General features: G+C 43.8%; 1 protein-coding gene across 3 annotated transcripts; it reads left to right on the top strand.

The window, feature by feature from the left end:
• Positions 1–63782: 63782 nt before the first annotated feature.
• On the top strand, positions 63783–139865 carry ZHX2 (zinc fingers and homeoboxes 2). 3 transcript variants are annotated; one of them, XM_032711711.1, is made up of 5 exons: positions 63783–63872; positions 95753–95825; positions 96521–96708; positions 130737–133424; positions 138602–139865. In XM_032711711.1, exon 4 carries the CDS (start codon positions 130922–130924, stop codon positions 133418–133420), a length of 2499 nt encoding a protein of 832 aa, XP_032567602.1. In that variant the 5' UTR covers positions 63783–63872; positions 95753–95825; positions 96521–96708; positions 130737–130921; the 3' UTR covers positions 133421–133424; positions 138602–139865. The 3 variants fall into 3 exon arrangements, with proteins under 3 accessions (XP_032567602.1, XP_032567585.1, XP_032567592.1); XM_032711694.1 differs by lacking the exon at positions 96521–96708; XM_032711701.1 differs by lacking the exons at positions 63783–63872; positions 96521–96708 and adding an exon at positions 95260–95311.
• The last annotated feature ends 4314 nt before the right edge of the window (positions 139866–144179 follow it).

The following is a 144179-nucleotide window of genomic DNA, read 5'->3' as shown; positions in this document are numbered from 1 at the left end:
TGTCTGGACCAATAATAAACCAAAGGTCTTGGGTAGACTTCGAATTTAAGCTTCATTAGGAAACTTAAAATGGCAGGAGAGAGACTTCGAATTCACAGAGGATTCAGTCTGTGAGGAATCTAGCTATATATAATATGCTCAAAACACTTTGTATACACAGGAAAAGCTGAAGTCCAGCCCCAAAACTACTTTTGTTTGGGTTGTAAAAATACAATGCAGCTTAAATCCTAAGATACAATTTACAGTGCAGTTTCCATGACCTGAGTCTTGGATATCCGAAACATCTTTTTTTCCCAAAATTGTGTCATGTTCTGTATTGCCTGTTAATTACTTTAAAGTATCTCAGCCTTTTTTAACTACTAAATTGTCTGAATTCATATCAACTTCTCTTAGAGATTTGGCTAATATGATCTGCACCACATACTAGTTATTATCAGTTTGTATACTGAAAATGCAGGGCAAGCTAATGATGATAATGAATCTCAGGCAAGTTTTGTGTTTGCTGTTTCTTCTCCCCAAATGGTTCACCCAGTTCAAAACCTTACAAATACATAATACCATTCCTTAGAGTAAACATATTGTAACTCAATTTTCTTCCCCCAAGCAAGCAACCAGATGAATGGCCTTGGTGGATTATTCTGTAACAGAAACACTCATAAGAGGTCTGTGATAAGCAAGTGAATGGAAATGGAGTAGTGCACTGTTTAAAATCATCTAAACATTTTCTCTTAACATGAAACATTTGAAAATGTGTAGCTCAGTGTTTGATGGAACACAGTACCCTGTTGTCTGTAGCCCAGTTCTAGTCCCTTCTTTAAATGTAATCTTTTATCCAAGTCACATGTGTTTTCAATAACTTCACATGTGGATGCAGTTACACCAGAAAACTGATTCACAAGTACTTTAGAGGCTCCTCTATCTTTCAGACCCACCTAAAGTTTCTTTCCATTTTTTTAAATATTTTTTTAGTAAGCATACGAAGGGAAATAATCGGTTTTACTTGCGTACAACACAACCAACCTGGTCTGAATCATAAGTACAGCATTGTTCAAAGGAACAGCTGGTACCAACTCCAAAAGTTTAAGCATTCCCCTCCAAACAAAAAACTCTGTTTCTGTTAGTCATCATCTCCCACAGGTATTGATTCAAGGCTACAGTTCTGCCTATTCCTGCCATGGCTAAAAAGATTAGTCGCAAGGTTTTCGGAAAGGAGCATTTTCATGCACAAGCAAATATACAACTATTTCTTTCTTGTCTCCTAATCTCCATGATTATGGTACCTTTTTGAAACCTTTTTAACCACATACAGGGCAATCAGGCTTTAATAACAACAATAGAGCACTAGGAAGTTGTTTCTGCAGAAGTGCATTTACAAAGACAGTTTTGCCCTCAGGAACTGAAACTATATCAACAGACAACTTTGCTGTAAATCTGGCTCAATTATGCCAGCTTTTTCTGCCAGGAAACACAATTTTAGGGGTAGGATCTGTTTGAAATATATTCTCAGGAACTGAATTCCTATTGCACCAGACTTTCAAGGCAAGCTTAATACAGGTCACCTCCTCATTTCCAGTAATTTAGTTTTATTGCTCATTCTAAGCTATGCCAGAAGTGGGAGCTCTAAAAAGCACTTTAACTACTTTGGGGACTGTACTTATGTTGTGCTTTCAAAGAATTTCTGCTAACAACCAAATGGTAAACTTTGAACTTCTTTGACAGTTTTCTAGGACATCTCCTTGACAGTCAGTTGCCAAATAGTTTGTGTTCAGGTATAGTCTATCTTGGCTTCATTCATGTCAGAGCCTATTTTGTCCTGGAATATGCAGGTATTCAAGCACAGCAGTTTGCATGCAAATCCCTCCATAGCTTGTGGACTGGTGGTTTGAGCCTAGATACCAAAGTAACGTAACTCCTTCAATTCAGCACAGGAACCTGCAACACTGGAGAGAAATTGAGCAGGAGATCAGGAATTAGATGCCATGCTTACATGGCCTGATTTTGGCCATGTAAAAATTTTCCGAAAGGAAAACACTTCATCTGCAACTAAGAATCAGAAGCTCTAAGGGACATGGAGCTTTAGGAAAAGATTTTTAGTTCCAGCCACCTTGCTGCAAACAGGGATATTTCCTAGAGAAAGTGGATGGAGTTATTGTTGGTAGGTACAGGAAAGTTGGGGTTGCCCAGATCTTTTTAGTCAGAGAGCTGTATTTGTAGACTGTGTCTGGACTTGAAAAAATGTATTCTTAGATCACTGTCTGGCCATTCTACTATAATATAGCAGGCAAATAAATGCAAAGATGTTTCAAATGTGCCTTTGTCACATGTCAGTCTCAGGATCATCCAGACCTTTTCTCCTCAGTCAGAACACTCCTTCATTACCATGAGATCCAATGCCAAGTGAAGTGTTCTCTCTCACACACCGGGGAGTGAGATTTGCTGCCTGGTTGTGCCTCTGGGCATCTCTGGGGATGGCAGCAGGACACCATATTGTTCAATACCACAACACCAGGGCACAGATGGGGAAAGCTCAGCCATGATCACTGCATTTTTCTGACTCTTCAGCAGCCTTTGAAAAACCCATGTGTGATCTCAAACACCGTGACGAACAGCGTGGTACAGGCGGAGGAATAAAGTGTGACTGTGTGACTGTCCTTTCAGGGGACTGAGTTTCAGAAGTCGACATCATCCTCACTGACCTCTCTTTTGAGTGTGTCATGCCAGAGGCTAAAGTTGTATCAACTACAAGCATGGTGGTTCACAAGTGATAGAATATGGGTTCAGACTTCCAAAGTCTGAGCATGGTGGGCCGGCTCCAGGAAAATGCGTAAATACATGTGTACATTGTACTCACGTGGAATCAATAGGACAAAAAATGTTATGTAAATTAAAGCATGTACCCCATCAAGTGAAGAGGGTCTGTGTCTTGGAGGATCAGGCTTTATGTAGCAAAGCCTTGCACCCTAAGTTACAGATATACCTTACAGTAAGAAACAGAACAAACACAGCACGATGACAGGGTCAGGGCCAAAAGCTGGGGACAATCCCTCTAGAATATGATCAAAGGACACAGAAACCATGTTGCTCACAGAGGGCTGGGGCCAAAGAGGGCTGTCAGCCCATTATCTTCACCAGAAATAGTTTGTGCTGTCTTAGAGCGTTAATTAGACTTAGAGTGTTTATTCTGTTGTCCAAGGCTTTATTCACATCCTTGAGAAAATTACTAAATATAAAAACAGAGGTGTTACTTTAAAACATGCTTAACTGAATTAGTCTAACTGAATCTGACTTTAGTTAAGTGCATTTATATGAAAAATTAATGGGGAACAACTTTATAAAATTATTAAGTTAATCAGAAGATAACTGTGGTTCTCTGGAGTACAATTTTGTTGGACATTTCAGGGAGGTTTAAACATTTGATCAGATAATTTTATCTTTTGAGGAATGACAGTGGTAGAAACTATCTGAATGTCCTTGTCTGTCATTGCATGTAACCTATGCTTCCTCTTACTAATAGAAGACCCCACTCTGTTCAAATGTTCTATAAAGTTGTATTTATGACAGGAAATTCAGAAGACACAATTTTAATCTGCCAATTACAGTCAAAGAATAATGAGCAAAATCTATGTAACAGTAGCCCTGATTTCTATTTCAAATCAGCTTGCAAAACTTATACCTTCAAACATCATCATCAGAAAAGAAATTCATTTTACCTGAAATTTAGAAGATTTATAAACACTGTGGTTATTTGGTGGAGTAAATCTTCACAATAAATTTGTTTACAGTCATATTCAACTTATTAATTATTCCAGTGCAAATCCATAATACCTCCAGGGAATCACAAATTTCATAGATGTGGATGGAGATAAAAAATGGTAGGGTTTCAGTGCAAGTGCTGTAGTTTTAAACTGAAATAACAAAACAAAATCTGGTCTGGAGAATACAATTCCCATGGAAGTCTTTATGACAAATTCAGAAGGAGTATAGGTTACATGTTAAGTATAGATTGATCAGAAATGGTCTAAGTGTTGAAGTAGTGGTAAGCAGGATCTTGGACTAATTTATCCCCCAGTGACTACAGAAAAAGAGAGTACTGTACTTGCTGAGGAACACAAAGTAGAAACTAAAATGAGAAATTAAGAGAAAGCAAGCCAGTCTGCTCTCTTTGTTGAAATTCCTCTTATTCTTCAGATGAAGAGTTACTGACTTCGCTATAGAGACTGAATCTTTTCTCGTGCCATACTATTCAGCAGCAATGGTGCTATATAAAGAGAAACTGCTGCCTTAAACAATAAAAACAGCTTCACTGTCTCAGTGTCTTATTACGCTTCACACACTAGAAGCAATCAGAGGTTAGGACCTCAGCTGCAAGAACGACTAATCCTCTGGGGAGAAAAGTAAAAGAATCTTATGTAAACCCTTATCAAGGGAAATACTTCCAAAAATGGAGGAGAGACTGCCAAAATGTGTGCATGTCTACTTGTAAAGGGAGATCAAGAGGACAGAAAACTGGAAGAATGTTGTGTGGTCTCAACAGTAATTTATTTCTTAAGGGGAAAGTCGGGTGAACTCTCCCTCTTCCCTTCTCAGTCTCAACCACGTCTGGTTCTCTGGTTTAAAATTCAGTTCAGTGCCTCCCAGACAGGGAATATGATTTCCTCCCTTCTTTATAGATTTCTCTGGTTTGCATTACCATTCAATAAATATATTACAAAATGTTATTTGCCTCTGTCCACAGCTTTTGAGTAGTTGTAGTGATCTTAAAGATATCACAAATTAAATTACTGAATCCCACTCCTAACTCATCAGGGCACATTGGGGGAGAGAAAAATCAAGCAACCTCATTGCATCTGGAGCTCAGTGTTCATGCATTTCAGAAACACATGTTCCATTGTGCTAATACCCTTCTCAAAAAGAATCAATGAGGAAGAAACTCTCCAGTCAACTGCAAGGACCAGCACTGTTCTCCCAGTCAGCCTGGCAGCCAACACTGTGCTTGAGGGATTTTAATGCACACAGACATGTTTTTGATTTGGTGACCTTCAGTTTTAGTAGGAACTTCTTCTGAAGTCAGTCAACATAAATAACCAGAATCTGGAATGAAATCTAAGAACTATATGCATTACTTGTGTCCAAGATCAGTAGTGAATTCAAAGTAGGGTAGCTGGAGAAAAGGGATAGCCTCATATAGGAATGTATTTTTAAGGCTAAACATATCCTGCAGGAGCAAATAAAAAAAATCAATTTGGTATATATTGTCAGCAGGCACTCAAGAGCAGCATTGACTACACACAAACTGTGCGACTGCTGAACCAATTCTACTGAGAGACTTTGGGCATCAAATCACCCCCTAAATGACACACACTAAAAAAAAAAAAATGTGTCCACTGTAGCAACATTCCCTTACTGTATTTGTGTTTCTACCACAGCGCAGATACTCTGGGGCCAGGACCATGTGAGCCGTGGAAATGTTCCTGACTGAGACAATGGTGGGTCTGAAAGCAACACAAGCACATCAGAGGGGAACCCTCCCAAGCCAGTGACAGCAGGGCTGTGGGCAGGCAGCTGCACTCCTCAGCGCTCCCCCCCACACCCTGTGCTCACACAGGCCGAGGCAGCAAGCACTATGCTAAAGTGTAGGCACGCTGCTTTGACCCTGACCTTGTCTCGAGCTCTCTCAGTGGGCAGTGGGTCTGGCAGCATCTCCACACAAAGAGCTGCCCCCTGGAATTACCCCGTAAAGATGCTGACTGCCTCATCCCCCTGGCTGTAGCCCATGAAAACACAAATCAGACCACAGCACCCTTCCGCTGGCTTCTGAAGCTTTCTGCTCCATGGCAAACACAAGCACCAGCAAAATGCTGATGAAACTAAATAGATATTAAAGTAGGGTCAGAAGCAAATCCACTGTTGTAAACATCTGTGTCTCTTCAGGGGAGCTCAGGCATCCATTTGGACTCTACCATTTCACCCAGCTTTCCCATGAGCCTTCCCAGGGTTGGGATGGGAATATGAAATATGAAAAATGTTATTGAAGAGTAATCTGAAATATTTGAAAATTAAGAATTTTTATTTGAATGGGATTTCTTATTTTATATTGTCATATCAATGCAGGAGGATTCACCGACTTCACCAGAGAATTGACCAGGAGGATCCTTTTCCCAGGATTAGCATTAAAACTAAAAGCTGCATACATTAAAAGGAGGCCAGCTGTGTTCTCTTTATTTCTGGGAGTCCATTCAAAACAATGAGCATCTCCCTTCTTCATCCTATTGTTCTATTACAAATCTCCATTAGTATTCCTCCCTTGCTTCCTCATCAAGTATAAGCTTTTCTTCCTTCCTTTGAAAGTCCTCCAAAGCATTGTAGTGTCCTATCAACCCAGTCCACTACTGCAAGGTCAATGAAAACCCAGGCTTTGTCAATGGCAACAGCCCCATCACCAGTTTTTCCAGGAAGCCCTTCAGTGCACCAGTATATTTAGATGTTCAGAACCACTAGTCCTAACAGTCCTATTTCTTTGCAATGGCAATAAAATTAACTCTGTGGCCACTTTGAGTATAAATTTCTTATCTTACATACTCTTCCACTCTGCCATTAACAAGCAGGGAAAGTGTGCAAGCAAAATGTGCAATGTAACCCCCAACTACCCCTCCAGCAGACACCCAGTGGTCTTTGACCTGGTAAGCAGGTGTGCAGAGCTCTGGAACAGAACTGCTGCTAAAGCAGTAAGAGTTTTGTGCATCCTGTGTGTCCTAAACCCCAGGCCAGATAATCTGCTTGATCCAGATACTGCAGTTAATTTTTTTATCCTGGAAAGCCTCTGTGGATTGCATCTGATAGCACCAGCACAAGTAGACCTGCTTAACTGAAATCTTGATGCACCGTCAAAGTACATAGGATCTTGGACTTCTAGGAGAATTCATGTTGGAAGGGATCTTAACAGGTCTCTAGCTCAAACTCCTGCTCAAAGCAGGGGCACTCATAAGACCAGACCAAGTTGCTCAGTGCTTTATCCATCCTGGTCTTTAAAAAGGATATCCTCATGCTGAAAATATTTTTCCTTATTCAAGTCAGAACTTCAGTGTTTCAACATCAGTGTTCATTTAATCAAAATAAATATGGTATTTATATAAAATTACTATTTTTAAAGTATTAATATTGGTAATAATACAGGGCTTTACACTCAGTTTTGCCCTCAAAACTTAAGGGGTAGATAAATTTGTAAGCTCATTTTAAAAGTACACCAGCTGTTGCTTGTTTAATGTCTTGGAGAACAACTAATACACATTCAAAGCTATTCTATAACCAGATGTGATATCTTGCATTTCAATGTCCTTTACAGTAAAATAGATCCCCTAAGCACTTAAAAATATATCACATAACCCTACACTAACTCGCAGTTGCTTCTTTGGTAAAGCCTGGCAGCTGTTTAGCCACAAACAGAAAATAAGGAAAAAAGTAGCTCAGGATAAGACTGAGTACTGAAAAGTACTGCAGGAATGTGGCTTGTCCTTATGTGTTGATGTTTCACCAGGAAGAGTCATCGTCAGCATTTCTGTCAGAAAAGCTTGTCTGTAAAGAAACTCCTAATTCACTTCAATGCACCTAAACAGCACAGCTCAGCAACTCCAAGCGATGTTACTAAAAACTCTTGGTTTCTCAATGTTATTGAGAAGCAGAAAAATGCTTTTAGCTAATGAAATACATATTTAGAGACCTCAAAGGAAGCTCCTGTAATTCAAATTTTTTTTTCCATTTTAAGCCCTGAACACTATGGCACATCACTTAACTAAACTAAACGGGCTATATGGCAGAACAAAATACAGTGAAGCGCGGCCTGCTTCTTGAATTGGGATCTGACCCCATGTCCCCTGCAATATGCCTCAGGACATCTTCATTGTCCAAGAGGGATGAAGAACACAGCCCTGTACCACTTCCAAAGCAGTTGCATTCCCTAGACACAGTCAGAGCTAATCTGCTAATGACCCACCAGAAGCAAGGATTGTTCTTTGCTCATCTGCAGAGGGTGTTCAGATGTTTGTCTTGTAAATGCTACTTTCCAGTGCTTGTTAAATTATTCCAACCTCTACTAAAGGAAAAGAATAGGGACACCAAATGGTAAACAAACCTCAAGTTCTGTTTCACCTCAACGGTATTTGGATGACTAACAACAACAAAGATGATCTTTTTTTTTCCTAGGATTGTTAAATTCCACAGATTATAGCTCACATTTTTGGCAAGCTATTCAGCTGCTATTGGGCACTTCACAAACAAGAACTAATGTTCTACAGTGTGTCAGTACCTTTGTCTACTATCCCTAGACAGTGCGCTGGAAGAAAACAGTGTAACAGATTTGGATGGGTTTTTTTACTTTTATGGACAATTTATCACAATGAGGTGGAGTGAGAAATAGACACAATCAACATGGGCTTTCATAAATAACAAAGGGAATCAGCCTGGTAGCAGGAGTAGCAGAGAGGTTTCATTGATTTTGCTTTGACATATCAGGTTAATTTCTCCACAAGGGTGGAAGAGACAACTGGGTTTTCTGCCTTCAGAGCAATGTGCAGCACTCACTAAATAGTACAATAACCTCAGCATGTTGCCAATATCTTTCAGGAGCAAAAACATGTTCCCCACAAAACCCACCCAAACCACCACATTGACTGTGAGAAAGAATCTCCCTCCACTGTTCATGGTAGAAGGACTTCTTTGGCCAACACTCAGAAGGTTGGGCCATCAACTAAGGCAACAGAATGGAGGAAAAGTCAGCTTCTCCTGCGGCTCTTATGCCTGGGAGGTGAGACCTACCCATGCTTCTTCAATGTGCTTTGACCCTTCTGTCACCACTGAAACAGTGTGAAATGTTCACAAAAGTCTTTGCCAAAATTATCCACATTCTTAGAGAACAAAGATCCATCCACATGACATCTGTCAGAGACACCCACCTTAGTCTCATAAATAGCAGCCATTTGGCTTTTTTCCCCTCATTGAACAAAGAAAACTGCAAACACCGGTTTTTGTGTCCACATGAAGGCAGTAATTCATCATCATGGCTAGGCTTCACGAACGAAGATTTGAGAAGGACTCGACCCACACTTGCTACAAACACACTGGTGGCTAAAAAGGCCAATGCAAGATAGACAAGTCCAGTAACAAAAGGCACAGTAGAAAGTCTCCTTAGGCGGTATTGGCTAGACACGGTTCTTTCTGCGTTGTCTTTTCTCCTCAAGAGTGATCCTACATGTGTTCTCAAAAGAAGCATCAGCGTTATGTATAGTGTGTCTCCAGGTGTCCTGATTGGAGGCCAGAGCAGACCAGTGATGATGATCAATATGGCCAAGGCTGAGACGTTGTTTCAGGGAGTCCTTGTATCTCCTCTTCGAGGCTCCTCTCTTGTGGCAGCCAGTGGCAAGTTCGCCATAGAGCACAATCTTAGGGAGGCGGTGGTCCTTCATCCTTGAGACGTGCCCTGCCCAGTGCAGCTGTGTTCTCAGCAACATGGCCCCAATACTTGTAGCTGCTGCCTGTTCAAGAACAGACATATTAGTCACATAATCTGACCAGTGGATGTTTAGGATTGTACAAAGGTAGTGCTGATGGAAAGCAGTAATTACAATAACAATAAATGGATATACTATATTGAGCACACAAGGAAAAGTGTTTCTCGCTGATAAGACTCATGCACCAATCCACTAGTGACCTCCAGACACTGATTTCAGGGAAGCTCCCTATTGCACAGCATCCCAGACTTGTGATCCTGAAAGCAACCTGTAAAGATGTGAACCCCTGGTGAGGAGAGCATACAATGCCAGTAGCCTTTATAGGGACATTTACAGGTGATCCCAAACATTCACTGCACAGTATTTAAATGGCAGATTCACACCTTCAGTTTAAAAGCTTTGCAGCTCTTCCCTGTCTCCAGTAAGTGATATTTTCTTCTCTGCTTAATACAGATTAGTGTTTCACAAATAAAAGAGTTCCTTAGTTCCAAAGTTAAATCATATTATCAGGAACACAGAAAAGAGTTCAGTAGGCAAAAAGCTGATTCTGCTAATATCCCATGAATGACATTTTATCTGTCAATTAAAGAAATACTTCCTCTTCTTTTTAATGCCAGAGAGCAGAATTAATGCCACAGCCCAATTCCTGTCATACAATATAATAATACAATTATGAAGCTGAGAAAATCCTAAAATTTATTTTGCTTGGCCTCCAGCCTGACAATTTTCAGAACTCCATGCAATGCATGGATATGTTTCCCATTATAAAATTATTTGTTAAGCTCCATTCATTCAAGTTGCAGGAAGAGACAACTCAATGGTTTATCAATTTAATCTGAACATCACTTGACTTTTCTGCTTGGCCTGCATTCACATTACAGTTTCCCTAAGTAATTGCAACAGCTCATATTGAAATAGAATCTTGTACCAGACGACAATAAATTATAGGTCTGTCAAGTCTTCAAGTCTCTTGTGCCAAGCATGGGACTCCCACATGCTCCCCTCCACAGCTGGACTGTTCCCTTGGGTGTTTTATGTGCAGCATCATACCAAGTTGACTCAGCCTGTGCCCTGCTAATCCACTTCATCTAGCACAAACTAGGAGATTCAGCTCAAAACTGAAACACCTAAAGACAAATGTCCCCATGTGGTCACATGTACTCTAGCTATCTGAGTTTCAGTCAGTAATGATCTAGGGCTCAGTTTGGTGCCATCAGAAATGCCCTAGGAGAATGCCACATGACCTTCAGGCACTACTCCAGAACAGCCTGAGCTCTCCTTGGACCATATTTTGCAGATCCATCCTAATATCTTGAGTATTCAAAAGTATCTCACCTGTTATGAAACCAAGCTTTGCCCTTCACCTTAATCCCACCCAGAGACATGGAGGATCAGAGTTTTGCAGTTGGAGAAGGAATCCAAACTGCATCTGGCAATGCCCATTTTCCTTGCAGAAAAGTGTTAGATTCATTACACCCCATTGGACTGTGTTCATACACATAAACGAACAAACAAATCAACAAACAAAAGAGAGAGAGAGGAAAAAAAGAAGGCGCTTACGCTGTAAGCTAGTCACATTCAGAGCTGGCTCAACATTTGGAACTCTTCACGATTGAAGTCTGTATGGACCTGGAATACTATCTCCTTCCCACGGAAAGATGGGGTCTTTTGGAAAACTAGAAATTAGATGTAGATTCATAATACTGATGAAATCGTGGAAATATTGGAATATAAGGATTGAGTCAGGCCTCTTTCCCAGTATTATAAAAATATTTGAGACACAATTCATGAACAGAAAAATCTGTTCAATTAAGTGCACAGAAAATGAGTAATCAGCTGCTGTACTCGAAATAGCTCAATTTTTTTCTGAAGTTGCTCATTTTGTCTCTATTTTGGCTGATGTGCTCCCCTATTGAGTGTGATATCTCATTAAACTGCTTGTGATACTTGTCTTCAGGCCCACACTTTTGGTGTGGCCATTTACAGTACAGCTTATTTTCTTTGTCACATGGACCCCAACACTGGCTTAAACCAACCAGATAGTGAGTGTGGGAGAACTTGTTAGCAAAGACTTTAACTGGGGGAGTAGGGTAGGTTGTGGAGAAATGTCAGGGTCAGGCCACAGCTCCCCAGGCAACAGGCACCTCACATGGGACAACCACACATGGGGCCAAGGCCATGTTGGGATATCAGGGCACAGTCTGGGATGAGGACCAGGACAAGGACCGGTGAGGAAAACCAGGGTCAACACAGCTCTGGAATGGCTGGAGAAGGCCACAGGTATGGAAATGGACTCCATGGGGCCCATGGCTGGGCAGGGAAGACCAGGACTCTGACAGAGCTGGAGATTAGCATCCTCCAGCATTGATGTAAGATCAACCACTATCTAGACCTCAATTCAGCCACCTACACATAGGGATCTTGTCATAAAGGAGTTGCCATGGAACACAAGAGAATTCTGCAAACTGCTGGCAGATGTGATATAAGACCAATAGGGAAGAGGCAGATGAAGACCACAACCTGAAGTATCAGAGGCCTCTTGGGAGCTGTGTATGAGCTACTGAAGAGAGCTCCTGACAACGTACTCAGTTGAGTGATTCTGTTCACCATAAAGTGGGTGCCTAATTTAAAGTATACTGAATCATTTGCTTCTGGAGAAGGAATGTCCCCTGGAAGCCAGAATGCAGTGACACTTGAGCACAGCTGGACAAGCAGGGTTACAGGAAAAGGTGTTAAGCAAAAGAAAACAATACATGGCCATTCTCTTTAAGGAGGCCTGGTCCATCACAGAGGTGGACGGAGGTCAGAAGAGTGACAGCATGAAGATAAGGCAGAAGTAGGACATGGTAAAACCAATAGGTGCAACACCCATGATGCTGAGCTAAAGGGAAGAAACATAAGGAGATATCCAAAGAATTTTACCAGTGGCAGCCAGAAAACTCCCGGAGCTGATACAAAGGCATAAAAGCTCTGGCATCAGAAGTTTAGGCTGCTCTTTCTTTTTCCCCTCCCCACCACTCCCATGGATTTTCCTGAATAAATCAGAGTGGGGGCTTACTGACTGCTCTAGTAATGAACAGTGTCTTGGTGTCTTTCATTAAGTCTTTTAAGAGAGTAATGTTCTCCAAACATAATATTCAGCCACACATTGGTGAATGATCCTTACTACAGTTCTTTTTTTATTTCCCTTTTGGTTTACATTTGTTTGACCTAATTAATATTCAACCTGAGGAATTCCCTTTTCACTTACTCAGAAAAATGAAGCAGAAATCAGAGCAAAAAGGACTTTTTTGATGTATCCAACAATGGATCTTCAATGTGCATGTCCTGCTTTCTCAGGTAAGAAATGGCTCATCTATCAGTAATTAATAGAGGGGGTGAAGTACCAGCATTTGTGGGTCCATTGCAACGTGCTGCATGGGCACAGACCACAAACCATTTTTTCGAAATTAAGCATTTCACTTTCCAAGGACAGGCAAAGGCGAATCTGGGAATCTGGCTTCAATTTCTAATTCTGCCACACATTGGTGGGGATTGAGCTGCTGTTCCTGGGTTTTCCAGCAAGTCAACTCAACTCCTCTTTACTGCATATATCCATAGGCTCCAGCAAGTCAACTCAACTCCTCTTTACTGCATATATCCATAGGCTCCAGCAAGTCAACTCAACTCCTCTTTACTGCATATATCCATAGGCTAAGGTGCCAAGCAAAAATTTACTCAGGTTTTGGCATCAGGTAACATTAGCCTGATCTAAACACTGCTCCAGATATTTTAGTCCTTTCCTGATGCAGGGCCAGCAGCATGGATGCTCTCTGGATCCACGGCACTGATCAGAGCAGGCTTGCTGCCCTGACACCCTGGATAACAGCAGAAAGTGGCACCAGTGCTCTCTTCTTCTTTCCTGCATCCCATCCTCCTGGGATCAGGGAAGCACAGTTTTCAGTTTTCTCAAGTAGCAGGAAGGCCCAATCCCCAGGATCCCACCTCCTGGCAAACAACCAGACATCTCTGACACCAGCAGCAGGACCACTTCCCTCTGCTGTGGAAAGCTCAGTTCAGTGTCACATGTGTGACAATGTCAGGCAAGAATCCAATTCTTCAGGGTGGCCTTCAACTGCATTAAACATTGGGACACACTTTCTCTCTCTGAAATCCCTTTATTTGCTCCCTCCTCACTTTCCGAATTTTGCAGCTAATGAGGCTTGGGCCCTACAGACAATAGCATTCAGTCCCACACCATCTCAATTATTATTTTTCAACCTACACGCTGCATGGAGCAAGGATTTTGTGAAAGAAATAATATGCAATAGGGTATAATCTTTTTCTGCTAACTATCCCTATCCCAAGATGGATTAGTTCTCCTCAATTATGGGTCCTTTCTCAACCAGCCCTGAGAACTATAGCTTTATTACTGTGAGCTTAAATAATTATGTATGTCTATCCTAATAAGAGAAAACGTAGTTTGGATTTTGTAACAGGTGATCTTGAGAACTTCAAGCCTGCTATGTCACTGCAGTTGGCCATCATTCTCAAACTGACTAGTTTTATTATAAATTTAAATTATTAAAATCTCATTAAGTTCTAAGCTTTCACTGTGGTACATGTATCTTACAGACCTTATTTCCTTGTTAGTCACATTTCTATGGGGCTAATCATAGGAATATCCTCCTGATGAAAGTACATGCTGTCATCCCAGTAGCAAAGCGTTGCAATGCCAGGAAAAACTTTATCAACCCAAACATACTTCCTAGCTTGGAGGAAGGCAACTGCCTCCTGCATCATCCGAAGACTGGCAACATTAGCACTGAGTTGGTACTTCCTCCAGATTTAAGAGGTCAGCTCTCTCAAAGAGGAGATTAGACTGTTCTTACTCTACTGAAATATGGAAAATGCCTCTGGCAATGTCTGGGTTGGAAGATTAGTGCTGTTAAAGTGATTTAATGACTATGGTTTAATCTATGGAAATTTCCGGACAAATAGACAGTACATGTACAAACTCAACTGGTCTAAGCACACAGAGTTAAACCTAACACATTTGGGTTGAGCCTACTTCTTTTAGGCTGACCATTGTCAGGGGAAAAGTAATAGATGTGTGGATGTGAAAACCGGGATACTTTCAGAGCTTTAGAGGTACTTATAAGCTAAGTCCTGAACTATTGCTGTTGAATCTCATTTCTCTTTGGTACCTTGTAATTGAGTGATTGCAAAGGTTTACAATAACCAACATATTGTAGCACAATACAAGACTATAAAATTGCTTTATTTTCCTGCCAATTATGTGGTGAGATATACATGGCTGACATGCCTTGCCACATAGGGGGAAAAAACCATTTCCCAATTATCTTTGTATATTTTTGGCTAAGAAGTTTTCTCATGAGTCACAAATCATTTTCTCATGGCATCAGTAACCTTATTACATATGCAACTAATTTTATTCTGTAATCTAAAGCAGCAACAAAATGAAATTTTCTGATATCTCTCCTGGCATTCAGTTATGAGAAGCTGCAATAATTTTTTCTTGTCTATGAATAGCAGTAGGTAAAAAGGATCTCAAAAACAGGATACCATCGTGTTTTCAGTTGGCAATAAGAAATATAATGAACAGCATATACAATGATCTTGACCTCAGCCCATCAGTTGTCACTGACTATTTTCCATCAGAGCTGCAAAACAATGCCAGCTCAAAAAACATTTCCATAGCACTCTTCTTTTATTTATTTATCACATGGAATTAATATTGGCCCCACCCTATTCACAGTAAGATCAAGAGAGAGTTCTAAATTGGTTTCAACAAAGGAGAAATTAAAGATTCCTTTTTCATTTGCTGACCCTTGAAAAAGAGAGAATGCTAGTAACCACATTAAATAAAAGCCAACATAAGTACTTAGCAATCAGCAACATCATAAATATGAAACATTTCATTTTGATGAACATTAGAAAATCTAAACATAGTGATTCCTGCTTGCTTGCTTCTTTTGAGTTTATCTGCCTCCCCCAAGAAGTGGTCTTGATGTCCTCCATGAGAGATCATCCACTGTGAAATACATTCTTAAAAAGAAAACCACTTGACAGTGAAGCTTGTGTTAGTAACTGGCTATTTTGAAGTCTTTGTGATGAATTGCTGCTCTTTCCATGGTCTGATTGTTTTGAATCTTCCCTGCTGTAAAAAGATGTCTGATGCAGTTTAAATACTTTTTTTAAAAAACAACCAAACTCCTGATCACCACAAAAATGATCACAATGTCAGACCAATCACAGATATGTAGAAGTTGCTGTACTAAACCTGTAAAGATCTGGAGATTTTGAGACAAATCTTTGAAAACTTCTCACTGCAGCCCACAAATGAAAAAGCAGCATGACTATTTCACCATGCAAATTATTCTGAAGATTTAACTCACAGCATTGACCTAAGTAGGAATAATTCACCTCAAGCCTTCCAAGTTTGAAACATCTCTATACACTCTGCTTTCAGCAGAAACCTTTGAATGGATTAGTGATAAATATTTTCAGCTCTGCTTCTGAGATGTTACAGAAGATTAGAGGTACAGTATCTCAGATATTATGTTCAGAGTGGAGGGCAGGCACCAGCAGAGTCAGAGAGAGCCCTGCCTTGTCGAATTACACTACACTGCACAGGAGGCCACAGCCTCAGCTTTCACCCTGTACACCAAGTACTTCAGTCAGCCTCTAACTACACTTTCATGTATAAGAACTGACCCATAGGACACACCAAGTGAGTTCTTCATATTGTCTTTCTTGCATGCGTGTCAGCTGTTTTAGAAGGATCTGTGGTGGCTGATCCATTAATTAGTGCATTCTCTTTCCACAATCCAACTTGGGTTTATGCTGACCCAGTGAGGACACAGATGCATAGAAATGTACATGGACACATGTTCATCTATGTGAAATCAAGGCTTCAGCACGGCCATGGCTCTTGAGAAGAACTTGCTTTTTAACATTTTTCCTTCTTTTAAAATGGAGATTTTTTTTTTTTCCCTCTTCCATTTTGGAGACTGCTCTCGTTGCACAGCATCTAAAGAGACTTTACAGATAGAGTCACCAGCGCCATCAGTTCCTCTGCTCTCTTCCTGCCTAGCCTGGCAAAGCTGGTAGCAGGGACCTACCAGCTGAGGACAGGAGCTGAGACAGTCCAACTGGAAGGGAAGTGTTTTGCTGTAAGATCAGGAAAGACCCATCCTAGCACACTAGCTGGAACTGTGCCAGTACCAAACGGTATCAGATCGACTCCAATACCAAGTGGCTCAGCAGATCTGGAAGGGTCAATAGGATTATGACCCTGATCCCAAAACCACTAATTCCTACCAGTTTTTACTGGTGAGGAATCTGTCTGTACATCTGTGACTGCTGAGTTCAAATTCTTCTGCAAACCAGCATACTTTGAGAAATTAAAAAAAAAAAAAAGAAAAAAACAGACAGAGACAGGAACCAGTTTTAAGGCAGGCATGCCTCAAAAGGAGAGTTCATTCCTGTTGCTCAGAGATATTTCAGCTCTGCCAGTTTTTTGCAAAGCCCTGGATGCTCAGGATTCTCCAAGTCCACCTGGCTTCCAGATACTGGTGAATTTCAAGTAGGAGTATGATGCAAAGCAGGGGGTTTTCTTATCAAACATGCACCCAAGTCCACATATAGCACTTACATTCATTGATGGCTCAGTTCCAAGAAGTTACAAAGCTAAGGGCCTGTTTCATCTTAACCAACTCACACTGACTAGCTTTAACTACTTCTTGGGGTTTGACCTTACAGCTCTCCAACTATACTTTTTCTACCAAAATTTTTCTACCAAAATTTTTTGTTTCGGCATTTTTCTTTCAAGTGTCTCAAGAGCACAGTCCATATGACTCCATATAAATCTCGAAATTTACAGCATGTCTAAGTTATACACAAGATGGTCAGAAAATTATGCCTAACAGAAAACTGTCAGCAGCAGATTATGAGAGAAATGTGTGTGACAGGTAGTGATAAGGCAGGAGAGAAATGCAAAGACCTGCAGGAAAACAAAAGAAGAAGTAGTGGGTTTGGGTACAGATCACCAGCTGGCATTTTTGCCAGCTTAATCACGTCAACTCTTGACCACATTTTCACGGCGTTTTTCTCTTTGCAAAAGCAATCTTACCAGCATCAAAATATGATATATTTCTTTGCTCCAGGAATTTAGAAAAACTGCACAAGCCCCAAATACCTACTTTGTTGGTTGAATCTGCCTCTAAATCTAAAGTTTACTAAATCAGTCACCCCACCAGTCCTTCTCTGATGCAGGGAGGAGTCTGAGTGGGTTTCTGTGGCTAGGTTTTGGTAGCGAGGGGGGGCTACAGGGGTGGCTTCTGTTAGAAACTGCTAGAAGCTTCCCCTGTCTGGTGGATCCAATGCCAGCCAGCTCCAGGATGGACTTCCTGCCACTGACCAAGGCCAAGCCAATCAGGAGTAATAGTAACACCTCTGTGATAACATATTTAAGAACAGAAAGGTATTGCACAGAAAGAATTCCAGCCAGGAAAGAGCGGAGTGAGAACATGTGAACAAAAGGTAGACACCAAGGTCAGTGCAGAAGGAGGGGCAGGAGGTGCTCCAGGTGCTGGAGCTGAGGCCCTGCAGTCCATGGTGCAGCCCATGGTGGGGCAGCTGTGCCCCTGCAGCCCATGGAGGACCATCGGGGTGCAGAGACCCACCTGCAGCCCATGGAGGAACCCATGCTGGAGCAGGTGGATGTATGAAGGAGGCTGTGACCCTGTGGGAGGCCCAAGATGGAGCAGGGTCCTGCTGGGGAACTGCAGCCTGAGGAGAGGGAAGCCAATGGTGGAGCAGGGTTTTCCTGGGTAGGACTTGTGGCCCCTGTGGGGGACCAACGTTGGTACAGCTCATTCAGGAAGGACTGCACCCCATGGAGGAGTGACCCACAGGACAGCAGTTCCATGAAGAATTGTTGCCCATGGAATGGACTCACACTGGAGAGGTCCATCAAGGACTGTCTCCCGTGGGAGGGACCCCACGGGAGCAGGGGAAGGACTCCTCTCCCTGAGCAGCGGAAGAAAGTACAACTGACCGCAATCCCCACTCCCTGTCCCTGTGCACCACTGGGGGGGAGGAGGGAGAACAGGGAAGGAAGGAGGGGTGAAGGGAAGGTGTTTTTTTAAGATTATTTTGCTTCTCACTCTTTTGCTCTGATCCTGTTAGTAATAAATTTAAGTACTATCCCCACTTTGAGTCTGTTTTGCCCGTGAAGGTAATCAGTAAGTGACCTCTTCTCTCCCAGCTGTTATTTCAACTCATGAATCCTTGGCTGGTTTTTTCTTTCTCTCCTCTGTCCAGTTGCAGAGGAGCGTGAGAGACTGGCTTTAGTGGGTACTTGGCATCCGGCCAGGGCCAACCCACTACAGAATGTCAGCAGGGAAGAGAATTGTGCGAAGGCACTGCCCATTGTCCTTCCCTCAGAGAGCTCCAGCATTTTCAGTCTGAGTTTGTCCATGGGTGAGGACATGGCAGGTGAAAATGGACACGGTGGACCCATGCCTGACCTTAGGGTAGATGTGCTTAAGCCTCCCTTCCTCTCTCCCTTTACAGACTCTGTACCACTGGTCAGAACATCCTCCTCCTCTTCAGTTGTGTTTCCCAAGTTCATTTCTCTGACCTGCCAAGATGGACAGAAAGGAGGGTTGGGTTTAATAACATGGCAAACAAGAAGAACATTGCCCAGAGGGTCTATTTCTGGAAATCTTTGATGCCTTCCCCTTTTAGCCTTGATAAGAGGCGAGCAGAAGATGAGTGAGTGGCTGCATAGAGAGGCTTTAGCTGCAGGAGGGCAGGAGGAAACCTCCCAGTGACAGAAGAGTGAGAAAGGGACAGATATGAGCCTGGCAATTCAGAAAAGTACATCAAGAGGGACACAACAAAACACTAGTGCAAACAGTCAGTGCTTAAAAGTCCAGCTGCCTGCTCCCTTCCCATCCTGCTTACTGAGGTGCCTGGTCAGTAACACAGAGTGTTTTGTTCCTAGCCTCCTCCAGTGAAACTAAGTCTGTTTTTGAGTAGGATCATGTCCTAAGGAAAAACCCTGAGCAGTCCTGCTGGACTAGGACAAATGGTCACAACTTTCTGCAGCCAAACTGGTTTTTGCAGACCAGGCAGTGATAAAACCTTGTTCCTCTATTAAACACTTATGTAGTTAGAAGACATTCAAGGCTGGGTTTTGGTAGAGCCAGTGGGTGCATAAGGTTAAGCCACACTAACGTGTGTAGCTATTTTTTTTCCAAGTGAGAAAAAAAAAGAAAAAAGAAAAAGGAAACTCGGCTTTTTAATATAGGCTTTGTCTCATCATTCCCCAGTATGTAGTTCAGATTTGACTCCTCAAGCAGGACATTTATTCAGCTGACTTGAAGCTAATCAGCAGTGTTTTGAAGTTAAAGCAGCCTTTGTTAGTCAATCTTGTTCTGAATAAGTTTGGGCGGAGGGAGGAAGAGTTAATCCTATGTTTTTTTCCATTATGAGACCAAAAAACAGCAGCTACTGTCTTTTCCTCTTCAGCATTTTTTTTTCCCTTTGCCTTTATTTCCAAAAGTCTGGGATAGAAGATCCATATCCCCATCCCTCTGAAGTTTTGTTTTTAATAGGTTGCAAACTAAGTAAAGAGCAGTTATTTTTTTCCCTGCTTCCCCTCAGTGAGCTGAAACAGAAAACATGTTCTGCCGTCCTCTGGCAGAAAAGAGAAGCGTCAGGGAGCCACAGCAGAGAGGTCACCAATAAAATGGACCCAGAAAATGGAAAGACAGTGCCTCGAAAAGGACACACTCTGGGTAACGTCAAGGATTTTCTTTGTCTTGCAGCTATTTTAGCCATTAATATTTGAGATATTCAAGTCTTGAAAAAAAAAAAAAAAAACAGTTCTGAAATAGGGATCCCAGGTCCTATCTTGAATTCTCTGAACATTTCCAGCTCGAACACAAGGAATGGTAAATCAAGTCCTTAATACAAATACCAACAAGGAGAAAATACTGCCTTTCGTTCAATGCTTATGTACTTGACCCCACACACACTTTTCCCCAGCTGGTAAATTAGAGCTTTTATTTGCATTTGGGTCCCTCTAGTGGAAAAAGGAAGAAGCCCGAGGACGGCAGCAAAACTTGGGTGGGACCTGCTGATTACAGAACAGCACCATCTGCCACCGACAGTGTTTCTGCACCATTGTTTCACCATTTAACACCGGGTCATATCGTGGCTTCGTACAGATTAAGCTGTACGATCAGTCCCCTGCACTCTGAGTGGCATTACTCTTTCCTCCTCCTGGTCACCAAATGCCAGGATATTTATTCCACTTCTCGTCCATCATTCAGGTGTGCTGGGATGGAGCAGCCTCACACAGCTGTACAGACTGGGAAACAGATGGCTTGGCAGTAGCTTTGCAGAAAAAGACATGGGACTGTGGTGAAATCGAGTCAGCAATGCACCCTTCCCGAATTCATTATGAGCTGCTGCAAGACTGAAGCCTGCAGGCTAAGGGAGAGATCCTTCCCTGCTCTGCAGCACTGGTGTAGTCACAGCTAGAAAACTCCGGCCAGCTTTGGGCTTCCAAACACAATACAGATGTTGATAGGCCAGATGAAGTCCCAGAGAGGGCCACCAAGGTAGCTGGGGACTATAGCACACTACCTCCTCCTCACAGGAAGGGAAACTGAGTGAGATAGTCTTGTTCAGCCAGAAGCAGCAGCTCAAGAAAGACCTTCCTGCAGTGTACACTATCTAATGGGACAGAAGGTGAAGTCCATCTCTTCTCAGAGGTGGAATGTGAAGAGACACAAAGCAACAGACACAAGCCAGAACAAGGGAAACTTGAAAGAGACACAAGGAAAAAATATTTCACTGTGAGCACAGTTCAGTGGTGGAGAGAGTATCCAGAGAGGGTGAGGAATCTCCAGCACTGGAGAAATTCAAGACTGGATTGGACAAGGCCCTGAGCAACATGCTCTGATTTCGAAGTCAACTCTGCTTGGAACAGGAGGTTGGGCCACATGAAGTCTAGAGGTTTCTCCCAATCCAAATTATTCTGGTTTGGATCTTTCACCCGCTGAATAACTCATTTGGGCCCTGGCTTTAGTGAAGATGATTTTGAAAAGGAGTGGTGTCTATATGAGAAAATTACCAAATAGAATAATCCAACATATGAAATTGTGGAACAGAACTGGTATCTGAAGGACAACTGTCAGCCTGCATTCGTCCCACCTAACCCCAAGCACCTGCACTAGGAGTATGGCCATCCAGTCTCGACCCACTCTGAATCCCTTTCTATTTCTCCATCACTGAAGAAAGAAGCTAAAACACAGAAGAATTCAGTGGCACATTTTCACCAAGAGTTCAGCAGCTCTGGAGAACAATTCTTATGCACTTCAAATCAAGGCACACCACTGTTTAGACATCATAGAATAGTTTGGGTTGAAAGAGACCTTAAAGATCATGTATAAGTTTATGTTTTAAGTTAACTCTGCTTACCAAAAACTTGCCATGGGGCCCTGTTCCCTTCAGCCCCATGACAAGAGGTGGAAGGCAGCATATGGACCTTGCTGGTAACCATACATGTTACTGGTTTCAAACACTATTATGAGCCTCAGTTAAAGAGAGAGGCACAATTGCATGATGTCTGTCTCTGATTTCTCAGCAGCTGTATGCCCTTGTTGTAGTTCCCCACAGCTGGGTCCCAGCACATCTATTCACAGTGGCTGTTGTCTTGCTTACCTCCTGCCCACAACTAACATAGATCGGGTTCACACTGGTCAGGACAACTTTGCATTCTCACTGCAGAGTATCTTCCCTGGCAGGACCTTCCCAGCCTGAGTCTTTGTTGTCTGGTAGAAACTGGTCCATCCCTCTGCCTCTGCCACTGCCTGTCTCTGTGGGATTTCCATGGTGGCACTGCTTTTTCCCAGGATGGTGAGCGATCCAGAAAGGCTCAGCAGCCTCTACTCCTTTCAGAGGATGACTTATCCACCCTTCCCTTTGTACATGAGAGCAGCCAGTCTGGCTGAGAGTACCCCTGGCATAAACCTCCTGGGCAAAAGAGACAACTGGCATGCTGGACCTGGCCCTTATGGCCCAGGGGTGGTGTCTGATATGACAAAGTATAAAAGAAATTCACGTTTAACAGTGCCCTCAGCTAACCCTACTGACCAAAACACCACCCTCCAGTCAGAAAAAACCAAAATGCCAGAGTAGGGAGATGTAGAGACGCCTTAGCTAGGCTGTGACATGGATTTCAACCACATTAGCAGGAAGCTCTTCTCTTTGATGCAGAGCTGTCTATTACTCTAACAGAGAGTTTTGGAAATAATTACCTACAATAGGGGTTTTAGGACTATTTTAGACCAGGTTCTACAAGGGGTGTCCACAAGGTTATAAAATATCATGTCCCTCATTTCTCCAGGTCTGCTATTAGTAAAAACTGAAAGGTTGGACTCCACAGTCATAACAAGCTCAGAGGGCTGGTAAAGCAGCAGATAATTAAATGAAGAAAAAAATTATACATTTAGCAAGTTTGGCTATAATTCCTGAGAACAAACGAAGACAAATCATGATCTTAAGATGACTTTACTGTGTAATTTTGGTTGCTTGCTCCCAAGACTAGAAGTAGTCAAGTTCCTCATCAAAACAATTTTACAAAAGCTTTGACTTGAACAATACTCGTGCAATAGTTCACCCCCAAATTTAGACTGCAACTGGCTGAAATTTCCTTCCAAAAATCACAGTCTAAGGAAACAGGAGAACTGACGAATTTCAGCCAAAGTAGTTTAAGTTTCAAGGAATTTCAAGTAAGAAAAGCAGGCCTTGGAGTGGAAAACTGTTTGGCAATACAGGGATACAACTGCTACCAGTTCCACCCCTAACATGTTCAAATTGGTGTATACTGCAGAGTCCATAGTAAAATTTAGATTAGTGAGTCCAAGTGTTTCCACTATTATTTGCATTGATACTTGCCATGAGAATAGCAAATTTTTACGTATGAATAAAAACACCAAGTCTAAGCCTTTCTGGCACTACATATAACACTTCCCTTTTCTCCCACGTGTTAACATGGAGATTCACAGGCAACGTGCCAAGAAGACCAGAGAAGCTAAATTCACTGTATAAATAATTCAGGATCAAAACCACTGGTGGTAAATCTGGAAAGTAACCATCTGACCTACCATATGTGGTTACTATGGAAATTGCTTTCTCCTTTAACTTAATGTACTCAGTACTGGGAACCATTTCCTCATGATTCACATGCATCTCTGGCATGTGCTCCACTGCTAAGTGCCAGTGAGAAGCTGTTTGTTGCAGTGATATTATAATACCTTGACAGGACTACAGGACTGGAAACTGCCCCAAACTAGGTCTGAGCTAGCCAGAGTGAAGCTGGAATACCTGTCTTCAAAAGCAAATCAAAATAGGACCTGGCACCCAGTATTGCTATGTGGTCGTGTCAAATGCCAGTAATATCACTCCCAAGTCAGTAATAAAACTGTAGCTCACAACGAATAGGCACAGCTTGTTTCCAATACAGAAATAAGGTTCATGGCCACCTGCTTATGAAATGTGCTCTTGTTTGGATTTAAAAAGGCTGGGTTTGTCACATGAAGGATTAAGTGCAGTGTAAAAATTCAAGAACTCAGGACTTCTTACCTGCCACTGTTAGTGCTACATTGTCTTCAGAAGTAATTTCACTTGTCTATGCCTGAAAAATTGAAACAATTTATTCCTGTGCATACAGATTGGATATCCTGGTGATTATAGCATCAGTCAGGAAGAAAAGCAGTTCCCAGACTCCTGCAGAAAGACTTTCCCTGGCCCAGATGTGGCTGCACATTTCTGGTCCTTCCAGTAGCTGGTTGTAGAAATCTGTGTTTAGCACATTGCAATAGGCTAGGAGGATTCACCCTAATATGAGCTGTGAACCTCCAGATGAGAAGGTGTTGGGGGGCTGTAACTCTCAAGAATCACACAGCTCTTGAATGACAGCAGCTATGATTCCTATTACTTTTAATAACTGCTGATCATTATTATTTTATTTGTTCAAATACCTCAGTTGTGGCCAAAATGTGGAGCAATAGTGCCTTTTACAGTTAGTGGGAGTTTTCAGCACTGTTCAAGATTCTTCATGTCTAGATATATTGAAGTGTAACATGTTTTTTTTCTGGAATTCAAAATCTTTTCCCCCAATAGCCAGCTAGTTATGATAGAGATTAAAAAGCTAGCAAAGGAGTCACTAGTTCTTTGCAGAGCCTGCCTCAGCTCTGTAATACAGAGGCCATCACAGTGTAAGATTTATACCCCATTACCTCCAGCACTAATATGCATTTTTCAAACTTGGGCAAATGGAGTTTGATTACACCTATTATTGTCGGCAAAACATGCATCAAGAATTAACAAAAAGCTCTTCACTATGGATAACAGTGATGAGAAAGCTTTTGATTTGGTCTCACCTTAGCATTGCTCTTTTCCAAAGTGCAACACAGAGCACACCGTATTTTGGAGTCAGTGTGCGGATTCCCTGTACCTATCCTCAAAACAACATTTATTAAGTGATAGCAAGGACACTGTGTGCTACCAACTTTTATCAGGCCATTAGCCTAATTGTAAGGGGTGATGCAGAGCCCAAAACAGCAGACCCTGGAAAGGCATTTTGCACTCCACTCCTGGAGCAGATCGGCTGTTCTGCTCACCCAGAGAAACACAGGAAAAGGATTGTCCCAAAGTGCTGAAAGCCTCTTAAGAGGAAAGGTGACCCTTATACCTTCACACGTGGCACAGCTGCACTGGGGACAAGGCTAAGAGCTGCACTTCAGCAACTGTCTCTGGCCAGATGCATTAAATGGCTCTTCTGCTTAATCAGTCATTACAAAGACATATAATTAGCCAAGTGAGGTGCAAAACTCTGAAACAGAAACTGCAACCCTGCAGCTATATGTGTGCTGCAGTATAATGGTTGTAGAAGTAAAATTTTTATTCTGCTAGGGCAACTAAGTCACAGGTACTGCCTTAGGTGTGTGGGGGTGATCTTTACCTTGGACCTAGTCCTGAGTCTGAGTAGAGATTTACCTGGTACCTGGTAAGTTAGGTGCACCTCTGCAAGTTGAGGTAGCCTGGCTGTCCCTGCACCTCAGCCCCTCAAACTCTGCCTTCCTACTTCATGTGGTGCTGGTGTGCCTGTGTCTGGTCCTGCCTCATCCTCTCGATGCACTGGAGTGCACACAGAGAGACTCACAGCAGCACTTTCAAGGTCCATAAGCTCCGTCTCTTCATGGAGCACCCCCAGTTCACCCACTTCCCAGACCAACTCAAACTTGCAAACCCAAACCCATGCCCACACAACCCTGCTCTTACCATTAGTAAGCTCACAAGTCCCATGTCCCTGGTCCAGTTAACTGCAAGGCATCTGAGTTCCTCATGAATGATGGAGGGGGAATGGCACTGCACTCCCAGCAGACTGCAGAGGCAGCTGTCTCAGCACTTTGGATGCTGAAGATCCCTCTTTACCAGACAGGCAGATAAACCTCTTGTAATTAAGTAATGAGCCCCAGCACCTTTCATTATCTTGCAATCACACACTATTATGCTGACTTTCCTTGCCTTCCTTAACTTTCATGTGAGAACTACTCAGATGCTTAATTCTGAAAATGATGGATGATCTCTAAATGGGCAAATCTCAATTTCCTTCCATACAATTAATATTGTCAGGCCTAGGCAGACCTGAGATATCTGAGAGCTCTGCACATAAAGCTCTCCTTCCCTACAGCCCACAGAAATTCAAAAGCTGTCTCAACATGTCCAAAGTAAAGAAGACATAGCTGAGAGGTTTTGCACCATATTTTATGGTCTTTATGGCATCTAAAGTAAATCTTTCAGTAAGGGAATTTGTCTGATTAGGAATTAATTATTTATGTCAGGCAAACTCTGAACTCACAGTTGCTGCTAAGTTATCTGTTCTCATGATCATTTCCACCCGTTTCTGCAGGGAATGCATAAGAATTTGCATTACTAGGAAATCCAAATGTTTGTACTCTCAAAAATAGTCCAGAGAAAGATTATTTTGTTTTTGGACAAAAAGATTTGGGTTTCATCCACTGAAACAAGGGAAATCTTTGGCCCTCAACCGAATTCGCAGACAAAAACATTTGAGCCTACAGTTATCATGAACCAAACAGAAATATTTATTTGGCCTTCACATTGTTCTATTTGTTTGTTTGTTTCAATAAAACCAGGAATTTTCCTCATCAGTTTTTACTTTGACAATGAAGTGATTTCTTTTCAAGCAGTGTTTCCAAAGGAATATTCCAACTGGCTTGAGCTGCTCACATTTTTGTCCAGTAAAGAAAGGGAAAAATGTCAGTGTAAGACACAAAAGCTCCAGTCATACAAAGATGACCAATTATAAGGAGCGCAATTTACTTGGCTTTTTCCAAAAATTCATTCCTCAGTAAATAATTCTGAGTTCTTGTTCATCTACAGATCTCAAATAACATTTCTAAAAGAAGCATTTATCCTTAAAATAAAAATTCACTCTTTTCACATACTTTTCAAAAAAAAGGATGTACATACACTTCACATGCAAAATTATTTCTAGCCACCCACACTAGCTTCAGTAACCACATATTCCAATTTCCATAACCCATTTTCTTCCCCACATTCTCTCCTCGCTGAACTGTCAAATCCTTCATTGCACTGTAATCTCCTTTTCCATACAATTTCCTTTCAAGAACCTCATTTATTTTCAGGTGCTGTAAAATAAATAATCATTTTCTAAATTGATCACCAAAGCTAAAATCTGGGCTTGCTGCTGCTGTCATTCTACTCATAGTTCACATACACACATGTGCACAAACCTTAAGAAAATTAGGAAAAGTCTTGCCTTAAAATTTGAAACTCGTGATTTCAGGACCTATACTCTTGAATTTTACATACTCCTAATGCTATGTTCATACTTGAACAGAGAAATTCACTCTATTTCACAAAAAGCAGTCACATTGCACACTTACATCTCTCAACTTCAACCTACTCAAAACACCATATCTGACAGAGTCCTGACTGTATTCATCCAGCTGACTTAAATCCCCATTTTCCTATCTTCCAGGCTCATACTGTCTTCTGACATGCAGTTTGAGGTACCTGCTACTAAAATCCCTGTAAGACCTTATACAGGGGGAACATCATATATCACATGCAAAACCACAATAATAGACACAGCATACTCTATTAGCAACTGAATTATTCATTCTCTTACTTACATTTTCTATCTCCATTCTTCAGCATAAATGAAGTTGCTATAGAATCACTACACCACAGCAGCCATATAAGTTGGTTCAGGAAGTTAGAAGAGGGAACAGAGGATGACAATCCAAAAAACCAAAAATTGAAAAGGAAGATTCAGCCTTCAAAGAAACTGAACCCCCCTTAAAACAGTGGAGTTTTTCCAAAGTATCTGTCTAATGTAACTCTGTGTGGTAGGGGAAAAAAGTTTTCCCCCCGAAGTTATAAAATGGTAAACCTCCAGGGGGTGGTTACCCTTGGGGTTGAGCCAATGAGCACTTCTGCAAAATATAAACATATCACCCAGACCGGAAAAGAAGGTTAGTTGTAGTTGTTGTTGGAGAGAGTGGCCATGTTCTAAGCCACGAGGAAGGGGCCCGGAGCCCCATTGGTGGCTATGCCCCCCCAGCCCCCAGCTGGGGGGCTACAGGGACTTGGAACAGCGTTAGACTGGGCTAAGTATCTGTAGCTAAGAGTTGGGAGGTTTTTTTCCCTCCACCATGAGCAGCAGAAGCAGCGGCAGAGCAGTACTGACCAGAGAAACGATGGTAGAGAGCCAGAAGATGATAAGAACTGAAGAAGCAGCAAACCAAGCACGCAGCTAATCAGAGAGACACAGAGTTGTCTGAAGAGAGAGAGAGTTTGGGTAAGAACTGAAACAAACTCCCCAAACCCCTCTGAGACCTCCTAGAGAGGAGGAGGAGGATGGACTCTTACTTGAGAAGAGTCTTCGACTGCTACAGCACCGAAAAGAGAGGAGCTGAGAAGCTCAGGCTTCACAAAGCTGGACCAGGATGGCCAAAAGAATGGGGAGGAGGGCTTCAGCCCCCCCGTTGCTCTGAGATAGAGCACAGGAGCTCTGATAGAACTCTTGAGGCAAAGGCCTTCAACCAAAAGCTGCCCGAGACGTTCTGACTCAGGGGTGAATCCCCTGAGGAAGGGACCTTCATGGGATGTCTTACATCCCATGATATGACGTGGTGAGGCGAGCCTTGTCCCTGCTACGCAGTCCATGGGAGAGAAAGACCCTCGCTTGGAGTCGAAGGGCCGTGAAGGGGCTTGGAGACACCCCCCCCCTCGTGTGTACTGGCAGAGATCCAACTAGTAGCTGCTGCATAGAAGAAGAGAACCTGCTGCCCTAGAGACACTGCTGCTCTGAGAGTGGAAAGGATCTCTTCCTTCTTCCCTCCTGGACTTTTATCTGGACAAAGAAGAGATTTGATCCATTGTAAATACTGTTTTGTCATGGTAGAGATAGCTGAGATTGTGTGTGTAATGTATCATAATATTCATTTGTACAGTCATTGTAATATAATCGCTTCCTCCCAGTTTGAGTCTCATGTTTTTGTCTGGAAAACCCATCTCACACTGGGCTGAGATGTGGGAGGGGGGCTTGGACTTGAGAATTGGATTTTGGGGCTCTCAAACCACTACACTCTGCTACTGTGTTCTTCCTTTGACTTCAAGATTAGGCTTTCCAGGTGCATTTTGCAGCTCTTTCCAGAAAATCTGCCTGGATATTCAGCCCAAGGCTATACTTACAGAAGTAGCTGGTTACTAAGATCTCATTAAAGTGTTTTAGGGGTCAAAAAAAAATCTGGGTTTGTCATAATTTATGCATTTTCAAAAATCTGTTTATTCTAATAGCATTTACCCAAGAAAGAAATTGTACAACACATTGTGAAGTTCATGTATCTTATTTGGTCTTTTTGGAATGCCAGTTTTTATTTTCCTTCTCCTGAAATGGACTTTTGAAACAAAATTCAGTTACAAAAGATTTAAATTCAGACCAAACATTTTGTCTCATTCATCTGCTTTCTGGGAATTTCACTTGGAAAAGGTAGTTTTTCCTTTCCAGTTGAGAAAAGAAAATCAGAGTTTCCTTGAAACAGAAGACCTAGTCTCCACCCATACTATTTGCCATCAAATGTGCTTATAAATGTTAGGAAAGAATTTTCAAATAATCAAAACCATATCAAAATTGCTCAGAGCTTCACTTGTGTTACACAGAGGAAATAGTGCTGTGGTCACTGAGACCAGGCTAAGTCCCACACTGGAGCACATGGACCCAAGTGGCAGGTCTTTCCTGGTGCCTTGCTCCATTAAAAGACTTCCAGATAAACCAAAATGTCAGAAAGTAACACCGAGCTTTCACAGTTAGGCATGAAACACTGCTGCTCATCCAACAGCAGCAGGAGGAGCTTTTGCAAATAGTGTAAGTGAGCTTTTATGTGAAGAAACTTTGATCTGTCTCAGAAGGACACACTTCTGAAAGTCACTTTTAATGTAATCCTGGGAGTATCATTATTAGTGATATCACTTTAAAAACCAAATAGGATAAAAAGTTGAATTTGTTGCACAAATAAGTCAATGAACTCACTGACACTGAGACTTCAGAACTCACAGTGCCAAAACTCTGCGGTCTCAAGCTTCCCTTGTGGTTGTCCTACCAAATTACATAACTGGAATTTTTTTCCATCCCTGAGTAATTACAAAGAAGATGGACATTCTTCACTGGGAGAAGATTAATGAGTGTGTAGTACACTGAGGGGGATGTTACCACACCCAAAAAAATGAGTCATGGGAGAACACTTCAAAGAACGTCACATTTTATGCCATGAGATTCCTGCATCATTCTGGAGTGTTTTAGGACCAGAAAAAGGTACCTGTGATGTCACCAGGCCTGTTGGGTGCTTCCAATCTGGGCTTTTGCTGCAAAGTATTCCTGGAGCGGTGATTTAATTTTGGCTGTGTCACTGCTGCTACGTCAGCTGTACTGCTGTGAATGCAGCTCTCGTGTCTTTCCAGCTGGGCTGTTGCTGTCCTTCAAAATCCTTGTCATGTGTGACTCTAAGAATGGACAAGTCAGCAAGGTAATAGTCGCAATAATAAATTCTAATTGCATATATGGGGAAGATCAGTAACGTTTTACCGCAGATAGCAGTTGTTATGGGACCAGGTCTGGGTCTAACAAAACCAAACAGCAGCCTGAATAAAATGAGCTTTTTGCAGATTCATGCTAACAAGGTGTGTAAATGTTTCCCTGCTCTCAACCCTGGTAGAGTGGCTCGATGAGGAAAGGCCATGGTGGGTTCTTTGCCTGAGAGAGAAGGGCTTCTGTCCTAATGTGGATCCTCCTAATCCAAAGGAAAGCTTATTTCTGTGCTCTCCACTCCACAAATTAAAAGAACAGACCAAACAGGATCTTTTGTGACATGATGCACAGAGAAATACTAAAGTGTGCCAGCTTTTCATTGAAACAAGAGCGCAGTAATTCTCCCTTGGTAGTTTCAGTGAGATGGAGCAGCTTCTATCCCTGCATGGGATTCCAGGGCCCTCTGTGGCAACCATCTCCTTGGCTATAGACTGTTCCTCCTTCAGAGCTTCACAAGCACACTGTGACTGCCCCTCAGGCATTTTGAAAGAAAAATGAGGAACATACAGATAATGTTCATTCTGGAACACCAATATATATTGAGTCAAGCATAAAATTATAAATGGAGAAGCAGAACCAGCACTGGAGAAAGCAGTTTGCAACAAAACCAAAAAGGAGCAATGTAGATGGATGCAATGACATCCCATGAAAAAGTCCCTTTTCATCTACTTAATAGCTGTTTTCCTGCAGGGACATGTAAAAACTTAATCACTGGCCATGCAGTAAACTGACACCCATTCTTTAACTCGCACGAATCATCTGACATCATTCAGCTCCCTGGTGGGTGAAATAGAGCCAGGGTGTGAATCCCACAGAGACAGGACCTCAAGACCCCAGCAGCCTCACATTGCACCCTGTCATTGACACAGGGGTCTAGACCATCCAGACTAGCACTAAGCCAGGACCCACTGCCCCATCTCCACGTCACAATGCAGACACAACCTCCTGGGGTCGCCTGGGGATAGATCTTCATCTTCCTGAGACTCCAGAGCATGGACCATCCAATGACAGATCACATGTTGCCGTGCCCAGCTGAGCTGGTCTAAGTTTCCACATGCACAGCCCACAGATAGTGCTGTACACAGGTCAAGGATGCTTTGCCTTCATTAATCTTTTCCAGCAGCAGATGAACTACCAAGCAGCAGAAAACTGCCATATCAAACACAGGTCTCTTCCAGTTTCTCACTGTACTGAGGAAAATGGTGTCCAGAAAGAAGGAACCAGAAGCAGCAGCCTCGAGCTCACTCCCTTTCTGCACTTCAAGGAAACAGGAGGCAGCACAAGGCAGACACCACCACATGATAAGTCAAGAGCAAGAAAATCAGTCATGCTATCCTGATAAGGCAAAGGTGGAAGATCTCATTAAGAACAAAAATATCAAATATATATCCACTAAAGCAACCCTCTGCTTATACACTGACCTTACAAAAGTAAAGTTAACGAGAATTTCTCCATTGACTAAAATGTCAGTATAAACTCTTTCCAGCCTGAAGTGACCCACTTGCATTGTAACAGCAGAGACAAATCTAAAACTGTGAATTTATGTATTGACAAAATGCAAAGACCATGCTGTAGCTGTCTGCTGACGACTGCAGGGCACACATGTCAGTAGGATGTATACTCATCCATTTTGGGTGGCATAACATTACTGGACAAGATCTGAACAGAACACAATTAAGAAGATAAACCAGTTAAAGAAGTCAATTTAGATCCATATTAAAATACAGGTAACCCACAAAGCGATAGTGAAAACATAACCACACAATGTACAGGAGGCAAACCAGAATGAGTGCCTGCTGTATAGCATGTTTTGTTGACAGGATGCCTTGTTACTCACTGTGTTTCCTAAACAGAGGAACTAGAAGGTCAGACCCATTCTTGAACTGAGGCTGGGGTCAGAGATGACAAAGTAAGACAGGATGTCCTGGTGGAAGGTGACGGTGGCTGTCAAACAGTCAATATTAACAGAGGAAGAATCAGTCCTGACATAGTCAAAAGCTTATTGCTGTCAGTGACTGTTGGATCCTTCCTCTGCAGTCAGTGATTTCTCTGATATAGACTGGAGGGACAGTGATTTTCTCTCTGGATAATTGCAAGAATAATTTCCCTGTCCCAGAATTTTAATAGATTAAAATTCTTGTACTTGGGGAGACTTCCATAACGTCTCTGGAGCCACATGATGACAAATTCCCTCGCTACTGCAGTCTGCTTTTGAACTGATCTTGGATGGTGGGACTTTCCTCTTGCTCGTTGCAAGGGCTCAAGGAAACTTTTTCACAGGCGTAAATCAGGACAACTCATAGATTTTAATTCCTGAGGAGAATTAGCTACATCACCATTTTTAAACTAAGATTTTAGGGCAAAGAAAATTGTTTTAAATGAGTCAGAGCAAAATCCATCATCTCTTCAGCATTATGCATACTTCTCTCTACTCTGTAATTTGAACTTTGGAAATTCCAGCAATATCAATCAGGGTAAACTGAGAGTCCCAAGGAATAATGAAATAAAACAAAATATTCAGTCTTACATCCACCACGACTTAGGAATTATCTAAAAAATGAACTGGAACCTCTATAAAACTCTGAAAAAAATTTATATTTTGTATATATCAGCAAAGTATCAGCAAAGCTGGAATAACCATCCTTCCCTGCCCAGAAATTCACATAGAGCCATAAACACCTACAATAAATATTAGAATTGTGATCACCTCTTAAACTGTGTTGGAAGGGTTTTGTTGCAAATCCCAAGGTACTCTCAGTATTATTATATTTTATTATACTACTTAAATAAGCTTTAGAATTTATACATTGGACTAGGTACATTAACTTCCACAGTAGCTGTCATCCAGTAAAAAGTTTACAAAAGAAAAAAACTTAGTAATTTTTTTCATATTGTTTTATATATCAATAGAACAGCCAATATCAATTTTTTTAACCTTGATATTATGTGTTAGATTAAAATTCTGTGGTAACAATTTCCTGATTTTCTAGGAGTTGTAAGAAAAAAAGCTAGACTCTTCTACATGAAGGGATAGCTGAAATAATAACCACTTTCAGCCTAGACATGGCACATGCCATCACCCAAAAGAGAACCACATACAAAAGGCAATAGGTTTTACTTAATATTCTTCTGTGAACATGCATATTCAAGCAATAAACAGGGAGATCAAAGGAAACAGAAACACAAAGGATACAACTTGAAAAACATCCCCAGCATGGCAAGGTAAAAGAGAAAGCAGAAGTGCCAGGGAAAGGGCACATGGCTTGCAGAAAAAGCCACTGCCTCTTGTCATGGAATCGTAGTCATAGAATGAATCAGAATGAATCACAGAATGGGTCAGAAGGGGCCTTAATGATCATCTCGTTGCACTCCCGTGCCATAAACATCCAAGACTTTAAAGTTCAGAAAAAAAATGATTTTGTATGTTACTTGAAAATAAGCACCCCTGTTGGAGAAGAGAACTACACCCCTTCCTCAGTTTCTCTTCTTCACAAAGGCCCATTGTTGACACTCAGCAATTGCCTGCTGGTCTCCATGTCCAGGCGGGTCCCCTGAAGCCAGTGTGTCCCCTGAGGCAGAAGAATCCATAGGCAAAGCTCAGACCATGAACACAAAGCTCAGGCTCAGCATGATATTCTTGCCAGCTTCCAAGGTGCTTAATGTTAAACAGCTCTGGTGAAATCAATAGCTCTGCTCAGATTTGTACGCTAGCTCACAGCTCCCCTGGATGTTGCATGCTCATGTCCTAATTTGAATAATCAAAAACAAAATCATCAATGTGGAATTATGATTACAGAAGTATAACATGAAGGAGAAAGTGGTGTAAGAATGAAAAACTGAAGGAGTATACTGACGTATTTAAATAAACAACTCTTCAGAAAAAAAATGAAGAAAAAACCATGCTACTGTAAATCTTCAAGTCTAATGGCAGTAAAATGAAAGAAAATTTAATGTTTAATTCAATTATTATTCATTAATGTTGATACTGTAATAGGATTTAGAAACCAGTTGTGTTGGCCTTCACCAGGTTATCAGTCTGGGGGCTCCACCACCACCGAATATCCCAATTCAAAGAAATACTGCAATTCAAAAGCTGTTTTGCAGACTGCAGAGAGTCGCTCTCCCAGTGAGGCTTTGGGAACCCAGGAGGCACAACACTGAAGTAGAAGCAATCCTGCATCAGAAGCCTCACAGCTCATCTTTTTCTGACCTATTTGTAAAAATTCCCCAATGAAGGAAGCTCCCCAGGCAGCCTGTTTCACTGTTCTCACGGGGGTGTTTCATCCAAGCCAACTGCTACTGCAGGTTTGCAGCATCCTACATCAATTGCGGCGTGTCTTGACCTGGTTAAATATGGATTTTGGCCAGAGGTTTTGTTGTTAATGTTACAAAAGTCCACATGAAAAAATTATCATGTGAAACTGTGTAAATATTCCAATTGCATTAGTTTTGTTTTCCACTCCCTTTTATTTAAGAAGTCATTGTTTTTTGGCATATTAATACTGGTATCTACTAATTTAGATGTTTTTCTGGAGAGTCAATTTACTAACTTGTTTTGTTACTTTTGTCTCTGTAGTGTCAATTTGATTGGAGTCCCCATGGTGTCTCTCCACTAATCCTCACCTTACTTCGAAGGCTCCAGACCAGTGTTAGACCCCATGCAAACAGCTGTGAATTAAATGCAGATGATATTGGTCTTTTCTGTCTGCTATGTGCCAGCCAAAGTGACAAACAGACTACAGAGCCACATAGAAATCCACATTTTCACATTAAGCTATATTTTTCATAGAAAGCCACATTTTCATATTAAGCTATAATTGTGATATACAAGGGACTTCAGTGGGCTGGTCAAAAATTGTCCTAGGGCTGCTATCCTGGCTCAGAGCAGTGATGTCCCAGTCTTAAGGGAAAGGGAGCACCCAAGATTTGTAGATGTTCGTGGTCGAAAGGAATGACTAAAGTCAGAAGGTCCACAAAACCTCACAAAGTTTTATTAGTAAATCACACACTTGGCATGGAAATTGATACATTAGCCCCTGACCTCTTATATAAAAGCACATCACAGTGGGGTTTAGATAATGGGGTACAGTGATAGGGAAGAGAAAGAGAGAGAGAGAGAGAGACGGACTAATGAGGGGGAGAGAGAAAGAAAAGAAGAAAGAAAAAGAGACCACCAGTCCTGGCTCCAGAACCAATCCAGCTGGGCTGTCCAGGGTCTTGGGGCACACATGCGGAGCAAGTGCACTGGGCTTTCTGGAGGTACCTTTGTACAGATAAGTTTCCCCCACCCTGGAGATAAGTTTTTCACTTTCTATGCAAAATAGTTACCACGTGCGGTCTGTTCTTCCACACCTTTCTGGAAACAGGTCAGAGGGCTTTGGGGTCTTTGGTGGTCTTGATCCTCCCCCACAGTCAGTGCGTTTTTCTCAACCTCATTCCTGCACTTGTGCTGTACTGTTGTGCTTATGTCCAGGAGATAGAACAAGGACATTTGTCAGAGAAAAGCGCTGCCCCACTTCTATATGGCCCCCTTCTCCAGTCACATCCTGTTCTCCCTCACAGTGTGTTTTTACCAACAATCCTTGGTTGTTATTACCTACACTCCTTGATTGGCTCCACAGCCATCCAGCTGTCGGTGTTTGAGACATACACATTAGCCTCCTTATCTTCTAGGCTTCTACCCTCGCTATCCTGGCTTTTTTAGCACAGCAAGTCTCATGTACTTCAGAAGAAACCTTTTAAAATATCACACAATAGTCTGATATGGATTGCACTAAGCTCTGTGCTAAATCTCAGTCTTAAACCTAATTTTAATGACTGGATTATCCCAAAAGAGCAAGATTTAGTAATAAACCACTAAAATCTGAGAGAGAAAAAAATGTAAAAACAGCTTTAATGTAGAAACTAATTTAGTAGTGATGGATAAAAATGGTATTAGCAAGAGATAGGTAGGCTCCAGCTGTCATCCTTTCTCATCTCAGATCCAGATCCAAAGACACATTTGCATTACTAACTACTCTGTAGATATGGAAATCTCAGTGAGATCAGCAGGATCTGAGAACCCAAGTGGAAGCCAGGCACAGCCTTGCTCCTTCCATACCAGTTCATGGAAGCTTTGTGTTCCACCTGGGCTTTTATAAATCCTGATTCAGAAAAGATCCATGCATGTACCCAATTTTAAAACTCAGCTGTACTGACCCCACTGCAATCTGGCAGAGTTCAGTTCTGAAAAATGATTGGATCCCAGAACCACAGGACAGTTGAGGTTGGAAGGGATCTCTGGGCATCATCTGTCCAAAGCTCCTGCTCAGCCAGGGCTACAAATGGTCCCTCTGTCTTCACTGAGACCACTTCCCAGGTGCAAAGCCAACTAATCATGCATACCTTTTTGTGTAGGAGCCTCCAGCAGATCCCAAAGGAGGATTTCTGCTCCTACTGTCAAACGTTTAATTTAGAACAGACGAATAGTGTCTACCATGGTAATTCAGAGTTTTTCAATGAGCCACCACCCAAGAATGACTGCAGGCATCTCTCCAGTGGAATGCATATATCAGCAATGTTACATTGCACTGAGCTCTACCAGCAAACAGACACTTTCTGAAGCAAGCTCAGTGAGAGGATCTTGACCCTAAATAATAACCAGCTGTGACAAAGATTGGGAGCTAGAGGTACCTAACTTTTGGAGTGGAATTCAGTTCCAGACTCATAGGCAGAAATTTAGCTGTCCACAGGTGCAATAGTAGTGCACCCATGTTGCAGTCAGCTCCAGGACTTGATTTTGTTGAACAGTTTTGCTGAACTGTGTAATATTTGATATGCTCCAGAGCATCCAGTAGATCTACACAGGGGTGGATGACATGAAACTGCACCCATGACATATCCAGTCCCTCCCTGAGCAGTGTCAGAGGCCCAGTATGATCTCCTAAGCTGATAATCCCAGAGCACCTTGGACCATGTTAATGTAGGCTGTCCTGATTCAGTCACCTAAGACAGGCACCTAGTGCCACTTAAGATGCCTGTCCCAGCTAAAATTCCAGATGGTTACAGGTGTCCTTTAGGTCCTATACCATATCTGACAGCCACATGCAGGTGTTGGCATCTCAAATGGCACTTGGTGCATACATGTGGACAAATGATATCACTTTCCTGTCACTGGAGAGAAAATATCAGCTCACACCAACTACTCCAGACAGATTCTTTGTGATGACATGAACTGCATCATGGACATGTCTATTGCTACTTATTGGGTATAAAGAGGCTCTGAATGATGTACTCATTTACAGACACATCTTCATCTGATCGGATGAGAAACACCCCAAGGAACACAGTTCCTCATATTACAGGGGTTTCCTCAGAGATTTTATTCTCGCTGTATAAAAAAAATAGTAATTTTTCCATGGCTGGTTTAATCTTTAAAATTCCTAATTATGAAAAATTGTGAATACCTTTCAATCTGCAGAATACTTTCTTAACAGTAAAGAATAGAGCAGATCATTTCAGGGGGGACAGTCATTAATTTTTTCACAAAATATAACATGAGAATTTACTAAATTAAGATACAATCATGGGTGAAAGAGAGTTGGAATTATTAGATCTCTTAAACTGCAGAAATAGTTTAAAGGATGAACATAAATAGAATTACGTGCCTCCTCACAGTCTCTACCAATGAATATTCTATCCAATCAAAGTGAATAAAGCAAAAATGTTATGAGTGGGGTGGCTAATTATTGAATGGAAGGCTGGCAGTGGAACAACTAATGACATCTCATCACTAGCTCATTAAAATGGGCTTCTCAATCTTGAACTGAAATCTGTAAAAAAAAAAATTAATACACTTTAATAAATTCTACATTCCAGGAAGTGAATTCAACATAAGTACCTAAGGCTTATTGCAGACCCACTTTTGATGGGTTTGCAAGTGGAAGGTGTTTTAAGAGGAAAAGTCTGCTGGTCATTAAGGGTATCACAAAAGCAGCTCAAATTATGCTTCTCTTATTTACCTATGTAAGCTCGGCATGGGCCTCTGTATGCTGAAAATGTGTGTGTTTATGTCTTTCTAAGGGATAAGACCTAACTGCCAAGGAGAACAACAAGTTCTCCTTGTTTAAATGTAATGAATAACATCAATTTTACTGAACAGAACAGCAGCAAAAGTTATCTAGATGGATTCTTTTTAAATTTCTAAACCAGGAAGATGCAGACATCATGCCAAACTAACCTAAGCACAATTCCCTAAAAACTAGGAATCAGACAATATTTTTGCTTCTAGTTTTCATATCAGATTATAGTCCACAAATTTGACTAGTTAATGGGAGTAGCAAAAGATTTCTCAGCACATAGAAACTTATTGCCTATAGCCATGTTCCTATAGAAAAAGGGGAATTTATTTGGTGCTTTCCAGAGGACTAAATTATCTAGTCCAACCCCTCTGCCATGAGGGTTTCCCTTGGAGTCCCACAGTACAAGCACAGTGGGTTACCACAGTGTAGTTAAGTGTCAATTTCCACGTAGTGACCAATTCCATCACCAGCTCGGCAGTGATGGGATGCTGCTGAAAAGGATCCAAGAGTTGTGGTGGACACCATCTGACTATGAGCCAGCAATGTGTTCTCACAGGGGAAATGGGCAAGGTGCATTATCAGTTGTATTTGGAACACGAAGGCTCCCAATCAGGGGAAGTAATTGCTCTCTTCTGTTGGGTATTGGATTGCTGGGTCTGGCTCTTGGCCCCACCCAATTGAAGATGCTTGGAGCTCAGGGAACAAGATCTAGGAGGAGATGCCAAGGGAGATGAGCCTGTTCAGTTTGATCGAAAGGAGTCTAAGGGATGGTCTAACAGAGGTCAGCAGCTACCTGGTGGGAATTACAAGGGTGACAGGTTGGATCAGGTGGACTGTGTAGGCAGCATGACAGAATACTGCACAGAAAGGTTGTGTACTTGGAGCTTTTCAATACTCAGACAGGTAAAACCACCTCAGACCTGGACTAAAGTTCTCCTGCTTTGAGAAGGGTCTTGGACTACAGACTTCCAGAACTTCATGTTGTCAACTTGCCTGGAATCCCTTGCTTCAGTGGCTGTACAGCCTGACCATTCTTAAAGTCTGATCCTCTGCTCAGCTTACTGGTTGACCAGGGCCCTGGGGGACAGGAGCAGAGGCAGTAGGACATTTGAAACAAAATCTCCATGGATAGATGCAGGTTTCCCTCTTTACTGGGAGAAATGGTAACAACTGTCTTTGTATCAACAGCCTCTCTAAAGTAGCATATACAGAGATGAAAGCAATACCAGTCTTTTTAAGCTATTTGTTTCAACAGTTGCAAGTAATATGAGCTTGTAATATTTATGTTTGTGTTACTCAGGAAGAAAAGGCAGGGGAATGACTGGCAATCAGAGAAACAGCTGCTGTGGCATGAGTGGGAAGGCATCACATAGGTTCAGTCTTTTCAGCAAACTGGCCTTCCTAGGAAAGTGTACCTAGTGACAGTTTGAAATTATGTCTTTGAAAGGAAAAAGTGATTTTAACTATGTGGCAAGAGGACAAGAACAGTTAAACACTGTTCTTGCCTCATTCACACCTGTAAAGTGCTCACAGAACTACACTTCACTCTTTTCCCTTTCTCACGTGAGATGTCTCCAGATGCATATTAAAGCACAACATTGCCATGTGTCTGCTGCAAGATGCGGAGCAGAGAGCAAAGAGAGTTTCCAGTGTCCAGAAAACCTTACACTTCAGTATCTGCCCCTTCTGAGTCAGTGCTCTCTTCATTGGTGCTCAAAAGTCAATAGAGAGGGGGGCACACAGCATGTGCAGAGCACCATTCAAAACTGTTCAGTCTGCCCTGGTTATTTTGTAGGTGCACAGATTTGAGACTTCAGAAGATGATAAAAATCATCATTTGCAGCACTGCAGAAACCCAGGAATCTCCTTGCTCTTCATGTAGCCTACTGGTTAGCACAGCGGAGCTCTGTGATAGCCCCTCCTTTCTTTCTAGTGTAGAAAGAGAAAGCATCAGCCATGCACAAACGCTGGAGAGCAGTAAGTGCTTTGTTCTTAATCTCCCCCACGTGTACGAGAAAGTAAACGAAAGCCAAGTCAAGAAAATAGGACACAGAGGACCATATTTTCATAGTGCAGCTCTTAAGCTGTCAGCTATTACAAGCCCCGTGCACATTAGACCCATTTGTGTCACATTTGCACTTGCAGATTGAAGGCCTCTGGTGCAATAACTGTTCATTTTACACCAGCAGAGCCTTGACACCTGAGGCCAACATAGCCCTGCAAGGAGCAGAGACAGCTCCGTGAAAGCCAGGTTCTCTTTCACAAGAACTAAATCAGAGCCCTCTGTTTATCAGACAGGATCCTCTTGTTGTGTTTGAGATTTTGTCCATGCATCAGAAAAACGATTCCTGTAGTTCTGGTGGGTCAGGGCTTTGCTGTGTCCACAGTCTTTTTCTATCCCACAGCTATGATACATGCAGGCAGCCGCACTGGAGAGGTAGGGAAGAAGCAGGACCATCTCTCTGATAGCAAACCACAGTCCAAACACGAAGCTCCAGAGCTTCTTCACAAGCTGTTGAGAATGAATTAGCACCATTTGCGACACAGGGTACCAGAGTAAAATGGTTTCAGTCTCAGGAATCTGTAGCATATCCAGCTGTAATTCATGGCAGTTCAGCTGCTGCTGCATGGATGACTGCATCCCTGCGAAAACTGGTGGGATTCATTCCAACTGTTTGAAAATAAGCTGGACACCAGAAGGGTCAGAGCTGCCCTATTCCAAAAGGCCAAGATGAAACATCTTCCTGTACAAACTCGAATTTCAGACACAGAAAGTGCCTGGGGAAAAAAAATCAGAAATTTATAATGGAAACAAAGGAAAATACGTCACAACCATGATCAGACTTACCAGGTCTGTACGTGTCCCAGATGGCAGAAGACGAAGCCTATCTGCGTTAAAGGAAAAAGTGCTTGGAGTACAGACATTTTTAGTTGAAAACTTAGACTATGGAAAGAGTAATCTTGGCTGTATTTTGCCCATTAAGCTTAGTGAAGTGCTCTGGGATAAGGAAATGAGTGAGAGAATCCCTGGCCAGATTCCACCTTGGCTTCTATTTACTGCAACCAACTTCACAGCTAATTCTTGTGCATCCCTTGCTCCATCAGAGCATTTACTAAATAACTTTAAGTACATAACTATCCCACTCCCATTAGGCATTAAACAAACACTCAAGTTTTGCTGGCTCAGGGTCCATAGTGAGTAAGAATACTCACAGATATAGCAGTAGTCAACAAAATTAACACCTAATTCTTTGCAGCAGGGCCTCTAGCATGAAGAACTCTTCTTCAGAGTGAGAGTGGGGTGGAGATTGCTCAGAACTCACCAAGCTCTCAGGCACAACGTTGGCATCCAATTCACCTAATGGCAGATAGTTCCTACAGAGGTGTTGACAACTTTTCAATACCTTCAACTTGTTTTATAGCAAGTGGAAAGAAGAAATGCAGTTTTGCACTGTTCTTCATCTGATCACTCTGGAGGTCTGTCCAGGGGATTCATCAGTAACATTCTGTCTACTGTACAAGGGCCAGCTCCAGATAGACACGCTCTTTTTAGGGAATTGATCCTTGCACCTGTCTGCAAAAGGCAGGGACTGTCCATCCTCCCAGGTCCTTAGAGAGAAACTGAGACCCAGCCCAGGTGAGGAATGAGGAACCCTGGCCTAGCCCAGTAAGTCTGGAGCTGCTGTACCATTTTCCAGGGAGCAACCTAAGCAAAAATCCCTGCCTCTCAAAAAAAAAGCCTCTCTGAAACGCAAAATAAACCAATGAGCCTTGTCCCCAACAGGAGCTAATCCCTGGATAAGCAAGGTGACTGCTCCAAGAGGGGCTTCCAGGCAACAGCAGAGCCTGGGAGGCACCTCTGTCCTTTGTACTGCCCAACCAGAGAAGCTGGGGAACCCCCCTCCTGTCCTCTTTCCCCAGCCCTGGGCCCTGTGGCAGCCTCAGAAACTGTCTCCCCTAGTCCCATCTGACAGAGAAACAATAAATGATGTCACCATGTGTCCCACTACTGCATTTTGGGGCCCACATCCTGAGGAGTTGCTGAGCTGGCCCTGTATAACTAACTTCACACAGAGGAGACAGAGAAAAGACAACCCAAGAGCACTGGGTCAGGAGTAGTGAAATTAGTGAGTTACTCCCAAGAACACCCACATCTCAAACCAGCCCTGAGAGAGGGTAATTAACCCCACAGCAGCTCCATTCATTAATGGAGATGCAGTGCCCAGTGTAATGACAATGCCCTGAGAGAGGATGCAAAAACAAGCAGGAAATTATGTGTTTAGCCATGGTCTTCCTACAGCACAAGGATTGCTTCTGTGATTGCCAGGGCTCCAAGCTGGAGACAAGTGAGGCAGATGTGCATGTTCACAGCTTGGGTGGCAGACTGACCAAAGGAATGCCCCAACAGGAACTGCCTGACAGATATATCTTTAATGTGCTGTGGGTTTAGTCCATCAGCTCTTGCTGAGCTCCTGCTTTCAGGTGAGTTTATTCTATTCTAACTCTTGTGTTTGCCTTTCTGTACTGAAATTTTCTTTCTAAGATGGTTTAACGTGCTTGCAGCTTCTATCCTCAGAGTAGGTCTTGGATCTCCTTGGGTACAGTAATATGCCCATTGCAAAAGTCAAAGTGCAAACAGCTAAGGCATAGAGCACTATTCCTCTCTCCTCTTATGGCTGGAGAGCTGAGGTCCAAAGAGACCAGCTAGCCAGTGTTACATGTGAAGTCTGTAGCAGCAGGTATAACACATTCCCCCGACCTGTATCCTCACAGCATCCTAACCAGAGCAAGGACTGCCACCCACTTGGTTTCCACTCTGCTTGCAAGGTTTTGTGCTTCTTGGGGAAAGAGATGAATCTCCTGGTTGGAGCTGTGTTGCCAGCTTGGGCTACATTATGGTGTTTTAACCAGGTGTGTATGTGCCTACGCTGTGTCCACGAGAAACTGGTTTATAGTGTGTCCCAGTCTGCTTATAAGGTTCTTCATCAAGTCACGTTGAACACACTCAGTGCAAGTTATTTAATAGCTGCTGGATTTAGATGCAATTTAGCTCAGAGGCTGTGGAGATGTTGCCCAAGAAGTTCATGAAGCTTGTGAAGGGAAGCAGATACTGTGTTTTACTCAAGTCAGTTCAGAATCCACTCCTCATCCAAAGCAGCTGCAAGCAGAGGTGGTGAAAAGGTTCTGGAGAGTGAGTGCTCCACTGACAACTTCCAGGTATCTCCCCAGTGAGCAGAGAGGCCCATATCAAGTGTCAATGGCACATGTGAACAGCTGTAATGGGAGGAAAACGCTCAAGTTATGAGGTTTGTTTTCAATTCTTTCCTCAAACTTAGCTCCATATGCTGTTACATTTTTCCAGCCTCTGCAAAGTGATTCATGTGGCATGTTGCCTAACATTGCATGAAGTGTGCCCATATGAGGTCTCACAAGTACACAGGAAGAGCTCTGCGCTAAGGCAGAACCCACCAAGGGCAGGCAGAACCCACATCACTGCCTGTAGTGCTCCTGCCTTTCTTCAGCTAAATATGGGATATGAGTTCCTTCATCTCCCATCCTGCAGTGCCTCAGGGCAAACTATATTTGAAGTTCCCGTGTCTCCTGCAGCTTTGGTCATGCTGTTGCATCCAGTTGAGAGAAGACACGGTAACTCTGGCAGCAAACTCTGTCCTGTTGGCTGTAGAAGTCCTGCAAACAACTGGTCTCTGACCCATGCCTGATGCTCCCACATCGAACTCTGTGTCCAAGATTTACATAGCAACATGATGTAAACAGCATTTTCTATCCAGAAATGTAATTGCAAACTCTCAGCTGATTTTGTGCCAAGAAGATATACCATAAAACTCTAGTGGTCTACTAATGAGAAGGACATCAGCAATAAAACCTCATATAAGTCTGCACGTAAACATGAGTAAGCATTATGGAGAGGGAGATAGACATGCAAACCCTGCATGCAAACCCTTGAGGTGATTTTTTTAACATTTGGAACTCTGGTGTAATAACCTTTCACATAAATACTGCAAGACTCCACTACATAATTATTCCATCTTGAATGTCATACTCTGTATTTTTCTCAGAATACAAGTGGTTTGGATAATTGGAGGGAATATGTGGGAATTGGTCGCTCAGTACCAGGTTCAATTGCTTTTACAGCAGCATGAGCATATGTTGGAGGAATGTCAACTCCAGGGGAGGCAGGGAGACAAAGAATTTGATCTCCGCTAACACCATATCCTGAAAGTGGAGGGAGTCCAGTGCGAAGTTGACTGAACTTAAACCTAAGCCAAACCGTTCCTGAGCTAGTAAAAGTATGTTTCCTGTGATGAGGCAACTGGCACTCTGGACAAGGAGAGGGCAGGAGATGTTGCACCCCTTAACTTTTGATGCAGTCTCCCATCATGTCTTTATCATCAGATTGGTGGAATGTGGGCTGGATAAGAGTACAATGAGGAGGGTGGAAAATTGGCTGTGCCACCAGGCTGAGAGAGGTGTGACCAACAGTACAAAGTCCAGCAGTCAGGCAAGAACTGGCAACATCCCTCAGACCAGTGCTGGAACCAGTATTCCTTCTTGTCTCCCCTAACAGGTTGCATGATGGGACAGGGAGCATTCTCTGCAAGGATGCAGTCACCAAACCAGGGATAGGGATACACTGGAGAGCAGGTTGCTGCTCAGAAGGACAAGGAGAGACTGGATTAGGGGCCCTTCCCCCGTATTGCAGGTTCCCATGTGATCCCCAAAGATTCTGCCCAAGTGTTTAAATGCCCCTCATCCAAAGTTTTAACTGTTTTGTGCGCCAAAGTCCTTCCCTCCCATGCACAGCATCACTGATAAGCCATCCTTCATCTCAGGCAGTGAGAGTCTAAATAACTTTGAGGGTCTCAAGCTGAGATGCTTAGCCTGAGGCCCCTTGGTTTTAACTGGCATGAGTGTTGGACCTGGGACAGCCCTCCATGGGGCAGCTGGAAGTATTCGGCCCTGAATGAATAGTGACAGGAAAAAAAAGGTGTGAAAAAACAGCTGGGAAGATGGAAATCAAGAAGCTATTCTTCACCTGCAAGAATACCTAAGCCTGACTGGGTTTTTCCTCATCTCAGAAAGTAATTTTGGGTATAGATTTTTAAGAAATGAGAGCTTCTAACCTACTTCTTCTAACAGCCGTGTCTAACATTCAGGTATTCCTGACACTCAGGAATTTGCCTTAGCTGCAACACTCAACCCCTAAACAGCCCTAAAATGGGGATGTAGCTCCATAGGGTACTTTCAGACCAGACATTTTCCCCACTTTATGCATTTTCAAGGCATGTTTTGGCAAGAGGCAAAATGCTGTGTGCAAGCAGATGGAGAGCATGAGGACATTCATTTTCAGAGGGGAAACCAAGGAGACCACTGAGGCTGCCCTGAAGACCCACTGATTGGTACCTACCTTGGGGATGGGGTTGGGGCAGAAAAATAAACTAGCTGTGAAGAACAGGGACCAGAGTCTTCATTCATTCAAGGAGCACCCTGCACAGGTCAGGAGAAAGGACTGAGCCCTTCCCTACTCACAGCTAGGAACTAGCTTTGCACAAGAGCATGACTTGACACCTGAGCATTTCCCTCCACCTGAACAGATGTCTGCAAATCCCAGCCTTGGGCTCCCACTCCCACTGTGAATTCCCAAATGGGAGGCCTGAGTTCTAGGACAGCAGGTCACCTAAACACAAGTTTCAAAGATACACAGTAATGCGGCATTTGAGCGATGGCATTGAACCGCAAGATTTCTTACTTGATGCATCCATTGATGCTGCAAAGGGAGACTAAGATATTCATACCCCTCCATAAGGCTCCTGAGAGAACATGGAGCTTTGAGGCCAGGGAAAGCTGCCCAAATCATCCCCACATATAAGGCAGCAGGTCCTGGGAATGGGGTAGTTTTAGGTGCGGAATCAAGATTAGGAGGAAGGAAATAAAGTCTTCCCCTTTGCCCTCTCCAAAATAGAGCATTCTTTATTTTCTTTTTTTTTTCAGTGATGAATTCTCAAAGAAACTACTGTTAAAGGCAACAAGCTGAGGCATTTAATTTCAGTGCTGCCATTCATAACATGACAGTTAAGCATCTGTTGGCTTTTATAGTATATACTCTTATTCTATACCAAGAAAAAAATCTCTGGGCTAATCTGAGTGAAAGGCCCTGACCCCATGCCCCAGTAACAGCAAATCCCTCTCTCAGTAACTCAGGTTTGTCCTCTCTGCGCCACATACAATTTGCATGATCATCCACAGCTTTGAGATGGGTAAGTCAACACCAGAGAAATCCTCATTGCACATTGCTTGGTTTTGCTCACATCTGGTGATTTAGGTCATATTCTAGTGACAGCCTAGTCCAAAGTTTTTCAAACTATCTGTACTATTGGACATTCAAGTGGGCTTTGCTCAACCCCACCCATTGCTTCCACTGCCATGGGCTTCCCCATCTCATCTTTTCTCAGCCTTACAGTGGGAAATGGCTAAAAGTGATGTGGTTCTGCAGATTAGCTGGATCCCTTACCATGATCTTAGAGAGAAATCCGGGCGCAGCTTAGGAACATTAAATGGGTACCAAGACCAAATCATACTGACAACCACAGCTCTCAAATGTCACCACATTTTCACCATGCAATTCTGCCCTTGTTGAATACTTTCAGAAAGAAGTTCTGAGAGAATAATCATTGCAAAAGTCACCCCACATACTGCACTGTGAGACTGCATTGATAACGTTTCGTTAATGAAGGATCAAAATCTGCCGAAATCACTCGCTTCACCATGCAGGTAGGACAAGTTGCAAACCAAGCAGAAAACCAGCAGAAACCTTGCCAGATAACCCCCATAGCCCTGTCCACCAGCTAACAAGCTCTGCCTTAGTAACTGCCTAACAGATGTTCACAATCCCTCCCTCCTCCAGATAGGTAGCACGTATGTAACTCCTGGCCCAGGGCAGGACAGCACAGCACTTTCAGAAGCAGCAGTGGCAGTCCAAGATGGCACATACCCCTTCCCCTCTTGTCTCACTTTACAGCAAGTCCTCACTTTACAGCCAAGATATTCAGGTAGCAAGAGAGGATGGGTGACTTACCAAAAAATTGTGGGGTAGGGTTATTATTTTTGGAGACCAGTTCTCCAAGGTCCTGTACCAACACTATTTTAACTGTTAAGCTGCAAAAGAAGCTAAAGAGCCACTAATCTTCATCAGCTCCATCCCTACAACCCCATCACTCTGACATACCTGTAAAAAGAGCACTGTCCTTTAAAAGGCAGTTTTTGCTTGACCAACTAAAAATACCTATGAGGTGCATTTCATTTATTTTAAATGCTTTCTGGAGAGATGTGCTCAAGCTATAGTGTGATTTGAAAGCTTTTAGAGGTGCAAACAAAAAAATCTGCTCCTCAAAATCAAGCAGCAAAAGCCAACTGGGTTGGCCACTGCTCCCTTAGACTATGCACAGCTCACAGGGGCCAGAATTTCACTCTCAGCAGCAGAATGGCTTAGTGAGCACACACTCTGGGAAACATACACTGAAAAGACCAAGTCAAAATTTAGCTATTTTGGAACTGTTAATGTGAAAAATAGTACTTTATTATAGGCAATATCCTAGGAGACTTCCTCACACACATTCATCACTTGGAGCTACAAGGAGGTTATGCAAACTTTCCATCCTCACATTAATCGTAGGAGCACCTTGGAGTCCCTGCAAGAAAAAGCCAGACTGTAGTAGGCACTTTGCACACATGCAGTAAAGGAGACAGTCTGTTCTCTTGGAGTTTACAATGAAGGAGATAACAGAAAAAAATAGATGAGCTTTGAAAGAGCAAGCAGCATAGAAAGCATCTAGCGAAATTATAACACTTTGAGTAAACTGTGAATGCATGGAAATTGCTTTCTAATTGACATTTTTCTGAAACCCAGACTACACTGCTTGCCTTCAAGTGGACAGAGCAGTATCACAAAAACCTTCAGTACATTCAGCAGAAGCTTGACAGCTACCAATTAACCCATCCGTTAACTGAACAGTTGAGGCAAGAAAAAGGAGCCAGAGCATCATGACCCTCAGTGTTATTGTGCTGATTAAAGGCTCTGTAAATTATGGCTGCATCACCTGTAAGTCTTCTTGCCTACTGTTTCAAGTTTCTTTGCTGTTTTTCAGTTCTAAGAGAAAAATCTTCTGATTATATTAGAATTCTAAAAAATAAATCTTCCTTCTTCAGTAGGCATAGGAGACTTTTCAGCTGACACATAACATCAAAACAAAGCAGGTTTTTGGGGAACAGACATTTGCTTTTATGCCGTTTGCTCTACTGAAATGAGGTTGAGGCTTGTATTTGCCATCTGAGATCAATGAGAGCTCTCTGATGGGTCTCACTCCACACAGCTTTATAAAGCAATGATATCTTCAGTCTTAGTTTTGAAAAATCTGTATTGCTGAGTCTTGCATTCACTTTATCATGCTGATTTCCAGATTACGTGCAAGTTCCCCAGCTCATGAAGAGAAGTTATAAAGACTGTGCTTGCACTTTGAGCAGGAGACAGTATCTTAATAAAGAAAGGAAAAAAGATGAGGGAGGAATTTACATTCCTCCGTTTTATTTTGAACTACATAAAACAAAGGAAGAGAAGAAACCTGAAAGGACAAGGATCAATTTCAGAAGGAAAGGATATGTCTCAGAGAAGTAGTGGAAGTACTCAGAACAGCACAAGGGAGTGAGAAGGAAGCATGCAGCACAGAGGATTGGGGTACATCTCCTTGGACAAATGACCATCCCACAATAGGCCTGCAAGGTGCCCCACAGTGACCCTAGAGCATATGCTGGGTGTTTCCCATGGCTATCAGCTGGGTTTCCCAAGATTCAGATCCAAGAGCATGCCAGTGGCAGGGAGTCCAGAATCAGCACACTTTTTATCAACACTCACTCTTCTTCTGTAAGTATATCCAGACATTCCAGAGAAGAGATGAGAGCCTCTCACCACTGCAAGTTCCACAAGACGAATGTAACATGCTCAAGGTGGTGGATGCAACCAGCTTGGTTCCCTGGGAAAAGTCCATAAAACACAGGAGAGTAAAGTTACGTTAAGAGCTTATGGATTAGCATCCATGATGTCATTTCTAGAAGTGCTACACACTTACCACTTACCACCACTCCCAGATTTCAAAGTGAAGTGACAGCTCTAAGTGCTTTCAAAAAAAACACAGTATAGGATTTTAATATACTTTTCCTGATTCAGAGCATGTGAGGATGTCTCATCATTACATGGATGGGGAAGAAATTGCAACTTTTTAATGTTTTGGCAGAAAAATAAAACCTAGATTAAAAGATATAAATCAAGATTTTATTAGACAATCTTCAGCATGAAACCCCCCCAAACTGTATCATTTTAGAGAAGTTGGTCATCAGGAAAGGACATTGTTTTCTTTTTTTAAGCACGTTAAAAATGGATGAGCACACAGACCTCCAGCAGCTCCCAGTCTGCCCACCCTCAGAGGTTCAGTTGGAAAATTGTGCTTGGAAAACATCTACAAAAATGTTGGCAACTGTATATCAGCTTTTCCCTAAAAGACCTAATGGGCTTTTATTATCCAAATAGATCAGATGGCTTGGAAAATCCACATCTGTACTGAGCTGCTGAATGGGAAATGAAATCAAAATGTGAAACTAAGAACTGATACTTTGTTTGTGACATTAAAACGAGAGAGAAGGAGGTTTAGCTTCTCCATTCCCCTCTCATTCCCTCACCTCCTGAAGCTCCAGCAGAAGGAGGCTGTCAGTGACAGAACAAGCTCCCCATAGGGCCAGTGAGCCCTTTCCCAGCTGAATACATGGGAAAGAAATGAAGAGCTTTGGTTTCCAGAGCCCAGCCCTTGTGATGGTCTCAGTACCAGCATTATACTCAAAGAGACAAATCAATCCTTACAACCCAGAGAGAGAAAGAAAAATATGAACAAAGAACATTCCACTGGTATTTTTTTAAACCAGAGACAATACTTTTAATATAAGGCCTGTTTTCATCAATTTAAATTCATTTTTTAAATACAACTTCAGGGCTTATTAGAAAAAATGTTAAGATTAAACTCAGCACACAAGTTTCTCTGCCCATAGTCTTTTCCCTTCTGGGTGATACAAAAAAAAATTGCACACTTCCTTTTTTGCTCTGGCAGTGACTGCTGTTGTTATTATTTTCCTCCCTCTCAGCTAATGCTGCCAGTTGAGCATGGAAAGACCCACGAATGGAGAAAATCAACAGGAGAAAAGGCTTTTGGAGTGAAAGTCACCTTATATCACTTAAAGTTGCTAGGATTAGCTCATTTGAACTCCTATGGATTTGGGAGGTGTGGTGTTTGCAGATAAATCCAGCTTTTCTTCAGTGATATGGTTCATTCACTATAATAAAGTTTTCACCAGGATGAATTTGAGTTTAGCTTTAAGCTTCCTAGTTCCTTTTGTTGTATGCTAGCACAGAGTGCTCTGTGCAAACCTGAATGTTTCCTTAGCAGTCAAGAAGGCAGGTGCTAACTCAAGCTGAATCCCTCAAAATGTAACCAGAGAGACCATTTCTGGGATACATAAAAAATTAGACACATGCAGCCCAGAGCAATAAAAAATAATGTGAAGTGGGAGGTATTTTTCTGTGCAAACAACTGACTATTGAGATGGAAAAGCCTCATTACAGAAACATAAAACTTACAACTAATTGGATCCGCATAATTATCCAGATCTGCAAAAGTCAAGACAGTCCTGAGATAAGCTTTCTGTATAGTTCTCTTCTGATGTGGAACTGTGATAAAGCACTTGGAGTGAATAATCACCTTATTCCCAGAGCCAGATAACAGGCCATACACAAATATTTATCTTCATCCAGTTATCAGCAGCAAAGCCAATATTGAATTCCTCGTTCCCTTCTCCTGTAGTCTGGGTCTTTTAGGGAATGGGCAGGCTTGTAGCCCAGATACAGAAATAGCACAAATGTCATACTTGTGCCTCACCCCAATGCTGGGGGTCTTTGGCAAAGAGGGAACATCTTGTAGGTGCAAAACTTGCAAAACCAAGGCAGACACAACTGAACCACGTTATGGAGACAGTGGACAACATTTAATTGGCTGGACTTGAACCTCTATCTGGGCCGAGCTACATAAGACTCCCATGCCTTATTCATCCCCTTAGTGATCTAAAGTTGTGTCAGCCTACAGTCTGAGCCTACAGTCTCCCATGCTTTACACCGAAAATGACCTCGGTGTTCTCTTTCCGTGACTCTTTTTATGTCGGTTCAGAGTATAACCAGTGCATAGGGCTAGTGCCCTAGAGTGCATAGACCTAGTCTGAGAATTAGCTCCTGTCCCACTGGAGTCAATAAGACATTAGCCATTTTGATTCACAGGGACCAGAATTTCAGGCAAAGTGCTTAGGAAAGCAGGAAGTAAGTTGGAAGAAAGGAAAAAGTGCCGTCTAGACAGCCCAGGCACTACCTGTCTACTGACAATAAAGGAAAGCAGTATCTCCTGTGTTATATCTACAGCTGAAACTGCTAAAGTCTGTGGGTAGAAACTGTGCTGTCCCCATCTCATGAAACCTCAAGGTTTCCCCCTTTCTCCCACAGCCTACACAGATCTGCAGATTTCATATGGCGAGATGTGGTCACCAGATGGACTGCATTTGCAGTGGTCCTCAGATGAAAAGATCACTAGACTTTCTAGTAGGACTCAGGGCAGCTGTAGTTGGAGTGGTGACACTGTTTACACCCATCTGCATGCGTTTCCAGTACCCAGTACGCTCAGATCCACTTTCCCCAAAACTCCAAAGTGAGAACCTACTACCAGTGTGTAAGTCAGAACCAGGCAAGAGCACTGCCAGGGGCCCTCCTCAAACCTCTCAGACACATCTACACTCCTTTCTTCTAACCATGGTACATGTCACTAGTTAAGTCAACAGAGAATTCCCTCCTAACCATCCTGTTGTTTCTTACCTTCAGCATCTGCTCCATCATCTTCTCCAGTTAACTTCTCTCCAGCAATTAATTCACAAAAACCCACTTTGGCACAAGCTTCAATGTTTTAATTGTCCAAAATTCAGATGAGATTTCAGGAGTACCTTCTCAGCCAGCAAGATCCACTGCTGTGCTCTCGGCATTTTCCCTGTCCATATGGTGTCAGATGAAGGAATCCAAGAGTCTTACCACTGCCTGTATTTCTTATCAGCTCATTCGCTTTTTTTTTTCTGTAGGCTGAATTTTTAATCATGGTTTTCTACCTCAAGCACAGTCTGACATTCATGTGGTCACACAGTTTTCGAATGACGGTGAACCCATGCATGGCCAGCTTGGTGCCCAGGCAGTGAGACCCTGTAGCCATCCACAACCTGCTGAGTCAGCATTGCTGCATCCCAAATAAGCCCCTCTCTGAAATCAACTCTGATTTCAGCTGGGACCTCTGGGCCTTCTCATAAGACAAATATTTCTCCACGTAAGATCTGCTCGGATCACAGATGAAGGTGGACTCACTGCATTAGGTATTTGTTTTCCACTGCAACCAAGTTGTTTTTAAATCTCTTACAGTTTTTGCAAGAGCATTAGTTTTACCATCAGCTTCAATGGGAATTTCTATGCCAGAGTAGCAGATGAGGCAGTCCACCACACTTTCCTCCACCTTTTTTTTTTTAATCTTACAGTACACACAAATATTAACATATCATCCTGATAAAGCTTTGTTTACTGGCGCAGCGCCAGCCCCTATGCAGTGCCTCCTGCTTGGCAGCCTAATCTCCCGAAGTTCGAGGGATGCAGTCCAAATCTCTTAGCAACATAAAATCTCATTCAATTCACTTTGTTGGGGGACAAAATTATTTTGTTACTGCTGCTTGCCAGTCTGCCATATACAATATGCCATCCAGCAGTCAGGCCATTCAGCCTTTAGATAAAGCAAGGAGGTAGAGTACGATCCAGAACAGAAGCGCTGACTAGACTGGGCATCCTGAGCTGCAATGCAACCCTTTATCCAAAAACTCCATCAAGTCCTCAGAAAGGTCCACAGTGGCAACAGGTCCAAGTCACTGCTTGTGTTTTAATGGCTTCTGTTGATGGCCCCTGTGGTCTGCACCTAGCAGAGACAGCTGTTCCAAGGCATCATTGCTCTCCCTTTGGATTCATATGCCATCCCTGGCTCAAGAGATGCTGGTGCAGCAACCACCAAAGAGATGACCAACACAGCCTGGCCCTAGACTGGAGCTGGTCAAGTCCCCTGCCCACACTAAGTGTATGAATATACATCTCCACGTGGCACCGCTCTATGAATAAAAGGCCATTATTGCCTCCAAGGGGTGCTCTTTTGTACCTGTAAGAAAGCAGGGAAGTCTTCATGAGGATGTCTTCCAGGTCTACAGAGAAGAAAAGGAAACTACTACTGAACTCAACTAGAAAATGCTGGGTGCTGTACCCTCTGGGAAGTAGTGGGTTAATATCAGAAGCCTCTCCTATGTGTCATTTTACACAGTATTTGTGCTTAATTGCAACACGTGAATCTTTAATTACAAGTCTAAGACATTAAAGGGAAATTAGTTTAGTCCAAATTCATTTTCTTTCCAGAACTAGTCAAAAACAACCAAAGAAGCAGTAATTTGTTTCCACCACACAGCAGGTGGCATTATATCCTTCATTAAATCATAGAGATATGACTAATATTAATCTTCATTTGTATCACTATGCATCAAATTTGGTATCCATCACACCAGCCTTAGCATACTAATTATTTTTAAATGTATTTCATTAATGTGTTAAGACATAAGTAAAAGCAGTGAACAGGATCCAGGCAGGAATCAACCCCTCTCCCATCTCCCCTCCAGACAGTAGATCCCAGCACTCCTCTGAAAGGTCTGCACCACTATTAGAGCCTAATGAAAACATATAGAAAATCTACACTTATTTTTTATTCTATTGTTGACTTCCAAAAACCGTTGTAAATAAATTCAATGTGTTGGGGAAGAGGGTACTCTTATCTTCATATTTTTTAATATTGAGAGGAGTCATTCTGAAACCAGATGGTAATTTTACTGTTCATAGGCAGCAAAATGCATACTTTTATCAGTTACCCTCTTAGTGTGTCCCCTACTTGTCTTTTCCAATCTTCACCCTGTATTGCCACTCATCTATTGTAAAATAAACTCCCATCCTGTCTGCTCAGTCCTGGATGAAACACAGTTGCTGGAAGCATGACACTAAATTTAATTTGTGTCTTGTAATGTAAATGTACCCAGAGGTTGAAGCAACAGGCACATGTTTTTTATAAATCAAGTTTTACATACAGTATCTTTTTTTCCCCAGACACTCTCAAAGTGCAGGAAAATCAGTATTTTAAAGGGAGCATATAAGTTGAGTTTAACTATCTCTGTTGAAAAATGTCACTATAAATTTGTCAGTGAACTAGGGTGACATTTGAGGTGGCTACTGTGATAAAATATTTTGCAATGAGAAAGCTGCCTTTCTGGGATTTTCAAGATCATGGAAAAAAAGCATTTCCCTTTAGCTGTAGCAAATACACATTGCCTAACCTGTAATTTACCATGTTATCCAGCAGCTAGCTTTGCAAATCCAGCTTTCCAAAACTTAGAGAATCTATTACTAGCATGGCCTTGCAGCAAAACAAAATCCCAGAGCTACCCTGGCATGCAGGGAAAATCTACTGTGCTGAGGATCTAAGGGCATGTCTCTTACTAAGAGGATGATACAAACTCTTGGCTGAGCCCTGGTAGGATAAAGACTCCAATTTGTTTCTGTGAGCACTGTGATACTGCTTTTATATTTCTGACGGTGGTATAGATGCACTTTTCTGTGAAAGCAGGAAAATTCCTACTGCCACTGCTGAGATCCAGGCAGGTCTTATAACTATTTACCACAATACACAGTAAGCCCAACTGAGCCTTCCTCCTGGTGTCAGCAATGGGGTGAACGATGTGCAGCACAGCTAAGCCAGTGGGTTTAGACTCCGGGGATCTGGCTGTGCCATGGGTCCCTCGTGCGGGGTTGGCAAAAGTCGCAAGAGCCCCCATGCTGGCATTGATTTTTATGATTGCTTGGCCACAGCCAAAGCCACTGGAAACCTTGTCTCCAGTTTCCCCAAGTCCTGTGTTCCAGCAGTAAATTGGGGTAACTACAGGGGCTGATAATATGAGTGTGCTGTAAAGCTTATGAAATTAATATTTTAAGTACCTTGAGACCCTGGTATAGACAGAGCTACAGAAGGATTGTCATTTTTGAGCCTGCACAGCCAAAGACCAGCAAACTGATAATATTCACCTTCAGAAAAGAGATTTTTATCTTCTCACATTAAACCTGCCCAGGGTAAACATGCTTCTGTCCTCCCACTGGTAAAATATGTTGCCATAACTGTTTAGTGTAACATTTGACCTGTTTCTCTTGAATCTTCCTAGATTATGGTCAAGCCATTTGCACTTCAGTAGTGCAGGGGCTGCACTGCATTTTCTGGGGCTGGAAAAACTTGCTGGAGGTTGTAAAATGGCATAAAGAGGCTAAGCCAGGGAGTATTTTTAAAGACAGTTTTGGAGGGAGAAAATCATTATACTTGATTCCTTCCCCCTCTGCCCCTCTTTTGGTTGTGAGCCTAAAAATTATGAAGGTCTTCAAGGTTATCTCTCCAAAATGGCTTAGAGACAAAGCTACAGCAACCATTTGCCAGCTCTCTGACTCAACAGGTAAAGTAGAGAGTCATCAGTGCACAATTAAATGGTCTGATCAGTATAACACACTGGTGCTATATTGACTCTCTATGTTCAAAAAGGTACAGGGAGGAGTAGATATGTGAGGCCTGTAAGCCTTATGCACCAGCTCTGCCATAAGGGACAGGGAAACTAAGGGCTGTGTGCTCCTCTATCACCATACAGACCTTGGCACAGCAGACCCACCGTGGTCCCCTAGATCATACCATCCTACAGAACTGGCCACAAAGTCTTAATACTATGAAAGTCTAATATTTCTCTGCACAGCGTGCCACTTGGAAGTGCATCGTTTTTCCCAGATTCTCTCCTCCCCTTCCCAAAACACCTCTCAGCTTTGTTAATATAATAAATAAACATACTATTTAATAGCCATGCATTGTTTAAATCCTCATAAACAGCACCATGTCTATTCAGCAACAAATAAAATAGACAAAGTAGGCTGCCTGTTAACTTTCCAGGTCTCCAGAGAGGTGGCAAATTGTACCACCAATCCCTCCAGAATTGCCAAATATCCCCATCCGTTCTGTTTACACCATCAGTCTAAAGATGCTATATTCTACTCTAAGGGACAGATAAAGACACATTCTGAAACACATACTACAGTACAGATAAATATACAAGCTGTCTCAGTGAATTAGTTACACGTGCAAATAGCTTCCTGAAAGAGAAGGCTCAGTTTGACAGCGAAATTTTGATTCAAAATCAGCAGAAATCACAAAAAAAAAAAAATCCCCCCTACTTTGAACCAGAGGCTCTGAACCAGGTCTTTGGTTAATTGGAAATGGATAACACTGGATATGGTACCTGCTGGGCGGTCTTTGGTCGCTAATCCACTCCAGTTGTCCACAGAGGCTTGCAATCTTCTCACCCTTCATGCCAGACTCAGCAGGGAGGTGAGAGATGAATGCCTCAGAAAGTCAAACCACTAACCCCAGCTCTGTTATCTTCTGGATGGGGTCAGGCCAAAGCCATAGGGGAGCATAGGTGAAGTATGCATTGCCACTGGCCATGCAGCACCTACCTCCAAACATGTAGAAGAGATTCTGGTCTCCAGCACTTTCAATCTATGGATACACGGGAAGAAAAAAAAAAAACCCACAGGAAAAAAGCCTTAAAAATTCCAAGGATGTCTATTGAAATAGTGACATAAACTGGTGGAAAAGACTTCTCAAAGAAAGTAACTTTCTCTAGGGAAAAAAATACACGATTTTTCAAGTGCATGTCCCCCCCCCAGTCCTAGCACTAAAGTCCTCTAAAAACCTCCAGAGAGGGTTTTAGCCTGGCTTTTAGGCCAGGCCAAATCCCATTGGCTTGTAGTATAAATCCCACTTTTGTTAATACAGAAGTTGGTTTTTATTCCTTCTGCCAAAGCAACCTGGCCTGCCCAGTCCCGCAGTGAGGTCATAACTCAGGGCTGATCACATCACAGCACGTTGCCATGGCGATGCTTGAACTGTCACAAAGGATGTGTGCTGTGATTTCACAGCAGATGGGCTGTGAGGGAGGAAGCCCTCATTTAAATTTTAAAAATTGCTTTAGTAATTAGCAAGAGCAATAGAAAAAAAAACATCGAAAAGAAAAGAAAAATCCCCAAACTACCACTCTCAGCAAAGGTTATAGGATTCACGTGGGATCTGCAGGCCATCCACAGAGAAGGCCAGGCTGCTGCTCCAAGTTCACTGAATTCATCAGCTCTTTGGGTCGCTGATAGGTGCAAAAATGTCTGGAGCCTGTTGGCTACAGGAGGCCCAGGGCAGCGGTGAGCGAGCAAAGCCCCCCCTGCGCGTCGGTGCATTTCAAAGCACGCCGGCACCGGGCCAGCGGCCCTTCGCAGGGACCTGATGGGAGTGGCAGAGGGCAGGCGGAGGCTGCCGCAGGCTTTATTAAAACACAAACTGCCTGACAGGAGAGGAGGTGTAGTGGCCTGACTTCACAAGTTTTTATCAAGGCGTTGGCTCAGTTACTTCTATGGCCCTTCTTAATACAGCACGAGGAGCACAGAGTCACACAGATCTGCTTGCATCCTTTCAGGGACAAGGTGGGGTGTTATCCCTCAAAGATAAGAGTGAAACACCTTGGCCCCCTAATTCCCACAGCCCAGAAGCACTGATCCCACAATAGCCTACACTGGCCTCGTCCTGCGTCCTCATCGGCTCTCTGTCAGAGTGATAACCCATTCCCACCTATTGTCCTGGTACTTGGGAACTGAGACGAACAGTAAACAATGGAGGCAGAGCAGATGCTGTCAAGCTTTCCAGACGGCCATGGTGCAGCCCTGCTCCCTCCTCAAACTTCTCCATCCCTGGCAGAGATGACCTTGAGGAAGCAAAGCCTCGGGTCCCCATCCCCATGACCTCCATCATCTCATTGCAGAGACGCCAGCATCCCCTAGCTCACCACAGCAGTTCTCTTCCTTCCACATCACAGCAGCTCAGCAACCTCAAGGCAGAATTAAATGTCTCTCCCTTCTGCCTGCAGCAGACAATGCACGTGGTGTTTCAGGGACCTTGGGCTGAGTCCTCATATTTAATGGGGAGAGCAGACTTCAATGCAGCTTGTTCCTTGTTCATTCAGTGACTAACTGTTGATCTCTCTAAGAATAAGCCAGATGGTTCCCGTGATAAGTGATCAGCTCTCCTGGAGTTTTTGAAACAGAAAAAGACAGATGCCTGCGTGCCTCTTGCCAGGACCCATCTTAAGCTCAGGCGATGAGTGCAAATGCTTAGGGAGGTTGTGTTCAGGGGATTCTCTCCATCCAGGCTTAGCAACTAATCTTCCCCATCAGCCCTGCATCCTGAAGGGGAGGCATCTTGCCTTCTTTCATCTTCCCCTGGCTTAAGGGCACTACAAATCATAAGATCAGCCCTTATAATTGGATCAGACTTTGATACTGTTTTCCTTTTCTGTGCATTTATATTAACATCTCATTTTACAGACAGCACATCTGATCGGTGCTTACTACTTCAGCTTGTATTTGCACACTCTGGCAATTGAGAACACTGATAGGAGAGATAAAGCATTTTAGCAAAGGAGAAAGTTTGTTTTGGGAAGCGGTTTTGATGGGGTGAAAAAAACCCAGCAGGTTGAGGAATGAGTGGCAAATACACAAGGCTAAAGAGCTTTGTTTCTCAGCCACTGATTCGAACAGGCACCAGTCAAGCACCACTTCCTGCTCTCAGCACAGTGATCAAGGTCTCCACAAGAAAGGGAAAAAAGGTAGCAGTGTTTGCCTGCTGACTTCTTTTTAATTTGTTTTTACCTCAATTTCTACCTCTGACTGTAGAGAAAGTCTGATTCTACTACTGAGCTGGCATTAAAAACACCAAGTGAGAGCCAATGAATCACTATACCCATGTAGGTTTAGAAGAACAGGGAGGAGAAGAGGAGTTAGGAGCAAGGTGTAAAATTAGCAATGGAAGCTGAGCTTGGTTCTTCCCAAAACCAGCTCTAAGGCAGTACCTTGGCCCACCAGCCTAGGGCTGGTTCACCTGCCCTGGAAGAAGCAAACACATCTGTCCCAAAGCTCACAGCTTCTCCATTTGCTGCTATGTCTTGTAGGCAAAAATCCACTTGATCTCACATGGTTAGGCCAGCATAAAAATGAGCAACATGTGGGCACGCACTCAACAGAAAACAGTACTTTTATTTGCATGCCTCTGTTGTGGCTCTTAAAGGATGCACATTCCCTTTGAGGATATTTATGAAGTCTCTTCAGAGAGAAATTCGGAGCTGCACCTCCAAGACAGGGAATTAGATCTGTAATGCTGACTCAGCCTGCAACTTCATAGGATTAAACAGTCAGAAACAAACCATTAAGCTGAAAAAGACTGAAATGTATGTGACAATACATATGTCAGACACTCTTCTCCTCATCGTAAAAAAAATATCAGTACACATTTCATTATCTCTGACCAATGTATTATTTCACAGACAAGTTTGAAACTTCATCTGAGGGCTTTATGAGCAGATGTCACTTTAAATCCAGAGATAGTGCACAAAGAGAACAGAGAGGGCACTAGATTTAAAGCAAGCAAGTGCTCTGCTCTCACTTTCCTGGAAATTGTTCATGTATATTCACTGTGTTTTGTAATCAGTTGGCTTCCATTGTGTTATTAATTAAAAAGAGAGGCCTTATGCAAAAGAAATTTAAAATTGCAAATTTCCTTTTGCATATTCTGTAAAAGCAATTTCCATTTTGTTATGTTACCCTGCATCGTGTTAATGTTAGGTTTTTATAAACTAATTACATATTGAGACTTCAGAGTTTTCAGATTGCATTCATCACTGATACTTTTTTTTGCATGATTTCCCCAAGAATCAAGGCTTTTGTAATTATAAACTCTAATCTTAATCACAGTTCTCCCCTCCCTTACTAAACTTTTTATCATTTCTCTTAACTTCAATTAAATTTGATAGAATCAAAGCTAATGGACTAACTACTAACTACAAGTTTCCTAAAAGAGAGCATCTGGGCTGAGACACCACATAGCCTGATTGTCTCACTGCTCAAGATTCAGAGGAGATATTCAATGACCAAGTTGAAAAACACTCACAAAAACAATTTCTGTGCACTATATTTTGCACTTTGATGTGAGAAAACACCAAGTCACACACAAGCGAGTATCTTTAGACTTAGATTTAGATCATACAGCCTCTCTAGCAATAATATTGAATACACAGGTGTTCAAAAAGTTGTCCTTAGTTTATTCATTTAGGATGGTAATAACAACTGCTCCAATTTTAAACCAACTGCTCCAATTTTAAACCCACATCCTCCTCATTTTAAATACAATGAATTATGCCTCATCTTTTATGACCTTCCAGCTCCTAATCTGTGTGACATCATCCACAGTTTTGCAGAAGGCGGCTGAGTCTCACTGCTGGCCTTACTTGGTGCAGGGATCTCTTTGGTCTCAGGTTAGAACTGTTTTTGTTACAACCCGGGCTTAAGGTCTGAAATCCCACACCCGGCTTCCATTGACGGCCCTTTTTTGCACTTGAAAGGCAGAATTAGCTACCATATCACCTAATCAGTCAAAGACCCTTCTGCATTTGGAAATGCAAAAAAAGTTTAACAGGCCTTAAAGTAAGTGTCAGTTAGGACAAGAGCAAGCAGATGATTTTTCACCTGCTTTTCCATTGATTTGCCCTTTCAAGAATATTTTACACTCAAAAGCATAGTAGTCTTATTAACAGTCAGGCTTTTCTTTTTTCCAAATCATAGAAAAGGAATTTAAGACAGTAGGAAAAAAGAGTATCCTGTGGAAAAATATCTTTGAGCCCTAAAATAACTCTTCCCCTCCCACTTCCCACCCCGAGCATTCAAAATTCAGAAACATTTCCAGGGATGGGCAGCTACTGAAGAGTTAAACAACATATAATCACTTGCATTTATAGGAAAAAGGAATAAAAAAAATAAAAAACCTCCACACACAACAAAAAACCCCAACAACAACAACAGGAAAAAAAACAATTCTAGGCAGGAAAACCGGAATTTGATGAGCATCAGCAAGCTCTAATGGGCATCTTCCAGATGTGGACAAGTGCAGAGGGGATGCTCGTGCCCCTGCTTCTCCCTGCCTATCAGCTTCGATCTGAAAAGAACAGGAAAAGTTAGCAGAAATCTCGGGGCTGGTGGCAGCGAGGAAGGAATCCATCCTGTTATCAAATACTTACAGAGAGAGACTGTACTCCGTCAGGCAGTCGAAAACACGCCTACACAGATAAGGGTATCCCTGCAAAAAAGTCTTTTGACACTGCTTTGACATATTTAAGTTCTTCCACGATCATTCAGTTACAATAACTTAGAGCTCCTCTTCTGACATTCAAACACGAGCCAGTCCCCCAGTCCTACACGGGGAAGGGAAACAAAATGCCGTCCAGCGAAGTTTCTCAGCTGGGTTAAGGGCTGGCAGCCTGGCCACCCCGCTGGCGACACGGGGGAGGGAGAGAGCCGAAGCAAGAAGAGATTTAAAGCCTGTGGAGCTTTAAGTACACAATTAAAAGATTAATCTAATGCGATCTAGTCAAAGATACCGCATAGTAGATAGTACACCCTTGAAGTTACAATGAGATTATGCTACTCTTAAGTCCTACTAGCCTGGACTTATTGGAAGATCTGCTATCTAGTAGCAAGATACAATCGGTAAATGATTTCTTTTAATTAATTCACTGAAGTAAACAAAAAATAGCCTCGGTTGTATCTGTCTACATCTCTTTGGGACAAAGGCAAAGAGTTCAACGACAGTTTTAAATTGGGGAAAGGACTCCTGCGATCCAGCAGAGGAGCAGAGATTGCAGGAGCATCCCTCGGAAATACACACCACCTTCTGCAAAGCACAAACAACCACCGCCTGAAGCCCACCCCAAAGAGGATGGCTTGGAAAACCTCTATCACAAGCCGAGGATAAAGAAGTGCCTCCCACCTCCCCAGGTAATCTGCCCCGTTTCGGAGGGGCAGCCTCACGGCAACAGCCTCATCCAGCCCCTCGGGATCCCATCCCCTATAGCAGGGGTCCAGCCCCCGCCGTCTGTATAGCAGGGATGCGATGCTGAGATAGTGGTCCCGTTCCTACGTCCTAGAACGAGGGTCCAGCCGCTGCCGTCCCCACACAGGGAGGTCCAGCCCACGCGATACTGGACCGAGGGTCCTCACTCCCAGTCCCTCTACCAAGGGTCCACATCCCCCAGGCACCGGGGCCGAGGCGGGGAGGGGGGAGCGCCCCCGCTGCGAGCCCCGACTCCACCCGGAGGATCGGGAGGGTCCGCGTGGTTCCGCCCGTGGAGCGGGATGGGAAGCGCGGCGAGGACCGGCGGAGCGGCCGGCGATGCCACCGGGAACGGGCCGGCGGTGTCACCACGGGGGCAGCGGAGCCCCCTCGGGCAGCGCTCGGGGCACGAGGCCGGGGGGTCGCGAGGGGAACTGATGGGGCTGAGACGGGGGAGGCGCGGCCGGGGCCGGGCGGGCGACCGGGAGAACGCAGCCCCGGCGCGCAACTTTCGGCCGCGCCGAGGGACCCCGGCGGCCGCGCCGGCGGTGGTATCGTATGCAAATACGCAGGCTGACGTCAGAGATCATGTGGGGTTTGGCGTAGATCCCCGCCGATCGAGGGCTCTTTTTTTTTCCCTTTTTTTTTTCTTTTTTTTTTTCTCCCCCTCTTTTTTTTTTTTTTTTTTTTTTTCCGCGGGGGGGCCGGGCCGGGGCGTGCGCTCGTGTTGCCCGCGGGCCGGCGCGGCGGGGGCGGGGGGCGCGGGGTCCCGCGGCCGCGGGCGGCGCACGGAGCGGAGCGGCGGGAGCGGAGCCCCGGTGTCCGCTCCGCCCGGGACAGTCGGTGCCGCCGCCCCTGGGCGCAGGTAGGAAACTTCCCAGGCGGGGTCCCCCCTCCCCCGGTGCGCGTCGCTCCCCGCCGCCCCCTCCCTGCGCTCGCCCCGGCCGCTCGCACCCAACTTTTCCTCCCGCAGGAAACCGTCCGGTTCCCGGCACTTCGGCGGGGGCCGGGAGGCTGGGGAAGGGGGAGAACAGAGGGGAGACCGCCGGGGGTGGGAGCCGGGAGGGTTGTTCGGGGTAGGCTCTTTAATTTTTTATCTATATTTTTAATTTTTAGCCGTGCAGCCTCCTTCCCCTCGCCCTTCTCGCGCTCCCCGCCGCCTCCCGATCGCAAGTTTGGGTGAAGGGGGGGAAAAGCGAGAGGAGGAGGCGTGGGGGGGGAAACATGTCTACGTTTGTCTATGTCGACATCAGCAACACAAAATATGGCGTCCGCTTTCGACAGGGCGTTACGTAGAGGCGAGCAGGGCGATTTTGTCAGCGCGGTCCCCGCCGAGGAGCCGCGGGCTCCCGGGCCGGGGGGGCAGAGCCGCCCCGGGGCGCAGGAGGGGCCCGGCGACGCCGCCGCGCGTGGCTCCGCGCCCGCGGCCGGACTTGGCAGCGCTTTCCTCTGGTTTAATTTTTGATTTATTTTTTTTCCCCTGCCCCCACCCCCGTCGCTGCCAGCCCCTCTCCCGCCCGTGACGCCGTGGCCGTGGCGCGGGGCTCGCTGCCGGTGACTGCGGAGCGGCGGCACCGAGCCGGGACCGCGGCGGGGCACAGCCGGGCGCCCCGCTCCATCCCTCCTCCACCCTCGGCGAAGGGCTCTGCCTTCCCGTGGCATTTTATTTTCCCCGGAATAAAGAGGAGTTTGGGGAAACTCGGGCTTTGGCACGCTGCATCCACTTTTTTTTTTTTTAATGAGGGGTGACTTTCCCGTTTGTTTTAGCCGGTTTCCAAAGCCATCACAGAGCCGTCTGCTTTTATTTTCCCCTTCCCTCTCTCCCTCTGGGATGAAGGCGACAGAGAAAGACACAGATTTTCCCCCCCCCCTCTTTTCCAGGCATAGAACTTGGAAATGATGTAGGGATGTACCTGTCTGACTTTGGGGTATCCCCGTGCCCAGCTCTTTCCTGAGCACTTTTGTTCGCTTAGAGCCTGGGAATCCCTCCAGATGGAGATGGCCGGGGGGGCGGGGCATGGCTCTGATTTCCTTGGGCTGTCCAAGCACCTCTCCGATGGCACGGCAGGTGCTCCTCTGAAACCCCGAGAGCTTGCGAGGGTCTTGCCGTGCAAGGGAATTCAGCAAAAGTTTTGGTTTGTGAGGTGGAGAGCAGAAGGGGAGAAAGCATCCAAAGAAGTAGGAATGGGAGGGAAGAGGAGGACTCTTGCAGGGTGGGAGGATAATACGGTTATCAGGATTGCTGGGCATCAGCAGCTCCTGCCTGCTAGGTCCCGCAGCAGTGCAGGGAGCAGCGGGTGAGGGTGGCAGTGTGCAGTGCCTTGAGAAGCTGCACCTTTGGCAGCACAGGGGATTTCCCACAGCAATACCAGCATAAGGCTGTCAGCTATGCAAAACTTTTGATTTGATTCCTTTGTCCCACAGGTATCAAATCCCAGTTCAGGAAGGGATTTTAGCACATTTTTAGTGAAGCAATGATAATCATCCCGTCAACAACAAAAAAGTCTTTCTAAATTGGGGCTGAGAAATAAAATATCAAATGCCTCAACATAATTATTTTACAGCAAATGATGATAAATCATTGCCGTGCTCTGCTTTGTCATCCAGCTCACCTACAAATAATCTACAGATAGCTGGTCAATGAGTTGCCTCTTTTAAAAAAAACTACAGATTAAACTTTATGCAGGGTTTGTTATTCCTGGCTGGGGCTGGGGTGGTCGTTCAGGCACGGGTGTGACATGGGAGCTCTGATGTCTCTAGCAGAAGCCTCGTGCATGCAGCCTTACTGGGAAATGGCATGTGAAGTAAGACTGCTATGTGCTGCCGTAGTTTTATTAGACTATTAGATGAGTAATACTGTTGTTAAAGAGGTATCTGTGACTGAAGTGCTTTGCGAGTGTAATATATTTCTGTCCCAGTGAAGCCTTTCTAATGTAGATGTGGCTTCAGTATGTTGTATGGACTCAGCAGCTCTTTGAAACACTGAATTGCAAATCGATCTCAGGGTCAGGGAAAGCAAGGTGCTGGCCAGCAATTGGGAAGAATATGAATGCTAAGAAGCCCATGCATTTTTAAAGTTGTTGCTGGTCCTTGTAGTTGAACCCATATGCATTTATCCCCTCAGGCTTCTGTAGAAAGAAATGGCCAACAGCTCTCCCATGTTGTCATCTCTTCTTGTATCTGTGATGAACTCAGTGGCGGAAAGTGTGTATAGATGTGTATAGCTCAGTGATCAGGCCAAAGCCCTTGTGATTACTCACCTTCATAAAATGACATTTTTCCTGCCTGTCCACCCCAAAAGTTCTTCTGTCAGAGTTTCATCACACAGGACATTTCTTGCTGTCAGTGTTTGAAAGTAGATCACTCTTTCCAATCGCTTTCTCTCAAAGTACCACTTCTTTTTTTCCTTTTTACTCTAATTGCAATCAACAATTTCTAGACAGTGTCTCTGTAAAATCAATAATCCATTATATGAAACAGCCCAAGTTGGCAGCATCACGTTTTGGTTCTCTCTTGTTGCAGGGGGGAAGTTTTATTATATTTTTATTAAAGGTCAAAAAAAGAAGGCCAGCATTAAATATAGCAAACTTACTGGCTTCTTTTTGCATTTTCAAACCAAACTGCTCCAGTCTGAAATGAGAACACAGCAGGTTTTGCTCATCCTTGTAAAAGACAAAGATTTTAATGCCAGGCATGACATCACTGTATTTGTGTGTGTGACATCTTCAGGTTTTATTCCTTTTTGCTTTGCTCTAACTTGGATGATCCTCAGAAACTGTCTTTGGAGTCTCTTCTAGTTGGGATATTTTGACCCATGTCTAAATTATTTTTTTTGTGTGTTTGCTTAAGGAATGAAAACATGTACTGAAAATAAATCAAAATAGTATTTTGATTTGATTTTTTTTAGAAACAGACATGCCACAACTGAATTCCCTGAGATTTCAGCATAGCTGTCAGGTTTCAGTAAAGCTGCATTTACATTCTGTGTGGAGTGTAGTTGTAGTTTGACTTTCTTTCAAGCATGAGGACAATTCAGCAAGTGTGTTCTTTCCCTAAAAGTTACTGCACATCTGCATGATGGTATCTGTTTGTATTGAAAGTAAGTAATAAAATAGGCATTAAAATAATCTATAAATGCTTTAACTTAAAGCCATTAAAGTAATTGCTGCTCTTCTATCAAGGTGTGTTTATATGTGTCAGGTCAGCTGGAAATAAAATTTGTGGTTAGTTTATTTTATCAGTCCTTCAAAAATGGATCTGAAGTTTACTGGATGTCATGATACAGTTCAGTCACAGGGTAGAAGTATTTGTTGGGGTTTTTTTGAAAAGCCAAAAGAGTTGTTGATTTCCAGAATGTTCCAAATACTTTTCATACAGGGTAGTATTTGAGAGTTTCATTTGCAAAGGTGTAGCAAAATGGAAATAAAATGAATTGGCCCCTCGGAAGATGAAGAGAAGACAGTTAAATTCCAGCCTTACCTTCCAGAGGCAGCTCAGAAATCACCAAGCCAGCCCTCCCTCCCCTAAACTGCCATGCCTTTGCAAGTCAGAAGGGCTGTGTGGTTGACTGTTTTGTTTTAAAAAATATGCATTTGGGGTTGTGGCAAGAAATGTGAGTCTGGATCTAAAATGATGCACTTGGCAGGGTTTTCTCAGAACCATGAGACCCTAAACTGGTTTCTAAAGTGAAAACTGAATTTTCCATAAGCTGTGTTTATGTAGAATGACCAGTACTGTGAGTCTGTTGGTGAAACCAGGAGATGAGTGAAACTGAGGGAGAGGTGTGAAATGGTGTTGTGTATTTAGCACTGAAGAGGCCTCAGATGGTTTTTGATAATGAGCAGAGAGAGAAGAACACAGGCAAGCAGAGGAGGTTTATATGCTGGTAACCAGGAGGGGACTTTAAAAGAGTCCTCTTAAGGGGGTTTGTTCTGATAGCTGCAGAGTTGGGTTATTGTGCAACATCCCCTTGAATTCATGGATGAAACTGCATGAGCTGACCTGCAGTGGGCAGTGCCCCGAGTGGGGCTGGCGGTGGGAAGGCTCATGTCAGTGCTTGGCAGGGGAGAGTTTGCCATCTGGAGGGTCAACAGAGAGGGGAGGAGGGGTCGGGAAGCAAATGGGGAAGAAGGTGATCTGTAACACCTGTGTGGTTAGAAATCACACATCAGGAGTGGAGGGGGGTGAGATATCAGCAAGTTTTGACAACGTTTTGTGAATTGTCCAGGTATGCAGCTACGTGCTGGGTGGTGAAAGCAGGGCACGGGTGAGGAATTCAGTGTCATTCTGACAATGAACCTCCCCAGCTACATCTGCAGTTCATGTCTTCTCCGGATTGTTGTCCAGTGTGGATCTGATCTAGCTAAGCAAAGCCTGGTCACCACTTGCTTGCCTCTCAAATTAACTTTTACCAGCATTTTGAGAGGAATTTGCAGATCCCAACACCCATCACTCCAGCCTACATAGACTACAGGTTAAATAGAGCCACGGCCCAGGCTCACCCTTGGGCTCAGTTTCCATCTGCATGGAAAGCTCTAAAATCATGTAGTCTTCTCTGTCTTCTGCTGCCTTTTGTCTTGCAACTGGGCGAAACCTGCTGGCTGCCCAGCCCCTGGGGCTGAGGGTTCAAAGGTACTTTTAAAGATCATCTCATCCATGATGAGCAGAGACATCTTGCACTACACCAGGCTGCTCAAAGCACTGTCCAGCCTGACCTTGAACTTTTGCAGTGATGAAGCATCCACAGCTTTGCTGAGCAACCTGTTCCACTATCTCACCACCTTCATCATAAAAAATTTCTTCCTTATGTCCAGTCTAAACCTACATTCTTTCAGTTTAATACCATTGCTCCTTGTCCCATCGCTACAGGCTTTGGTAAAAAGTGAGCATGCATGTATTTAATATCTCCTTTGACAGGGTACCCAGAGCCTTGGAGCACACAAGCCCTTTGGTCGAGTCAGCATTCTACAACCACATCAAGAACTTTCTCCTTGAGTTAATGTGGTGATTGTGGGTTTATCCTCCCAAACCCTGTCACAATAAGTGACATTGGCAGAAATGCCACTTTGCTGATGTAAAAGCCTTTCTGCTTGTGGGTTTTGCCACCACAGCTGCATCAGTGAGTGACATGTCATGCCCTAGGCTGATACAACCACGTGGTAAGCCTTAGTGGTACAGAACTGACATGTGTCCATGCAGAGATGCCTGTTGTCATGTGCTTGTTCAGCTCTTGATGTCTGCACATCAACCCTCCTCTCTGGGAAACCCATGTTACTGCTGGAGTTAAGCCCAAGTTACACCCAGACTTCCCTGCAGGTGGAGGCAGTGGAGCCTCTGGGTCACAGGAGTGGGCACGTCCTGGTCCAAATGCAAGTGGTTCTGTACATGTCATGGAGTTTCCTCCAGACTGGTGTTGTCTGACCATGGTGTAGTTCAGTTCACTTGGGAAATTCTTCCACAACCTGAAATTCATCTTATCTTCTGGAAAAATGTTGCAAGATGAAAAGCAAAGTTATTTGCCTTGTGTTAGTCCACTTAGCAAACCCTTAGCTTTGGGTTTGCACAGAAACAGCCCTCTGCTTCTCTCCCTCCTTTCTTGAGATACAGATATATATCTTTAGTATTATTTTTTAACCTGCAGCATTTCCATGCTGTGATTTACAGTGTTGTTCCAGTTGGCATGGATGGAGGGGACGATTAATTTCATGTGAGCAGTGGGAGGTGTGGGATGGGAACTTCTTGCACTGGTTTTCATATCCTCTCACAGGTCTGAAATCTTGGGATTTTCTTCCCTTTTTTTCCCCCATTCTTTCTGTCCTGACCTTATTTCCCCTCTTAAATAATTTTTTAAAACTTGCAACCTCAAATTACCTGTTGATTTTGGCTTCTCTTTTGTAGTAAATTGTCTTGTTCCCAAAATTTTCTAAGTGTTAAAACTGCATATTTCACTCACTGGAACTCAAAACAAACAACAAACAAACAAATGGAAAGAGATTTTCTCACTTTTTTGAGTCAATGATCATAACTGAGGAAGCCTTAAGTTCAGTGTTACTTAGCCTCTTGTCCAGTGTCATGAGCAGAGGAAGAAGTCCTGTAAGCAGAACGGTATGGGGAACAATGTGAGTCCTTTTTTTTTTAAACAGAATCTTGTTATTTGTGGTTTGGGGTTTTTTTTAATAGCACCCAAAAAAAGCAGGTTCTGAGGTGCTGCTGAAGGCACTCTTAGAAGGGTTTAGTAAAATACCAATATTTCTCAAGAACTCTGTGCCCCTTCCCTCACCTCCAATATATGTGTTATTTTTCTCACTCCAAGTTTATTATATTTATTTTTTATATTTCTCAACCTAATTTCATGCTTATTAGTTTCAGTTACTTTATGTTACACTTTACTTAGATAGTAGAAGTGGAAAAATGCTTGTTCTTTTTTCTAAATCTTATTTTCAGGAAGAAAATCCAAGAGTATACCAGTTGGAGGTAGTTAAGTTTTGTAGGATTTCAAAGAGTGCCGGGATGGAGGCCTGGGAAGTGATGCTGAGAGGTTTGCCTCCCCTCATGCCAGTGAAATCCAGTACTAAGTAGACAGCGCCAGCATCTCTGAGCTTTGCTGCTGGGCAGGCAGAGCGCTGCTGATTCACTTTTGCACAAAATGAAGGAAAGTCCTGGTGGTTCTGGCCTGAAGTGTTTTTGAGGATGTGCCTTCCCCGCCCCTCTTCCTGCCGCCCACCTCAAGAGCAAATATGTTTTGTTGTGGGGGGGGCGGTTTCAGCATCCTCTTGAGCCCAAACTGTCAGGCACCACAGGGAGTTTTTCCTTGTCTTTTGTCTCTCCAGAAACTGATTTATTTAAATGATATACTGGGAGCACACTGCTTACAGGCTTTGGTGCTTGTTGTCTTCTGAGCTTTGGTACAGTTTCCTTGAAAATTGTGGAAGGAAGGGTTATCCCTGAGAGTCATGGCTTCCCCTGAAGCTGTTTTTTTCTGCATTTTTCCAAAAAGATTCCCCTTCCTGGTCATCTGAGAATAATGGCATTGGGTCAGACCTGTTTATTTCCATGTGATTGAAAGTGTGGAAATTGTTTCAGTGCTCACCTCCCTTCTGGGGAAAGCACTTGGCTGCCTGGCTAGAAGTCCACATGGCTGTCACTGCTACCACCCATGGGACCACTACACCAACACCCTCCTTTTGCTCAGGCATAGGTAGTTGCAGAGTCCTTTGTCACTCATTTATTTACCATCTGGCATCCCCATGTCATCTTTTGCAGCCTGTCACAGTTACGATGCAGCTTTTCATTATTGTCATGTCGTACTTGGTACTGGGAGGATTGATGACTTTGCAGTTGCAGATTTTTGAGGTGTGTTCTTTATCTCTCAGGACTTGGCAGCCAGTTCTTTTTGAGAGACAGAAGCCCTTTTAACCTGGGCTTTGACCTAAGGTGCAGGTCCTCCCAACCTGTGCTCGGGTATTAAGGCGCCAGCTCCACCGTGTTACCATTTTGAAGGCTAGGTTTAGTTTTCTTTGAAAAGCCAGCAGTGATACGACGCTAAAGAAGCTTCATGGCATTTTCACAGTAGAGAAAGTACCTGGGGTTGCTGCGTGGGAGAGTTGGCAAATGCAACAGGGTCCCCAACAGACCCAGTGGAGGCTGGGGAGTGCAGGGGCTGGTGGCCACTGAGGACCTGCAGGATTTTTCCCAACTGGTGGAGGTAGGGAGTTCCCAGGTACAAAAGGTGATGAATAAATTCATCAGGAAAGTGCTGCCTTAGGAAGCTTTTACTTCCTCTGCCTGTCTGGGATTCTCCAGCACAAGAAAGGAATCGGCTCCTCAGGTGTTTTAAAACAATTGGAATGACGAGGAATAATGATGTGTTTGGAGGGAACTGTTTTCTTAGCTGCTTTTAAATTGGCATCTTCTCTTTCTTTAGAGTTGGAGCATCCTCACAATTTTACTGTTGCTAAAGCAGTTTTCACAGGATGCTCCTCCTCTATGTATCTGCCGGCATCTTGTCTGTGTGCCTGGCAGTGATGTAAAGAGGATGAGGTGGTTTGGGAAATACTGCTCGAGGCGAACACAAGTTTGAAAATCCACAACTAATCAGATACAGGGAAAAAAAAGTGTTGGCTCTCTGTGAAGGATTTTGCTTTCAACCCTGAGTATGCTTGAAGTGCCTTAAATTCTGTTTGCTTGTCCTGTTATCCTGGATTTTAGCCATATCTGTAAGTACCTTACTTTCATGCTTTACCTTATTTTTACATGTTTGCTCTCTGTATGATGGTCCAGAGGAGCGTGCGAACACTCAGTGCATGTCCAAGCCAGGAGAGGAGTGTCACAATGTATTATTTATGCTGAAAAGAACTTGTACATGGGGATGATCTTAGCTCCGGCCCCATCTCTTCTCTGGCAGCAAATCAGAGCACTGAGTTGGTGGATTTAATCTCCTGAAATCTGAACTCCTTTTTGTTTGCTCAGTTCTTACTTCTTGGGGAGCAGTGGATGGTCTTGTTCTCACCTCAAAGTGCTCAAGGGTGAATACTTTAAGCCTCGGGGTGTACAGCCCTAACATGCATGTGGTCACTAGGCACCAGACAACCTTTGCCAGCTGGCCACAATTTCCTGCTGAGCCCTCTGCACCTCTCCCACAAAATTTCTAGGGGGCATAAATATAGAGTTCTTTTAAAAGAAAAACAAAATCTACAAACCCCTGTCTGTACCCTCTTCCCAGTTTAGGAGGAAATACATTGTTGAGTGCATGTTTTGCATTTTTAATTTCTTTGTGGTATCCTCTTCCTTCCCCTCTTCCCCTACCTACCTGTTCCCACCCTGACATCCCTTTGGAGGGCTCTGTCTGCATCCCAGCAGGGAGCCTGCTGTGGTGGGGTGCTTGCAGGACAAGGAAGGCACCTTTCCATCTACAGGGAAAATGCTGTTGTGATGCTTGATGGAGTGAGGGATCTGCTTTGAAATGCGCTGCTGAATATGAAGCACTCAGTGAAGAGTGTGTGAGGTACTTTGCAAGGAGATATTTGGGTATTTAACACAAGGGCTGCTGCATCCCAAAATTGGTGGTGATGTAAACAGTATGCAGTACTGTGTGGCAAAGGATTTGTGGCTGTTTGCAGGCTGCTTTACTTTCAGAATGTAGCAGACAGCAAGAGGGGATGGGAATTACCACATGGCCTCTGCCACACTTTGAACTTCTAGATGTTTTGTGTGCAGCAGTATGAGATGTAGTTTGCTGCATTTTGGACATGGTGCATTTGCACAGGAAAGCTGAATTTGTACCTGAGTTTGTATTGATTTCTGCAGCCAAGGTTTGAATTTGATCCTGTTTTTCAGTTAGCTACCTTGGTCTTGAGGCATCCTTTCCTATTTGCCTCTCACTGGCACAAGCAGTAGGACCACTGTTTGTATTTTCATCTGACATGCTTCAGTTATTTTATTTTATTTTGTTTTTTAATCTGCCTGCATTTTATTCATCCCTGTGTAGATAGGGGTTTTATTTGTTCCTTCTTGCTCTTGTCTTGACGCTTTTACTGAATCTCAGGGTGGAGGCTACCATATGTTGCAAGGTCATTGTTTGGTTTGTGCATCAAGGCACTGCTGTAACATCTTCTCAAGAGTTCCCGTGAGGAGCTTCTGGTACAGGTTGGCTCAGAGACCCTTCTTCTGCTCAAATTCATGAATGCTGGTCTGCACAGCAGTGGGGAAAGACTGTGATTTGCCACCCTTTATTATTGGTCTTTAACCACCTACAGATACTCACCTTAAAACACTCTTCACCTTTTGCTGTGGCCACTTGGCTTGTTTGGGGTTGCAGCTTGATTCATTTTTGGCTAGTGTATGAATGGCCCTTCTCCCTTTGCTGTGTTATAAAATCAGTAAAAGGTAAGTACTCTTAGAGTTGGAAACAGAAAGTTTAACACACACTCAGCACTGAAAGTTTTACATTGTAGCTAGAGGACAAGGTAAAATAATTTTTTTCTTCTTTCTTGAATGAAACAGGCAGCTAGTAGGAAGTTGATTAAGAAGCATTTGAGGTTGGATAGGTTTTTTTGGTCATTAAACTTTTTTTTTTACTTGTCTGTGGTTTTAAAATGTCGGTTCTTAAATTATGTAAAATAGATGGTGTGAGAGTGAGGAACATCCCAACACATTTGGATTTGGAAGGGTTCTTCATATGTTAAGTTTCATCCTTAATGCGATTTAAATAGTTTAAGGTATTTAGGTCTTTAAATCAAGGTTTATAATGACTTTAAGATGCTTCCAACTTAAAGCATGAAGGAATGTTATGTGCTGTGCGTTTTAAAAAGAAGCACTGTACATTCATTGGTAATTATGTACTTTACTATTAAGTCTGAGTAGTAATTTTTTTCGAAAGCATGTTTGACAAATTATAGTTTTTAATCAAATTACAGAATAAAATAATTACTTGAAATTTAACATAATAAATTTATTTTGTAGGTCTTAGTACAGTAAGGATCTACTTAGGTCACCTTTGATCTGCATTGAAAGTAGCAGGCAGAGTCTTGCTGGAAGGTGCAAAACCAAGGACCAGTTTTGTCAAAAATTAGAGGACGATTATCCCAGGAGGTGCTTGTAGGAAACCTACTGCTTAGGTGAGAGTAGCATGTTGATAGGGAAGTTTTTTGTCTCTTCAGTGAGAACCTGCAGATAGATCAAGCAAATCATAGTTAATTATTTAACAGAGGGCCCAGTGCTGCAGTTGCCTTTGACTCTTGCACTACTAAACATATCTGGTTTGGAGGGTGGAATTAAGACTGTAACTTTGAAATTAAGCTTTTCTTTTCCTTTTCCTCTTCCCATTGAATGCAAGGCTCTTGACTGCCAGCTCTGAACGGCCAGAACAGATGAACTTTTGCACTCTATGCTAAGGACACTTACATAAAAGGGATATACTCAGATTGCATCCAAACCCCACTCAGTTTTCTGTGGGAGGAGATGTGTCTATGCTGATCCTGTCCACATGGGATCTTCAGGGAGCCTCTCTGCTACCCATCCTTTTTTTTTTGTGCAGACATTTATCAGAAAACCATGGAAAAAGCTTAATCTGCGACAAGCCAGATGCGATGTGAGCTGAAATCCAGGAGACTGATTATTCCTGGGGCCAGCAGGACCAACGCAAACAGCTTTTAGTGTGTTTGACATGTGAGATTGAATTCCTGCATGCACTGGAAAGAGGGGTCAGACTAACCACTCTCCATAGCACCAGTGATGGGTGTCTCTCCTCCACACCCTGTCTGTTTTCATTAGACCAGTAGAAAGTTACTGTATTGGGATTGTTAGGCCCACATATGCATGAATGTGGAGGCAGATGGAAACAAACCTCACAAATCCCTTAAAATCAGGGATGAAAAGACAGAAATTGAGTTTGGCAGTGTCCAAACTTATACCCAATTCTTCTTGCCATCCCCTTTCATTTTGCTTCTGCACAGGCTGTAGGGCTGGAGTTGCTCCCATCAGCCTGGCCTGTGGCACCCTTCCTCAGTAAAGCTCCTGGCAAGTGGAGTTGCCAAAAGGTGACGTGCTTTCCCAGTTGCAAACATACAGACAAGGTGATGTCAGTTCAGAGGTATGAAAAAGTACAGCAAAAATACCTTTTCACCATAGTCCTCTCTGTATATGAGGCTGAAATCACAAAAACTGTTCTTTGAAGTTGTCTGCCTGATTGTGTTGTGAATTTGGCTTTCAGGGTGCAGCTTTGAAAAAGCAGTTGAGACTGTTAAGAGACCCAAACCCCCAGTCGTTTTAGTGGCATTGTTACATATGTGTGACTAGAGGGTGCACACAGGCACCTGCCCATAGGCATTGCGTGGTCCTACCTGGGTAAGTGTTTGGAACATCGCACTTGTGTTTAAGTAAGATGCAGCACTGAGGCCTTTTCACTCCCACAGATGTGCCCAGAGCATCAGGATGGTCCGTTCAGACCATCTGCAGCAGTCTTCATCCCTGCTGGGTGACAGCAACAGGGCAGGGGGGTTGCATGTGGTTCTGCTGGAGGTCCTGTGATCAGCTCCTGGGTCTTGCCATGGTGGGGACAATTTGTTAGAAGGATCAAGCCATTCCTTTGCATTATCACATTGTAGTGAATGGGCAAACACTACTGTTTTCATCTTGCCTTTACCTCTGAGATCACCAGCAGCTGCTTCATTAACTATTAATGACCTGCTCATTAATGCTGTAAAAGGCAAGGACCAATCTTGCAAATTTTCTGGACTCTTTCCTTGAAATATTTATGACTTGCTCACTGTGCAAAAGGGCAAGAGCAACAGCAGAGAACATGCCTCCAAGTTTTGTTGAGCATTATTAAAGAGCTCATGAATATGAAGAAGCTGCCAGCTTCTGTCTGTTTTTTGGCTTTCCAAGCTAGCACTGCACATCTGGCTCTAGGGGTTGAGTGAGCTGATGTTTTGCTGAAGTATTGGTGGCAGAGCCTTGGATGCTTTATTGATGGTCTGTAGTTCCTGTAGTGCCTTCCTTTGCATGCTCCTCTACAAGCACCAAAGTGTAATTGATACCTCCAGGGAAGGTTACCAGGGGAGATTTTGTTTAAAAGATGGGGAAACTGAGGCACAAAAGTTGAACAATTTGCCTGGAGCCAAGCAATAGAAAGCCAGCAGAGAATGAAAGTGTTTTACCCAAAACTGTAATGTTACTTTTGAAGTCTGGTTAGTGTGAATGAGGGGGATGCTCATCAAGCCTCCTCTGAAGCCATTGCTACGAGTCATTCCCATTGCATTCCAAACAGAGCTCCTACATGATTGCAGAGAGCAGCACTGAGTAGTGCTTTCCCTGGGAATGTGCTAGTGGTTTTAGCTCCCTCCAGTACCAAGAAGCAGCAGGGAAGCGATTTTTCTCTTCCATTCAGATTTTGGAGATAAAATTGTGTTCTTCACATTGCTTGTTTATACCAGCAATAAAGAGTCTGTCCACTAAATCCCAACTGCAGCTCATCTGGTGTTGCACCAGGCAGATTAAAATCTATATTTCTTTTCCACTGCCATCTGCAGAGCGAACACTGGTGTAAATACATGTGGGAGGCGTTTTTTGGTAAAGTAGGGAGATATGCTTCAAAGAGAACAGGTATGACTCCAGGAGTGAGGACTTGTCTGTACAGTGCTTCACATCTCTTCCTTATGCAGATGGCCTTCAGAGTAAAAAAGCTCTTCTGTGTTTGGAAGATGTAGGGTGTGTTAGGAATAACCAGCCTTCAATACTGTTTGAGCTTCTGTTTGCACATAGTTCTCAGCTGGAACCAGGTGGCAAAACAAATCTACATTGGAAACATTCCCTGGTACAACTTTCTCATTATTTCTTACAGAGTGTGAATATTTTATCCCACATTATATCACATTGCAAGGGATGCCTGGTTTCCCTCCTGGAGTCATTCCTTTTAGTTACGGTGGATCCAGGATAGAATTTCAAAGCCCTTCACTGAAGAAGTGTTTAAGGGTTTGTCTTAACAGCTTGATTTCATACTGCTGTAATAAGTGAATGTGGTAGCCACAACTTAGTGGTAGAACATGGTCGTGTTGTGCCCTATATGACTGCAGCAGGCCCTGGTGGGACTCCATTGTCACGCCGATCTCCAGGAATATTCCAGGAGTGTACTGAATACCATCTGGTTTTGCCCTCAAAACTACAGTGTTTCTGGGGAAGACTTTTGGGCTCTGCTGCTTCAAGAATAGCATCCAGATCTTGAGTGACTCTCGTAATTCTTTACTGAAGCAATTCCTCCAAAAGCTGGAAAATGTGTAAATGCAGGAATTGAGACTCTGTCTGTTGACTGGTGCAGCTCTTCTAGAGACAGATGCACTGGAGGCTGCAGAGCAGATCTTTGGTGTTTTTTGGTTGCCAGTGGTGCTGTTACCTCACCATCTGTAGAGCTGCTTTCTACCTCATGGAAGATCTGCCCCTCATCTCAGCAATGACACAAAGTTCCACCTAAGTTTTAGGACCCCTTTCCTAACTTCTTCCTTCGAAGTTAGGAGGAGTCTGCCACCCTAAACAGACCCTATTCCTCCTCTCTAAATTTGAGGTTGAATCACAGGTGAGAGATGTTGTAAAATCTCTGTTCCTGACCAGAGGGAAGATCAGTGTAATTCAAAATGTTGGGGGTTGTGTCTTATCACTGCCAAAGGCATCAATGATCAAGTATCAATTATGTGAGAAAACACAGTGATAATTAACAGTGTCAGGAAGTAGGAACTTACTGTATCCTGTGAAGTAACTGGAAAAAGGAGAGGTTCTCTGTCAAAACATCAACTTTCGGTTCTTGGTATCAAAACATGAACTAAATCAGTGGCTGGCAGCAGCAGAATTCCAGGTATGTCTTCTGCATGCTGCTCAGCTGCGAGTTACATCTCCAAGGAAAAAGCATGTCTGTGTGTAGTCTTGTGCAGATTCCTGATTTCAACACTTTGGGACTGAGAACTGGACCTTGCTTTAGGGGATGCTCCAACTCATTATTCATTTTCCTTTTCTGGCAGGGTAGTCATGTCTTGTCAAGATAAAAATGACTGTTCACATTCATGAATAGTGGTTTCTAAAGTCTAGTCCTTAAAGTGATGTCTTGGCATCTAAGTGATCCATGGGGTACTAGTAGTTCACTGGTACTTGTGGATCTCCAGCATTTTTGTTAGAAACAAGCTGTTTATTGGCTATATCTGTGTTTGCCTGTGTCCTCAGGGGTGATGCACAGGGTTAGAAGAAGAGTTAGCTTAAATTTTCAAGTGCATTTAGACTGGTGGGTACTTCAGCCGGCAGACGCTTTGGTTCATGGTAAATTCTGATTTAGGAAGGTGTTACACAAACCTAAAATTAAGAGGAAAAAATGGCAAAACTGGCTAATGGGCAGAAATGGGAGAGCAGATCAGCCAGACAAATAAAATGGCTCCTAGTTGAGTTTGGGATGAAGCTGTCCTGAGGGACGTGCTAAACCTTACCTTTTCAGAAGAGTTTAATCATCCTTTGAGATGTGTTAGTTTCTCATTTTTGCCACTGATGCTGTTTATTACACTGTGCTTGCCTTGGCTTAAGAAGTGAAAATTGGCCTTTTGACTGCCCTGCTCGTGTAGGTGGGTCCTTCTGCACTAATGTGATGTGAAAGAGCCCAAAACAGTGCTCATCTAGAGTTTGTGTATCAATGAGAACTGTCCTGTTGGAGTTTTAATAAAACTATTTATTTCATGGCATCAGCTTCTTGGCTCTTACTTGGCAGCACCCAATGGTCTGTACCTCCAGCAGAGCAGCTCTGGAAAGGCACAAAGACTGGATTTTTTATTACTGCACAGGCTGTACTGTATGCTGGGAAGTTAGCTCTCATCTTGTCTTCTGAAAATAGCTTGGGGTTAAGCCATGCCTGCGCTACAGACCTCAGCCAGCAAATCTGTACTGGCCAAATGAGTGGAGAGGTCCCGGAGTGACGTGGCTGTGCTGGCACAGCCCTGAGGCACAGTGTGCACTGTGGGAAGCCACCCCTTCTCTGGCCTGCGAGGGACTCGTGCTGGGCTCTCATAGACGAGGGTTCTGCCGCGACAGCCCTGTCTGCCGTGTAGCATTTTGACGAGGTTATGTGGTTGTTCGTCTGCTGCTGGAGTGTTTCTGGGGTCTTGGTTCCTGTAAATTTCTAATGGTGTGTTTTCAGATCCTCCTGAATAAAACAAAGGTGAAAGACACGTTTTAGTGTTGCAGGTCCGCTCTCATCATCCTCCTTTGTGAGGTGGTTCTGGTGTTTCCACTGCGGTCCAGAGCAGGGCACGGTGGCTGTTATTCTAGCTATGTGCCATCCAGTTCTGTATAATGTTGCAAGATCCAAAAATAAAAAGTGGAAAAATACGCAGACAGAGGAAACAAGGCACAACTTTACCTCTTGGGCAGAACAACCCCCTTCCCTCTTCCTACCACAGCTTCAGCCTTGGAGTCTTGAAAGATGGGTAACTGTTGGATTTTTACTACCTACTCAGTCTTTCCACACTGACTTTTAATCCTTGCCTCCCTTCAAGAGATTATGTTGTTACACTGCTACTATAGGTCCTTTGATGAAATACTGCTCTTCTCTTCCTCCCTAGCCTTTTAGAGCTGCACATTTCTTTGCTTTAGGAAAACACCTCAAGGTTATCCCCAGCCTTATTGGAGAAGCAGAGAAGAGAGTGGTTTATTGGTGCTTATTTGAGCCCATCTTTCTTCAAATACAAGCACCTGGTATCCTGGGTATTTTCCATCCCAGTATTTGTTACAAGAATTAAGTGAAGAAGCTCTGAGGAATAAAAATGGTTTACACAAGGTCGAGTGGGAAATTAAAACCTCCTCTCCCATAGCCTGGCTGGGACTATACCCTCTTGCCCTCTCCTTTTCCTCTGGTGCACTTATATCCCTGGGTTTTGAGTTGCTTCCTGAATGGCTCAGCTTCTCAATACAGTATGGGACCACTGATTTCCAAACAAGTCCCTAAGTATGTGCCAGCTGACTACCACAGATGGCAAAGACCACATCAGACCTGCAAGTCTCCTACTTATCTGTATGCTTGTATGTTGAAAGTCACCCTTTGGCAAAACTAGTGCAGTAATTTGGTCTACTGGAATTGCCCAGTTAAGTCTCAGATAAGATAAAAGTCTATTGAGGTGTGATTATCAACAAGAAGTCATGAAGATCATCAAGTTGGCCTCCATTAGTGAGTTTGACTGCTTGAAACCGATACACGACAAATCTGTGATTTCTGCTTGGTTTTCTCTCAAAATAAGAATGGGAAGTGTCTCATCCTTTGTAACCACCACTCCTCTCCCTCCTGTGAAACTTGGCATTTTTTCTTCCTGCAGAGGGGACCTAGAAAATGATTTTGCTAAAGCAGGGTTCCCAGTTAAGATACAGACATGATATGCAGAAGCTGAGCATGAAGTGTTACTACTCTCCAGCAAGTTTCATATATATATATATTTATACACACACACATACCAGTTCTCTTAATAGCCATGGATCGCAGGGATGTCCGACTTCCAAGGGCATGAAGCTCTCACATTTAGCCTGTTGCAATAGATAACAGGAAATGCAACCTCAGTATCATTTCCATTTCTCATTCCTCCTGTTCTACACTCTCCCTGCAGCCACGAAATCACAGTTACTGTAGGAATTCACACCACTGTCCCAGTGTTCAAAAGTAACACTTGCTATTTTTACCTGTTACTTGGGGTTTAGTTTTGGGTTTTTTGGAAGCAAAATGCTAAAGACAAACAGTCAATAAGCAAAGCATTTAAATGGCTGTGCAGTCATTATAACTGATATCAGGGCAAAGGAATGCAAACAGGCCAGTCTGTGGCTTCATGCCTTTAGGTCCTGTCCCTCTGTTTTGTTTTTAATTTTGAGCACAGGAAGGGGCCGGTGTGTGACCATATGCTTACAAAATGCTGGTTACAAATGTCTTCCAAACAACGTTGGCATAGTAATGATATGTCATGTATGTGTCACGTTTTGTCGCACTATGAATGTGCCTGTGTGACTGCAAACCTTACTGTGTTTCCTTCTCCTGTTCCTTAGCACGGGTAATAATAATTGTTTCCAAACAACTTCATGCTTCCTCTGAATAAATTGGATTTCACTTCATTCAGTGCCAGTGGGAATTTCATACCCTCGGAAATTTGCAAGCATATTGCAGGGAAAATGTTAAGCATTTGCTTAAGCATCATTGATACTGATCTGGTTAAGTCTGTTCTTAAACGTTAGGAGCTATTGCTTCTTTCCAAGCATTGGTCTTAGTGGAGGGTTAAAAAAGAAGGAGAGTTGCTCTCCACTTGCAAGGCCCTAAAGATGGAATTGCACCTGGAGGGAAGAAATAGTCAGCAGAAGTTGATGCCGATATTGCTGTGAACATTATCTTGGTCATACCTTTTCATTTGCCAAAGATAAGATCCTTTCAGCATGATCTAAGATTCCTTCAGTTTCAAATGTCGGGGTATTTTTTTTCTCCCCTTGTGATTTGTTTTCCTTTATTTTTCTTGTCATGTAATTGCCTTTTCAGGGTTAACAAGGTTTTCAAGTTAACACTGCTTTGAGGCAGTGATATGTAGGCCAAAAAGGTTCACACCTCTTTGGTGTGAGTGAGTTCGTGTGATATTTGTGGTGGGAGGTCTTGTGATGAGAATGCAGAGGAGCAGGGACTCAAGTCTCCTAGATCCAGATTCAATATCTGTGGCTTTGCCTCCTGCGAGCCTTTGGCAAATGAGAGATGAGTGCAGGCTCCATATAACCATCTTTAAAGTAGATATCCCTTGGGGAGAGTATCGATTAATTAACATTTCAGAGGCGCTTTGAGTTTCTTTGATAGGTGTTGCAGAAGTGCAAAAGGAGGTTTTTTCCTTGCTAGACATAGGCTGTCTAGGATGAATTTTAATGATGTTGGTTTACCTACGAAGTGCTCTTTTTCAAATTGAAGACTATTTAGCTTCTTTTGTATGTACAAATATGGTATTTTACTGCCAATTTAAGCCAAATAAAATATACAGTATCTGTACCAAGACTGGTTTTGGTACCCTCACATCATGAAAGCTCATGCTGATAATTTGCCGGTAGCCTCAGGTCTTTGATAGTAATTTGGCAGATGCTATATTGAACCTAATTTGCATCTGTATTTACATAAATGCTTTAATTAAAATTATATGCACCAACCTGAGATAGATGAACAGCACTGCCTGCTATTTGTTTACATTCCCTGACAACAAAACCCTGCCTTGACTGCTTCTTGCTGATTGTATGACTTGACAAGACTATTTGAGGTGCAGACTAGAAACCTGACAGGTTTCTGTCTGCTGCAAACTGCTGAGGAGCGACATGAAGCTCTCAGGACAAAATTCTGTCTTTATTTTAGCAGCAGAGATGATCTGAGCAATTTGATTCAAGGGGTCAGATTTGGCCTATATCCAGTGCTAAAGCTCTAGCTTTAAGGTAGTTCTGTGCAGTCAGGATATATAGTTCCTTGCACACGATATCTGCTTTGTCACACATCCAAAATGTGAAACCCCACTGAGGACAGTAGAAAAACATTTTAAATACAGCTTCCATCAAGAGAAAATTTCTGAGCACTGTTCATCTTTGAACAGAGCATTACAGAGCTCCTTGTAGGATAGAGTGATCTAGGGGATTTTAGGGTGCAAGTGAGGTCCTGATTGTTTCAGTGGGACATGTGAGAGCATATGACTGAGTCTGGATGAAGGCAGTGAAGACTCTGGATCTGTTTTTGCTTAGACCACACATTTCATTTGGAAAACACAATCATATAAATACAGATTACATCCAAACTCTGCAGATTGCCTTTGGACAGTGGAGGCTGATGCTGCTGCGCTGCTTCCCAGTTATTCGGAAATTGTCACGGTGTTGCAAAGGAAAGAGGTCGATTGGCAAAGTTAGGACTGATTTCACAGGGAACTTTGAAGATACAGGAAGGACGGGCTAAAAAGTGCTGTGACTGCCCTGCCTTGATTTGGAGGGTTGCTGAGCTTTATTTAAAGTTGTTTACTTAACTTGCATTAGAGGAGATAGTTCAGAGCCGCTGTATCCTTCACTGAGATGTCATGTATATGTAGAGGATTGGAACTGTGGTCCATTTTAATAATAATTAATACCTAATTAAAGGTTTCTTCCAACCCAAACTATTCTATGATTCTGTATAAATTTGATCATTACTACTCACTTTCTTCAGTGACTTCGACTGTATTTGCCTGTAGTCATTTCTGAATCTAGTTTGAGAGAGTCCATTCAGTTTCAGCATATTCATACATTAACCTTCATACATTAACATTCGTACATTAACCCATTTGCCTGATAGCTCTGTTGGAGATGATAAATTGTCCCCCATATTACGACCTGCTGTGGGACGGGTGGCCAAAACCTGTTTACTACTGAAGTCCACCTGAAAGAGCACAAGCAAAAAAGCATCTACATTTGTGGCAAAGTGGCCTAAATATTTAAATTAGGAGGTGTTGGTAAGCAGGCTGGAATGCACGCTTGAGGGTGTGGTGTGAGTGGCAGTCCAGGGGGATGGTGTCGATGGAAGCTGCAGCTGGAGCCCTCCCAGCGCCGCAGCCCTCGGCCTGGTACAGGAATGGCAGCCACCAGATACGCTGCCAGGGGCACCATCTGCCAGCAGCTGGGGTCTGCTGGGCGTCATAGCCAGGCAGCACATTGCATTGCTGGGATGTGGTGGTCTTGGTCAAGTAGTGGGCGTGACAAAGCCAGATTTGCACTCTTGCAAAGCCACAGCCTTAATTTAAACTGACATAACTAAAATAAATCCAAACTATTAGTCTTGCTTTGCCTTATCCATAGTAAGAGGATGAATACACTTCCCATATTAAATTCATTATGTCATGCGGGTGCTCTGATACTTAAGAGGGAGTTGGGAAAGTCAACTGAAGGGAAGCAGCCCTTGTTCCCCCTGATGTGAGGGGGAGGAGGGGAAGGTACTTGCTGGTTAATTTTCAACGTGAGGTGAGCGGATGAAGGAGCAGGCCTGGGATGTGGCACACAGGGAATAAAAACATTCCCCCAGGGAAAGTGTCCTGTTGGGGTGAGATGTTTGTGTTGAAATCTGCTCTGCAGTTGCCTCCTCCATTGTCTAGCTGTCCTGGCTCAGCCTTCCACTTTCCCCTCAGACGTCTGTGCTGCATCTCCCAGCAAGGGAGGAAGCAGCATGGTGGCTGGTGGGCAGATGCCCCAGAAAGTTCCCCACTTCAACACTGAAACAGCTGCTGGTTTGAATTTGGATCAACATTCAAGGTGTTGGTACCTCTGCTGGTGCCCAGTTTGGTATCTCTGGCTTTCCCAAGGGGAGCTCTTGTTGTGTTGTGAGGTCACAGAGCAAGCCAGGGAGAGGGTCCAGAGAGCAGCCTTGCATTTGGAGAAGGTTTCTTTCAAAAATCATCTTGTCTGTTTGATTTTGGAATCAGTGCTGGTGCTGTAAGTCTAGTGAGTGCTATAAGCCAGCCTTTAATCAGCCTGTGTGTATTTTAAGAATTGTGCCGACGGTTACAGCCTCAGAGATACCTGGAGATTTGGTCGAGAGAAGCCTGTCCTAGTTTCTCGGGGTAGCCAGCAAGGCGTGCTCATTTCCCAATTTAACATGAGCCTTCCCAGCCTTTATTTTTCAAGGCATTTTCTTTGAAAGATTGCAAAGCTCCAAGCAACCAGTTAATGCATGGGAGAAGAGAGAAGTCAGAGTGTAACATAGCAGTAATCCCTGCAATTAGAAGTATATTAATAACTACACTTCGGCCGTGGATGGAGTACAGCAGGGTGGGGTTCTGGAAGGAGGGTCATCCTTGGGCAAGGGGACTCCAGCCCAGCTGCAGAGAGGGCAATTCACTTTTCTGAAGCTCTTTGGTTGTAGATGTGCAATGCTGGAGAAAGCGTGCAGCAGCCTAGTGCAGGACTGGCACGGTGTCCCTAGTGAAGACAAGGCTTCACTACTTGTGGCGTTTACTTGTGGCAAGTAAATGTTGGGGCTTAATCATTTGCCTGTCAGAAATCTGTTAGGCTGAGGGGTTTGTTTGTGTCACACAGAGGGTGTGATGGAAACCATTACTCATCCTTCCATCCCAGCTCTCCACGCTGAGAAAAGGGAATGTGAAAAGGTTGATGGATCTGTCCAGACAATCCTCTGGGTCTTGAGCATGCCAGACAGGCATCCCAGAGCCAGGAAAGAAACGCTGGGCTTATTCAGATCCTTCTTGAGCTCTGATTTGGAAGTGCATGTGCTCTGCTCACTGGGCACCTAGATCCCTGTGAAATGAGGTCTTGTCAAAGCAGGCACCAGGCTTCCAGCAGAAGCACACTTGATAATCAGGCTCTTGGACATTGTTGTTCCTAGCATCGCACGACCACCAAAATATGCAAAAAGCATCTCTCAAAAGTAAAAGCATTCCATTCTGGAAAAGCACTTGAAAGCCATTCATTAGCTCTTTATTTTCACCAAAACTTAATTAGAATTCCCAACTACTTTATTTATTTGTTTCTGCTGTCATCTGAAGTTGCAAGCAAATTTTGGGAGTGTCTCTTACTATAATCTGTCAACTGTTTGTAGGCATCCTCCTAGAAGTGTCCTTTCTCCATTTCCAATGCGTGTACAGATGAAGTTGATACGAGACCTTCAAGATGTCTTCAGAAAGTCATCTCCTCCCAAAATAGGATCCGCTCTTTTTGTCACCCGAGGCCAGTTCTTACTTATTATTTCTATTTCAGAGCACCTCAAGACACACATTGGGTTGATGAAACAACATAAAACAAAGCTGGGGGCTGTGCCAAATAGTTCATAACCATGGAGGAAGACTTGTCAGAGGGACAGAGAAAGGAAGGGATGAATTATTGGTAAACCATGAGTGAGTGTTTATCTCGTTAAGTTTTGTGCACCTAGAAGCAAAGAAGTTAAATAGTATTAATGAAAACAGAAGCAGTATGGGAAGAGGGCATTTACTGAATTTAGAAATCAATCTGATGCTCTTTCACTGTTAGTTGGACTTTATTATTAAAAAAAAATCTACCTTTTTGATTTGGAGTCACCCAACAAAACTAATCCTTAGCTCAGATGGATGTTTGAATTAAGTTCTGATGTTCTCTTTTTCTTATTTTTAAACTAAAAAAACCTTAACTTTAAAAAAATGATACGGTATTTGCAGAATCAATAGAAAAGCTGACCCAGATAAAAGTGCGCAAAAATTGGTTTCATGCCCTAGAACTTTTCCTGCATGCTTTTTGATGCAATGTATCTGATCCTTCAAAAAGGAGGTAACATACAGTGATCTCAGCAGCTTTGAAGAATTGTTCTGGAAGAATAACAAGGAGCACTGAAAAAAGGGGTGTACACTTGTACGTTTTTTCCCCCTCATTAAATATATCATGAGACAGAAGAAATTTAATGTCATATTGCTGGTTATGTGGAAAGATAAGATAAGTTTTGTATGAAATCTGATTTTGTCCGATTTTTAAAAGGTGAAAGTGCATTTCTCCTGAACAGCTCTTCACAGTGGGGTGTGAATTGCATATTATCTTCCTTCGTTCAAACCTGCTCCTGGAGTGAGTGGCAAAGGTGTATCCAAGTAGTAGTAGGGTTCTCTCTCAGAAATGTAATTATGTCCTAGATCCTGAATCAGATAGAAAGCTGTGAAAAGTATCTGCTGCTCCAGATGTTTTCCAGTAGAATCACAGAACAGTTTGGGTTGGAAGGAGCCTTAAAGGTCATCTAGTTCCAACCCCCCTGCCATGGGCCTGGGCACCTCCCACTAGACCAGGTTGCTCAGAGACCTATCCAACCTGACCTTGAATACTTCCAGGGATGGGGCATCCACAAGTTCTCTAGGCAACCTGTTCCAGTGCCTCATCACCCCCACAATGAAGAATTTCTTCAGTATATCTAATCTAAACCCATTCTCTTTCAGTTTGAAGCCATTCCCCCTTGTCCTGTCACTACATGCCCTTCTAAATAGTCTTGCCCCATCTTTTCTGTAAGTTCCCTTCAGGTACTGGAAGGCCGCAGTTAGGTCACCCTGAAGCTTTCTCTTTTCCAGACTGAACAACCCCAATTCACTCATCCTTTCCTTATAGGAGAGATGCTCCATCCCTCTGATCATCTTTGTGGCCTCCTCTGGACTCGCTCCAACAGGGCAGTGCCCTTCCTTGGGGACCTCAGAGCTGGATGCAGCACTCCAGATGGGATTTCATGAGCACAGTAGAGGGGCAGAATCACTTCCCTTGACCTGCTGGTAATGCATGTTTGGCTTTCTGGGCTTCAAGCTCACATTGCCAGCTCATTGCCAGCACTCCCGAGTCCCTCTCAGCAGGGCTGCTCTTGATCTGTTCATCCCCCAACCTGGACTGGGGGTTTCCCCAACCCAAGTGCAGCACCTCATGAGATTCCCATGGGCCCACCTCTCAAACTAAGCAGGATCCAAATTTTAATTTGATTCCAATACAGAACTTAGATCTGCAGGAATCACACACTGAGTATCTGAACCTCTGTTGCTTTGGCTTTCAAAAACATCCCAGGCTGTTTAGTGCTGTGGACCAGGACACATAATAAATCAGTGTTCAATGCAGGCATTGGTGCAGTGAAGGTGATAAATCAATAGGACGGATTTGTGGGACTGAAAGACTGGCAGGCTGTAGGAGACTTTCATTCCATCCCTTTGTATTCTTGGCCTTAAAGTCTAGCTGGAGGGGAAGGATGGGCCCAGAGTTACTGATTCTGAGTAGAATTAGCAGACGCAGTGCCCAGGCTGTGCTGCCTGTCCCTAGGATAGAGAGGAACGACCTCAAAAACAACTGCTCTGTGGGGATTTCCACAAGCTTTCCCAGTCCTTGGGACTGAACCCTTTTTTTAAGTGCTTGATGTGTGCAGGCTTTCCCCCTTTGTCTCCATTTGCTGGAGCATGGGGGGACTGAAGAGACAGTGCTGGGGCTGTGCAGGGTGGAGAAGTGCAGCAGGCAGGAATGTGCCCCAGGAGATGCTCCAGTCAAACTGGAGCTCCAGGAGTTTGCAGTAAGGAGAGCAGCTGAAGCTCAGCACCGAGCAGGAATGTATAACAACATATAAGGCAGCCTTTCCTATGGCCTGTTTGTGGCTCTGTGGTTATGTGTAGCTGAAAATAGGTTACAAGGCCCAAATATGTGGGGCTGCTGACCCAGGTGCATCTCACTGAACTATCCAGATAAGGCACAGGGATGCTCTTAGTGAAAGTAAGAGACTCGATGAGACTTAACGGTGCTGGTCTTCATGAGCGAATGAAGCATAAATACAATTATCTGAGAGGAGCAAAGTGATTTCTTTTTTTATGTTTACACCCTGTGCTCATTTCTTTATTTTACCCCTTTTATATTGATGGCTGCTGTGTTTGGCAGGAATTTGCAAACACATTGGTGCTTACAGCCAAAAGTAGGAATGGTCTAAACAGCCAGCAAAGGGAAACTCCTTCCCCTTGTATTTATTTTTGTGGGAGCAAAATGTAGTCATTGTCTGGTCTTGATCAGTTTTGCTTTTTTCCTTTTTAAGTTGTTTGTTTCATTTTTCTTTTCAGCTTGAGGGTGGAGAGAAACAAAAGAGGGAGTGAATTAAGAGCAGGAGAAAAGAGTGACTGCTGTTGGACTGTGTCATGTGGTGAGGAAATCAGGCTGAAACTGGAGAGACCAGGCCAAACCTAACAGTCGTACTGGGAGGCCTTGAGTTGTGTCACTCTGACAGTGGATCTAAGCAGTGAAAATAGCTGGTGATGTTTCTGGTTGCAGTCCAGCATCGTCCATATGTGAAACTGTGCTGATGGGCTGCTCTCACAATACTTTTCCTACCTGCCTGCTCTTGGAGACAGTCTCGAAGGATGACCCCTGTCCTTTCCAGATTGACACATGCATTTGGACTGATGTGAGGTAGCATGTTTTTGTATTGTGTTCACTTCAGTTCTCTCTTTTGGTCTTTTCCACTATAGCACTGCTGTTGTTATGGACCCGGATATTTAGTGGATAGAGGAAGGAGCATGTGATTTCTTGGCTGTGTCCTTAGTGTACAGCTTACACCATGTCTCTCCAGCAAACTTGTCTGACACCTGGATGAATCTGAACACAGGGACTGCAACACTACAGGCTTTGGGAGGACTGGCTGGAAAGCTGCCCAGAGGAAAAGGACGGGGGGGGGGGGGGTGGTCAACAGCCAGTGTGTGCCCATGTGGCCAAGAAGGCCATTGACATCCTGGACTGTATCAGAAATAGTGTGACCAGCAGGACCAGGGCAGTGATTGTCCCCCCGTACTCAGCACTGATGAGGCTGCATCTCAAATCCTGCGTCCAGTTTTGGGCCCCTCACTACAAGAAAGACATTGAGGTGCTGGAGTGTGTCTAGAGAAGGGCAGTGGGGCTGGTGAAGGGTCTGGAGCACAAATCTTACAAGGAACAGGTGAGGGAGCTGGAGTTATTTAGTCTGGAGAAAAGGAGGCTCAGGAGAGACCTTATCACTCTACAACTAACTGAAAGGAGGTTGTAGCCGGGGGGTCAGTCTCTTCTCCCAGGTAGAAGTGACAGAACAAGAGGAAATGGCCTAAGGTTGCACCAAGGGGACGTTTAGATTGGATATTAGGAAAAGATTTTCACAGAAGGGGTGGTCAGGCACTGGAACAGGCTGCCCATGGAAGTGTTGGAGCCACCATCCCTGGAGATATTTAAAAGATGTGTAGATGTGGCGCTTAGGGATGTGGTTTAGTGGTGGACTTGGCAGTGCTGAGTTAAGGGTTGGACTCAATCGTAAAGGTTTTTTCCAACCTAAATGATTCTGTGACTCCGTAAGAGGACATCCTGTGGTGTTGAAAATTAATTAGCAGGTTAACAGTCGACATCTTGGTTGTTTAAAATAAAATAAAAGATATTGCTGTTCGTATGTTGGGCAGCAAAAGTGTCCAACAGCAGTGCAGCAATCACTGTGTTGGAAAACAGTTAGCAATCATGGTTCTGGCAGAGGAGGGTCTGACAACTGTTTTCCAGCACATTTATTACTATGGCCAAATAGGTAACTAACCAGAGGATGACAGTCTGAAATGCAAGGTTTAAGAGAAATAATGTGAAATAGTTTAACCTTACTAAAGGCCAAATAAATTAATAATGAACTTTCTGTTCATCAGAATCCTACAGGACATCACTGTCTCTCTCTGGTTGAATTTTCTTATGCGGTCAGATATTCTTCTTTTTCTTGCTGCCAATTTAAAATAGTATATGAGACTGAGATTTCTCACCCTTCAAGAAAACACTTTGATTTGTTGAAGGAAGCTAGGAACAGTTAAGGAGATAGGAAAAAAAGTAATATACCTTTCTCTGTGCTGACATCTGCAACTGGGGGATGTGTTGAAAAGTAAATATAATCTGCTTGGAGTGATGCTTTCCCATTCTCTTTCATTCTGATTCAGTGCTCTGGTTCCTGATGACTGACTTAACAATGGAAAGTGAGGTGCAGAAAGGCTGTAGGACCTCAGTGAAGACGTGGGGGATCATCCCCCTGTGCTGGGCCATGGAGTTTATGTTGTTATTTGTTTGCATATGTTTTAAGAGAGCACTGAGATGAGAAGTGGCAGAGTCACTGTCCATCTGTCTGTCCAGTGCCAGGGAAGTCAGGCCAGGACCCTCACTAGCCTGTTTCACCTTGCAGCTGAAGCCAACTGCAGCTGTTGCTGGCAGCCAAATCACTTCTTCTTACCAGCTTCAAGGTAAAAGCTGCTTACCTGAGCGGCCGAGAGGTTGGAGCAATCCCCTGGGGGTGCCAGTCAGGCAAAGGTGGCCTCGATAGCTGTCCAGGCTTCCAGCATGTTTTCTGAAATCTTCTAAAGCTCTAAGAGAGGGACAATAGTTTCTGTGACAGTGCTGCACGCTGAAAATGGGCCTAAACCTATGAAGTTTTTTCCTTTATTTTTTTTAGAAGATAGCTTATTCGCTTTTTGCTCTTTTGTACTCTTATTTTGCTATTACTTGCTCTTTGCTTATTTTTATGCTTCTGAATATTTCCAAAAGCAGCTGGTAATATTAAGAAGGCATTGCAAAGAGGAGTTTGGCCCATTCCTGTAGATAATAGAAGTTTACCTGGAGGAAGGAAAGGCTGGGAAGCTGCAGCATGGTATGGCCTTGGAATGACTCTATGGGACAGCTTCTGCTCACAGGTACCTGCAAATGGTACAGTGTGGATTAAGACCTTTTGAGAGTGATTGTCACCCTGCCGAGGTGGAGAAGACAACCCTTGGCAGGAGCCTCCTACTCTGTGTTTTCCAGGTCAGCGCCAGGTTTTCCTGGGGAGATCAGGGGCTGCCAGCAGCAGCTGCTGTGATGTGGAAATACCCATCTCTGTTTCAGCTTTGTTCAAAAGGCTGGAGAAAGGCAGCTGAATGCCGAGTGGCACAGGGATAAGACCGCTGGGGATGGAGAGGTGGAAGGGATTATCCCATGGCCTCTCTGAGCATCACTGTCTGCACAGTGTGTGTGCACTTATGCAGAGACCTCAGAGCACTAAGGGGTTTTTAGTGGCTTTTTCACTAGGTGTTTGATGGAAACTTTCAATTGTTATTTTAAGTGTCTGTTGTAGGGATGGGGGCAAGGATGGGTTAATTTTATTAGCTTTGTGAAAAGGTATTGAAGATAAGGATGCTCATGAGCATGATGCTCCATTGCTCTGCAGTCTGCCAGGTTTGATAAATGTTTAATGAGGACTGGACCAGCAGCCGGGAGCTGTTGGGGCTCTTGGGATCTGTTGAGATAACTGGGATTTTCAGCCTGTGGAGACAAGACGACTTTCAGGAACGTTTGTATCTGCTAACCATGCTGTAATAACAGTCTGCAATCGAGAGGCTGCAAACCCCCCATTTCTGACACAGCTGTGCATATTTAATTCGATAGAAAGCATTTCTAGTCTGCTGTTAGAAGTAATTCAGATTGCTAAAGTGATAATTTTGATCATGGTAGTTTTTAGGGAAATAGAGGTATAAGCTGCACTGAAAAGTTAATAAATGCCTGGTACAAAACAAATGCTGGGGGGCGAAGAGCACGGACATGATGGGTGGCTGCCAGTGCCTCACTCTGCATCCTGGCCTTGGCTATTCCCGCCTTGCTGAGCCAGCAGCAGAGGAAAGCAGCAACGCTGGGCCCATTAGGTTCATGAAGGAAGTTTGTCCTGACCTATTGCCTGTACCACAGATTTTGGACATCGGGGCAGTCGAGCCATGGTGGTGGATCACCAGCACACCAGCAGTGCTGGGGGGAAGCACCAAAGCCTGGTGGGGCCATGGAGGGTTGGCATGACCTGCTCCATGGCAATGCTTTCAGCTGACCCCAGGGTTTAGACCACCGAGCTGGCATCTTTCAGGAAAAGAGGTCAGGAGGAGTGTGGGTTTTATTTTCCTTCATGTCGAGCACAGCTGGGAAAAGCAAGTGCTTTCAGGGCTCCCAACTCCGTTTCTTTCTGTAAAATGTTCTTTTGCAAAATTGATCATTTCTGTAGGTTGAGGGAGTCTCTAAGGAACTTTTCTGTCAAGCATCTAGAAAGTACCATTATTTCTCTTCCATGCTGTAACAGCAGCTCGACATTTACATTTTAGCTCACTAAAGATATCTCAACAATCTCATTTTTTGTGAGAAATTTCATGGTGAACAAAGCAAACTAATCCCATTTTCAGGTGGTTAGTGCTGTAGTGTCTGGGTTGCAGAAACCATGTGGAGTGCTGGTGTTTATCAAGTGTTTTAAAAGCCCTTTTGTTTATTTTATTTTGTTTTGCCATGAGATGTTACTTTTTTTTGAAAGCATCTAGAATAATGAAGCAGCTGGTGGCTGAGTCTCCTGCTCGGGGTGCAGAGAATGAAGGATGGCTGGGGTAGCTGGAATCATTCACTGCGTGCTGTGGACCACATAAACAAACAAACAGGCTGTTCCTGTGAACCAGGAGGTGGGTGGTAACTCACAAACCACCATTACCTGTTCTGTATGTGTACTCACCATGACACCACATGGGAGCCAGCGGATACAGATCTCCCCAGCTCTTGTCCATTACTGTGAGGTGTTTGTGTGGCACAGCTCATGTAGGTGAGATCATGATGCCTGGGTGTGAATGCCCTCCTGTGCAGTACGGAGGTCTGGTCTGAATTTGCCCGATCCTGGCATTATGATGCTCTCATGTCAAGGAGAGCTGCTTTTCCTGCCTTGTGCTGGCTTGGAATAAGCATGCCCCCAACAGGAGACTGCTCAAGAGCTGCTGCTCAAGACAAACAAACTCAGGCAAGGTTTTTTTTCAGTGACTATCTAACTGTTGAAAAAAATTCAGTGTTTCTATATGAAACACGTTTGTGACTCCGTCATTGCACCATTGCCTAACTCCAGGCATTCAAAAGCAGTAGCAGATCTCCCAGAACCGTGAAATATGTATGTATATATATTTATATACATATATTACCAACTTGTTTCTGAGCTGTTATATTAAACTCAAATCATATTCTCATAGCCACGAGGGGCAGAAACTTTTTGCATACTTTCTGAAGAGGATCGTGCGGTAAGAGTACAACGGCAAGGGACTGGATTTAATAACTCTGGAGATTTCTTCCTGCTTTATGTTTCCAAAAGTGGAGATCCTTGCAGAAGCTTCACCAGCTGGGTCTTTAGGAAAAGCACCAAAATTTGTGAGGCTCATTGTACAGTCCTAAGAAGCAATAGCTCCATACATGCATATTTATTTTGATTAACTTTCTAAGCAAGGTTTGAGATCAGGGGAAGGATAGGGACCTGTGTTGCACTGTGGGTGATTTTGTTGTTCTTTGAAAGTGTTTTACTCATGGGGTGGTTTTAATTCTGTTGGCAGGTTGTAGGATCACTTCTATGTGTTGGACACAGCACTGAAAAAGCAGAATTTCAGATAGCAGTTTTGCTGTAAAGATAACCAGACTAAACCCATTAAATACAGAAACAGCTTCATGCTAAGCTTGCAGCCTGCCATGTGAGAATGGAGAATTTGACCCAAAAGAGGGAGGAAGAGCAGCAGAAAGTTGCCTGCAAGAGTCCAAAAGTGGTGGAGATGTAAAGAGCACAAAATCTGCAGCTATCCCTTGTGTTTATTTCTTTTACAATTCAGTGAAAGTAGCTTTTTTTTGCCTTACTCTGAGATAGAGGAAAGCGGGAAGCAGCTTCCCTTTAATCTATGAATAAACATGCAGCTTTTTCTAGTCTAAGCTCTTAAAAATTGGTTATGGTTGTGTAATAGCTTCTGGGTTCCCAGCTCCTCCAGTAGCCAATATACTCTTTCAGGAAATCAAGTCATATCTTCCTTTGAAAAGACCCAGAAAAATACCAACCTAACCTGCTGGGAAAGAGCAAAAGACTCCAAGGGATTTCTTTTGAGTTTGCCAGCTAACCTTCCTCTGGCCAGATAACGGAGTCTGGAGCTTCAAACTCAAATACCGAGTTTGAAAAGCTTGAACTGAAAATGCAAGTTGTGCTCACGGTGCTGCTGAAGCAATCAATAAGTTTCTGCCTCTTTTCTTGGGGGGCTAGCAGAGTGGTTTGCTGCTTGTGTCTCTTGTACTCAGAACAGTCCCATGACCATTTTGTTATCTCTTTACCAGTTCTTGCAGACCCTCAGGCACAGTGTTTTTCAGGTGTGTATACAGCCACTGCCGAAGGGGAATTTTTTCTATCAGTTCTGCTCTTGCAGCTGCTGAAGCTAAACCTTCCTCTCCTGTTCTTTTAGGAGAGAAAAAAAAGTAAAAATGAGGAAAGCCAACTTTAGCTTTGGGACAGAGCAGGTGAGTCCCTTTAAGGAGGAGAAGGACAGTTTTGATGGCATTTTGTTAAGTTCCCAATAGCCAAAGAGTTTGTTCTGGTACGTGTCAGCTGCAGCAGATGTTTTGTGGGTATTTCCAGTGCAAACCGCAGCAGTGGTATCTTAGGACATCAGTGTGTGAGTGCTCTCCACTGTCTGCTTGGCCTAAGAAATGTGGATGGTTTTTTTCCCCAAGAGGGCCCCAAGGTTCATCATGTTACTGTAAAAGGGCTGGAGGACCAAGTCTTTGAAATTCTGCTTGTCAGTGGTGGTTATTGGAAAAGAGAATTGCTGGAATTCCTGTCAACATTCCTGGTTACTGGTGAAAAAGCTAAATCGTCAGTCATACAGTGGAAGGGATGGCTGCTATTTTCTCCTCTTTTACTTTTCTCCTTGACTTACATGGCTTTTCCCTCTTTTGTAGGTGTCAGAAGTACTGCTTACCTTCAAAGAAGTATTAAGAACTGAGATTCCCAGGATGTAAGAAATCCAGTGCTGTGAGTGAGTAGCTTTTTTTTTTTTTCTGTTTTTCTTTATGAGAGAAATTCAAGCTTGCCCAAACAGAAGGAGAATATTTTAATTTTTTTTTCTTTTAAAGACACTTCAAGAAATGTTTACAGCAAGCAAATCCAGTCTTTTGGAACCAGTTGAGTGCCTTTGGCACCTCTTTGCAACCCACAAAATAAAGTCAGCATTGTATTACCACATAGGCTGAGTAATTATCTCACTGCAGATATGAACCACATGAATGCATTTAACTGAGAATATGGTCAGCAGAATGGACCATTAGCACCATCTAAACCTTGTTTGTTGTTTCCAAGCCATTGAAAGACACAGTCTTGGTGAAGATTTGAGGGTGCTTGTGTGTTTTGAAAGTAAAGAAGAGCACAGATTGGCTGTGAGGTTGTTTTTGTGTGTGTGCACAACACCCCAGCCCTGTCATCAAAATGGAAAACTATCCAATATTTGGCTCTTTCCTGATGTGATAAAATAGCTTCAAAGGAAGTTTTATACCACAGGAGATACCTGCACACTTGTTCTAAAGCAGCTTGGCCAGGAGCTTTTACATATATATAAACCCCTCCCCCCCAAAAAAAGTGTATATTTAAGGAGCATCTGCACTATGACCTTTTTCTGTGCATTGCTAAAGGGTTTGAGCTGTGATTTTGCATCAGCTGTGGCTTATTTGCAGTTCTACAGGTGGACCAGACAGGGCTACATTAGACCCTACTCAGGAAACCTTGTTTGGAGTTCTGATTGTCTGCCTGGTGCAGTGTGGGCTCCTGGGGCAGCTTCTATCATCTGATGTGAGGCTGAGTAACAGGGCAGAAATTTGGACTGAGGGTTTGGATGCTATTGTTCGGGGCTTCATTGCTTTCTGTAAGTAATTGCTTTTTTTGTAAGTAAATTTCTTAGTAGAGGGGTTGAATAAGGGGTTTTTTTGAAGTTTTTAAAATCAGATTAACTCCCATCCCATTTTTACCCTGTTCTATGGTGATGGAAATTCATGGTTACTTGGAAATCAGTGGAGTTTTGTTTCCATTTTTATTTCAGTGGCTTACAGCCTGTCTTCTGTTACAACAACAAAATCTATTTGGGTTAGAACAGAATAAAACCCCAAATTGAAATCAGCCTGAAAAAAGAAAGGGCTGTGTTTTGTTAATAGCAGAGAAACTAAGTCAATCCATGTTTGGTAAAGATGTGGTACAAATTTCTTAATAAACACTTAACAAGCATTCAGGAATTGGTAAGCAAAAAAAAAAAAAGAAAAAAGAATCCTACTTTCAGCCTTTTGTGAAGGATCCCGGCAATCAGTGCAGTTGCTGGGAGAAAAGGGATGTGATGACAGTGTTTTGTATGTATCATCCCTAGTAAAGTGGTCCATGGTTTATATTCTTCCTTTGAATCATGTATGTTTTCTCCTAACTGCTTAGTGACTGCCACATAAGACCTGCTAATTGAGCTGTGGGGTTTATTTTTTGTCAGTCGCTTACAAAACATTGCACAGGATGGGCTCTGGCCTGTTATTAACAGATGTGTTGGCTTCAGAGTGATGGGAAGAGTAAATACTGATTAAAGTGAAGAAAGTTCAGCAGAAAGATGCCATGTGTACGTATTGTGTCTCTCAAAGTATATCCACTCATGAGAAGTGCTCTTTGCTCATCTCAAAAATAAAATTTTCTTGTTTTTCTGTTAGGTAGGCAGTGTTGAAATTTGGGAAGCATTTCTGTGATCCTAATGAATCTACATCCCTAATGCACCCCTGTGGTGGTTGCTTCCACAAAGGGAATAAATGTGGGGATCTGCTCCTGCCCTTCAAAGGAGGGCTGCTGGTCCCAGGTAAATGTTGTCTGTGTTTTTAAGTCAAAGCAAAGCAGCAATGCTGAGGGAGGCATGTAGTCCATGTGTCTCTGATATATCATAGCTGTGTTAAGAGAATGAGAGAGAAAACAAGAACAGCCTGCTTGGATGCTGCCCAGGTACGTATGGTCTCAGATGGCTCTGAAATTATTGCAGCAAGATGTAGTTGCAGTTCAGGAATGAAAGGAAACTTCTAAGTTTCATTTACCTGTCTTCTCCCACTCTGGCTGCACGACAGAAGCCTGAGTGAGGAACTGGGGAGCATGAGATGGCTGCAGCAGGGTGATGCTGACTTCTTGCTCAGAAGCTCAAGGAGAAACCAGAGCTGGAAGAATTCAGTTCCTGTACATCTGCTTTCTGCATCTTCTTGCAGTATTGCCCTGCATGATATTTCAGGATCAGGTGTTCAGTGAGAGATTTGATGGAGGGAGAGAAAGATGGCTTCTTTGCCATCTCCTTTTTTCTGTTTGCCTGCTGGTACCCAAAGGTGGAGCTTGCCAGCAGCTGCTCCCAGAGGTGCCGTCCCCTGCAACGGATGGCAGTCTGGGATGCAGCAGTGGCTTAGGGTGGCCTTGACTGACACCCGTTCAGAGGGGACCTAAACCAAGAGCTGACATGTATTATGAGCAGTCAGAGATGGTGTTGGTTTGGGAAGTTCCTGCCACTTCTGGTGCGCTTGGAACACTGATGAGCAAACTGTGAGTGGTGGTTACTTCATGTTAGGCTTTAATTCACCTTCCGTTTGTAAGGCAGCATCTCTGTTCTGCTATTTAAGAGCAATGCCCACTTTTTTTGTGGGCAGGATTCCCCTGATGAAGTTTTGTTCTCAGAGCAGTCCAAGGCAGAGCCATCTGTTGGTGGAGGATCAAGCCCTGGGAGGATGCAGGGGAGGGTTCCCTTCAGGTTGTATGTGCTCAAGGAGAAGTATCCTCAGCTGTAGCATGGTGGTGTGGTGGCTCTCTGACCCCAGGTCTCTGTGTGAGGACAAGTTGGTGAGGTAGCTGCAGATCAGGGAATGCCCAGGGCAGGCTGCAGCGTTGGACTGCGGAGGCATAGCAGGTCTGGCAGGAGAGCAGGGAGGACAGAGAAACGCTTTTATGTATTGGGAAAATTTGGGGAAAACTAACTTGGAAAAATTAACTTATTTATGTCAAGGCTTTTGGATGTATAACTGTAAAGGACGCACTTGTTGCAGTGAATTATTCTTTATCAGTTAAGATTTAGATGGGTTTGGGGTTATTTTTATAATTTGGAGCTTGAACAGTGAATTTGCAAACATTTTCTGCAAAGAAAATGACAGCAGTGCATCCTAGGAGTGCCAGTGCTACGCACAGAAACAGCTTTACAAAATGCAGCAGTGGCACTGCCTCCTTGCTCTTACGTGGGGCAAGGGATTGGGCAGCAGCTGCAGCAACCCTCGAAGACTGAAACCATCACTTGCACTTGACACCATAAAAGCCACCACTCCAAACAGTGCACTCCCCACAAAATCCATGCACATTCTCCCCATGTGCAATCAGCTGACTGTCTGGAAATGTTGGACAGACTGTGTTTTATTTTTAAAAGGGGGGAGGAATACTGTTACAACTGAAGAATAGAGATGTGGAGGAGAAGTTGCTTGGAGAGCAGGAGAAACTTAGTCAGGAGAGATGAGGCTTAGCCAAAAACCTCCATTGCAGTTCCCAGCTGAGAAGGGATGAGGAGATTTCTTTCATGTAGCTGCAGATTTGCAGTTCATATCTCAGCTGAGGGGGGGAAAGAGGGTAGGTTTTCCCAAGAGCTGAGTGCTGCCCAGGTTTTGGTAAAAACAGGGTTGCTGCTGCCTGGCTCTCCTGCAGCCCCAGTGTGGTGGTCCTTTGGGATCTGGTTCTGTAGACAGGACCTGATGGTGCCTGAAGAGGCAAAAGCAGGTTTTGTTCCGTTCTTATTTTTGATAGTGTCTCTTCCTCCTTTTCTTTTCCATTAAGTATGATGTCACAAATGACATCAGTCCAATAACTGCTTGTGGTTGTCATAGTCACAGCCTGTGACACCCAAACAAAGCAGCAGGAAAGTGAAGCTGGCATACAAATGCTGTAATATTAATCACATTCCTTTTGGTTAATAACTACGTGGTTAGGTATTTATTTTCCATTGGAAAAAAAGAGGAAGGGGACTTAAAGCAAAAAATTGAGTCATTTAGGGGGAGGAAGGTGGTTCCCAACTCCATCTGAGCAACACAGCTGCACTTCTGTCTCCCAGTACTCTTCCCCTAAGCCAACATTGCTCTGGACCTCAACTACCGAACTCTCTCCTGCAGCTGTTCCCCTCGCTGCAGACCACGTGGTGATGGTCCAGCATGGAAAGGCAATAGGAGATATTCCACTGCCTCTTAATATGAGCTATGTCCCCAGGGCAAAGCCTCCCAAGGACTGGCAGTGAGTGCCAGCAGGAGCCACAGGTCAGCCAGCTGTCAAAGCTGGATGGATGAGGTTGCCATTCTTGTGGAGCATGGACAGAGTGTAGAAAGGTTTTTTCATCTTCTGGAGGGTTTAGATGCGATGCAGGAGTGGTTGTTTGTGGTTCTTTGTTCTCTTTTGGGTTTTTAAATCTGTAAAACAAGCTATTCTGGGTGAGCAGCAGAAGTTTGCCCTTGCAGGGTTTAATCTCCACTCCTTTGGAGTTTTGCACAGTTGGCCTGATGGTAGGAAGGTGCTTGCTGCAAGAAGTAATTCCAATAATTAAAAAAAAAATTTACAGAAATAGATCTGGTACAAGTGCTGCATTGCAAGACAGGCAGGTGGTCAGGGCTTGCTGGGCAGGAGCCACCTAAACCCCTTGCTGCTGCGGGCATGTGGGGAGCCACCATCCGTGATGCCCTCACCAAAGTTCCCCTTGCCCAGTGCCATCCACCTCTGTGCCCCTATGGGAACGTACTGACCCAGAGTGCTCCAACGTGGCTTCCCCAAAATATTTGGGCATGTGATTCGTGGGATGAGCCCGGACAACCACCCAGCCCTGCCTGAGCTGGGAGCAGGCAGCAAGCACACAGAGCAGAGTGTGGCAGGGAGCACTGACCAGCCCGGGGGCTCTAGATTCCAGCATTCAGTGCTGTGGCTCCTACTGGCGCTTCCAAGGGGGTGCTCATTATATAATAGCTGCTGGTTGATTAATATGCTGTGAGTCAGAAGCGCCAGGGTATTTTAGCTTTCTCTAGTTGCTATGGCAATGTTATTTTAACAAATAGCTTTTTAATATTTAATTAAAACAGCTTTTGGCAGGCTGGAGTAAGAACTATTACAATTACTACTACAAAGGGTTAGCAATGAAGTGTATTTCAGAGTCACCTCTTTTGGTTGGGTCGGTGTCATACATCCCCCACTCCAATCTGTCAGCTTCAAAAAATTAAAAAAATAAAAATCATTAATTTATTGGTTGTGAGAAATGTATTCTTGTTTCCAAGACACAAAGCAAATGCAATGCAAATCTGCAGTTACTCTTCACAATTGAAGGTTGTCAATTCTTTCAGTGTACAGTGCCAGGGCAGCTCTCTAAGGATGAAGCGATATGATGGTGTTTATTAATTGCTGCTTTGTCACTGGTATTCCTTCTTCTACCTTTGCCTCGCAGATGAGATCATTCCCATTTTACTTGTTTCATGTTTCCTCTCTGTCAGTTCAGATGCTTTTCCCTTGCCAGCTTGTGGAGGAGGCTGGTGCTGTGTCCAGATCAGGCTCTGGATGGAATCCTAGTCTTTTTTTAGGTGAGCTCCTCTGCTCCCTGATACCAAAGGATTCTGCAGTAGAGACAAATGAACAGAGAACTCAGTCTCCAGAGAAAAATAAATATTTAACAACTCTCTTTGTAAATACCCTTTATTTATAGAACAGTTGCAGGTTCTATCATGCTTGATAAATGGGGATGCTTTTTATGCAAGAATTCTGCCTTGAGGTACTCAGTGGATACTTAATGTTGTCTGTGATATAATAATGAAATAAATGTGTTGCTCTCATGTCACCCTTCCAGCCCCTATTTTCTGTGATTAACTTCAGTATTGCCCACTTTGTCTCTATTCACATTGCATTCCTTAATATTATACTGAAACCTCATTTGGACGGTAACACCTTTATTTCCTGAGGGAAGGGGAAGGCTGCAGAGACTATATGTACCTCCATCATGTTATCACCTTGGTGTCTCACCAGGTCCTTGAGGTTGGTGAGCTCATCCTCTTGCTCTCATAGAGGTTGGGATAGTGCTGTTATCCCATCTTATGAACAAGTGAAAGTAAACCTGGAGAGACAGATTAGGATGTTTCACCCCAGCTGCCTATAAGCTAAGCAATTGTTTTGTAGTAGCTGTCTGATCACTTCCAGCATCAGTTGACATACTGCACTATTTGCAGAGATGTTTTGCCCTGCTTTAGGACAGATGTTTGAGGCAGGTCACAGGTGTAACACTCAAGAGTTGTTTGTCTCTCCCCATGTAACTCTGAGCCATAAACTCAAATGGGGAAAAACTGGATAAGAGAACTGCCACCCTGCACCAAAGATCTATACAATTCTGTAGGTCCATAGCGGTGTCCAGGCTGGAGGATGTCCTCGCTTGTTGTACTGCTCTGGTCACACAGTGTCAGGTCCCCAGTCCAAAGCAGCACAACTAATCTCTTCCACACATTTCTTGCAGCTGGGCATCGAGGATTAAACAGCTCAGAAGGAGGTGCAAATCCTGTCTACAGGCATGTAAACTAAGGTGCAAAAGATTTGCCTAAATCCTTCTAGCAAGCCAGGAAGAGAACTAAGGCTTTCCTTCCTATTTACACTGAAGATGTGTTGTTACGACCAAAGTGACAGTGATAATATTATTGCTGTGGTAATACAGCAAACAGTATGGCTGTGTTAGGCAGTTCTTTAAAGCATCCTTCTGAGTTGCATCCCATACTTATTGCTAATTTTTTTGATGTCTTTTTAAACCCCTCTGCTAGCTGACATCAACCTCAAGTTGTCCAAAGGCGATCCCAGGATGTGTTGGAAGTGATGGAAGCAGGGGGTCTCTGGGTGGATAGTGACAGCCACAGAGCAGCACATGGTTGCAGCCACTTGTGTCAGCTGCTGGTTCCTGAGAGGTCTGGGAAGGAATCCTTTCTATTTTCTACCAACAAGGATCTGAAACATACTGCAAAAATATTTGACTGGTTTCATAGCAAATGTGGGTCTCTGTGAGGCTTGCAAGGCAGTAGCTGCATGGCAGGAGGTCCTGCCATAATGGAGGGGCATCGTGGAGGGACAGGCAGTGACTGCTGTAGGGGAAGCTGATAAGCAGATGGATGAAGCTAGCATTGCCATCGAGTGGAGGAAATGAGTGCCGCTACTTTAGCAAACACAATCGGGCTGCCTCAGAGGGGTAAGGGGGCTGAGAGATTTGAGCCAAATACTCTGACCAAAGGGAGCTTGTGGAGCCATTCCTTGGGAGGAGGTGGAAGAATTTGGTGATGGTGACTGGCAAGGGTAGGGAAGTCTGAGCATCGATGCTTTTGGATATCAAAAGATGGTGTATTAAGTAGCTGAAATGCGAATTCTAGTGAGCAGGCAGAGAAATAACACTTCTACCTGGAATTGTCATTACATGGCCAAATTTTGGACAGAGAAAAGTGCTGCAGAGTAGCAATCCTGCTTGGGCTACATGCTGGAGTCTGAGAGAAATACCCCCATGTTATGAGTGAGAGAGAGTGGCTGATAGCCAGAATGCTGACAGTATAGCAGGTGGGAGAGCAGGTTGGGAGCTCTGCCATCCCTGAGCAGAGGTGGCCCAGAGGTGTACAGTGGGCTGTTGGGGAGGGATGGCTGTGCCATGAGTCTGTGTGGTGGAGCAGACCCAGCAGTGAGCGATTTGGGGAATTCCCTGATGGGTATTGCTCCTGACTGCTGTTATAAGTGGTAGGTCTGGGTAGTCGGATCTGCTCTGGAAAGCTGAACCCAAGGAGGAAAATTGGGTTTGTCGAGGGAGTGGCAGGGGGAAAGAAGAGGATGGGTGCCTGTATTTTTGTTTGGGTAGATGTGCACTGGAGTTGTACTGGAAAAGCTGAAATGGGATTTACAAGGGGAAATAAAAGCTCCACTGCAAACGCAGACTGATGTGAAAGAGTTTACCTGCGAGGTCCTCAGCTCAGCCTCAAGTACTCAGCCTCCCCATATCAGTGAAATGTGCTATATAGATCTTCAATTTACAAGTAATCTGGGACTCAATTGTTGTCTGGAGAGGCATGACATGCACTCTGGCAGATCGGACTCCCTCACCCCTCAGTATAAGGGTGGATCCAAGCTGACAGTGCTCAGAGATACTACAGTAACAAAGACTCCCCAAAATTAAGCCCAAGGGCCTTTCTTTTTTTGTGGTTGTTTAGGATCCATGCAAGTTGGTGATCTTCCCCAAATCCCCATGTTACCAAAAGCATGCGGTCTCCTCCCCTTGCCTAAACACTCCCTACACTTAAGTGGAAGCAAAGCCAACTTTAGCTGGTCCCAACTATTTAAAAGATACATTGCCACTTTCATGTGTCCCTGATAAGCAAGAACATCAAGGCATGGAATAGAGTCAGGTGAATTGAAAGAGATTGGAAGCGACAAAAATTGCAGTGAACTTTCCTAGAGCTTCCCATCTCCACCTGTTCCAGTCCTTTCCTTTATCTTTTGCTGCCATCAGTAGTTTTTGGTAGTGTTGTCTTCTCAGTGACTGCTCTCTCATGGGGATGTCTGTTGGAAATCAGGAGGTTGATATGTTGAAAGCAGGAGCACTTGGGCCTGTGAGTCTGCTTGTGTATTGCAGAATGTGCTGCTGTCTCCTAACCCAGAAATGCAATGGCAGTGACTATCACGTGCTTTACATCACCAGTAGTTTCACACAGTACAACTGTGATATTTGCACAGGTAATGTGTGCTTAGTCCCTATTTTACTGGTAGTGGCATTAGGGTAGAGCATCACATAGGTGCTGAGCACAGTCATGGTCTCTGAATTGACTCAGTTTTCATTGTCAGCATTAGTCATGACTCAGGTATAAACAATCTGGCAAGTTTCCCGTCTGTAGTTCTCCAAGTATGGTCATCTGCTTGCGTGCCTCAAACCAGACTTTAACTGTGTGTGCTGCACTCTGAAATCCAGCCTGGTTTGCTACAGATTAATCAAACCCTGCAGCACTCAGGGGCAGCTGCATTTCAGATGCTGCTGTGAGTGTGTGTAGGGAAGGGTGAGGAGGAAGCGTGGTGCTCAGGATCTACTACAGGAGGACATTCGAGCTCTAGTAGGACAGGGAATAGTCTTTCACTTATTGTCTTTGGTTGTTATTAATATTGGATTAAAATGTGGTTTATATTATTTATATTATATATGTAATTGTATCTAGTGGTTGTATATTAATTATTATATACTATATGAATGCAAAGAGCTACTGCATTATTTTTAGCTCTGTTACAAAACATTCCGTGGATTCCCATTTTGATGTGACCTTGCTCTTCTGTTAGGAAAATTTTCCTGTGTGACTATCCAGGACCTGCACCACCTGAGCTGGGACCAAAGCCCCTTCAAAAGTGGGCAGCTCCAGTGAGCCACCCCACTTACCTTCCTACACTCACACAATCAAGACGAGGTTTCCTTACCAGCTGGACCCCAGGTTTCTCATAGAAGAGTCTCAGATGTCTGGATCCTTAAAATAATTTAATCATGGTGCAATAACAACAGCTTGAGCTGGGTGCCTCCCAAAGAGGGACCCCAAACAAAAGATCGAAGTCTATGTAGTGAAAGTCTGAGCTCTTCCAGCTCAGTATTTGGCTCCTGCTGCATCTGAGTGTCTGGTCATCTGGCTTCCACAGAGGTCCTCTGTGCCCTTTGTTACGCCAAGAGTAGGCACCCACTGTTGCCTCAAGCTCCCACCACCCAGAGCTCAACCTGCAGCTCACACTGCAGCTGCACCCTGAGCTACCGGCACTAAATGTATTCCTCAATTACTCTGATGGCTTTGATTAAGTAAAAGCTCACTGAGTGGCCATGGGCAGGCCATCCCTCTGATACTGGAGGAGTGCAGAGAAGGAGCAGCTTTCTTCTTTGATCTTGCTTCTGCTGGAGTCAGTAGCAAAATTTCAGAGGACTTCAATGAGCCAGAATCAGTGCTCTAAAAATACTTCCAAGGCACTTGGGGAAAGCACTCCTGAGTAGGTGAGGAGCAGCCCTTATGTGCCTGCAGGGCAGAAGGGAGCACACCCTTGGTAGGTGTTGCTTCTTTCTGAACACATCCTTTTGGTGCATGTTATCAAAAGGAAAGAAACTTTTGCAGCAGTAGTGTAATGTGTAGTGCTCTCTGTTGTAGCAATAAGCTTTGATCTGTTACTGTAGAAATTTTGCCACTTTTTATGCAAAAAGGTCCAAAAGCCCCTTCCTTTCGCTGTCCGTGAAAATCTTAACCTGAAGGGTGAATTTTGTGTGTACCATGATGACCTTTGAGCATCTTTCCAGGTGAGTCTGGATGAGTAATTGTGTCACTTGGATGACCTCCTGACACATACATCAGCCTTGTGCTAGTCCTGACTGCCAGAGGTGGAAGTGAAATTAGGGATATACCCCGTGAGTTAAAAGCAGTGTAAAGCTTCCAGACCCTGCTTTAAGGAATCACCTTCAGGGATTCCAGAGAGTGGTTTTGAGCACAGGAAGTAGACAGGGTAGGCTGGAGGTCAGATTTGCATCCCCTGGTATGTGATGTCTGCCCACAGTGGTTGCGCAGGCAGGAGCAGGGAGAGGTGCTCATCTCCTTTCCCAATGGAAAATGGCTTCAGTGTGTCCTTAAGCCTGAGGCTGACCAGGGGAAAAAACCCCCGTGCTCAGGCCCTGAGATGGCCCCAGCACTGCTCTGCAGTTGTGATATATCTAGTACACGTGGAGCTGTGTACTCAGGGACAAGATAAATGGAGAGGAGGGAGATGGTGACCTCCAAACAGCTCCTGTGGTGGCAGAGTGAAAGGAAACGCTCTGTGTTTTAGCTGCTCTTTGTAGAGGGGAAGATGACTCCGAAAGGGCATTTAAATAGCAAAAGAAGTAGATGGTATTTTGAGGGTTTCCTAAGCTATTTGCAAAAGTAATAATAATGAAAAGATCTCATTTGTAAGAGTGGGAAGTTTCAAGGCTGCAGCTCTGAGCAGCATGCCAGGGTTAGGAGTGCTGTGGAGCCCTGTGATAGTTCCAGTGTGCTGGTTTGCTTTCAGGCTCATGGAGGGTTCATTTCCTACCTGTCTAGCCTCCCTCTGTCCATCTGTGCTCTCCTTGCCCAGAGGTGCAGGGTCTGTGAGAGAAGGCCCACTGGGCCACTGGCAGTGACTGGAGTTTCCTGCTTTGGTTTTTAATTTTTTTTTTATATTTGCTATGAGTAGGTTTAGCTTAGGAATTATCCCTGCAAATCACAGTCCCTACTTCTGACACCTGGCTTCTGCAACGCATCGCTTGTCTGCCAGCAAACACGTGGCTGTGCCCATCAGGTCCCTGAGGCCAGTCATAGATACGTGTTGAAACTGTGGCTTCTCCTCCTAAAAACCTCAGTGGATTTCCTGCGCCCTGGGATATGTCAGGGGAACAGAGCACTGAGCTCAGTTGTTGTGGCCTCTTCCATGGCTGCCTGAAACACATCTGTAAACTTAGTGGTGGTAACATCAGTGTAATGAGCTCCGGAGCAATGTATGGCATCGATAGCACAGCAGCTGCGGAAAACTGCAGAGTCCCTTTACAAGACACCTTCTCAACACCGTTAGCACCGAGATGATGCCATACAAACTGCCTGCTGGCTGTTCAATGTCTACCCTAATGTGCTACTTTTGTGTTGCTTTCAAATGCCAGAATTTTGCAATAAATGATTGCAAGTGCATCAGTTCTTGCCCCCTACAGTGCATGTTTGTGGTCTTGTCTGGTCCTGGTGTAGTGTCTGCTCAGGTGGAGGCTCCTGGGGCATGTTGAGCATTACAGTATGCTCACATTTTGTGTCATCACCATGACTGTGCAGCACCAGGTCTGTTTTGGGGGAGAAGCCACCCTCTTTTGTGCAGCCTCATTGGTTGCTGTTGATCTACTCTGTTTGCTTTTCAGGAAACTCTAGCAGGATTAAGCTTGCTGGCACTGTCTGACACTGCTCTGTGCCTCTGCTCTTCCTCAAACACTCAGCCTTGAGAGCTCTAAAAGGCTGGACAATCCCCAGGGTCACCTCACAGGAAACAGGCATTCAAAGAGTTCATGTAATTAGCTGCACTTTCTTTTTAGATACCACCTAATCTGCTTGAGTGAAGGAACCAGCTGTCCCATTTGCTTCATCAAGGCTGGCCTGGGCATTATATAAAGACCTCAGTGTGTGTCCTGGGGCTTTCCCTGGCTCGTCCTGCTGGTGGGACCCTCAGCTGGGATGGCAGCAGAAGATAACATTATAGCAGGGCTTAAGTGTCAGACACCTGTATGAAATGTGTAGGACTTCAATTTTTTTCCAGGATACTGACCTCCTGGGGATCCCATTACATTGTTTAGAGATTTGGGTACTGAACCCATCTGAAAATTAGACTGTGTCTGCTTTACAAAGGCTGAATTTTATTACAGGCAATTGGAAGCTGGAGGTGGGAGGGCTTTGTATTCCTGTCAGTCAATTTGGTGGCTTTTCTTTTTTTACTTGGTCAAAAAGATGGTCGATAGCATGGCTAGATCCATGCACACTGCCAGTCTGTGCATACTTCCCCACGGGGGTTACTGGAGGTGACATGTTCTGCTGCTGCTCCTTATCGCCTTCCCTGAGACCCTCTTTGTTAGAGGCTGGTGCCAGATTGCTCTGTGCACCTTCAGCACAACAGTGGTTAACCCGAGGTGAGCTGTGTTTCATGGGAAGTCCAGGAGGGTGGTTCCCACTTTGCAAAGGTTGACATCATTCTGGTGGATACCACTTGCACTTTGCCCTCGGCAGGGTAGAAGCACACTCTCACTGTCTGAAGGGTTTGAACAAAATATGCCTGGCTGCATGAGTTGAAATTTCTTTGGTTTGACCTTAAGACAGATTTGCCTGCAAGGGGCTGTTGTCAGAGACAGCAATGCTTGGTGTTGCTTGTTGTTACTGAACCACCAATTGTTGAACATCTAGCTTGTTGCTCAAAATTACTGTTTTTCTCACAGTGTTATTAGACAGTTTTGAAGCCTATTGACTTATGAAGACAGCAATATTTAACACTTTTTTTTAATCCTCAAAGCAATTTACAACTAATAATCCTCCTCACTCTCGTGTGAGCAGGGACATAGTGTGTAAACTCTTTGGGAGAAGGAGTGAGGCTTGTTTGGGTTTGTAACGTGATTGGGGAAAAACTGCTGATCTGGGAAAACCTTGCCATAGAAATCCTGCCTAGGAATTATACAGAGAAACTGCTTTGTGTAAGTAACTCAGACGTGCTGGTGAAAGGATTGGGATGTTTCTAGTGCAAGCAGTTAAACCATACCTTGTCTTTCTCAAATTTATAAAATGCAATTTTAGCTGTCTTGGAAGGTTTCCTCTTGTTTTTTAAAGTTCCAGAAGTCTACATGGGAGATCGTAAAATTGGATGAGTACTGTGTGACTGAGGGATTTCTGAGTTAATTAGTAACTTGAAACATAAGAAAATAAAGATTTTCTTGACTTGTTACATTAGTAAGATATGTTTGAACCAGTGCTGCATGTCATTAAACGTCTGGTGAATCACATCTGACATACATGCCAAAAAGAGTCTGAGATAATGGGACCAAAATGTCACGCAGTAATGATATTCACAAAACAGAGTAATTTCCTGGAATATAATCCTCAGAGATTGTAAAATGAAATTTGAAAGTGCATCCCCATTCCTATCTTGCCCCTTAAAAAGTAAAACCGCTGGAAATTATTAACCCCTTGGTGGTTCTTACAGCAGCTTGTGAAGGTTAAGCTTCTTGTTAGGTCTCAAGTGCCTCTTTCCTACCCCAACTTGCCATGGCCAAGGGCAAAGTGAATCCATGCACCATCCATTTGTAGAACACACTCGTGGTGGTGGAGGTTCCCCATAGAGATATAGATGTTTTCTGCTTTGTTCTTCAGGTCTGTCAGCTGTTCTTCAAGTCTTCTGGCTTCCCGAAACAGTTACCATTTTGGGTAATACCACTGCTATGTGTCATGTAATGGGCAGAAAAAGAGTCTCTGGCCTTGTTTTGGTTTTATTTAGGAGATACTCAACGAAGAGGCATTGTTAAGTGTATAGGGAATCGTCGCTGGCGCTACTGGTGGTGTTCTCCAGGGGTCTTTTACACCTTTAGAGAATGTATAATCTAGTAACTTATGGTAACTTATCCTAAAACTGTGGTAATTAAATTTAAGGGATTGCTGAGGTTGTTGGGTAGGGTTTTCTGAGAGCTGGGTTCCAAACCTGCTCTGTCTGTCCCTAATCTGTGTTTTAAACATTGACTTCAGCTTCTAGCTAATCTTCTTTAACTTGTGCTGTGTTAGTCAAGCAGCTAATTCACTGGGAACTCTTGCAGGCTCCAGTCTGTTTGCACAGTCCTTATTGAATCAGAATGGAAAAGCACTGTGGAATTTGAAAGAAAAGCAGAATGTGGATTTGTGATCTTTCCTTTTTATGTAGTCTGTTTGAAGGAGGAAGACTGAGGTGCCTTCCCCTATGTGAATCATCAAATCACTAGCAAAAATATAGGAAAAAAACCCGTGTTTTATCATTGCTGCCTTGACCGGTGTGCTGAGTTGAGAAGGGCATGCCTGTAGGTTGGGCTAAAAATTGGGCAGGAGTGAGGGGCATTTCAGTTCCTGTGGATTTGGAATGGGAGAGAAAAGCCTGGAGCCCCTGCTGGTAGCAGCAAGCTGCCCCTGCTGGGTGGGATTCAGCAGCGGCAAGGCTGGCCTTTTGGGCATTTGAACTGACTTCAGGAGACTGAGGGCAAAGCTGTTTCTTCCTCATTCTCCCCTTCCTCTCCAAGCCCTTGTAGCCCTGTAGCCCTTTGCTGCTGCCTATTCCTTTCTCTCTGTCTTCTCAGCAAGTGCAAAACCAGTTGAGGTCCAACCCAACACCTGCTGTTTTCATCAACTAAGTACAAATCACCCTTCTCACCTCAGGAAGACCAGGTGCAATCATCTGTGCGTGCTCATGCACACACAAAATAAACTTACAGTCCCACCAGGATAAATGCTGTATTAAAATCACACATGTAACATCATCAGAGTTCTAGTTTAAGCAGGGCAGATGGAAAATGCCCTGCTGACCTAATGCCCATTAAAAAAATTTATCTGTAGCTGGTGTCAATGCGCTGCTTTCTTCTTTCCCTTTCTTTCCTTTTCTTATCATTTCTGTGCTTTCTCTTCTGAAGAAGTTCAGTGCTGCATGAAAGAGATTACAAGTGCTTTTCATCTTGCCTCTTTTTTCCCCCCAATTTTACTTCTTCCCAGCAAGCCTCAGGGGTTTTTTTGGTGTGGGGGGTTTTTTTTGGGTTTTTTTGAAGCATTTGATTTGTAGCTCTCCTACCTGCTGGGAAAGATTGACCTGCTACTGAGCATCTTCAGACAGCCCTTCTTACGAGTCACTTGGGACTGGAAGCACAGAGGGCCAGGTTGAAAGGTGTTTCTTTCCTGATGCTGTTTACACTCTAAGGGAATAGTGATGGCATGTGCCATTTTTATATAGCTGGATATACATTGGGTGTATATGTGCCTACATCTTGAAATGGGGTTGTCCAAGGAGGACAGACTTTTTTTTTTTCCCCACTAACACCCTCTTGATTTCTCCAGATTTGAATGAAATCCAATTGCCTTTTTTTACCCCCACTCTTTCTCTCATAATACGATTTTGGTGCGGTTTTGCTGTGCAGTTTCGTTTTCACAAGATTCAGGCTATGCTTTGGTTCCTCTGAAACATGAGGTGTGGATCCCATGCAGAAACACTTTCAGTCTGTCAAATAATTTGTAGGTTTCCCCGTTTGCTGCCCTAGTCTGTCTCTATATGTCTGGGGCAGGAGGAGACACAGGGAGAGCAGTGGTGCTGAGCCACTGTACCAAGAAGTGAAGGGAGAAGGATGCCTTTCACTTCACTTGGGTTCATTGCAAGCCCAGTGGACCACAGGGCCATCCTGCTGTTCAACATTTGAAGCCTGAAAAGATATTTCAGGGCAGTCTGGACAGGGCTTTGCTTTTTTTTGCATTTTTTTTCAGTTCCTGCCATCGTAATACCGACACTAAATTGTTTCGCCTTCAAAGGAACAAACTTGACACTCTGGAATGGCTGTTCTTCATCCTTTCTGAAGGATGAATCAACCAGCACTGAATTTCCTCAGATACATCTTCCGCTTTCATGTGTTGGTCTGAAAACACTGACCTCGGCAGTTAGGCTGATTTATTCTACAAAAGAAGTAAAATCTTTCTGTTCTTGTTTGGATTCAGTTTTGAAAGAGTAAGGTCTAGGATTAAAAGCAAATTATGAGAAGAAAAGAGAGAGGGCCTTTTTTAATTTGCTTTCCTAGACCTAATACTGAGGTTCCTTTCTCACTTGCTCATGCAACAATTAAGACCAAGTCCAATGGACAGCGCCCTTGAACTCTTTTAGTTAATGCCACCTTTCATCATTAGTTGACAGCTAGAGATGCCACGTTTGAACCTTGGCAAGTGACAAAAGAGACCAGTGAAGATTTACGCACTGGCCCTGCTCTGAAGATGAATCAAACGCAGGATGACCGGTCCTGTGTCATTCCTCCTGTCCCTTCTTGCCTGGGGGTGGTTTGGATACAATTAACTCATGTGAACTGCCAGTATTTGGAGAGGAGGGGTTTGGGAGCCGATTTCAGCCGGATCCAATTTCTCAGCAGCCTTGTGTGCAATTGGGCTGTGTTTCATCATATTAGCTTTATTTTAATAAGTGTTATGAGAGGACTGCTCAGTGACTGAGGATTTTCCATTACAGGCTCCTCAGCAGCCTTTTCACGCTCCCTGGCTCTCTTTCCTCCTCTTGCAGTTCCACACATGGGATAACTTTGCTTTAGAAATTACGTTTTTTCAAAAGGAGAGCAGGGGCCCATGGATTGCATGAGCACGATGGGATTTTAAGGATTTCTCGTTTGTTCCCTCTCTTTCCCCTCTGATTTACTGTTGCGAGGCCACAGGACATACCAGGGGAACTGAATGCATTGGGTCAAATAGGACCCAATTCCTCTCCAAGCCCAAAGCAGCCCAAAACAGGGACTGCTTCTCAGGAGCATTTCTAGAGACCACACAAGTCAGGAGCTACGTGACCAGTTTGTCTGGTTTCTTCTGCTTGAGTTTCCTTCGCCCCAGGAATATTTTGGTGAGGGTAGAGAAGACAAAAGGTGTTGGAGGAGAAGCTGATCAACTCCACAAATCAAAAAAATCATTAAGAGAAGAGGAACTTTGGAGAGAAAAGACAAAAGTAAATCAGTATTTTTTTTTTCTTGGGTGCTCTTTCAGGTAAGGAGCATGCAGTAAGTCTTGACCTAGTTCCCTCAATATCACAAAGGTCTTGAGACCGCAGTTGCTTCAGGAAATGTTGATGAGCAAGTGTTTCCCTGTCAGAAGGCAGCTGATCTGCTGGAACTGATGCTCTCCACATAAGTGGGTGTTTTGTCAGTGCTTTTGTTGGGAAAAAGGTCTGAAACCCAGGCTGGATATGAGAGGTAATGGCTGATGAATGCTCCTCTGAGACCTGGTTTTAGGTCTCTGCCTTATGGATGGGACTGTTATCTCTCACCTTCCCTGCTTCTTATTTGGATTTTGGGGTCAAGTGACTTCAAATAATAGCATCAGCTCTTGCTGTGGAATGTGGTTTTTTCCTAAACTTCAGAAACTATTATGCAATTAAACTTTCACATAAAGCTTCAGGAGAAATAACCCTGGACTGCTCTAGTCTGGATCATTGTAGGGCTTAAGGCAGCCTTGCAGGTGATAAGACAGGGAAGGAATGCTTCTGAGAAGAGAGGCTGGGGGGGGAAGTCCTTGGGAGCTTGTCAGTTTTGAATTGCTAATTGTTACACAGAAGGTTTGGCTACATGGCTAGGTTGAATACTAGCCAAAGACAAGGCCCTAGCTCTGATGTGTCTGTGAATGCTGAATTGCTTAAATATTCATCCAAGAACATGGGTAGGGTGTATGTTTTGAAGGAAAACTTGTAGTTGCAGAGACAAGCTTTAGAGCCTAGCCTATATTTAGCTACTGCTGCAGCAATCCTAGTGGAATATCAGGTGCAACATCCGGTGATGGCTTTCAGAGACAGCAAGAGAGCTTGTGAGTACCCTCTCTGCCTGCCCTCCACACTGGCCAGGCTGCCCACAGCAGTGGCAGATCCGTCTGTCCTCCCCAAGGAGATACCCACAGCGAGCATCCTGCTGTTGCATGTGGAGACTATCTGAAAGCATGGCCGAGTTACCTTAATTCCACTCCTTTCTGTTGTTGTTATTGTTTTTTTTTTTTTTTTTTTTTTTTTTTTTTGACTAGAGAGGTAATTTTTCATGCTGTTTAGAAAACAAAATACATTGACTGTGCTGTACAAAGTAAACAAACCAACCAACCTGAAAATGACCGAGCAGCTGGTTAACAGTTGGAGCTAAGACACGTCTCAGCAGTGAGGCTGTGGAAATGCTGCCTTTCCCCAGTGTATTTGGTTTCCCAGCGTGACAGGATTGCCAGGCTGGTGGCGACAGCCGGAGATTTTCAGCCGGCTCTTTCCCTGCCCTCCTTCACTGTGCAGCAAAGTCTGGAGACAAGCACACTTGGTGCTGGGGGGTTGCCATGGAAAGAGCTGCCATGTCGCACCAAGTTTGTAGTGGAGTGTTTGATTGTTGTTTCTTCTTGGGAGAAGAATTTTCACAAATGTTACAAAACTGGGTGACCATGTAAATTAATGCAAGCTGGTCACAAAATCAGTCTCTCTTGAAATTGTATCATTAAGGATTTTTTTTTTTCCTTACCTCAGAAGGAGCACACGTGTTTTGGCAAACAGATACTGAATACTAGTCTCGCACTAGATTTTCAAGCCTGCTTGCAGCACAGAAGAGAGAGTAAGAAGGAGGAGGGTTTGCTGGAGTAGGTGGGAGTGAGTGTAAGCCCTGGGCACGCTGTTGTAGACCTGGTCTTGGCCTCCCAGAAACAGGGAGAAGAAACCAAGTTTTAAAAAAAAATTAAAAAAAAAAATATTTAAACAAATGCCCTTTGGTGAGAAACTGTTTTAAGGAGCCGTTGTCCTCCTTTTGTGCATTTCTCAAGTATTGCTCAAGCATCATTGTTACAGTTTCTTCATCTGGATGAGCTATGAAGTAGCCCTAGGGGAAATCCAGCCATCAGGGAGACAAAGAGGCCGATGCCTAAGATGACTCCAGCCCTGAGCCAGAACTGAAAATAGTGGGTATGAAGGGATTAAAACCTGTGGGAGGAGATGGGGAGGAGGCAACTGCCAAGCTTACTTTGTCATGCTTTAAGGTGTTCTGATGGCAAACCCTACTACTGGTGAGAAATAAATGAATGTGAGGTTTTGCCATTTCTTTTGTTGTTTTCCCTGTCATTTTATTCTTCAGTACAGTAATAATCTCTCTGGGTGAAACATGGTCCCTTTTGTGGTTTGGGAGTGTGAGGGGCATTCAAGGCAGATGCCAAAGCATCCAGGCTCTGGATGGTCCAGATGAAACTCAGTTATGGAACTAGGAACTGGTTTGTTCTGCATGCCTTGATGTTTAAAATTAGAAGTGGAAGCAAGAAAATGTGTCCTTTGTGGCACGTACTGTGGCAAAAGTCTGCAAAGGCATGGATTCTGCTAATCTGATAGTATTTGCAAGTGTGTCGATTCTTATTATTTTTTATTATGTATCAGATCTTATGAAACTTCATTTACTTACAGAGATACTTCTCACTTTCTTCCACTGCATGTTTCCAGAAGAATCAGTGCTTCTTTTGAACTGGGGTATTAAGAAGTTTGTGAATGAGCCAGTAATCATCTCTTTGTATTTCCTGAGTGAAAGGAAAATACAGAGATTTTCGAGTCCCGCTAAATCCCACTTTTTGCCAGCAGCATTGTGTCAGGGTGTGCTCACTGTCTACTCCCTACACCCCTCTGGCATCCTTTCCCAGAGCTCCTGGGTGCTGGCAACTCCTGTCCTGGCCTAAGGACACTCGTTGCAAGGGCCAGTTGAGGAAAGGTGGGACAGGATGGATTCAGAGCTGCTGCATTGAAAAAATAAAAAATTATATACTACATGCGCACACAGGCTGGCAGATTAAACACAAACAGCAAAATGTTACACAAAAGAATTGCATGTTGTTAGATCAGATCTATCTGCCAAGTTTGTAGAATCTTGAGGACAGCAATATACCTGAAAATAGGAGAGCCTTATATTCAGGGGGTCTACTAGTATCCAGGTACCAAAAGTTGTGCAGAGAGGCTTGAGGGCAGAGCCTTGGCACTCCCTCAGACCCATCCTTGCTGCAAGTCTGGTTAGAGTTCACTGGAATTAATGCTCCCCAAAGCAGCAACTCCACTGTCCTGCAGTACTTGATATGGGAAGAAGGATCTCATGTTTGGGGGAGGGGGACAGTGTTTGGGTTTGTGGATTGCAGTCGTCAGGGGAGTGTTTCTGTCCCAGCTAAGGAAACCCAACTCTGTGTGACAAGGGGGAAGGATTGCACTGCGTGCCCAACTTCTGGCACGAACAAAGGTCCTTTGTGGCCATGCCAGATTTTCCCAGCAGAACTATTACTGTGCACAGAGGGCAGTGGCTCTGCCCTGTGACAAATTGCAGCAGCAACGGGTACACAGGGAGGAAGAGGAAGCTTGTTTGGTCCCGTGATTTTCCAGGGGGAAAATGGCATTTGTTTGCCTGCCTGGTGGATGCCCTGATTTGTTTGGTAGGGACACTTAAACTGTATGCAGCCACCTGAAACTTCATCATACTGTAGGGCAAGACAGGCCCTTTCCCCATGAGTAAGCACAGTTTTTAAAAGCTTCTAACTCTGGGAGGGTTTTCTCCTCCCCCCTCCCCCCCCCAATTAGAAATTGTATATATAATCTTTGATTTTCCTAAGGAAGATAAATATTTGATTGGGAGTATGTTTGTTGGATGACAGAAGACAGTGCTACTTAATAACTTCAACTCCAAGCAAGTTTTAATTTCACACTTCATAGGGTGTAAACATCTGAAACATCATTGATGCTTCAGCTGGCTTCTGGTTTCTGATGGCAGTCAACAGTTGATATCTTTTAGTCTTGTATGTCTTAAATGCTCGGTAAGCTGAGGACAGTGTCTTCAGTGAAGGGAAAGCATGCAAACGTTTCAAAGGATCTTTCTGGTCTTGCTGTTTGTTATCTCTCAGCCTCTTCTGTGGAACATGTGGTAGGTCCTCTGTCACACAGCTTATAGGATTATACTAGAGCAAAGTGTTTTTGTATGGGTGTGACGATTGGGTGCTTACAAAGAAAAGAGATAATTAAATCACTTTGAAAACAAAGTGCGGAGATAAAATTTGAAGCCAATAAGGGGAAAGTGATGTGCAGAAGTGATCTGATAGGGCGTTACAAGAGATGAAGTACAGCAGATTTAGTAAAAGAACTTTAACAGGCACAGCATGTGATTAGGATGACAGAAATCAAAGTAGCTAGGCATCTTTTAGAGGGTCACTTTTCCAGAATTTGACCTCAGAGCTGACTGAGGAACTGACCAAGGGATAATGTGACGTATACTAGGAATTCTCAGCTTGTATCACCAACAAGCAGGAAAAATATGCACTTGACTGAAAAAGGTGTGGGTCAATGCTGCCAGAGCCTCCAGAGAGAAAAGAGAACAAGTATATTGATGGTGCCCACAAACTTTGTTTGAGATGGTATTGTCGTGAGAAGATCATGATCACCTGGGAATCCTCCCTAAAATACTTGATTTTTCCACAGTTCGGGCAAAAAAATGGAAAGGGGAAGAGTTCTTGTGCTGTAGGATTCAAGCAAAGGAAGACCAGGAGGAATAGTGTGGTTTTGCTAATGATATGCTTTGCAGCAGCTGCAGAAAAAGGTAGCTTTTAGCTTGTGTAAGGATAGAGAGAGGTTTGGCACCATCAGTAGGCGAGCTTCTTTCCTGTGTACATGCACCTGGCCCGATGGGTGATTTCTGAGAGAAGGCAGATAGTTCAGACCTTTGATCGTCAGACTTTTGCTTCCTCCCATGAGCCTCCTGGTGAGAGTTGTGGTGGTTTTGTGACTTTAGTGCTTGTTTGCTGAGACCTATCTAAGAGTAACAGCTCCTTTTGCAGGGGCTGTTAAATGTTTTCCACTTGTGAACCAGAAGGATAACCTGAATTTACTGGAGATGGGAGCAGCCTGTAGCACAAAAAACCTTGCTGCAGTTTCCAGCCCTGCTTGAAGACCTTGAGTGTAAGACATGATTTTTGCACTGTTGCTACCCAGTCCCTTTTGGTGGCAGCAAGCTGTAAATTGACTGGGCCATTTAACAAAGCCTCAGCCACGGTCTCTTCATGCCTTAATTGCCCGTCTGAGCAGTGCCTTAATTCACAAGCCTGCTGTGAGGATAGGTGTCTTAACAGCTGTAAAGCCTCCAAGTACTGGGCCAGTGGGATCCTCTGACTACCACAGGTCATTACCTATGTAAGCCAGACTCCTACGTGAGAGGAAAGGACCCAAAAAAGATACCTGTTTTACATGGTGGGTGGAAGTCATGTCATTGCTTTTAGAGAACAAAAGCCTCCAAATGTGGAACTTACATTTTCCATGGTCTGATAAGAGGCTGCTTTTGAAACAGTCTTTCCTTTAAGCAAGTAGAGCACAACAAAATATAAAATGCAACAAGATGAGAATGAAAGTTATTTACACCAAGATATTTGCAATGAGCCTCAGCAGAACCAAATTGCTCATCACCAGGAAGCCGAGACTGATGCATAGCACTGCAAGTATACATGCAAGTATTCTTCTAAGCACCTCATTCCACTTAACTGGCAGCAGCTACCTTTCCTGCATGTTGCTTTCTGTCTCCGTCTTGGTTGGGAGTAGGGTCTGGCTATAATTGTGGAGAAATTGTGTCAGGTTTGAGGAAGGAGATGGCTTTTCCTGGCAATTTAGGGGTTCATCTGTATCACAGGAGTCTCCTAAACAGAGATACACGTTGGGAAGCACATGTTCATCATCTGCCAGCAGTGTAAGGTCATTCGTCTGAATTTGTCTAGTGAGTGGGAGACCTGACCTGGCTATGGGCACAGGCAGCATGGGTGTCTGCAGTGTGCTCCCCAGAGCCAGCAGCAGTGCTTATATGGGGTCTGTTTGCACATGGCAAACAGAACGTGGCATTTTGACGGGGGATGCCTGAGGTTTGCCTCCTCGGTTCATCAGGGTGCTGAACCGTGTGAGTTAAGCCAACGGCTGACTCTTCCCGTGCTTAAAACTAGAGCTGCCCTGAAGTGCCTTGGACATCAGATTTGTTTGGTATTCTCTGGCTGAGTTTGGAGGACACTGGGTGTTCAGGTCCTCTGAAAATTCATGTGGCAGTTTTTGGGGGTGGCTTTGTTTTGAAAGAGGTGTGTTAAAATTCCTACTTCTGGAAATGTCAAGGTGAATGTTTCTGTTTCATTGCTGTGCAAGTATTCGGTATGGTGGGCTGCAAGACACTGCTTTGTACCCCAAACCCAGCTTTTGGGCTTCCTTTGATAGCCCAAGCCCATGATAGTCTGGCATTATAGCTCAAGAGTTTCCATTCAGGAAGTGAATATTTTTAATTGTTACGGTTATAAGCCAAACCTGATGTTTTAAAAGACAAAATTACTGGATACTGAAGCTTTTCCCAGTGGTGCAAAGGTTCAGACTGTATAAGCAGTGTCAGTCTAGATGACTTGAAGGGACAGCTGTTGAGTTCACTGGTGTGTAGACGAGCGGATATAGGGAAACGGGGTCAAGAGAGAACAGCAGAGTTTGGGAGGCACAGGTAAAACCATGCTGTGAGAGGGAGACCTTATGTTAATCTGCTTGTAGTGTTTTATCTTTTCATCTGTATTTCTCCTTGGGGAACGTGAAGATACACAGAGAAGCCCTTGGGGGGGGAAAGGAAAGAGGTACAGTGACTCATCAGCTTCATAAATCACAAACCATATGCGGTTTTTCTAACGCATCACAAATGATTCAAAGGGGGGAGGTGTGCAGCTGCAGACAAACAGAGGTTACTAATGTTTTTTATTAATTATTGAGCTCCTTCCTCTCTTTTGGGACTTCTGTAGGCTTCTTCAGTGCTGCAATTTTGTTGAATGAGACTGATGCAAAGGCTGCTTCCCATGTTGGACAAATAGAGTTGGCCAAGCATTGCATAAGTCTGTGTGTATTGCTTGTCTTGTTCTGACAGGACATCCTAGTCACATAGATTTCTTCTGCTTTCTTTTTCCCTCAAATCGGAACACTTCTTAGAACTGGTCACCGAATAGTCTCATGGCCTCAGCCTTCACTCATTCCCCTCCTGTTGGGTCCTTTGGGCACTTTTTTCCCTGTTTCCTGCTCTGATGTGTGCCCGTCAGAGCCAAGACATAGGGGCTACTTGTTGAGAAGTGAAAGCTTTTATTTTTTGGGAAATTTAGAGCTTATTTCTACCCTGTAGCCGTGCAAGAGGGATGTCCAGAATGTACATCTGCAAAATCTGCAAAAGCATTCGTGAATGCCTTGATCATTTTATTTGGAAAGAGTTGACGCTCAACTGACTAAAGTTCTGCTGTGGCTCCCAGAGCAGAAAAATGTGATGAGGGAGCTAAGCAGTGTGAGAAGTACTAAATCAGGAAAACTTCTGTAGTGTTGCTTATGTTTGGTAAGCATGTGGAGTAAAGAAATCAAGTGTCTTGATTCTGTCATAGCCCATCTTCTTTTTGTTTTGGAGGCATTTAACTGACAGTGTCTCCATGATAACAAAAAATCTGATGAGAGAGAATGTGTGTGTGTGTGTATATAAAATATATATAGTAATATTGAAGTGTACCCTGTCTAGGTGGCAGTATTATGGAATGATGGATGACACAAAGGAGAAAGGGGACCAGACATTGCTGTTAAGATGTTTGATCTAAAGAAATGGGAAATGATTACTAAAAATTGTTCTAAGCAAAGAATACTTGTTTTAACACAACCCCCTTTCCCAGAAAAAAAAAAAAATCACTCTTTAAAAGCATATCTGAAGAGAAATGAAGCTGAATGTTTTATTAGAATAAACTGGTTTTTTCCTGCATAAAATCAAAGAAAGATACATCCAGGTTTTACCCCGCATAGCTGAAGATAGTGTCTATAGATAACTTTTGGGTTGTATCTGTGAGTCTCTTGTCCTCCCACTATATGGTGCTGGATAAAAACTCAATATGAAAAATTACTTAAATCCAGTGACTTTAATCCAGTCCAATTATGAGAATTCAGTGAGTTGCAGAGACAAGTAATTAAACTAATTAGAATGGATGTTTTTATAGCATTTCTATTTCTCTCTTAAGAACTCTGTTGGTCTTTATTTCTCTCTTATGAACATGCAAGTACCCACCCTAGGAGTAAACACTACTGATTAAAGGAGATAATTTTGATAGGATACGTGACTATTATTTTGGAGCTCATTGCCCCTGGAAACCACCAAGGGAGCGTGTTGGAGAGAGGTTCACTCCCCCTACAGGTGTTGAGAACATTTGCTGATGTATCTGACTGTACCTTGCATGCGTGGTTCATGCGTCTTCTTGGTTGGAAGAGGTCAGTCCGTATTTCTCCTTCCCAAAGCAGAGAGCAAGACCCCAGGAGTGCACCCACTGTCACCTTCTGGGTTTTGAGTGTGTACAGTCAGAGCTGCTACTGGGATTTTGGGTCCTTTTGTGTCCCTGAGAATCTGTGACTCCAGAGGAGGGCACCGGCTAAGCCACATGTTCATCAAGACATAGATGCAGGTGCCTCTGACAGACACACACACTACAAAGAAAAAAGCTTTTCCCAGACTGCACCACTATCACAACCCAGTAGGAGCTGCAGCACTTGCTGATCACGTTTGCCCACGTGCCCCGTTTCATGTGCAAGCTGTGTGTTTTCAACCCTTTTTTGGAGGAGAAAGCAGTGGCTTGGAAGCAAGGAAACCTGGATTTTGTCCCCACCTTGGCACTCCAGTTCTCTCCCTCCTGCCCATTGTTTGCCCCATCTGCTCCAGTGTGTACCGTCCTGGAGAAGGACCATCTCCTGCCTACCCTGAGATTAAGGCCACTGTTATATGTGGAGTAAATGACTTGCTACAATATAAATATTCTTTCAGGGCCTGAACCAGTTTGTAAAGTGCTGTTTTTCGTCACAAGTGGATTATTCTATCACTTTTCCAGAGAGCAAAAAAAGCTATAAAGCCAGACCTAATCCAGTTTTTAGCCTGAACTTAAGCCTACATTTAAAAAAGGAAAAAAAAGTACAAGCTAGTGATTGCAGATTGGTATTTATAATAGAAAATTCACAGCACACAATGTTCAACTTCGCCTTCTCTGGGAAGAGGTTGGCCTCTCATGTTCATCCCACCATTTTCCCCATGTCTTTGGCTTTGCAGCAGCATGAATAAAAACATTTTAGTTCAAAAGAATAGCCTGTGAGTAGAGTACTTTGAAATAAGCCTGTCGTGTGGTCCTGCCACACAACCTATTTTGGTCAAGCCTAAGAGGGGTTTTTTTTCCACAAATACCTTTGTTTTTCAGAGGAAATTTCTCTGTCTCTACACAGTGGTTGCATCACAGCTAATTTGTTAACATTAAAAGGCAACTTTCACGTGATTAATTAAGGCATGCGCTTCTTCAGGGTTTTCTACAACTGTTGGTGTCTTTTGAAATGTGTTTCATCCTACCCTCAGCCCACCTCCACTGAAACCTCAGATTTTTTAAGTGTTTTTACATAGTCTCTCCGTGACTGTGCTGTAGAGGTGCATGGCAGAGGTGGGATGTGTGCTGGATTTGCTTCTTCCCCCATTCCTGTGTTGGCACGCAGTTTCACAGGACATGTTGCTGGGGGAGTCAGGAGTCCTGGAAGCAGTTTGGTTTACTGATGGCCTTTGAAAGGTGTGAGTCTCTGGTCCTTAAAAGAAAGAAAAATTATCAATTGCTGATTCTCTGTAGACAAAAATTCATGGCCACAGCACCCTGCTACAAATAGCTATGTGGGAATTATTTTTATAATTAGAAATGTCTACACCAACATATGCAAATTGAAAATGTATAGCACTTTCAATTTTATTTTTTCCACATACCTGCAAAAATTATTGCTGTAATGATCTGTATACCTCTCCATTAACTGTGGTTTATTCAACTTGCAAAGAACTGCAGAAGTGTTGAAGCTCTAGGCTACTCTGACTTAAATGCTGTTTTAAAAGCTCTGCCCTAGTTCACAAAACCTGTCTGTCTTTCTATGATTTTCTTTTGTAAATTGTTACAGTCCTAATCCATCATGCAGCAATTATTTGCCCTGGTTAGCTTCTGCTTATTCTGCTGCATATAATTAAGCGATGTTTTAAGTGTTTTATCACAGTGGAGAGCAACAGCATGTTTTTTGCTGTGCTAGCTGATGTGCTTTTTGATATTACTGTAGCAACTGCATGCTGAAAACAGTTGTAAGGAAGGAAGAACATCACCCTAGGCACGTTCCTTTTTTGCACCGTGAAATGTGTATTTCACCTCTCATCCTTGTATTTGTAGGAAAAAATATTACTGCAACCTTAGTGAATGTGAGTTCAGTGTCTCTGATATGGAGCAGGATAATAGCTCAGCTCTGTGTTTGCATTGCTGCAGCCTTTGTGGGTGAAGAGCAGATGGTCATGGGGTGTTATGATGCTGTCAAGTAATGTCCATTAGTTTCTACTCTGCTCTGAACTCTACGAGCATGACTTCTGGTCAGCTGCACAGGCTGGAGTCAAGTGTTAAAAGCAGAGATGCTCACAGGGACACACACAAGCTGGGAAGGTTGTGGGAGGGAGAGGATACCATCAGAGCTAACCAGAAATGAACAGACAAGTGAGATCTGTCGTGGTGTGGTTGGTCACGTGCCCTGGAAGGGGTGGAAAATTCTTCAGCTCAAGAAAAAAGTGGTACAGGTGGTATCTCTGCTTTAAAGGCAACCTGTGGTGTTTGCAAGGCACTGGGCAGCAGGACCTGGCTGGCATCTGAGGGCAGAGTGTGGCATTCATGTTGAGGTTTGCTGAGATCCACTTAGTGAGTGATAAAGTGGGGATAGTGCTGCAAAAGAACCCATGGACTTGAAAGATTTGTGCCCAGCAGGTCCTTGCTTGAGCTCTGTGCTGTGCACTTCCTCTGTCATTTCTGCTGTGTCCCTGGGCTGGGGAAGGGGTGTGGGAAAGCTGCAAGGAGGAGTTTGTATCTTTGTGATATTGAATGTCATGTTCAGACAGGGGGTGTGTGTTAAATTACATGGGTGGAATTTGCAGTTGCTTGTCCTGCATAGCAGAGAGGATGCTCTTTGTGGAGACTGAGCTCCTAAGCAGTAAAGCAATAAAATACTTCCCCCCTCTTTAAACATCAGCCAGCCCTTGCGAGTGAACACCCCTGTATTCTATGCCTGTTTGCAGGTATCCTTGTGGTAGTGGTTTTCCCATTGTTCATTTTTTCAAATAAGACCAGGTACTGGGAACTCTCTGCCAGCACAGGGCAGAGCAAACCAACACAGTGAGATGAAAAATAAGATTTTATTGGCAAATTACACAAGTGTCTGTTAAGTAGTTTTGAGGGTTTTTTTCTAGTTGGTTTGCTTGTCTTTAAAAGCAAGGTATATCTGTGAGAAGCAAAGATCCATTTGCACCTGCTAGGGGGTTCAACCTGTTTCAGCCTCTGTATTACTTTATTCCAGCCCTGAGCTGTAAGCAAGATGCAGCACAAAGTCGTGATGTTTCTGGTGCGCTTTTTCCTTTCTACCAAAGTTAAGGTTTTTAATTTGACATCTCTTCAAATTTGGCTTTTTAATTTGACATGTTTTCAAATTTGGTGATCTTTTAGACAACCTTTTTCAGACTCAGTCATGTTTTGGGGTATTAGGGAAAACAGGCAACATCTCACCCTGTGTCCTCACTGTCCTACCACTTCCCCAACCACAGGTTTCAGGGTTTTGACTGATGCTTTGTGCTACCAAGCTGTGTCCCAGCTGCCATGGAAAATTCCTGCTCTGCCATCACTTTGGAGGAACCTGTGGGAACACCACTGCAGAAAAGGAGTTCAGTTTCTACACAAATATTTGCCTTTTGTTGTGGGGGAAGTAGGATATAAAACTAGCCATGTGCACAAGGTAAAGATGAGAGAGAGTGAAAAGATTTCAGTATTCAGCAAGAGAAAGCTTTTTTAATTTATTTTTTTGCATCCATTAGCATACAGTTTGCTGCTGGAAGGTGGCATAGCTACACAGGCAGAAGTTTTCCAGTGCCATCCAGGCCCAAAAAACATGGTCTCTTTTCCCTGTGTGATTCTCTCCCCCAGTTTCCCAAATCTGGGGGCCAGGTGACCAGATAGGAAATTTGGCATTTCCTCAGTCATGCACAGAGTGCCATCGAGGTCCCGCTTCAGTCTCTGAGCCGTTTTAACGGGGTTTGATAGGTCACAGGACTGTGGCTGGATTATTTCATTAATTAAACAAATTTCAGAAATTAAAGCCAGATTAGGGCCTCACTCATAACTGCTGAGACACACTTTTGAGGAGATAGTTTTAAAAGAACATGTTGCCTCTGACTTGTGTATTCCCATCCTGGATGGCTTTGCTAAAGCAAAACAAATGGAAAGTTTTTGTTCCTGCACATGGGTTCTCTGAGGTTTGGTTTAGACCTCATTCGCAATGACACATTCTGCTTGGAGCCAAGCACTTTTGTTTTTCACCTGGTTGCCTTTTTCTGTTTTGTGAATTTGCTCATTTAGAAAGAAAATTAAAAAAAATGAGTTGTTTTTATTTTTCCAACCCCCTGCAGTATGGGAAGATGAGCAAAAGATGTGGCGGGTGAGGGCTGACTTCCCTCCCATGCCCAGGGGGTATTGGCTGCTCACAGAGCCAGCTGCTGACGGCACCCCTGCACTCCACGCCTGTGGCACTCCACGCTAGCAGCAGCCCTAAAAAGAGGTCATTTGTCCAGGGCCTTGTCCATAACAAAACAATAATAATAGATTGAACAGAGCCAGCTCTAGGGATAGAGGTTGACCTGACCATGGTGCAGCCCTATTCATTGAACATCAGATATGGATTTTGCTCCTCGACAGGATATATGTGCTGTGGACACAGCTCAGGTGATGAAGTGTAGCCTGGGTTCCCATCAGGGTGTGCTGGTTGCTAAGCCATTGCTGTAGGGTAAATTCTCATCTCCTTACAAATTTTGGTAGTCTTTGCCATCTGCAAGTAAAATCCAAAGGTTTGTGGGGTCAGGTTTGCCTGCCTGCTGAATTCCAGTGGAGTGACAGCCTGAGAGAGCTGCCTCACTCCTGAATCGGAGGAGCTGAAGTGGCATCATTTAGCAGCTTTGTCAGGAGCAACACCATGTATTTAAAACTGTCTGCTGGGGCTTTGATGTTCTGGCAAGTGGCTCATGTTTGAAAGCTGTGGGATGCTTCCTATGCTTTCTCTAATGTCCTCAGATGGGATGTGGCAGGACCTGCAAATGTATATGATGCAGCTCCCAGGGATCTGTCATGGGGAGGGGGACCCATCCTCCTTTGAAACTGTGTATTGTTTTATGCCAAATGACATCCCTACTGAGGTCCTGGAAGGGCCATAGCTTGGAGGTCCCAATAAACCCATCTTGCTTATGCAGTCTTTCAGGGTGTGGGTTGAAGGGACAGAGACAGTCTCTGTATGGTTATGAGCACCCCAAACTGCGCATCTTGGACTAAAAGTCATTTATTTTTTTTACTGACCTCCAAAAAGCAGCATTTGACTTGAGCTTGATTTCTATGGTGGATAGTGATTCTTATGTGGCAGAAAAACCTATTCAAAATATAGGGTTAGAAACCAGCAATTAGACATGCAGAAAACCACTATGTGAAATAGAAGATGTAAGAAAAACAACAATCTGTACAATTTTCTAGAAAAACTGTAGCAAACAGACTTTTTTATTTTTCCACCCACTTATATATGTTTTGGAGGGACCTTGGCCCTTCCTCTGTATGAGAACATCCTTGTTTGGGGCCAGTCCTCCTGTCCTGAGAAGAGTTGGGAGATCAGCTCAGCAACTGAGTGCAGCAGAGAGCTTGCTGAGCATCCAGAGACTGAGGAATTCAGAACATTGAGTCTGACTTTTAAGAAACCTTTGACTGATTCAAAGTTGTAACCTAGATTGCAGACTATCCCAGAATATGCTGAGTTGGAAGGGATCCATAAGGATTATCAAGTCCAACTCCTGGCCCTGCACAGGACCATCCCCAGTAGTCACACCGTGTTCCCAAGAGTGTCATGCAAATGCTTCTTGAACTCTGTCCCACTTGGTGCTCTGACCACTTCCTGGGGAGCCTGTTCCAGTGCTTAGCCACCCACTGGGTGAAAACACAGCTTCAGGCCGTTTCCTTGAGTTCTGTCACTGGTCACCATAGAGAAGAGATCAGTGGCTGCCCCTCCTCTTCCCCTCAGGAGGAAGTTGTAACTGCAATGAGGTCTCCCCTCAGTCTCCTCTTCTCCAGGCTGAACAGACCAAGTGACTTCAGCCACTCCTCACAGGGCTTCCCCTCAAGGTCTTTCACCCTCTTCATTGCCCTCCTTTGGACACTGTCTAATGGCTTAATATCTTTCTTACATTGTGGTACCTAAAACTGCCACAATATTCAAGGTGAGGCCACCCCAGTGCAGAGCAAAGTGGGACAATCCCCTTTCTCGACCAACTGGCGATTCTTTCCCCAGTTTGTACATACATCCAGGGTTGCCCCATCTCAGGTACAGAATCCAGCACCACCTTTTGTTGAACTTCATATAGTTTGTGATTGCCTAGTCCTCTAATTTATCAAGGTCTCCTTCTCCACTCTTCCATCCCATTGTTTTATATTTTTGTTCTTAGCCTTTCTTCTTGTGGAGGAGGGGGGATATTCAGTGAAATATAAATAAGCCTTGCTCTGTCTTTGATGTCTTTTGAATTTTCTTCCTTTTGATGATGTTGCCACATGAATTTTGCACGAGGTCATACGTTAGAAAAGGAGCAGACCATTAGGTGCAGCTGTGGCCTGGGAGGGAGAGCAAGCCACAGAGGAGCATCCTGGGAGCCATGGCTCCATCCACATCTTCATTGCCGTGGCCCAGGGCACTGCCTTACACCTCCCTTCCCTCATCTGAGAAAGTCATGTCACAAACATGGTGAGATCTCCAGGGAAGAGTGGGGTGACCTGATCACCTTCACTCTGTTTCCAGCAGCAGTTGGGCTTTCAGGGCCCATTCTGCCCCCTTCTCTTATCTTCTGACATGTTTCAACCAAATTTACTATAAGGGAAGAAGCTTCAAAGATAATTCATTTTCTGCAAGCGTGATTAAACATGGGTGACCAGGAAGATGGGTGTATGGACAGTTGTATGTTTGTCTCTAGCTTCTGATCCTTTCTTAAGTGGGACAGAGCAAGATGCAGATCACTGCCAAAATGTCTGCGGGAAGATAATTGTGAGGGGAAGCGGAAGGGAATTTTGAAGGAATAGGTGGAAATGATAGAGAATATTTTGTGTAATCCAGTTTAAAGGTCAGTCAACACAAATCTACAGAAAACCAGGCATCATTTATTCCACTGTTCATCTGCTTGTTTATTATTAAAAGGCAGAAGGAAAAAAGGGAAACAGAAGAGGAAATTTTGGCTCAGAGATGCTGACGCTTTGGGGAATGGTGATGACAACACTGGTGATCCCAGTTTGGAGGGAAATGACACTCTAATCCTGACCAAGGCAGAGCCATAAGCCCGTGGCCAGCCCCATCTCTGTTTCATGGAGCTCAGCAAAGATGCTCCATTTCCCAGAGAAGCACACTAGGAGCTTAAATGCACCCCTGAAAGTCAACCAAATGGTCTCATGCTTCACCCACATCAGAGCAAGTGTGTGGGAGCATCGCTGGTCTGTCAGGGCTGGGCAGTGGCTGTGAACACAAAGCACTGTACAGATATGCTGAGGCATCTGCACTGTAACAAACAGTGTCTGCATGGCATCTTGTCTGTGGTGTGTTTGGTGTTTCACAGTTTGTGTTTCACCAGAGCCTTATCTGTGAAGGTGCTGCATGGAGAATTCGCATATGAAGTGTTTTGTGTATGGAGAATTGCTTCACACTGGAGTTTGAGTACATGGAGCTGGAAGCTGCCATCCCTGCTCTTATTCCCAGCTGGAGGTGCTTCCTCTGGCAGTATATCATTTTGAGTTTCCATATATACAGAAGTGTATGATCTGTGATGGGCAGAGCAACAGAAATGTGCTCTAGAGACCTGCAGAGTATTCCTCAGCTGCAGACAGAACCAAGAAGTTAGAAGCTGCTTTTACAGTGGCTATTTCTGACTCTCATGCCAGGGCTTAAGCAAGAGGAGAAGGCTCAGGGACAGCATTTGGGTGGTTATAAACTGCTGATGTGTCCAGATGTAACTGCAGTGGAATTTTATTTCGTTAGATCTTTATATCTTGGATTCTGATTGCAGCTTATCATTTACAGGCTTCACAAGGAGAAAATCTGCATTTGGTTAGATATGAGATGATAGACTAACAGAATGGTTTGTATTAGAAAGGATCTTTAAAGACCCATCTCCCCTATAATGGGCAGGGACATCTTGCATTGGATCTCTATTTCAGATTCTCCATTTAGTACACTTCTACAGAAATCAGTGCAGGCCTTACCCACTCTGCAAATCTCCACTTTCCAGCCTCCTTCAATTTGTAAACCCCAGTGCCTCTCCCACCCCATTCCAAGTACTTCTTGAGTTTTCTATTAAGATTGGAAATTATGAAACCAGAGACCATCTGATCAGGAAGAATAGCAAATTGGATTCAGTGATAAATTAGAAAAAGCATCCTGTCAAATAGGGAAGTGACCTTTTTTTATCTTCTTTTGATTAATGAAATTTTTGACAGCTAAATTCCTCTCTTTCGCTTCACCCACTCCTGATAAGTGCAGGTAGATCCTGAAACAGCTAGTGTAGTTTTTCTTCATGCTTTTGTTTGACTCATGTTGGCATCAGATCCTTTTAAAACATATTTTACAGAATTCTTGCATTTGGGAACTCCCTAAACTACTTCATCATATGAATTGTGCTTTAAAATGTTTTGGGTTTTAGTTTTGGTGGTTTTTTTTTTTTAAATTCTGTAGAGAATAAAATGCACAAATTGGGACTTGGTGAGACTATCACAGGAAGGGACCATGTTTAAAAGGTATCTAAGGGCTTCTGATACCTTTGGTAGCTACCTCTATCAATGTTGAGTGAAAAGTGGTGTTGTAAGGAAACTTTTCTTCCAGAAAACACTTAATAGGCCTCCACAGATCGGCTGCAGTTTCTTTGAGCCCACTTTTCCTTAAGGCACAGACCTTAGGAAGTGTTGATTTACATTAACTCTTCTTTATGCCTTTACTTTTACAACCGAGGCAGGCTCTGTAGCTTTATTTAGAAATCACCCATCACTGGTAACCACAGTCACTTAGTAGACATATTTACAAGGTAAGTGACAGTGGGAAGTAATTAAGTTTAATATAAATCACACTCAATTTCAAATCTGCAGGCTTCAAAATAATAATTAATAGAAACTGTGGCTTCTATAAAAAGATGCAGTATTTATAGCAGTATCTTCTTTCTTTTCCAGCTAAACACATTGAGTCTAGTGGAAATTAAAATCCCCTGTCTGTTCATCTTATTTGTTTCGAAGTCATTTTCTTCCTGTGGTGCACTTCATTGCAATTTACCCACTGCTTTTATTCTTCATGGGGAGATTTTTGACTCTTAATATGATGATGGGGAGGAGGAAGAGTTTGGCATTATCCAAAATACCCTTACAAATGCACATACAAGCTGTGGCTTTCTGATAAATGTCTGTTAAATCAGTGCCTGACAAGGTGTGCTTTGTTTCACAGGTGTCATGCAGCTGACAGGTCCACTCGCGGAGCTGATGGCCACAACCAGGGCAGAAATTCATTAAGCAAAACAGAGTAAAATAATCAAGGTGTTTTGGAGCTGTTTGCAAGATCTACTGAGTTGGTTGCTCATCCTGTCAAAACAAGACACCATTTGGGGCAGCAGTGTGCTGCCAGTGGCTGCCATGGCCAGCAAAAGAAAGTCAACAACTCCCTGTATGGTGCGAACTTCTGAAGTTGTGGAGCAGGAAGGCGCCGAGGGTGTAGAAACTTCTAAAGAGAAGGGGACTGGCACACCACAGCAGGATTCCAAAAAAAACTGGCCTTCAGAAAACTCAGTCAAAGACTGTGAAGTGGTTGAGGCAAAGCCCCCAGCTGAAAATCAGTCTAAGAAACCCCAGGGTGGTTATGAGTGTAAGTACTGCCCTTACTCAACACAAAACTTAAATGAATTTACAGAGCATGTTGACACTCAGCATCCAAATGTCATTCTCAACCCCCTGTATGTCTGTGCTGAATGCAACTTCACAACCAAAAAATACGATTCTTTATCTGACCACAACACAAAATACCACCCAGGAGAGACTAACTTTAAACTGAAATTAATTAAACGCAATAATCAGACTGTTTTAGAACAGTCCATTGAGACCACCACTAATGATGTTGCTGTCACGGGTGGGGGGCTAGAAAATGCAGAGTGTGATGATTCACTTCATGGGGGAATTAGCACAAATAAAGTGCCAGTGATGAAACTGGGAAAGCCTAAAGGGGAAACCAAGAAGGGATCCAAAAAGCCAGAAGAGGGAGTTATGGAAAACCACGTGGATGGTGCTCTCCCCCGTATCATAACTGAAGCCACTGAAGCTATTGCTTGTATAAATGGAGACCTTCTCCAAGATGTGTTAGCCCACGTTATGCCCTCTGTACAGCTACCACCAAATATCAACCTTGTCCCCAAGGTCCCAGTCCCTCTGAACAGTACCAAATACAACTCTGCACTGGACACTAATGCAACCATGATCAACTCCTTTAATAAGTTTCCGTACCCAACACAAGCAGAGTTGTCATGGTTGACAGCAGCATCGAAACATCCGGAAGAACAAATCCGAATCTGGTTTGCTACACAGCGTTTGAAGCATGGTATAAGTTGGTCTCCTGAAGAAGTGGAGGAAGCAAGAAAGAAAATGTTCAATGGTACTATTCAGGCAGTTCCCCAAACCATCACCGTCCTACCAGCTCCTTTGGCGACTGCAAAAATGCCGCAGCCCATCATCCAGACAGCTTTGCCTTGTCAGATACTGGGCCAGACTGGTCTGGTTTTGACTCCTGTGTCAAATGGTTCAGCTGTTTCCTGTTCACCAATTACACTCGCTGTTACCCCAAACCAGGGGCAAAAGAGGACAATACAGACCTTATCAAGTGCCCCAGAGGCCAAGCGTTCTCATGTAGTTCAGGTGCCTGAGATTCCTGCCAAGCTGACAGCTGTGCCGCTGACACCAGCCAGTGAACGGAAGAAGACGAAGGAGCAGATAGCAGAGCTAAAGGCCAGTTTCATGGCAAGCCAGTTTCCTGACGATGCAGAAGTCTACCGGCTTATAGAGGCAACAGGTCTTTCCAGGAGTGAGATCAAGAAGTGGTTCAGTGACCACAGGTACAGAAGTCAGAGGGGCATTGTGCAAATTCCTGGCGATGCTTTAGGGAAAGATCAAATAGCACCTTCAGCTGGTCGACGTGGCTGGTCATTTCACCCATACACAGATTTCACTCCCCAGAGATTCAAAGAGATAACCCAAGAGCAGCGTAGGGCCCTTGAGGAGAGTTTTCTAAGATGCTCTTTTCCTACCCAAGGAGAATTGGACAGGCTTCGAGTGGAGACTCAGCTGAGTAGGAGGGAGATAGATTCGTGGTTCTCTGAGCGGAGAAAGATAAGGGACAGCATGGAGCAAGCTGTCTTGGACTCAATGGGATCATACAGAAAAATTAAAGCAAAAGGAACTCCCAATGGTGCAATAAGCCAGGCAGAACTTCTGAGTGGCTCTCAGCTTCCTGGTGCTTTATCTGGGTCCTCAACCACATTTAAGAAAACACAAGAGCAGATTCATCTGCTGAAAAGCACATTTGCAAGGACCCAGTGGCCATCGCCCCAGGAGTATGACCAGTTAGCATCTCAGACTGGGCTCACAAGAACTGAAATAGTCCGCTGGTTCAAGGAAAACCGGTCTTCACTAAGAACAGGGTCACTTAAATGGATTGACCAGTACCAACAGCAGTATGCTGTTGATGGTCATAACAAGCAAAGCCAGAAAAAGGGCTCCAAACACGCTGACAGTCCAAAGAACAGTAACGAGGTGTCTCGGCAGCATTACCAGGATCATAAAAAACTGAATGAAGAGAATGGAGGTAAACTAGTGGTGAGAGCAAAAAGAGACTGTGAACCACTGAAAGACTCTTTGCTGGGGAATCAAGGAGAGGGTATGGACAGGGTGGATTGCAACAGCCACGACGGCCATGGCAGCGAGGAGAACGAGGAGCCGGCGGAAGTGAACTGGGTGGAGGTGACGGTGGGTGAGGACGACGCTGCGTCAGACTGTACAGACAGCTGGAGCCAAACGGTACCCGAAGGCCAAACAGAGCTGGCAGACTATGACTCTGAAAGTATATCTGGAGACAATTCCCACATATAGACAGGTAATGCTGATGGTGCCCTGTTTCTCTGAGCCTGCCTCTGTCTGGGTCTGCTTCCAGCATCCTGTAGCCCCTCTTCAGTATAAATCCCTGGAACCTATCCCTGCTGGATCCTTGTGCCTGCTGGATACCTGAACAAAAGGGAGACCCATTCTGCTTGTAAAGTAAAGCCAACTGTGTGGTAGCAGAGGAGTTAGTGCCATTTCCCTTGTTTCTTGTCTCCTTGTGGGTTAAGTCCTGGATAAGGGAGATTTTTCTAGGTTTTTTTTCTGTAAGTGATTAAACCTTAAACTTTCTGCCTTTAAACAACCTATGAAACCTCTGCAGCACTTGATATAAAACAATACCAGCTGAGCCACACAAAGAAATAGTAAGTAACACTAGTTGCTAATATTCTCCTTGCTAAAAGATCATTGATCTCCTGTGAATAGAGGCTGTGACTGTTTTTGCACCTCAGGTCCTTCCTTCGCAGCATCCTGCCCTGCTTGGAATAAAAGGTCAGTGGGGGAAGGGCCCAGGACAGAGATGCTTCTTTATGCAAAAGCAAGCAAAAAAAGAAAAATGTTGTGGGGACTGAAGTGGCTCATGCAAATGTGCTCTCTTGCAGGTGAGAACTGTCTCCAGCCTCTCTTTGTTCTGCTTGCTCACACTAGAGGCTTAGGAAGTGCCCCAGACTAAGCTGTGTGGGTGTTTTAGCAGCTCTTCTTCACAGGATCTTGAATTTAAAAGCAAGCTGCAGGGCCTTGCTTTAAGGGGGGTTTGTACCATCTTTCACAATATGAAAGGATGTGTTATTTGGAGGTCTGAAGCCTGTTTCTGATCGGAGTTGCACAGGTATAAATCTGGAGCAAGCACCGTCAGCATTTCTTGACTTGCATGTTGAATTGAGTTCACTGGAGCCTGTAACATTTTGTGCTCAACTGAATCTGTCTCTCCCAAACTGGAATTTCCTTAAGCTAGAAGTTACCCTACAGAAAGCTCAGCATCCTGCATTAACAGCCGTAGTGAGAGAACACCTGTTTTAGAAGGAGTTAGTAGTTTTCTGGTGTCTAAAATTAAAAAAAACTTTAGCATTTCTTTTTAAAGAAAAAGAAATACAAAATACAAAAGCCAGGCAGGACTGATAAAGTGCCTCTACACTTGCACTAAAGACTTTACTGTTATAGTTGGCAGTATTTGGATTGAACTACTGGTAGCAGACATGAGGTTTTGGTAGCAAGCCCTGCTGACTAGCACTCCGTTTTCTCCATGTGCAGTACTTGTCCAGAAGTCTTCTGGGACATCTTCTCTGAGTTAAAAAGGAAAACCCTGCAGTGGTATTATTTTTAACTATGAATTGTGTCAGCTAATCTTGAGAAATGTTATGACATCTATATAACAAATTATGTTAAAGCTTCAGACTGCAGTGCAAGGCACTGTTGTGCATTATCCTTGCAGAAGCTGGTAATTAGGGATATGAGTAACAGGTGGCAAAAGCACAGATTAAAGGAAGAAGGATGTGGGAACCTTGGCTGGAGGCATGCTGGGGTGCCACTGTTGTACAGCCACATAAGAAGGGAGAGCCAGAATCTGATCTGCCTTTTAAAATCAAATGTGTGATGAATAAATGCATTGTGGGATTATTTGTTTTCAGGATTGTTATTCCAGATCATTTCCTCCTTCCAGCTATGAATATTGGTTGTGAGGAGAGGGAGCAGACCAGGGGTTAGGAGGGGGAATGAGGAGGAAGGTGGGAACTGGGGGAGTTGCCTGAAACCACTCTTTCTCACAAACCTGTTGTACTATGAAACAAGGCTGCAACAGTCCTCTTCCAGCAGCGTAGGTTTGGTGGCTGCACTTTTGTCAGTGCAGGTATGTTGGAGTGAATCTCTTGCCTCTGTGCCGTGGTACAGATGCTGACCATAAAGCTCCAGGGCTTTGGGGGTGCTCAAGTGTTATCAGAGAGGAATTTTAATAAGAACTTTGATCTCAGTTAAACTTTTGCTGAGTGATCCTTTGATGAGGAGCTTTCCGGTGGTTGCATGTAAAATACACCTACTGAGAAAAGGTGCACTGGAGCAGGACTTCTGCTGCAAACAGCATGCAGTACGATCAGAGGGCATTTTGTCCTGCTCTTTGCTTGTCTCTCAGCATGCTGGCCTGGGGACTTGACAAAAGCCCAAAGTCTTTTTAATTTTCCTTTATTCTGCCTGTAAGTCTCAGCGCAGAAATGCAAGTGCCTGCTCTCTGGCACCCATGTGGAGGCATTATCACAATTATTGTGACACAAAATTTGGAAGCTTTATATCTCACACTGGTGGGACCCATGGAAAAATCTCAGCTACTGTCTCCCTTTTCCTTAAGGATAAGCTTTCACTCTTTGTCCAGAAATGTTCAGCTAAAGCTTTGATGTTCAGCTGACAATGTGTTATGTTAAGTGACATTCAGGTATGACTAAACAAAAGGCTGTGCAAGATTGAGAGCTTGTTTCTGCCTGTTTTCATATAAAAGCCTGATTTTTCCTAGCATCATATTCCTCAGGTACCATATGTAAGAGGTGGACTGAAGAGCTGACAAGGGACTTCTCTTGAGTCTCACACAGCCACACTTCCTGGGTGAACCTTTCACTGCTGAGCCCTACATCAGGCAGAAACATGCTCCTTTGATATTCATGCTGTTGCTGTTTTGTCAGCTTGATGTACATAGTCTAAAATGATCATTTGTTAGTGATTGATCTCCATACTCCTGTTGGCTAAATTTGTGTGCAGCTTTTGTAAAACCTCATCTCTTCCAGACTGTCTTGGTCACTCTCTGCTCTGGTGTGTAGCTTTGAGTTTCTGGAACTATTGGAGAGCATTTGTGTTGCAGCCTAGACAGACCTTAAGCCTTAAAAAATTGAATATTTCAAAGCTGATCCCTGTTCAGCAGATTCTGCTTCTGCTGCTGCTACAACTAGAGGAAGTTTCAGGAGTGCCTGACCTCCTTGAGAGCAAGATGCATGCTGGGCTCTGAAGTACCATCTCAGAACTAAGAAAAGGCTCTGTTACTAAGTCCATATCTGAAGCTTTTGGCAATATTGGATTTTTTTCTGTGGAGCAGGTCAGGTTTTCTGAACAGTGAGACTGAGAGACCTGTCCCCATAGAGTAACAAGGCCCTCAGGATGTTGAGTGGCTGCTGTCAGGTGCACTGAAGCCATCACTGAAAATGTTCCAGATGTTGCATCATGCAGCCTTGTGTCCCCCTTGTAATATGGCCCAACTGCTTTGTCAAGAGTGTACTTTAGATCCCTTTCCATGAGTATAAATATTCCTGTCTTCCTACAGCATGGGTCAAAATTATGTCTGTTGTCCCCATTTGTGCAAAACTGACAAACAGAAACTGGTCCTAAATTAAGTACAGCGAACTACAGCTCAGACAGGAGAGCGGGACCAGAGTGTGCCTGAGTGGCTGGCAGATACTGCTGGCTTTCTTCATGATGTTGTCTCCCTGTGGGGTTTTCCCAAGATCAGAGCTTTTGTTTTTTCTCAGAATCATAGTTTTTCCCCACCACCACCACCTTTTTGCAGTAAACTGTCTTTTTTAGAGTTATTTCATGACCTCCATTTTTAATCCTGAACCTTGCAAGATGTAGACACTAAAGTTTATGGCTCACAGTGGGAGCAAGGTAGGTGGACACCCTGGAAGATGTGTGCCCTGGCTCTGGGTGGCTGTGACCATTGCTCTGTGGAGATGTCCCAGAAAAAAGAAAAGTCTGAAGGCAGTTGCCCCTTGCAGATGCTGTATGCAGATGCTAGGCCTCAGAGGTAGTCTAGTTTCTTTTGGGATTTCCAACCCCTTCTGCACTGCTACAGGAGCTGAGATCACATGTTTACTGGTGGCACAATATGTTCCTGTTCCTTGGTGTCCAAAACTGGTAAAAGGGAACAGCACTGGGGCTTCTCTTGCTTTCTGCTCAAGTTTTCACTCTTCTTGTGGTTTAGGGTTTCATCTAAAAGGCTAGCTACAGTGCCTATTACTGGTGCTGTGCTCCAAGGCACCATCCTGAAGTAAATCAGCGTAGGATTGACTGCTGGTTTTTGCAGAATTTGGGTCACCCTAAAGTATTTCAAGGAATGCAAATGAAGTAGGGAGGATGTGCTTTTTTCCCTGAAACCAGTGAGGTGCGCTGAAGACCTAAGTTCTAATGTAATGAAGGACTTCAGGGGGAGATGCAAACCCCAATGCTGCAATTAAAATTTTCCAGTGAGTCAAGAGGAGCAGGGGCCTGTTTGAGGAGAGGTCTCAAGGATGGGGAGGACTTTTCCCCTTGATGTTGGTGCGAGCCAGTCCTTTTCCTGGGTGTGACTGTGTTCTCTGCGTTGCAGATGCCAGACAGAGCTCACTATTTCTGTGGGAAATAACAGACCGAATAGCAACATCTATACAAGGTGTGAAATAATGGGTTAGTTCAGGTTTTGGGAAGCACTACTGCAGGATGGGTGAGGAGGATGGTGCAGGAAAGCCATCCCATGCAGCTCCAGCATGAGTGGATGTTTGCACTTCTTGCACATTTACACCTGAGAGGGGAAAAACATGCTGAACATAACCCTTGTCATAGAGCCGTTGCTCTGTGCTGGGAACTAGGGATACATGTAGATTGGTGGCTATCTGAAGATTGGGTGTTGGGGGGTTATATTTTAATCCCTGGTCCATAGTGCAGCCTTTATGTAGGTGCAGGAGTCATAGCAGAGCCAGGGAGCTGCTCTGCAGAGCCCAGGCACATCCAGTTTTTTCCATTGTCTTGCAGTTTGTATCGTTTTCTAAAATAGTGCAAAACAAGAAGTATTATGAGGGACTTCACTAGGGGAGAAAGACCTGAGGTCTTCTCGGTTTTAGCACTACATGTCCTGTGGTCACAAAGTAGCTGCCCCAAACATGTGTGCACATCATCTTTGAGTCAGTGTGAGAATCTGCCGAGTCAAGGCTGTATATCCGTGTTAGAAATCCATAGGGGATTATTAGCTGGGTGTTAACATGCAGCAAAACTACAGCACCCTACTACATCAGGCTGTGATAAGGATAGACTTCAGAGTACAGTTAATAGAAAATACAGTGTTACTGTGTGTGCAGGGATGTAAACTGGAATGCCATGTTAGTTAACAGCTAGTTAGTTGTTCATAGTGCCTTCAAAAATAATATGCTACTTTTATAATTTTTGCAGGGGTACTCCTCAGCTGCACTGTCCTGACATTGGAGGGGAAATGCTGTCTGAAAATAGAAGAAAACTCTATTTTCCTGCCTGGGGTGAGATAGTGTGTTGCGACTCCAAGTCTCAAGCGCCACTTGTGGAGGCACAGCGAGAAATACTCTTGTGGAGTGTCATCATGGAATCGTTGATAGTGCCAAAGTCCTACTACTGCATTTCAAAAGAAAAGAAAGAAAGAGAAAAGGGTCCTTGTACATAGATTTCTCTTCAGTTTCTCCCCCACCCACTTTCCTGTCCAGCCTCTTCCTCTACTGGAACAGATTTGTACAACATGAAAATTTTGTTAATTTTTTTAATAGATGCAAGTTATTCTTGCATATAATGCAGAATTTTGGGGTTCGTTTGGGGGAGGGAAGAGTCTTTTGTGGGGGAGGGAGAGGAGAATTTTTTTTCTGAAGTGTTTTAAAACAGAGTTGCAATCTTTTGGCGTTGTCTTGGTGCAGATCAGCATCTGAGCCCAGATCCCCACCCCAGTTTATATTTCAGCCCAGTTAAACATGTTCTGGAGTGGTGGGTTTTGATTTTTTCCCCTTGTTGTTTTGAATTTTTTGTTTTGTTTTATGGCCACCTGCTACTGGTCGAAGTATTTAAATCTCTGCTTTTATGTGCTCCTACAAGGCAAGTCTTCTCCAGCTCCTGTACTTTACTTTTCACCAGCCAGCCCCAACTGTGGGTCTCTAAAGATTTGGCTAGAATGCCTTTTTTTGTTTTGATTTGCTGGGGTTTTTTAGCACTTTTTGTTTAAACTTGCAGTACAACCCCCAGAGGGGTTGGAGTGAGGAAATTAAGATGCTTCATAACTCAAACTTGTGTTTCTTTGGCTAGTACAGTGATGGACACCATAACCAGCAGTCTGCCCTCCAGCTTTAGATGTTGTAGCGCACAACAGAAATTTCTTATTAACCCTTGCCACTAAATTTTTAGATCGATCCTAGGTTCCTGATTGCACTTTTTTTTTTTTTTTTTTTCAAATACTGCTAATATGGATTTGTGTGAGAGTGTCTGTCCGTGCACATGTGAGGAGGAAATGGAGAGAGAGCAGGAGCCTGGGTGCAGGAGCCGTCCGGTGCATTCCTCTGATGAGCTGGGTTTGGAAAACTTGCCCACCTTTCAGTACGCTGCACAAATAGGTTGCTAGGGAGTTTGAATAAATCTGACTTTTCTAACTTGTTGCTCAGTTGTTGTAACTCAATAAAGCAAAGGCTAAACATTTTGGTAACCCCTTTCTCATCTCTTTATTTTATTCCATTTAAAATCCAAACTCATCCCAATCTTGGTGCACAAGGACTTGGTGCCTTTAGAATCACAGTTAGGGTTTTAACTGGTTTTGCAGTATTCAGCTTGCAGTATTCAGCTTGGCAAACACTGACCAGATTGAACTCAGTGAATACTGATGTTCATTCCCTCCGTGTCAGTCAGCTCCTTCCTGCAGGAGGGATTTGGATAGCGCTTGGGAATGGAGAGTTGGGAAACACCTTTTATTTTGGTTGCAGTCACAACTGAATGAATGAATGAAGCTGTCCCTGTGACTCACCCATATGTAGTTATTTTTATTAATCATCAACACAGCATTTAAGTATTGAGGGAGGTTTACAGTGGGTGGCAGCAAGCACTCAGTGACTTTTCTTACAATAAAGTTGTCTGGTTCATTGATGAGGAGGAGTGACTGCATGGGGCACCACTTTACTTGCTGCATTTGTGTAACAACAAAAGGTGGGGAAATGACATCAGCTCCTCCATGGACAAAGGCTGACAGAGGATGAGTCTGCACATCTCCCATCACACAGCTTAGATGTTGATCTCTGTGGCAGAGGCCAGTGCAGTCCTGTATGTACCCCCACATGGGTTGTCAGATCAATGGATGCAAGTATCAGGTGAGCAATAGGAAAATGCAGGACTCTGTAACTGAAACTAATAGCCAGTTTTGTTTGCTTTGCTTACATGAAAGGATGCTAATATTTTAATTGGCCTTATGAAGTTTTTAACAGCCACTTGGCAGCTTAATGTTCCTGTTTGCATCTCTCATGTCTGATGCGTGTTGTACATCTGTGTGTTTGGAGCACTGACTTACTTTGCTTAACGCCCAGGGAGCTCAGCAGGATGTTTAGGAAGAACAAGACCCACCTGGGTCTTTCTGTATTTGAACATCCCAGACGCTGTGGGATTAAGGCACATGACTGGGGCTCTTTAAGATCTCTGCAATTCAAGTGAAACAATAGCGGTGGCCCCAGAGTCTGTCATCACACAGATAATAAAGCGGAAGCTGTCCCACAGCAAACAAACAGGCTTGCAAAAGACTGGCACAGTCTTTGCCAGCAAGGGCAGACCCGTGGCACCAAGGAGGTTTGTGCAGGCAGGTGGTGGTGTGGCACCAAACCTTCAGATGCCGGGGCTCGTTGGGGAAAGCCGAGCCCATGTTTTGTCTCTTAGCTTAAAGTAACCTGTGTCCCCCCAGAGATTGCTTCAGTGTGGCTGCCAGAACGGGTTCAGAAACTGAGCATTGGAAGCAGGCTTTGTTTTTAATTAATAGGGACGCAGTGACTGTGTTTCTCGGAGAGTCCCAGTGGCCAGGGACAATCAGGACATTGTTTGTGCATGGTGGCCATTAGGGATAGGCTTGGGCTTGGGGTTTTGTTGCACATGGATAAAAACAGGCTGCTAACACAGAATTTCCTCCTGCATGGCCCTGCATCCCCTGTGCAGGACCCTGGCATTGGCACCATGGTGCATGGCTGTGAGCAGGGCCTTGTGCCTGGCAAAGTCCCGCTGTGAGGAGACGGCTCAGGACAGCCTTTCCTGGGCAGGGTCCCCCAGGATCAGCAGTCCCTGGTGCTCAAGTTTTGATTGACATCTTCCACCATTAACCTAAGTGTCTTGAAATATGCTAATCAGAAAAAAATCTAGTTAACACAAAAACATGCAAAAATGAATCGGATTTTTGCACATGTGCAATACATTTTTTTAAATGTGACTTACAGAAAAATCTATCACTGGGAAGTTGGGAATGACTTGAATTAGGTGGCCTCTGCTTCCTTAATTTAGTCTGCTTTTTGCTGACAGAAGGATGGATTTTCGTTGTATAGACACATTACTATTTCTGCCTAGTCCATAAGATGCTGGGAAGCTCCTTACCACTGTTGGAGATCTGGGGACTCCAAGCACATAACAACACAGGTACAAATTCAGACAGGTCAGACAGAAGCCTTATTAAATGTCAGTAGGGAGAGACTGCTCAGACAGTAGAGAAGAAGAGCATCACTGAATAGTTTGGGTCAGAAGGAACCATTTAAAGATCGTCTCATCCAACACCACTGCTTTGGGCAGGGATATCTTGCACTAGATCAGGTTCTTCAAAGCCCCATTCACCCTTAGCCATGGGAAGTTTTGGGGCACCAACTTCAGTGTGTATGACCTCCCTGTAGTCTAAATGATTCAGTTTTCTCAAAAGGGGGAAAAAAATCCTGAAAAAAACAAAAAAAAAAAACCCAACCAAAAAACAAACAAACAAACAAAAACAAAACAAAAACCCCAAACCAACCAACCAAAAAAAACCCCAACCAAACCCTTTCCAATCACACCTCTACAGTAGCACCATTTCTAACCTTAAGTCTCCGGATTCTGACCTTTGGGAATTTCATTTAATGTATCACTTTGTAAGTCAGCCAGTGAGTGGTGCAAGTAACCTGCATTTGCAAGGTGAAACCTAGCAGTTGCAGGTCTCACTCTCAAAAGAAAGGGTGTCCCAGCACCACATGGACCATCATAGGCTGGAAGGAAAGGGCTGGGTTATACAAGAAATCTGAGTGATTAAGAGCAGAGTGATAATTATGTGATGATCACCTACAAATCCAGAAAAATACATAGGTAGGTAAAACAGCAAAAAAGATAATTAATATTTATGCATTATATTTGCCATTAGCAGGAATTTAACCACTGAAACTTTATTTTTTTGTAGCCCTCAGATATTGTTAGGTAGCAAAAAGACACATCCTGAAATCTTACTAGCTTACAGAAAGGGGAAAAGAAATAATTTTGAAGGCACGTAAGACAACATTGTAGGAAGTCCATTTGGCATCCTGATAGCAAGGAAAGAGCACACCAGTGATGGAAATGAACTTTTTATTATCATGTGCTAAAGAAAAAGACATGAGAGGGAAGTCATCTGTACTCATTTGATCAGTAACTAATGGAAAGCAGTTGTGAATGGGGCCTGTGACTCTTGAACATAATACTGGAAATATTCATAATACAGCAGGAAAAGTGAATGTATTGAGAGTGAAAGCAAGAGAATACACAGTGAAGGAATGAAAAAGCAGCATGAAAAAACCAGGACAGGGTTTCTCTGGTGTTAGGCAGTTGAACCATATCCCAATCAGATTACTGCAAGCTCTGGCGAGGACGGAGGTAAGAGCTGAGTGACCGGGTAATTGTCAGACTAAATCACACACCACATGTCTTGAGCACAGCAAGAAAAAGCAGGGGGGTTCTAGTGTTTTCTTATTTCCACCAAACCTGATGCTCCAAAATGGTAGTTCCAATTATATTAAAATTCTCATAATTTAAGTGTACTTTACACATCCAGCAAGTTGGCTCAGGCGCAGTAAATGAGACAGTTTGGAGCTTCCTCAGTTCACAAACTTTCCATCACCTTCCTCCTTTTTTTAATCTTTCTTAAAAATCTAGATCCTCTCGGTCCAGATCATATAAAATTTAGTGTGCAGCAATTTTAATCTAAAAAATAAATAATTTTGCAACATATCTGTAAGAGAGTGAAAGGAATAATAGCATTAACCCAAGGTTATGGACAGAGAACCTGAGACGTGTGTAGTTATTCACAAGACTGCTGAATAAATGTGCAAAGGGCAAGAGCTGGAGTTCAGCTTGGCCTTGTCTTGACTTCTCAGCGAGGAAGCTTCATTTTATATTTGTATCAAATCATTGCTGTTTCATTGGCATTTCTGTCTTTCACTCAAAGCCTTTCCCTCTACAAGAGGCAAAGGCAGAAGGGCAGAAATGAGCAGGTCAGGACTAGTGCTGGGGCTTCTCCACATCCCACACAATCCTGCCAGGACATCCTTCTTCTCCAGCACAACTCTCCAGGCAAAGCTTTCACCTTCCAGCCTTAATTCCTTCCACCTTTAAGTCTCTCCGTAAACGTTTTCCCTCCATCTTCCTTTCCCAGAGACCCATTTTGGGGGGGTGTTGTGGTTTAACCCCAGCTGGCAACTCAGCCTCACACAGCTGTTTGCTCACTCCCCCTCAGCTGGATGAGGAAGAGCATTGGAAGGGTAAAAGTGGGAAAACCCATGGGTTGAGATAAAGACAATTTAAAAGATAAAGCAAAAGCTGTGTACACAAGCAAAGCAAAAAAGGAATTCATTCACCACTTCCCATGGGCAGGCAAGTGTTCACTCATCCTCAGGAAAGCAGGACTCCGTCACATATAACTTGGGCAGACAAATGCCATCACTCCAAATATCTCCCCTTCCTCCTTGTTCCCCAGCTTCTATTGCTGAGCATGATGCCATATGAT

This window comes from Chiroxiphia lanceolata, chromosome 1, assembly GCF_009829145.1.
Source record: "Chiroxiphia lanceolata isolate bChiLan1 chromosome 1, bChiLan1.pri, whole genome shotgun sequence".
Lineage (NCBI taxonomy): Eukaryota > Metazoa > Chordata > Aves > Passeriformes > Pipridae > Chiroxiphia > Chiroxiphia lanceolata.
The sequence above is the reverse complement of the archived record's forward strand: the minus strand, read 5'-3'. Positions and strand labels throughout refer to the sequence as shown.

Bases quoted from the DNA above. Each gene is read 5' to 3' on its own strand.
- ZHX2 (XM_032711694.1), top strand. From the start codon at position 130,922: ATGGCCAGCAAAAGAAAGTCAACAACTCCCTGTATGGTGCGAACTTCT.